We start from the raw sequence: 144179 nt of genomic DNA on the forward strand, positions 1-144179 counted from the left end.
CACAGTTCTGGAGGCTGGAAGCACAAAATCAAGGTGCTGGCAGTGTTGATTTCTGGTGAGTCTTCTCCTGGCTTGCAGTCAGACACCATTTCGCTATGCCCTCCTGCAGCCTTTCCTCTGCATGCAGCATGTGAGAGTGAAGGGGGAGAGATTATTTTTGGTATCACCTCCTCTTTTTATTTTTATTTCTAAAAAGCATTAATATTTATATTTTATTTAGAGACAAAGTCTCACTCTGTCACCCAGGCTGGAGTGTAGTGGTACGATCATAGGTCACTGTAACCTCAAATTCCTCCTGGTCTCAAGTGATCCTCCTGACTCAACCTCCCAAAGTGCTGGGATAACACATTCGGCTGCCGCCTCTTCATATAAGGACACCAGTCCTTTTCTTTATAGGTCCTACTTCCAAATATAAGTCACCCTGGGAGCTGGGTTTCAATGTATGAGTTTTGGGGGAACACAATTCAGTCCATAACAGAAGAAGACCCTGAACTCTAGATTAGAATTTAGGTTGGCAGCCCAGGCTGATACCTTGATTTCAGCTCAATGAGACTCTGAACAGATAACCCAGCCTTGCCAAGCCCCGACTTCTAGCCACCAGAATCTGTGAGGTAATATACTGTTGCTGTTTCAAGCTGATATGGTTTGACTGTGTCTCCACCCAAATCTTATCTTGAATTGTAGCTCCATAGTACCCATGTGTTGTGGGAGAGACCTGGTGGGAGGTAATTGAATCATGGTGGTGGGCTTTCCTGTGCTGTTCTTGTGATAGTGAATAAGTCTCATGAGATCTGATGGTTTTATAAAGGGTAGTTCCCCTGCACACGCTCTTGCCTGCCACCATGTAGGACATGCTTTTCCTCCTGCTTTGCCTTCTGCCATTATTGTGAGGCCTCCCTAGCCATGTGGAACTGTGAGTCCAATTAAACCTCTTTTTCTTTATACATTACCCAGTCTTAGGTATGTCTTTACTAGAAGTGTGAGAACGGACTAATACACAAGCCATTAATTTTGTGGTAATTTGTTAGGAAGCAATAGGAAATACTGGGCACCTAAAAATTGTAGGCTAATCTCATTTTATTCATGGAGAAAATCATGTCCAAAGAAACACAAATAGTAACATGATTTGTTGAAGTTTACTCTGTCAGAGATGATGGGAGACAAGAACTGCAACGACATTATTCTCACTCTAGACCTCTTTCCACGATAATTTTTACTCCTTGGCCTCCTGCTGATGTAGCCAATTAGGTTTTATGCTTAAAAAAGCCACTTTGAGGCTGGGCGTGGTGACTCACCCCGTAATCCCACTGCTTTGGGAGGTCCAGGCAGGAGGATCGCTTTGGCTAGGAAGTTCAAGGCTGCGGTGAGCCATGATGGTGCCACTGCAGTCCAGCGTGAGGAACAGAGCCAGACCCCTGTCTCAAAAAATAGAAGCCACTTTGTCTCAAATCCCTTTCCTCTGCTTTCCAGACACTGTGTAGGTCACTAGGAAAGCTCTAGAGATTTAGCTCCCAACTTCTAGAAGGTTCTTCCTTCTGGTTCACTTATATGCAAGGTTTATGCAAACAGGGTCCATAGACCACCTCTATTTGAGTCACCTATGCTGTTTGCCAAAAAATGTGAATTCCTGGGCCCCACCCTGAGAGACTGGCTTGGCGGGTGACACTGATGCACATTAAGGCTGCAGAAATGAGACTGCATGCTGTGTACACCCTTTCCTATGTGCTGGCTTCTCCGAGGAGATCAAAAACATCTGTTCATCCTTCTATGCATAATAGGCCATAGCATAATTTTGATTACCTCATTCCCACAAGACTCCAGTGAGATGGGTTCATCTTACCATTGGAAAGTGTCCAATGTCGGGATCCTTCCTGGTGTTCCCAGGGCATCACATCATCTTTCTCCTTGTTCTGCTTGCATCAGCCAAATCCATTATTACCAAAGAAACACGGTTATTAGGAAACACCTACCTAACCCCTAGGATGAGGACTTTACTAGTCACCATTTGGGGTTTGTATATAAAGATATTGATGGCTTGTTTTTATTTTTTTCTTTTTATTTATTTTTAGAGACAGGGTCTCACTTTGTCACCCAGCCAGGAGTGCGGTGGTGCAGTCATAGCTCACTGTAGCCTTGAACTCCTGGGCTCAAGCGATCCTCCTGTATTAGTCTCCCCAGTAGCTAGGACTACAGACATGCACCACCATGCCCCGCTAATTTTTTAAAATTTTGTAGAGACGAGGGTCTGATTATTTTTCCCTGGATGATCTCAAACTCCTGGTCTCAAACGATCCTCCCACCTTGGCCTCCTGAAGTGTTGAGATTACAGGCCTGAGCCACTGTTTGTTTTCTGAGTGCTATTCATTTCAAGAGATGTGTGTTTCAGACCATGGTCAAGGATTTGAATTTTGTCCCTCTCTGTGATGAGGGAAGAAAACCCAACGCGCTTTGTTAAAAATAAAAGTAACCACAAATTTCCCTGTTCACATTAAGGAGGCTGTGTCCCAATCCCAGTCTTAAATGATGGGAATCTCTGCATGCCATTTCTTACTTGGCTACCTCGTCATTTAGGTGTGATTGCTCTTAACGTTTAAATTTCCTTTTGGCAAGATGCTTGCTGTCTATTTGAGTACGTGGTCACTCAAAATTCGTTGGTCAACTATACATAGTATGCAACACAGTTATGAATCTCAGGAATCTGAATGGCATAGCATGCTTTGCATCCAGTGACAACCTTCTTTTGAGCAGGAGGATTGTCCTACTCCTCGTTTCATAAAGACGCTCACATTTAAAATGAAAAAGTTCTTAAAAAACACCTTTTAATACTAAATGGTAGGGTGGGAGATAATCTGGGGGAAATTAAAAAAAAATCTGGCCCAGAAGCCAGCATTATGGGATATAGCATAATTTCTGTTTATTACTACATTTAAAGGAGGATATTGTGGACTGTCCAAAAATGTGATCAGTTCTCTTTAAACCCTTGGCATGTTGTCTCAGCCTCTGTCTGTTTACATGGTTGGCCTTTAGAGATTAGAGGTTTTAAAGAATTAGATGGATGTAAGTGTTTGCAAATTCTACTAGGGATGCTTTGCAAGCCTAGGAAATAAAAAAAAAATACACTCCAGGCTCTTGGCTGCTCAGTGGTGCAAACTCACTGCAGCCTGAACCTCTGCCAACTCTGATCTGTTATGCCCTGGGCAATCAAAAGAGCTTGCACCAGCAGGGACTGACCAGTTTGGCTGGGTGCTGGCCTTTTAGTATAACACTGGGGAGAGGGCAGCTACTCCTCAAAATGTACTCTTGTTGGACCAGTTTTCCTAGAGCTGCAATTTTTCAAGAGAAATCAACAATTATATTTTATTGTAAGATGTACTGATTTTAACTGCAACAAATTCAATTTTTAGAAAACACTCTGTGTGCCAATCAAAATACATCTGTGGACATCTTTGGACTTTCAGGGTACCAGTGTGCAATCCAGATACCCTAGTTCTTCATAAAGCTGAAGTGAAAGAATGTATCCAGAAAAGGTGTAGGAGATAAGAGAAACTAACTGTTTTTGCTACTCTCACACTCAAAACAGAGCTGGATGTGTGGGGTTTTTCTTCCACACCAACTGATTCTCTGAAACTGAGTGTCCTACAGTGTGATTCAGCTCTGACACTATCTACCTGGAAAGTCAGAACCCACAGGTTAAGGGATCTGTCCCACAAGGCTGCCTCCCACTTCTCATGCCAATTGCAAATTCTGACAACTGACTATAAATTGGAGGTTCCCATAACCCTTTCCTCAGTTTTACATTTGCTAGAGTGGCTCAAAACTCAGGGAAGCACTACTTACTATTGCTGAGCTATTACAAAGGATATATTAAAGAATACAAAGGGACAGCCAGATGAGATACATAGGAGAGGTTCAGAAGGGTCTAGAACACAGGAGCTTCCGTCCCTGTGGAGCTGGGGTGCACCACTCTTCCGGAATATGGATATGTTCAGCAACCCAGAAGCTCTCCTGGCACTGACCTTTTGGGTTTTGATGGAGGCTTCATTGCATAGGCATGGTTGATTAAATCATTGGCCATTGGTGATCAACTCATCCTTCAGCCCCTCTCCTCTCCCAGGGGGTAAGGGGGTGGGGCTGAAAGTTCCAACCCTCCAATCACTTGGTTGGCTCCCCTGGCAATGAACCCTCATCCCGAGGCTACCAAGGGTACCCCCACCATCAGTCATCTCATTAACATATAAAAAGACAAGTATCACTTCTGAAATTTGGAACCTAGATGAAGACCAAATGTGTATTTCTTGTTATAAATCACAATATCACAGAAAATTTCCTGCCTTGGGAGTTACTCAGTGACTACTTCGGAGCTATGTCCCTAATCTCTGGAATTTGTTTATTTGTTAACTCTATGAAAATGGCTTCAGCTGGCTTGAGCTAGAGTGTAATTCGAATTTTTTTTTTTTTTTTGAGACGGAGTCTCGCTCAGTCGCCCAGGCTGGAGTGCAGTGGCCGGATCTCAGCTCACTGCAAGCTCCGCCGCCCGGGTTTAGGCCATTCTCCTGCCTCAGCCTCCAGAGTAGCTGGAACTACAGGCGCCCGCCACCACGCCCGGCTAATTTTTTGCATTTTTAGTAGAGACAGGGTCAATTTTTTTTTTTTTTAAAGGTGTTTCTCTTTCTGCTACCCTCTAAAAACTATAGTTTATTTTTTATTTTTTATTTTTTTTTACCATTCCTCAAATATATGCTGCTGTGGTAAATGCTGGCATGCACTTTCAAATCCCCCGCTTCTGTACATAGGCTCTCATTTTCCCAGCTACTGGGAGTGCTAGCTGGTCACAGCTCCCAGCTTCCAGCTCCCAGCTCCCTCTCTTTTTGGGAATTGTGGGCTGAAGTGAGCTGCTCCACCGAAAGTTACACTTTCTCCTGGGGATGTTTGTGTAGTCTGCAGTCAATGACTGGTCAATTCAGGGGTACAAAGGCATGGCCAACTTGCCTCAATCTGGGACAACCCTGAAGACTCATCCAAGGTTCAGATCACAGGATTCAAAAAAGGATCAGCTATGGCCTCTGTTGAGAGCTTTGTAGGTCAGAACTGATAGCAGGAGACTGTTACAGAACTGCCCTTCGTGATGGAGGCCAGGTGGCACTGCTTACCCATTGAAAGTGAAATGGGTGCAATTATTGCAATAATGTGTGCAGAGTTGGTTCCTTCTGGTGGGTTCGTGGTCTCACTGACTTCGGGAATGGAGCCATAGACCTTTGCGGTGTTACAGCTCTTAAAGATGGCATGGACCCAGAGAGTGAGCAGCAACAAGATTTATTGTGAAGAGCAAAAGAACAAAACTTCCACAGTGTGGAAGGAAACCCCAGCTGGTTGCCTGGCGGGGGTGGCTGCTGCTGGCTGGGGTAACCAGCTTTTATTCCCTTATTTGTCCCCACCCATGTCCTGCTGATTGGTCCATTTTACAAACCTCTACCTACAGAGCATTGATTGGTGAATTTTTACACAGCACTGACTGGTGCATTTTACAAACCTTTTGCTAGCTACAGAGCACTGATTGGTGCATTTTTCAATCCCCTTGTAAGACAGAAAAGTTCTCCAAGTCCCCACTCCACCCAGGAAGTCCAGATGGCTTCACCTCTCAATAAGTAGCAGGCTTGGAATGGTAGCCAGGCAGGCTTGAACTTCACAGAGCTATGGAAATGTTTAATAGCACATGATGTTACTAGGGTAAAGAGTAAATGACCATTGCTAAGAGTATTGCTTCATTTGTTAATATATAAGCAAAAGAAATCAGGATGAATGATCAGGGACCGGGCGTGGTGGCTCATGCCTATAATCCTAGCACTTTGGAAAGCCAAGATGGGCAGATCACAATGTCAGGAATTTGAGACCATCCTGGCCAACATGGTAAAATCCCGTCTCCATTAAAAATACAAAAATTAACTGGGCATGGTGGTGTGTGCCTGTAGTCCCAGCTACTCGGGAGGCTGAGGCTGGAGAATGACTTGAACCCAGGAGGTAGAGGTTGCAGTGAGCCGAGATCACACCACTGCACTCCAGCCTGGGTGGCATAGCGAGACTCTGTCTCACCAAAAAAAAAAAAAGCAAAAAAGAAAAAAAAAAAAAAAGCAGGATGAATGATCAGGAAGTCCAATAGCAGTTAACCCAATAAAATTTCACTATTCTTGCCCAATTTTTGGATGGAGTCACTTCCCAGACACTGACTGAAGGAGAAAGTCTTTCCTGTGAGGAAGCATGCAGAAGTGCCATGGCAGGTGTATGCATTAATTAGTTTCCAAGTTCTTTTCCAAAAAGATGGTGGCTGTTTACTCAGGTAGTGCTGTACTGGGAAAATCCCACACTGTGTAAAGTGGAATACCTCAACATTTTGAAGACTCTCGGACACAGGGTCCAAGTTGACATTGATATCTGGGGACCAAAAGCATTATTATGTCTCTCAGAATGATGGCATATGGGATCTAGGTAATGAATGGAGTCTTGGCCAAGTCCAGCTCAGAAAGGATCCACAAACCCACTCAGTAGTCATTTCCCCTTTTCCAAAATAATTAATTAGAATGGAAACACTTAGAAGGAATCCATGTGTTTCAAATGAAATTGCAAGGCAAGTCAGGAAATATTTCAAATGGAATGGTAATGAAACCACAACATCAAAATTGTAAGACGTAATGCTAAGAGTGGAATTTCTAACTTTCAATGATTATATTAGAAAATAAGAAAAGTCTTCTTAAAATGGACATATATGGAAGTTGGTAGCATTCTCATATTGGTTTCTTGGCCTTTGGGTTATGAGGAAAGGTTATATGGAGAGGCCAACTGGAAGCCTTAGAAACTGTCTTACTTCCTGGTCAAGAGAGTAAATTTAAAAAAAAATACTGCAAGCTAGGTATATTCCAGAGATTAATACCCCTATGCAAAGACTTAAAAAAGGTAGAAATGGTCCTCCCATAATATTTCCATTTAGTTCACCAGTTTTAATCTTACACAAACCAAATAATTTCTGGTAGATGATGGTGGACTACCACAAATGTAATCACACAGTAGCATCATTTGTGGTTGCAATGCCTGATATACTTTTGCTAGAACACATTAATATAGTGTTGGATAAATAGTCTATAGCTATCAGTATGGTGAATGTATTCTTTCCATTATCAAGAAGAAAGTTGAGAACCAGTTTTAATTTTTGTGGATTGAACAACAGTGTGCGTTTATGGTCTTTCGTCTGGACTATGCTGTCTTTCCCTCTGTTGCAATACAGTCTGAAGGGACTTGGATTATCTGGACATTGTTCAGAACTTCATATTGGTCTATTGTATTAATGAGATGTTAACCAGAGAAAATGAGAAGTACATGGTAATATAGTCTGGCTGTGTCCCCCACCCAAATCTCACCCTGAATTGTAATAATCCTCACGTGTCGAGGGTGGGGCCAGGTGGAGATGATGGAATCATGGGGGCAGTTTCCCCCAAAGTATTCTGGTGGTAGTGAATAAGTCTCACAAGATCTGATGGTTTTATAAATGGGATTTCCCTGCACAAGCCCTCTTTCCTGCTCCCGTGTAAGATGTGACTTTGCTTCTCCTTTGCCCTCTGCCATGATTGTGAGGCCTCCCCAGCCATGTGGAACTTTGAGTCCATTAAACCTCTTTCCTTCATAAATTACCCAGTCTCCGGTATGTCTTTACCAGCAGCATGAGAACAGACTAATACACATGGCAAATATATGAGAAGACACATGAGTTTTAGGGTTAGAGATAAACCGTATTTATCTCCATTGGAGAGTGAAGCCAATAAGGAAGAAGCATAGACAAGCAGAAGGGAAGGAAAAATGAGGAGGCAGATGAAGCCGGGAGAGAGAGAAAGAGGCTGAGTGTGCCTGGTCTCCTGTTGGGCTTCCCAGTGATTCGAGTCAATAAATTGTTTTTTTTTTGTCTTAAGCTGGGTTGAGTTGAAATTTTGTTACATGTAACCATTGACAGTCATTGACAGCCTGCCCAGATTAATTAATTTTCATAGGAAAAGTACCCTTAGAAAAAGGACCCATTCTGGCCTTTCTTCTGTATGGCACATGTCTCTTAGAGACCATACCACCTTCAAACAAGGGGGACACCTGCCCTCTTCCCTGCATTTCCCCGTTAGAGAGGAGAAAAAGTTAAGCTTTCTTCCTTAAGCAGATTGCATGGCTTTATTATCACCGACTAGGAGAAATCTCAGTACACAACTGGCTCTGTGATCTGATCATTGGCAAAAATTATGATCCCAGGTCAGCCATTCCAACTAATAATGGTTGGTTTAGTAAGTAGTATACTTTATCCAAAAGTTTATTGCTTAAATAATTGAACAAATCACTTATTTAATTACATTGGGGTATATAAAGTTTATTTTAGAGGATTCACCAGAAAATTACAACTCTTGAAGTTAGATGCATAATAAGGATTTTACAGAGATTTTTGTTCTCCTTTACACGAGTGAGCATTTGCTAATACTTACTTTAAAAGTTTTTGTGGTTACAATTATTGTGGCTAATTTCTGTGGCAGTAACCAGTTAGCAGTTACAATAAAAAAAAAGATTCTGTTTGTAATAGCAACAAAAAAGAGAAAATGTCTATGAATAACACTAAAATGAAACCTGTGAATCTTTATGGAGAAAATGATGAAATTTATCTGAGAGACAGAAAAGAATTTGAATGATGTAGACATGTAAAATGTTTCTGAAGAAAAGCATGATTAATGTGGAAATGTCAATTCTTCCCAAATTAACTTAAAATTTTAATGTAATTACAATAAAAATTAAATTGGATTTATTTTTGCTTTTGGAAATTGCCAATTTTTTTAGTATCGCTTAGAAGAATAAACAGGTGAAATATAACAACATTAAGACAATGCTGAAAAAAATATAATGAGGCAGAAACAAGCTTACTGGATTGTACTGAAAATGTTTATTACCTAGTATAAAGCATAGCAATTATATCTGCACAGTACTGGCAGATAAGTAGATACATAGATAATTCAGAAGAAGAATTTGATACCAATAAAATGTACTATCTGATAAATGACATGAGTAATAAAGAGTAGGATTATTTAATGATTATAAAGTAATTAGAAAATAGTCTGTTTAGAATTATTTTACTAAATGCTCACCTGTTTTCTGATGGATTAAAAGACTGCATTTAAAAACAACAAAATGTAAATAAAAATGAATAGTCTTCTGATCCAGAGTTTGGACAGGATATTTAGCCCAAAGACAATGAAAGAGAAGACAGATTGATGTGATTTCTTACCTAAAGAAAATTAAAAACTTGTTTAGACTTAAACATTTAAAACAAAACAATACAAAGTAAAAAACCAATAACAAAGAAGACACAGTATTTTTAAGAGCTCTCTAAGGGAATATCATGTGTAGTATATAAATCACACAAATCAATACAAATATATTAAGACTCAAGTTCAGTAAAAGAGAAAAAGTTGTGAACAATTCAGAGAATTACCCAAGAAACATTAAAAATTTTACTCTCAAATGGTGACTCACGCTGTAAACCCAGCACTTTGGGAAGCTGAAGCGGGATGATCACTTGAGCCCAAGAGTTTGTGACCAGCCTAGTCAAAATAGCGAGACCCCATTTCTACAAAAAAATTAAAAATGTAGCCGAGCATGGCGGCACGCGCGCCTGTAGTTTGAGCTGCTCAGGAGGCTGAGGCAGCAGAATAGCCTAAACCTGGGAGGTCCAGGCTGCAGTGAGCTCTGATTGCACCACTGCATTACAATCTGGGTGCTAGAGTGAGACCTTGTCCCCCAACAAAAAAATAATAATCAGATGAATGTAAAATAAAACAATGAGATTGTTTTAAGTATGCAATTATCAAACAGCAAACGTCTAATGCTTGAGCATACTTGTTTAAATTTTACATTGTAATTACATGCTTGTATTACACTTTGATTGTATGTATTGAAAACTCTCAAACTGTTAATATTGTGTGATTTGGCACTTCCAGTTCTCAGAATCTATCCTAAGGAAATAATCCAAAATGCAGATTTCCACAAAATATATTAATTATAGCATCATTCATAACTGTGAAAAATAGAAACAAGTTAAATATCCACTGAACAGGAAATGATGAAGGTAAATTGCATTAGAGTCATACAGAACAGCCATTTAAAATTATACTTAGAAAGAACTTTTATTGTTTAACAATGTTAAGTGAAATTTATATTAATATTTGGGCGCGGTGGCTCAAGCCTGTAATCCCAGCACTTTGGGAGGCCGAGACGGGCGGATCACGAGGTAAGCAGATCGAGACCATCTTGGCTAACCCGGTGAAACCCCGTCTCTACTAAAAAATACAAAAAACTAGCCGGGTGAGGTGGCGGGCGCCTGTAGTCCCAGCTACTCGGGAGGCTGAGGCAGGAGAATGGCGTAAACCCGGGAGGTGGAGCTTGCAGTGAACTGAGATCCGGCCACTGCACCCCAGCCTGGGCGACATAGCGAGACTCTGTCTCAATCGAGTAAAAAAAAAAAAAAAAAAAATTTAAATATATATTTAGAATTAAGATAAATGGTTAAATATATTCTGTTTATCTCCAAGTGCTGGGGGTATGTATACCCCTTGAGGAACTCACCATTTTTCCTCCCATCCTTCCACCTCCACATCCCACATCGACTCTTTAAGCATTCTTTCTTTTCTTTTCTTTCTTTTTTGTTTTTTTGAGACAGAGTCTTGCTCTGTGGCCTAGGCTGGAGTGCAGTGGCGTGATCTCAGATCACTGCAGCCTCCACTTCCCAGGCTCAAGTGATTCTCCTGCCTCAGCCTCTCAAGTAGCTGGGATTACGGGCATACACCACCAAGCCCAGTTAATTTTTGTATGTTTTGTAGAGACAGGGTTTCACCATGTTGGCCAGGCTGGTCTTGAACTCCTGACCTCAGGTAATCTGCCTGCCTCGGCCTCTCAAAGTGCTGGGATTACAGGCATGAGCCACCATACCTGGCAGCCTTTTCTATTTTCAAACATGCCTCAGAAAACCTGCTTTTATTGTTGTTGGTGTTTTTTTGTTTTAAACAAAAGTCCCTGAGATCTACCATGGGGTCATAAAAGCCCAGACCTCCAAAACAGTCCTAAGATAGATATCTTGATGAGACAGATACCTGATGAGTCCACAGCTAAGAAACCAAAATACAGTCAATTTCTCAGTCAGATGCTGGTGATATGTACAGATAAAATAACTTAAAAAATCTTTTATAATCTAATAATGATAAGATTACCAGAGCTAAAGTTTGCTGCACTGAGAGCTTGGTTTTAATTGTGTTAGGAGATACGTATTCGACAGCCAAGTAGAAATGTAGAGTAGATAGTCAAATATACACATGTTGAGGCCAGGACTTTAGAAATAGATGTGTGAGCCACCAGCATAGAGGTGGCATGTAAAAGCATGAATGGGATGAGGGCACCCAAGGAGTGAGTATAGGTACAGAAGATAGGCATACATGTGGGTATTTTGTACTATGTGGACCCTTTTAGAAATTTGAGCCTGCTATATAATGGGATTAGTATAATGTCTCCAAAAGAAAGTAATTTCAGTAAGAATTCCAGAAAAGTTTGCAGCCTTCAATTCTCTATTAAATGGCAACCCAAAAACAAGTGAGAACCCATGGAAATGGTTACCAGGGAGATGTCAACATTCCAGGAATAAGAATGCATTGCAGGTCAGTTGGCTGGACCTCATTGTGACCTGGGAGCCCTGCATGATGAAGGGATGATGGGTGAGTTACTAAGGCTGACTTTTTCCTGAGGACATTGAGTTAGGGAAGTGGCCTCTCCTTGAGGGAAGGAGCCAGATGGCTTCTCAGAGAACAACCACCACATTCAAAATATTCTCAAGTTTCCTTTGTTTCTTCTTGTCTGCGTCTGATGTCCAGGACGTTACTCCACAGGAAAAGGTTAATATGAGATCAAGATCGGCCAGGTGAGGGAAGAAGGGAAGTGGGAACTTGACTACATGGGTTAGGAGGGGCACACACGGGTACATGGGTAGCTGAGAAAGGAATTGTACGGAAGAAAAGGTAACTTTGGTACAAGTTGATTAAAAAGGTAAGGATAGGAGTGCTGTTCAATGATGGACTGAAGACATTCCTCTTTCTGCCCTTCCCATTCTCACTAAATTGATAGTAAAATAAGTCAAACCATAAGATTTTAGAGAAAGAGAAGAGGCAATAATGGACAGGAGATGAAAATACATTTTTTTAAGACTGAAAGCAGAACAGAGGAAGATAGAAACCCAATGCTGCTGATGAGAATTGAGAGCTGTTCAGGATTTGGTAGCAGCAGGCTCCATGGAGGATGAGGTTAAGTCTTGGGACTAACAGCAGAGGGAGTTACCTGAAAGTTTCTGTTACACTTCTAACGCCATGTCCCGTGCCCACCTCCCCACCTGAGAAGCCAGCCAACCACACTTGCCCGCCTCAGGAGTCAGAAATCATTCTCTAACTACAGAGAATTTAAAACGGAGAGGGTGTGGTTTTAGAAACGATTATCTGATGCATTTGCCCACCCAGAAAATAGTTTTGACAAGGATTTGCAAACATGTGGGAGATCCTGAGACTTTCTAATTAGGAAAAAAAAAAAAACAAGAAGAGGCATTAATAATTTTTTCCAAAACCCAGAAAATGGGACAAGAAAGAAATGTAATTACAAGACCTTTCTTAATGAACTCCTAATGATGGAAACACTATATCATGATTTAGTTTACAGCTGGGCTAGAAATACACCGGGAGGGATGGTGGAGAAGAAGAGGGGTACAGACGGGTGGAGGAGAGATGCCTCTTTTCATGATTAGTTTTCTGTTACTTGATTTCTTAAACTTTTTTTTTTTTTTTTTGAGATGGAGTCTGGCTCTGTCTCCCAGGCTGGAGTGCAGTGGCACGATCTTGGCTCACTGCAACCTCTGCCTCCCAGGTTCAAGCGATTCTCCTGCCTCAGCTTCCTGAGTAGCTGAGATCACAGGTGCCCACCACCATGCCTGGCTAATTTTTGTATTTTTAGTAGAGATGGGGTTTCACCATGTTGGCCAGGCTGGTCTTGAACTCCTGACCTGAGGTAATCTACCTGCCTCAGCCTCCCAAAGTGCTGGGATTACAGGCGTGAGCCACCACTTCTGGCCTGTTTGCATATTGTTGTGATAACAAATTGCACTCCAGCTGGGGCAACAGGGTGAGACTCCATCTCAAAATAATAATAATAATAATAATAATAATAATAATAATAATAATAAACTAGAACTTCAAAATTGTAAACGGGGAAAGAATTGTATACTGTTTCTAGGCTCCTCCCATGCCATCTCAGTTTGCTCAGCATCTCTGTATTTACTTAGCATTGTAGCCGTTTTTGGAATCTCCCACACCAAGTTTTGAGGAACTTCAAGATTTAAAGGTAGGTAGAAAAAGATGAGCGAATCAAAGAGACAGAGAAGTAGTCAGACATGTAAGATGAAACCAGGAGTGTTTGAAATTAAGGAGGAGGAATTTGTCAACAGCCAAATGCCGCAGATGGGTCAAATGAGTAACTTTCTCTGTCTTAGCTTTTCCGTAAAGATTGTTTCTCCAAAACCTCCCACATACTGCTCACCTGCTCCCATCCCAATCTCAGGCAGGTGCCGCATCATGTACTTTCATGGCAGCTGTAATCACTGTATACTTGAGTATCTCTCAGCTGCCCTCACAGTTCTAAGCTTCTTAAGGGAAGGGATCATATTCTTTATGCATTCAAGCTAAGCTTTACATAGTTAATTCTTCTGTGTATTCAATTTCACATTTTGCTTTTTCTTAATACCTTTTTTCTGATTAAAAAAGTCATACAGATTTAATTTTGAAACTTTAATATAGAAATATAAACTACAGAAGGTCAAAGTTCCCTTACCTCCCCACTAGCTGCCTATGACTGTTGCTAGAAGTTTACCTTTTTCTCAGATAGTGTTAGACAAAATACTTAGGTTAACATATTTTTGTAAACATTTTTAGTGTTTGTATATACATATGATCATTTGCAATACCTAAAATTCAGTGTTATTAAAAATTTAGAGCCAGGCACAGTGGTGTACACCTGTGGACCCAGCTACTTGAGAGGCCGATACCTCTGGGAGCATCACTTGAGCCCAGGAGTTCTGGTCCAGCTTGGACAATATAGTGAGACACCCATCTCTAAAAAACAAAAATAAGAAATTTAGGTTATATCTATTTCTTACCATTAGAAATGAAGTTAGACGGATATTTTGTGTTACAGGTTTGTTCATATTTCCGATTCTTTAGATTCTTAGGAATGTAATTATTTGATCAAAATGTGTACTTTTAAGGCTTTTAATTTATAGTACTAAATTGAAGTGGTGGATAGTGTTTTTCATATTTTTTTTATCTTTAATGACATTCTGCCTAGTCATTTGATCAATTACTATAAGCGGTATATTATAAAATAATGTTTTGAATTCTCCATTTATCCCTTTTTTTTTAACTTTATTCCTTTCATGTATATTAAAGCTCTTAGGGGCATATACCTTTATATTTGTTATATCTCCCTGATTTATTAACCCTTTTATCATTATAAAATTTCCTTTTTGGATCTAATAATATTCCTTGTCTTAAAGTTGATTTTTTCTGAAATTAATATAGCCATTCTGGCTTCCTTTTGATTAGTATTTGTATGATATTCTATCCTTTTATATTCAATTTATTTATGCCTTTGTGCTTGAAGTGTGTTTCCTGTAGACAGTAGACAGGTCTTCCTTTTTAAAATTAATCCGTCTTTAGGGATATCTAGACCATTTACATTTGATGCAATTACTGATACAGTTATACTTAGTTCTATCACTTTGCTATTTTTCTATTTGTGTTATCTGTCTTATGTCCTTTTGCTTTGTGTTAATCAGGTATTAATTCCTCTATTAGCTTTTTAACATATCTATCTATCTATCTAGATATATATGGACAAAGTTTAGCTATTTCCCAATAAATAAGAGTCACACCTCAGACCATTTTTCTTTTTGAATAGAGTGGGCAACAACATGCTGTTGGAAATTCTGATTTACTCTTGTGTAATCCAGAGTTATCTGCTAAAACAGGAAATAATATTTTCCTTCTCAATCAACTTAATGTACGGCCCTCCTTATGTTTTGATATTATGTGTATCAAAATATCACTGTGTACCCCATGTTTTTGGCAACATGACATTGCAGTAGGAGTATGCACACTGGGAATAGAAAGCAAACCCATATTTTGTGCCTTAACATCTACTTGAATTAAATTTTATAATATGCCTCTTCCACTTGATTATGGAGTCTTGCTGGGCACTCTAGACTATGGCTTAAGAGGATCAGCTAATACCCAGTCCAGGATAGATAACTCCACTTTTGTGTTCATTGGATGGCCCATGCTGAAGCATTGACTCTCTACAAGGTCCAGTAGCCACCAAAAAGTTTTAATCAAAAGAATAATTACAGCAAAATCCTCTAGGAGGACTCTACTGGGGCTTGCTACAATTTTCACACAGTACTCTGATTGTGCAAATCTGAGAACTGCTGACTTTGCTGGGTCATAAGTTCAAATGGCAGAGTGGCATGCTCTGCAACGAACAATGAACAACAAGCCTTCTCTTGCTCTGAGCCCACTCATGTTTGACAGTCTTTTAGAATACTCAATAAATAGGTCAGCATGTCACACCCAAGTATGGTACCTGTTTCTCTTAAAATTAAAGTGGGCCACAAAAATTGATCAATACTCCGTTGGTGAGATTAATGTGCAGCAAATTGCCTTTCATGTTGAAGGGGATATTCTAGTGTGACTCAGACCATTGGACTCCTTAGAAACTTTACTGACCCAGCCTCTACATTGAATTTGTTTTTCTTTTTCTTTTTTTAAAATTTAAGTTCTAGGGTATATGTGCACAACGTGCAGGTTTGTTACATATATATACATGTGCCATGTTGGTGTGCTGCACCCTTCAACTCATCATTTACATTAGGTATATCTCCTAATGCTATCCCCCTCCATCCCCCCACTCCATGACAGGCCCTGGTGTGTGATGTTCCCCGCCCTGTGTCCAAGTGCTCTCATTGTTCAATTCCCACCTATGAGTGAGAACATGTGGTGTTTGGTTTTCTGTCCTTGCCATAGTTTGCTCAGAATGATGGTTATTTTTACAATCTACCCATCTGACAAAGGGCTAATATCCAGAATCTACAAATAAATTCAGAAACTCAAACAAATTTGCAAGAAAAAATGAAACAACCTCATCAAAAAGTGGGCAAAGGATATGAACAGACACTTCTCAAAAAGAAATACACATGCAGCCAACAGACACATGAAAAAAATGCTCATCACCATCAGAGAAATGCAAAACGTCCAACAGATACCATCTCACACCAGTTAGAAATGGCACCATTAAAAGTCAGGAACAACAGGTGCTGAGAAGATGTGGAGAAATAGGAACACTTTACACTGTTGGTGGAGTGTAAACCAGTTCAAACCATTGTGGAAGACAGTGTAGCAATTCCTCAAGAATTCTTTCATCTGTTGGCATGACCTTTGGTATGTCTGCTACTTCCCTGTTTATCAGGTTCATTTAGCAGGATACAGTAGACCAGTGTAATGTCACATGGATGGTAGAAGCCTTTGGTTTTGGAGAGGTGAGATATCATTGTGTCAAATTTTTGAAAAGTTGTGCTTCTGACCCTACCAAATGAAAACAAAATGCTAAATGCTAAGACATGGAATCAACCCAAATGCCCATCAATGATAGGACTGATAAAGAAAATGTGGCACATATGCACCAGGAATGCCAAAGCAGCCATAAAAATTATGAGACTGGCGACATTTGCAGGGACATGAAAGGAGCTGAGGTCATTATCCTTAGCGAAGCAACACAGGAACAGAAAGCCAAATATGATATAATTCTCACTCTATAAGTGGAGCTAAGGATGAGACCACATGGACACACATATTGTGGAACAACACACACTGGGGTCTATTGGAGGGTGGAGGTTGGACAAAGGAGAGGACTGAAAAATGTTTTGAAAAAATGATAGATGGATATACTAATCACCCTGATCTGATCAGTATATATGTACCAAAACATCACTATGTACCCCATGAATAAGGTACAATTATTATTTGTTAGTTAAAAATAAATTTTAAAATAAAACCAAAAATAAATATTTATGGTAAATTTTTGTTTCATGGGATCACTCGAAAAAAGCATTTACCGTGAATATCTGCCACTAAGTAATAGGGTTTATTTTTTAACTGTGATTTGATCACAGTGAAGAGAATTCACATCTGGAAGAGCAGCCCAAAGTAAAATCATCACTCTAGTTATCAATGATTTAATGTTATCTCCTAAACTCCAGTTGTTTTCTTGCATAGACCAAATGGCGGATTCAAATGGTGGTAAGGACAGAGTCATCATCCTGTGTCTTTCAAATTATTTATGGTATACAAACCAGAATTTTCCATGAAGATATATTACTTTTGGTTTAATATTTTGGTAGGGAGAAGGAGATACACTGGCTCTTTGCACAAACTCAATGTATTAGGGAAATAATGGATGTTTTCTCAGCTGCTGATTGTTTATTCGAACCATATACACACAGAAACTAAAAATATCTGAGGAATAGGTTCAGCATCCCATTAAATAAACCGTGTGGTGGACTTAGGTTGTAACTCCATTTGTCACATGGCTTCCATGAACTTTCACTGTGATCTGAAGATTGTACTCTGCGTTCTATTCACTGAATTAGCCTTTTAGGTCAGAACCAGTAGATAAGAAGATTCCACACATCACACAAATGTCAATGATGACTCACATATGTGGTTATTTGATTGGTGAGCATATTGATGGTCAAAGGTTTTCATTGCTAATAGTGTTGGTTCAACTGATATCAATATAGAAAGTCTCTTTGACTCTTGATGCACAAAAATAAATTCTAGATGAATCATAGGGGATCTTGATAGGCAAGATAAAATAATAAAGCTCTTACAAAAATATAATAATTTTCATCTGGGAGGGGGGAAAACATGCTAAACACCACCTAAGAAATCTAGGCAAAATTTCTTAAATAGTATTCAAAATGGTACACGAAAAGGTCCAATTATAGCGTAAAAATTGATAAATTGTGTCTATCAAAATTATTAAAATGAAAAGGCAAGCTTCAGAATGGGACTTGTATTTATAATATATAAAGAACCCTGGCTATTATTGTATGGGAGTCTACCCCTTTAGGCCTTAAGGACTTGCTGAATCTGGGTGTCTTTTTATTGGGTGCATATATATTTTCTAGGGATAGTTAGCTCTTCCTGTTGAATTGATCCCTTTACCATTATGTAATGGCCTCTTTGTCTCTTTTTGACCTGATGGTTTAAAGTCTGTTTTATCAGACTGTATCGGGTAACCTCTGCTTTTTTGTTCTCCATTTGCTTGGTAGATCTTCTCCTCCATCCCTTTATTTTGAGCCTATGTGTATCTCTGCATGTGAGATGGGTCTCCACAGCAAACTTGATGTGGTCTTGACCTTTTTATCCACCGTTGTGTCTGTGTCTTTTAATTGACCATTTAGTCCATTTACATTTATGTTGTTATTGTTTAGTGTGAACTTGATCCCATTAATAGTATTATTAGCTGGTTATTTTGCTTGTTAGTTGATGCAGTTTCTTCCTAGCCTCGATGTTCTTACATTTTGCTGTTTTTTGCAATGGTTTGTTCGGTTGTTGTTTCTTCTTAATGTTTAGTGCTTCCTTCAGGATCTCTTGTAGGGCAGGCCTGGTGGGTGACAAAATTCTAAGCATGTCTGTAAAGGATTTTATTTCTCCTTATATGAAAAATTAATTCAAGATGGATTAGAGATCAAATGTTAGAGCTTTAAACCATAAAAACCCTAGAAGAAAACCTAGGTAATACCATTCAGGACATAGGCATAAGTGGGCATCTCAAGGTCTAAAACACCAAAAGCAACGGCAACAGAAGCCATAATTGACAAATGGGATCTAATTAAACTAAAGAGGCTTCGCACAGCAGCAAGAAATCAACAATGGAGTGAAATTAGGCAACCCACAGAATGGGAGAAAATGTTTGTACCCACCATCTGACAAAGGGCTAATATCCAGAACCTACAAAGAACTCAAACAAATTTACAAGAAAAACAAACAACCCTGTCAAAAGTGGGCAAAGGATATGAATAGCCATTTCTCAAACGAAGACATGTACAGCCAACAGGCACATGAAAATGCTCACAACACCACACCAGAAGAAACAAACTAAAACCAAAGAGAATGATACCACCGCACCAGCGAGAATGGCAATCATTAAAAGTCAGGAACAACAGGTGCTGGAGACAATGTAGAGAAACAGGGGAAACACTTTTATAATTGTTGTGATCGTAAACTGTTCAACCATTGTGGAAAACAGTATATGATTCCTCAAGGATCTAGGAACTAGAAGTACCATATGACCCAGCCATCCCATTACTACTGGGTATATACCCAACGCATTATAAATCATGCTGCTATAAAGAACATGCATGGCGTTTATTGCGGCACTACATTCACAATAGCAAAGACTTGGAATCAACCCAAATGTCCACTCAGTGACAGACTGGGTTAAGAAAATGTGGCACACCATGGAATTATGCAGCCATAAAAGGACGAGTTTGTGTCCTTTGTAGGGACATGGATGCAACTGAAACCGTCATTCTCAGCAAACTATCACAAGAACAGAAAACCAAACAGTGCATGTTCTCACTCATGATGGGAACTGAACAATGAGATCACTTTAGACTGGGGAACATCACACACTGGTTTCCATTATGTGGAGGGGAAGGAGGGAGATGTGAACCCAGGAAAGTATGTCCAAGGAGTAGGAAACATATAAAATGTTGGTCACATTTACTAGGCAGACTGCAGAGAAATGCAAATTAAAACCAGAAATTGATACAAATAAACACACACACACACACACACATTAATTTAGTTTCAAAAGTAGCTAATAAAACTGGCGTTATCAAGGATGCGGGTAATTGGAACTCTACACACCGCTGATGGGAATGGAAATTAGTACAGCCACTTTGGAAATTGTTTGACAGTATTTATTAACACTGAATGTGCATATACCCTATAACCAAGTGGTTGGCTTATATCCTAAAAATGTCTATTTCATCCAAAGATTATAAAATAATAATGAAAACTGATGAGCAGACATATGCCTCGTGAATTCCTCAGAGAATCCAAACCTGCATATTCATCTGTGTCTCATTACATTTTTCATTTTCATTTCATCTATTTTTTTTTTTTTTTTTTTTACAAATTTACCATTTTCATCACATACATTTTTTAAATTTCTATTCTGGCTTGTCTTCCAGATAGCAAAGTACTCTCTATTACTTTATAGTAGAAAAATTTAAAAATACATTTTATTGAGAATGCCCAGCCTAGTTCTCTGAAGTCGTTGGACGCTGTAGTAGATAACTTCCAGGTATTTGCTCTTCATTTGATCTTCCAGAAGGACTGTATCTTTCACTGTTTTGCAATATTATCCCTAAAAGCCCACACTTAAAATTTTCTTTACTATTGAGTAAATATGCTAATTTTCAACGTATCACAAATTATACAGTGAAGATTGTACTTGTTCCCAATTCCTCTGCACTTGGTTTATGTATTCACCCTAGAATCTAATATTCATGAATAATGGGTCCTCCCTACCAAGGAGGCATTTAAACCTACTGCTAAATATTAATTGATACTTAGGACCATTGTATATGTGCAGAGACAGTAAGTCCCAGCAACTGGATCTCTTTATACCCTCCTGCCCTGGATACCCTCATGAGCATTGATATAGCTTAATAGCACTTTGAAATGCCCACATTCATGACTATCACATTATAGCATGTAGCCCATTGGCTATTCTTCTATTTTAAATAGCCTTCTATTTTATGGTATTTTAGAAAGCTATCATTTTCTTAGCCTCTTTATTTTATCTATTTTTTTTACTACTAGCACTAGCAGGTGGCTTCCTTGGAGAACTATTTTATAATCAATTTTCATCGTCTTTATATGTAGAAGGTGAACTGAGAACTATAGCTATTTTGGGATGGGCACTGGGCTGTCAGATATGCTCATTTGCTTAAAGGACTAATTTCAGTTCACCAAGTCTACATGCAGTACCAATTTGTGCTTCCATAAATTTTAAATTGAGAATTTCCGATACCGCTTTGAAGGTAAAAATTAATTCGGTCATTTCCTTAATCACCTGCCAATCTAATTCTGTTGCTACTTTCTCAGTGGAGTCCCAAGATCATTCAGGAATAAAAAGACTGAGGTATTTTGAACATAAATGAAGACTGTATTCTCAGTAGAAAATTATAACTATCTTTGCCTTTAGGATCTGTTTACATTTCAAGGCTATCGCTTTTGGGTCTGTTCTCATCTCTTGCTTAGACAAAAATAATCATGTTTTTGTTCTTTACTTTTAGGTCTGATTTCAGCCCTCAGAGAAGATTTATTTTTACATGGTTTTGCTTTTTTTCACAGTTTTAATAGGAAATTTAAAAAGGCATACAAATTTACTTGGTCGTAGTTTAGGTGAGACATGGGAGCCTTCAGAATGAAAAAAAAGAGGGCTGGGTGCGGTGGTTCATGCCTGTAACCCTGTGCACTTTGGAGGCCGAGGGCGGCGGATCGTGGAGGTCAGGAGATCGAGACCATCCTGCTAACACTACCAAAATACTAAATATAACAAAATGCTAAATAATGCAAATAATTAAAAAATACAAAATAGCCAGGCTGTAGTGGCAGGTCCCCTCAGAAATTAGCTACTCGGGAGGCTGAGGCCGGGAGAAATGGTGTGAACCTGGGAGCGGAGCTTGCAGTGAGCCTAGATCACGTTACTGCACTCCAGCCGCGCAAATGAGCTTAGGACTCAAAAAAATTGATACAAAGTATTTTATATGTACTGATGGGTTACATGTGAGTATATTTACATGTGTATAGAATGTGCAGTGACTAAGTGAGGGTATCGGAGTGTCCATCACCTTGTGTATTTATCATTTCTATGTGTTATAAATACAAATATTCCCGTCCCTCTATTCTGAAGTACTTTGAAATATACAATACACTGTTGCTAACTGTAGTCAAACACTACCTGCTATAGAATATTGGAGCTTATTTCTTTTCATTCATTGTGTGTTTGCACTCACTAATCAGCCTCTTCAATCTCAGCCACATACCCTTCCTAGCCTTGTATCTTTCTATTCTCTATCTCCATGAGAGCAACTTTCTTTAGCTCCCACATATTAGTGAGAACATGTATTATATGTCCTTCTGCCTAGATTATTTCAATTTAATTACCTTCAGTTTCATCCATGTTACTGCAAATGATGTGATTTTATTTTTTATGGCAGAATAATGTTTAATGTACATATACTATTTTCTTTATCTGTTCATTGGATTCCATATGTTTCGCTATTGTGAACAGTGTTTGAATAAGCATGGAGTGCAGCTTTCTTTGATATACTGATTTCTTCGGATAAACAATTCGTAGTGGCATTGCTAGATAATATGGTGTCTGAAATTTTAAAATTGTCCTTGTTTATTCTTAGGTTCAACAAAGTATGGACAGCCATGTAGAAATGTGATTAGACAGAAAGGGTATGATCTAATACTAATATACTCACTGGAGGGGAACACCCAGCAAGACCTTTTTGTTTAGGGTTCTTGGCCCATTTCCACACTCCTTTTAAAGAGAATTACATGGCCAGGCCTAGGGTATTGTATTGAGATAAATACGTCTTCAGCGCCCTCAGATGTGTCTTCCATTATATTCTGGCACCCTTTCTTTCTTTCTTCCTCTTAAGTCAATGAGTAAGGCTTGTTATTGTGGGATACCTCTACTCAGAGTATTGAGGTGTTTTGATGGTGAGCTCAGCTTTTAGTTCCCTGCAAGAAAGGGAGGTGCTCGTGATCATCTGCTGGTAGAATTGATGCCATTTAGAACAGTTATACCCCTTCTCCTGCTTCGGCCCAGTTCAATATGTGGTCTCTAGATATCTAGTTTGCAGTTTCTAAATGAGGTACAATGGGTAACCTGATCTGAGTAATTTCTACTTTTCCTTTAAAGATAAAATGATAAAAATCTTATAAAACACTCAAAGAAGTATACATTGAACTTTCCCATTCTCCATGCCTAAGCCACAGTGGTCAGCAAACTTTTCTGTAAAGGGCCATATATAATAAATATGTTAGGGCTTTACATATTATATATAATCTTTGCTGTAACTACTCAATCCTACTGTGCCCTGTGAAAGCAGCCATAGGCAATACGCCAACAATGGATGTGGCTGGACTTATAATAAATCTTTATTTACTAAAACAGGGCACAGGCAGATCGGCCCACATACATAGTTTGCATACAATTCTGATAAAGCCCAAATTCCTATTCTTTGCACTTAGTTTCATCTTCCCATGTGCTTCAGTTCCTCTAAAACCAAACATTATAAAAATGTGTTCCACTGTCCAGTGATGTAACAAAATAGAACTCTGGAAGTTTTAGGCCTCTTAGGGAGTTATTCTCCTGCTATGGCATCTAAACCTTAACTTTTTGAATTCCCAACAAGCTATTTCTGTTGGCAGCATTTCTAGTCCCTGAATATGACTTCTGAACTAGAGACAAGACATTCTCAAGAGAGGACAGATGCTCCCAAATCACTCACCCATCTGGTCAAACAGAGTGGGAATCAATTGCTCTTTGAGGGCAAGCAGGTGTGAACACCTGTTCTTTCTTTGGATGGAGGATTTACTATTTCAGGTAAATGAAAAGATATATTTGCCCACCACTATGGAATTTGCCTATTTTTTTAAAGCTTGAGCAAACACATCCTCAAGTTGGCTATGGTCAGTTGATTTATGACCCGGACGTTGAATTCAATGCTGGAAGCTGACCAAGAGTTACACGTGTTCTGTGCACTGCCGGCTGCTTCCCACACAGATAATTACCAGAGGCTAATTTACAGATGCCAGTGGGAACGGAAGTGGGAGTGAATGGCTGCCCGCAGAGCTGCTAGGAATTGAATTTTTATCAGGGAGCCTGCGAGAAGTGTGCTTGTTCTCAGAGAAAGTCCAGAAAAAAGTGACCTGTTGAAAACATGCCAGCAAAATGAGTTATCCAAAGAGCAGTGCAGTATTTAAAGCATTGCTTTTGTATAGACAAACCTGGGCTAAAATCCTTATTGCCCCAATTTAATAGGTAGAAACCTTTGGAATCAGTTACTTAAACCTAAGTCTCCATTCCTCCCCTTGCAACATCAGCATAGCATCTCAAAGTTGAGATGATTAAATAAAAAATGCACATAGAGCATCTACCACCATATTTTGGAAATAGTAAAATGATCAATAAAAGTTAGCTATTATTATATTCTAACTCACACTTCCAGTCTTAAGTTATCACAAATTTTGTTCTCTATTCAACAATCTGAACCACACATTTTACCTTCCTTATTTGCTAAAGGTTATTGGAGATTTTGAGAGTTCCTTTGGTTGCTTATCTTGTAGAGTAGAGTTCGAGATTCATGAATTTAATTGAATTCTCAAGGTTAGAAATGGATGGAACCAGAATTAAAACTCACCCAATTGATCTGCTTATTAATCTAGACTTTCCCAAATTTGAGAAGTTGCCCTGATCCTCTTCCACTCAGCTTACTATGTTATTCAGCAATCTTAGCAATCAAAAATGGAAGCTATAAATAGAGTGACCTTGGCAAATTATATCCCCAATCTCAATGATTATAAAATAGACAGTTTGGTATATAGAGATGATCCCTATCATTTCTTCCGATTCTAGAATGTAAACCTTCAAGTGTTGTAAAGAAACTAATCATTGAGGTGAACAACCAGAGTCATGGAAGTAGGCAGGCCATGGTTGAGCAATGCCACATCTTCATGAGGACATGGGCAATCAGAATTAAAAGACAAACTCAGGATTGTGACTACACAAGATCAGGTTTCTTGCACCCTTGAAAACATCCTTGCTGTTTGTTTTGGTGGCCAGTATGGGCTACCTCTGGAATTTTGCATCATGCTGTCACAAGAAGGACCAGGATTTTAGCATTTGAGGAAAACTTAAAGTAGGTAACAAATCAACTACGCAAATAGCAAAGTATGCAAGTGTATTAGTTTGTTCTCTCACGCCGCTAATAAAGACATACCTGAGACTGGGTAATTTACAAAGAGGCTTAATTGACTTATAGTTCAAGCATGGCTACAGACCTCAGGAAACTTAAAATCGTTGTGGAAGGGAAAGCAAACACCTCTTCTTCTCACGTGGTGGCAGCAAGGAGGAGTGCTGAGCTCTAGGGGAAAGGCCCCTTATAAAAGCCATCAGATCTCCTGAGAACTCCGCCACTATCATGAGAACAGCATGAGGGCAATTGCCCGTGATTAAATGACTCAGTCCCTTCCTATAACACATGTTTTATGGGAACTACTACAAGATGACGGGGTGGGGACACAGCCAAACCATATCAGCAAATAAGTGCCTTTGGCTCCCCACTCGAACTTAGGCAAATTCATTTTTACCTTGGAAATTAAAAGTCACATAGGTTCTTGAATTAACAATAAAATATCATTAGTTAGCATTTAATCACACACAATAGCCTACTTATTTTGCCTGTTATGTTTCTCAATGTGCAGGACATTTAAATTGAAGTACCTCATATTTTAGGAGGAATAAGTAATCGGAGCCAAAGAGGTTACCTAGTTTTCTCAAATCTGGTATGACACTTGAAACTCTAAGATAATTTGAAAATAGCATGGGAAGACAATATAAATATTTAGCAAGACTATTACTATGGTGCCAGGAATTTTTTTTTTTTTGAGTCGAGTCTTGCTCTGTCAGCCATTATGCAGTACGTAATCTCAGCTCACTGCAAGCTCCACCTCCCAGGTTTACGCCATTCTCCTGCCTCAGCTCTCCCGAGTAGCTGGGACTACAGGTGCCCGCCACCGCCCTAGCTTTTTGTATTTTTAGTAGAGACGGGGTTTCACCATGTTAGCCAGGATGGTCTCGATCTCCTGACCTCGTGATCTGCCCGTCTCGGCCTCCCAAAGTGCTGGGATTACAGGCTTGAGCCACTGCGCCCGGCCTAGAATTGTTAATTAGACCTGGATATTATTGATGAATTTAAATCATAACTAAATAATTTAATATATAAATAGTTCTATAGCATATAAGAGTAACCAAAGTTATATTGGGAATAAACATTATCCTTAATACACACACTTCAAAATCAACAGGGATTTTTGGAGACTTACATTTTTCTTTTTAAAAAAGATAAATAATTATCTCAAAAGATGGGTCATTCTCTTTACTGTGAGATACACTCCTCTACGAAAGAAGATGCATGAGTAGCCTGAATTAGGCAGTTGATACTTAAGTGATAATTTTCTATGGTGGAGGTCATCACATTTAGGCTATATAGTGTTGTGGTTAAGAAAGTGGACTTTGGAATCAGACAGACTTGCATTTGATTTTATTCTTTGTGCCTTACTTTGATAAAGTATTTGACCCATCTAAGCCTCTGTTTCTTCACTGTGAAATATAGAGGGTGGTTGTAACTAGTATTTCACAGGTGACATTGAAAGAATTGAGATAATGACATGCAACTTGCTAAGCACAGCATTTGCCAAGTGCTTCCTGCGTTTCTCACTGGCTGCCTGGCTTCTAGAGAAACATCTCCAGCTTCCTCTTTACAGCAGCCTTCCTGCAGGGAGGGAAAGGGGGGCTTTGGGATGCTTCTGCCCACTTTGTCATTGATGGTCAGAAGCCAGTAAGCAGTGAGCGGGTGACTGTCATAAGCCTACAGGTGTGGTGAGTCTTTTAAATGCACTGATCTGAGCTTTTCAATTTTGTATTTGAAATGAGATTTTTTTCATGTGGGTGTAGAATTCACTTCTTGGGTTTGGTGGATATTTTAAACCATCTGCATTTGCCCACTTCTTTTCAATTTATCTCTCTGATTAATCTCAGTAGAGATACGTCTTAGATAATTATATCTGATGGAAATTAAGTTCTTGGAATTTTAGCTATAGAGTTCCTTACAGAGTTTCAGTTTTTTGGAGAAAAAATGATTACTATCTTGAAACAGTAATTAGAAGTAGTATATGTTTTTGTCTATTTATATAAAGATATCAATTCCTGAACTTTTCTTTGAAAACTTGAATTCAGTAATTATATTTTTAGCTCAATTAACTAACCTGCTTACTATGGTGGGAATAAATTACACTTTTTAATTAATTAATTTATTTATTGAGGTACAGTCTCGCTCTGTTGCCCAGGCTGGAGTACATTGGGCAGTGGCGCAATCTCCACTCAATGTAGCCTCTTGGGTTCAAGTGATTCTCGTGCCTCAACCTCCTCTGTAGCTGGGATTACAGGCATGCACCACCACACCCAGCTAATTCTTATATTTTTAGTAGAGACAGGGTTTCACCCTATTGGCCAGGCTGGTCTCAAACTCCTAATCCACCTGCCTTGGGTTCCCAAAGTGCTAGGACTATAGGTGTGAACCACTGCACCCACCCACTCTTTTTATTTTTATTTTTTATTTTATTATTATTTTTTGAGATGGAGTCTTGCTCTGTTGCCCAGGTTAGAGTGCAGTGGTACGATCTCAGCTCACCACAACCTCCACCTCCTGGGTTCAAGCGATTCTCCTGCCTCAGCCTTCCGAGTAGCTGAAATGACAGGCACCTGCCACCATGCCCAGCTAATTTTTATATTTTTAGTAGAGATGGGGTTTTACCATCTTAGCCGGGCTGGTCTCAAACTCCTGACCTCGTGATCCACCCGCCTCGGCCGCCTAAAGTGCTGAGATTACAAGCATGAGCCGCCACACCCGGCCTCTTTTTATTTTTATAAATAAAACTTGAAATAAACCTGGAGTTCTTTGAAGTTCTTCACATAAATATATGTCATTTCATTGTACTGGGGTGGAAGTCTTTTTTGTCAGTCAACCAACTTGACAGTTTATTCACAGATAATGAGGACATATGCTCAATTTGCCATTTTAAAATTGTAAACATGCAATCAAGCATGTTCAGAAAAAATCCAGTAGGCAGTGACTGCATGCTAGGTTACTTAGGTCACGGCTTTGGATGAAAGTGTTATTACTTTTGCAAAAAAAATGGTCCCTTTTTATTAATGTCAGTGCCACTTAACATTCTATTACCTTTTGATACATTACCTTGTGACTTTATTTTTTCCAGCTTTATTGAGGTATAACTGGTATTTTAAAAACTGCACATAATTAATTATGCCATTTGGTGAATTTGAACGTATGTATACACTCATGTTGCCACCACCACAATCCAGGTGATAAACATAGCTATCACCTCCAAAAGTTTCCTAGTAAATCCTCCTTTTTTGTGTGTAAGAATACTTAACATGAGCTCTATGCTCTTAACGAAATTTTTTTTTTATTTTTAGTTCTGGGGTGCATGTGCAGGATCTGCAGGTTTGCTACATAGGTAAATGTGTGCCATGGTGGTTTGCTGCACCTGTCAACCCATCACCTAGGTATTAAGCCCAGCATGCATTAACTATTTTTCCTAATACTCTTTCCCCCAACTCCCCTTTCCCGCAACAGGCCCCCTTGTGTGTTGTTCCCCTCCCTGTGTCCCTGTGTTCTCATTGTTCAGCTTCCACTTATAAGAACATGTGGTGTTTGGTTTTCTGTTCCTGCATTAGTTTGCTGAAGATAATGACTTCCAGCTTCACCCATGTCCCTGCAAAGGACATGATATCATTCCTTTTTACGGCTTCATAGTATTCCATGGTGTAGATGTACCACGTTTTCTTTATCCAGTCTATCATTGATAGGCATTTGGGTTGATTCCATGTCCTTGCTATTGTGAATAGTGCTGCAATGAACATAACGTGTGTGTGTATCTTTGTAATAGAATGTCTTATATTCCCTTGGGTATATACCCAGTAATGAGATTGCTGGGTCAAATGGTATTTCTGGTTCTAGATCTTTGAGGAATTGCCACACTATCTTCCACAATGATTGAACTAATTTACATTCCCACCAATAGTGTAAAAGCGTTCCTATTTCTCCACAACCTCACCAGCATTTGTTGTTTCTTGACTTTTTAATAATGGCTGTTCTGACTGGCATGAGATAGTATCTCATTGTGGTTTTGATTTGCATTTCTCTAATGATCAGTGATGTTGACCTTTTTTCATATGTTTGTTGGCTGCATGAATGTCTTCTTTTGAGAAGTGTCTGTTCATGTCATCTGCCCCCTTTTTGATGGGGTTGTTTTTTTCTTGTAAATTTGTTTGAGCTCCTTGTGATTCTGGATATTAGACCTTTGTCAGATGGATAGATTGCAAAATTTTTTCCCACTCTGTAGGTTGCGTGTTCACTCTGATGATAGTTTCTTTTGCTTTGCAATAGCTCTTTAGTTTGCTTAGATCCCAATTGTAAATTTTTGCTTTTGTTACAATTGCTTTTGGCAATTTCATCATAAAATCTTTGCCCATGACTACGTCCTGAATGGTACTGCCTAGATTTTCTTCTCGGGTTTTTATAGTTTTGGGTTTTACATTTAAGTCTTTAGTCTATCTTGAGTTAATTTTTGTATAAGGTGAGAAAAGGGGTCTAGTTTCAATTTTCTGCAAATGGATAGCCAACAAAATTTTAAGTGCACAATACCTTATTGTTAACTATAGGTACTTTGTCATACGGCAGATCTCAGGAACTTACTTATCCAGTATAACTGTAACTTTATTTATTTGTTTATTTCTTGAGACAGAGTCTCACTCTGTTGCCCAAGCTGTAGTGCAGTGGTGTGAACACAGCTCACTGTAGCCTGGATCTCCTGGGCTCAAGTATTCTTCTTGCCTCAGCTTGCCAAGTATTTGGGACCATAGTTGTGTACCATGCCTGACTAGTTAAATTTTTCTTTTCTTTTTTTAATAGAGGTAGAGTCTCCGTATGTTGCCCAGGCTGGTCCTGAAATCCTGGACTCAAGTGATCCTCCTGCCTTGGCCTCCTGAAGTGTTGGGATTTCAGGTGTGAGCCACTTGTGTGGCCTAACTGTAATTTTATACCCATTGAATGACAATTTCTCATATCCCCCTCATCCATCCCCATGATTCTACTCATTACTTCTATATCTTCGATGATATTAGATATGTCCTATAAGAGGAATCATGTATTCATCCTTCCATCACTGACTTCCTTAGAATAATCCATTCTAGGTCCATCCATGTTGTCACCAGAGGTAGGATTTCCTTTTATAAGGCTGAATAATATTCTATTGTATGGATATACCACATTTTCTTTATTCATCCCTCAAATCTTGGCTATTGTGAATAATGTTGCAATAAACATGGGAATGTAGGTGTCTTTTTGAGATCCTGATTTCAATTGTTTTGGATATACCCTGAAATGGGATTGCTGGATAGTATAGTAGTTCTGTTTTCAGTTATTTGAGCATCCTTCACACTGTTTTTGATAGTGGCTACACCATTTTATATTCTACCCAACAGTGTACAAGGGTTTCAATTTCTCTACCACCTCACCAATACTTTATTATTATTATTATTGATGATAACCATCCTAAAAGACATGAGGTAATATCTCATTGTCTTTTTTTTTGAGATGGGATCTTGCTCTGTTGCCCAGTCTGGAGTGCAGTGGTACGATCTCAGCTCACTGCAGCCTCCACCTCCCAGATTCAAGTGGTTCTCCTTCCTCAGACTGCCGAGTAGCTGGAACTTCAGGCATGCACCACCACACCTGGCTAATTTTTGTATTTTTAGTAGAAACAAGGTTTCACCATATTGGCCAGGATGGTCTCGAGCTCCTGACCTCAGGTGATCTGCCTGCCTTGATCTCCTGAAGTGCTGGGATTATAGGCGTGACCCACTGCATCTGGCCCTCATTGTCACTTTAACTTAGATTTCCCTGATAATTAGCGATGTTGAGCATCTTTCATATACCTTTTGGTCATTTGTATGTCTTCTTTGGAGAAATGTCTACTCAAGTCCTTTGCCCATTTTAAAATTTATTATTATTATTATTTTTGCTATTGAGTTTTAGGAATTCCTTATTTTTTTTGGAAATTAAACCCTTATCAGATGTGTGGTTTGCAAATATTTTCCTCCATTTGGAAGGTTGCCTTATCACTCTGCTGATTGTCTCCTTTGCTGAATGGAACTCCGTTTTGATGGTAGGTGAAAACATTTCTCATTTGCTCTCAGAATGGCAAAATTGTAGACAAAACAATATAAAGTCATAAAAAGAAAATTATTCCAAGTTAGTTAAAATAGAAAACTGTTCACAGTTAGTACATACAATACAAATGAGTTAATATGTGTGGAAAACTTCAAATACTTTCTGACAAATGATTTGTGCTTAGTGTGTGCCAGGTGATATGATTATGTCATAGGCAGATGCAATTGCCAGTAACCGAATAAGATAGGAGTGGGTCTTCCTATTTGTTGAATAACATGACTTGCCTTTCAACTTGATTTTTGCTAATACTTAGCAATGGATGTTATTAGAATAAAAAGGATCAAGAGGCCTAATTTATTGTTAAGAATGCAAGAACTAGCTGGGCACAGTGGCTCATGTCTATAATCCCAACACTTTGGGAAGCCAAGGCAGGAGGATCGCTTGAGCCCAGGAATTCAAGACCATCCTGGGAAACATAGTGAAACCTTGTCCCTACAAAAAATAAACAAAATTAGTGGGGTGTGGTGGTATGTGCCTCTAGTCTCAGCTACGTAGAAGGTTGAGGTGGGAGGATCACTTGTGCCCAGGTTGAGGCTGCAGTGAGCCAAGATCATGCCACTGTACTTCAGACTGGGTGACAAAGTGAGACCCTGTCTCAAAAAAGAAAAGAAAAGAAAAAAAAGAACTAGCATACTTATGTGATTTCATATTTTTTAATTGATAAAATAAGTATCCTTTAATTTTTCAGGAAATTAACAACCCCTATGGCCCCCAAAAGGACAGAAAGTATATTCTACTTACCAATATGATAGGTTGTTTTTTTATTCAAATAAATGTAATTGCAATTGATACATTTATTGAATTCATACACTGTAAATTTTTTTCCATGTTTAAGGATTTTGATGCTTAGGAATTACTAGAGGTTTAGGAATTTGATTTTCTATCTGGTACAAGAACAATATAAAATAGTCTATTTCTCTACCACAACTTTATGATTACTATTTAATTTTCAGGAAGGCAACAAAAGTTGTCGTAGTGATTCTTAACATTTAGATCGGGCTCTAGGTCCAAAAGGTGCCATCACATCCATTACCCCATTTCCATATGAGATGGGCTGTGTGATTCTCATCCTAGCTGTGATTCAGAAGCCACTCACCCCACATTTCTCTAGTGGTAGATCCCTGAGATCACTGCTCTTTCTGCCACATCACAGCTTCTTGCAAGCTCCTGTGCTTGTATTGAGATGCATCATGGCAACACCTAAAAATAAGCAACGGCATCTAACAGACTTGTATCATTCAACAACTTTAGGTAAATGTATTTTTCTGTGATTACTTTGCACTTGAGAGCACAGGGTGAATCCTTTCACTTTCTTCCCTTGAATGGTATTATCTGAGGGTGGAAGGATGAAGGCTTAGGGACATAAAGAACAATGCCCTCCCTCCCCGGCTTTTTAAAAATAGAGCTTGATTGCTCTTGTGGGAATATACACTAGCATTCAGGTGGACTGTGAGAAAATTAAGCAAGGAGTTGGGATGCTGTGACAGCAGCAGCACCCAGGAAGCTGGCATTGAGAAGGAAGACACTGTATTTTCTTTCTCTTTTTCTTTTTGGAGACAGAGTTTTGCTTTTGTCACCCAGGCTGGAGTGCAATGGCACAATCTTGGTTCACTGCAACCTCTGCCTTCCGGGTTCAAGCGAGTCTTCTGCCTCAGCCTCCTGAGTAGCTAGAATTGCAGGCTGCTGCACCCTCATGCCTGGCTATTTTTTTGTACTTTTAGTAGAGACAGGGTTTCACCAGTCTCTACTGGCCAGGCTGGTCTCGAACTCCTGACCTCAGGTGATCCACCCGCCTTGGCCTCCCAAAGTGCTGGGATTATAGGCATGAGCAACCGTACCTGGCCAACACTGTATTTTCTAATAGGATGGTCAGTTGAGAATGAAGTCTTATTTGTTTCCTCATCGTGGTGCTCCTCTACATTAGGGGAGTATATTAGTCCATTTGGACTGCTATCACAGAATACCACAGACTGCGTGGCTCATAAACCACAGACATGGATTTCTCACAGTTTTGGAGGTTGGGAAGTCCAAGATCAAGGCGCTGGCAGGTTCAGTGTCTAGTGAGGGCCTGCTTCCTTGTTCACAGGCAGCTGTGTTTTCTGTGTCCTAACATGGTGCAGTAGGCCACGGAGCATTTTGGGGTCTCCTTCATGAAGGGAACCAATCCCATTCATAAAGGCCTAGACCTCCTAGAGGCCCCACCTTGTAGTATCATTACGTAGGGGGTTAGGATTTCAACTGAATTTTGGGGGCACAAATATTCAGGCTAGAATAGGGAGCAACTTTGATGGAACACTTTTTTTTTTTTTAGTTCTTTGCAGCCCTTAGTTTTGTTTGTTTTTATTATGTATTTATTTTTGAGATAGGATCTTGCTCTGTTCAAGCTGGAGGGCAGTGGCATGATTGTAGCTCACTGCAGCCTTGAACTCTTGGGTTCAAGCAATCCTCCCGCCTCAGCCTTGCAAGTAACTGGGACTACAGGAGTGCACCACCACAACCAGCTAATTTTTTGTGTTTTGTAGAGACAGGGTCTTGTTATGTTGCCCAGGCTGGCCTTAAATTCCTGGCATCAAGCGATCCTCCTTCCTTGGCCTCCCAAATTGTTGAGATTACAGGCATGAGCCACTGTGCCCAGCCAGTGTGTCTTCAGGCTTCTCAGTCACATACAGTAACCCATTAAGGAAAGTTAGAGGAGTTGTTCTTGGCTTCTTAGCTTTTTAACAGTGAATTAGGCCACTAGTTAATTTACTCTACTAGAGTCTTATGCTGTATTGGAGTAAACACCTGTTTCGGTAACAGTCATTTCATCAGCTGGGTACCCTGACAACCCTGTTCTCCCCTTATTCTACTAGCTAGCACCAGTTTTTTGCTATAAGAACTGTTGTTCTTTAGCAAATAAACGTGCCTCAAAGTCACCAGTTCAGATTACCTCAGAGGCTTATCTATTCCTTTATTTTAATTTAACAAATATCTATTAAAAGCATATATATATTCAGATAATTTTCCAGGCCTCATGGGACTTACAAAGATGAACAAGTCAGTTTCTATCCCTCAAGATGCTTATAATTTACTAGGCATGCTATATACAAAGTTGTTTTACTCTAGGTCTGGTGGTGGTAGGTGCTGTGATGGAAGTGCCTATGTCAGGGCTGCCAGAGAACAGTGGATGGAGTTACTAATTTCTCACAGATAGGATAGTGAATTCCACAGAGAATGTGGCATTTGAATTAGATCTGATGAAGATAAATGGGTTTCACTGCGTGGAAGGAAGAGGAAAGGGAATTCTAGTTTGTGGATACCACTTGAAGAAAATTCAGAAAGATTTTCAAGTGCATGATGTTTTAGCAATTTTTTTTTTTTGAGATGGAGTTTTGCTCTTGTTGCCCAGGCTGGAGTGCAATGGCACGATCTTGGCTCACTGCAACCTCCACCTCCTGGGTTCAAGCGATTCTCCTGCCTCAGCCTCCTGAGTAGCTGGGATTACAGGCACCAGCCACCATGCCCAGCTAATATTTTGTATTTTTACTGGAGTTGGGGTTTCCCTATGTTGGCCAGGCTGGTCTTAAACTCCTGATCTCAGGCGATCCACCTGCCTCAGCCTCCCAAAGTGCTGGGATTACAGGTGTGAGCCACCGCACCTGGCCTCAAGTGCATGATGTTTTAAAGAAATGGTAGGAGGTAGGCATACAGTGTATGGCAGTACATGGAACTGGAGCTTAAAAATGAGATACAAACACAGCTAAAAAACAGGTAGAGGACAAGATTGGGAATAGTTTTAAAAGTCATGGTGAAGAGTTTTAGATTTTTTTTGTGTGTGGGTAATTGGAAACTTTTTTAGAAAGAAAATAAACATTACAAGATTTACATTGCATGGAAGGTAATTTTGTGGGTAGCCTAGAGAATTGATACCATCAGGAAGAGAATGACTCATTAGGGGGCCAGTTTACATGTTAAATACTCTGAGAAGGGAAAGAGAGATGTAGATTTCAGAGACATTTTAGAGGTAGAATGAAAAGGCTTTGGTAGGCAATTGAATGTGAATTAAAAGATTCCACATTTGTTACCACAAGGTATATGGTTATGCCACTTAACTGAAACAGATAATTGAGGTGGATGAGCAATTTTGATGAAGAAAATGAGATGAATTTGAAACTGTTAAGCCTGAACTGTGGCATTTTAATTAGTTTAATATTATTTGTTCATTTTTTATTTTTTTTTTATTTTTTTATTTTTTTTGAGACGGAGTCTCGCTGTGTCACCCAGGCTGGAGTGCAGTGGCACGATCTCGGCTCACTGCAAGCTCCACCTCCCGGGTTTACGCCATTCTCCTGCCTCAGCCTCCGAGTAGCTGGGACTACAGGCGCCCGCCACCACGCCCGGCTAGTTTTTTGTATTTTTAGTAGAGACGGGGTTTCACCATGTTAGCCAGGATGGTCTCGATCTCCTGACCTCGTGATCCACCCGCCTCGGCCTCCCAAAGTGCTGGGATTACAGGGTTGAGCCACCGCGCCCGGCCTATTTGTTCATTTATTAACAAGTGAATAAGTGGCAGCCCCTCTTCTAGGTGCTGGGAATACAGAGGTGCTATGGTTTGGATATGGTTTGTTTGCTCCCAGCAAAGCTCATGTTGAAGTTTAATCCTCAGTGTGGGCAGTGGGCCTAGTAGGAGGTGTTTGGGTCATGGAGGTGGATCCCTCATAAATGGCTCAGTGCTGTTCTTGGGGGTAGCGAGTGAGTTCTTGCCATTGCAACACTGGGTTAGTTCTCTCAGGCACAAGTTAGTTCCCATAAGACTGGGTTGTTGTAAAGCCAGGATGCCCCTCAGTTTTGTTTCTTTACACATATCTGCTTCCCCTTTGACTTTTTTTGCCATGTTGTGATGCAGCACAAAAGCCTGCACCAGAAGCTGGAGCAATGCCCTTGAACTTCACAGCCTATAGAGCCATGAGCTAAATAACTCTTTTCTTTATACATTATCCAATCTCAGGTATTCTTCTGTAGCAAGACAAAACAAACTAAGAGGCTCAAAAAACACAGTTAAGGCCTAGCTCTGAAAAGGCATACTTTCTAGAAGGAGAACCAGGCAGAAAATAGATGATAATTTCAAATTCCAGATTCTAACAAGTGCCAAATAGAAAATAAAACAAGGGAAGGAAAGAGATGGGCTAGGGGTGGGAAACTGTTAATTAGGATGGTCAGGAAAGGTCTCTCTGAAGACTTTCAAGCATAGACTTGAGTGATGAGAAGCAGCCAGTCACAAAAGACCCAGGAACTCCAGGCAGAGGAGATGACAGGTGGGAAGGCAGTAAGGTGGGAACCAGTCAGACATGTTCAGGAAGCACCCAGTCAGTAAAGCTGAGGGTGACAGAGGGAGAGAATGAGTTCACACTGGGACAAGCAGAGATGTCCACTGGTAGGGTCTTTCAACATAAGTCAGTCAGTTTGAGCACATGGGAAGACACTGGAGAGTGATAAGCAAGGGAAAGAGATTCTCTGATTTACATTTTTAAAAAGTCACTCTGGTCACAGAAGAGAATGGACTCAATGGAAGTGAGAATGGAAGTGGTGAGACCAATGAGAAAGCTCTTGCAAGTGATGGTGGTGGGCTTGGGTTAGGGAGGTGGTGATGGTGGTGGCAAGAAGTGGTCAGATTCTAGATAATGTTTCTGGCATAGAGCCAGTTGGATTAGTTGACAGATTGTGGTGGTAGAGATGCATAAAAGGTTTGGGACCTAAGCAACTGAGAAAAAAGTGGTGCCATTTGGTTGAGAGAATGGAAACTTACAGGAAGGGGGAGGAGGTGATGAAGGCTCAGGTAAGTGGCAGGGGTTTGCAAATTTAGAGCTGGATGCAGCAGAAAGGTCAATAGAGATGTAGATTTCAGAGTTAATCCCCCTTAAGATGAGACAATAATTTAGGATTGCCTTCTGTATTAGTCCATTCTTGCATTGCTATAAAGAAATACCTGAGACTGGGTAATTTATAAAGAAAAGAGGTTTAAGTGGCTCATGGTTCCACAAGCTGTACAGCAATCATAATGGTGGCATCTGCTCAGCTTCTGAGGAGGCTCAAGAAACTTTCAATTATGGTGGAAGGGGAAGCAGGCACATCTTACACCGCCAGAGGTGGCACGTGTGCCAGAGAGGAGGAGGTGCTCCACACTTTTAAACAACCAGATCTCAGGAGAACTCACGACCACAGGAATAACACCAGGAGAGGGTGCTAAACCATTCACAAAGGACCACCCCCATGATCCAGTTACCTCGTACCAGGCCCCACCTCCAATGCTGAGAATTATAATTTGACATGGGATTTGGGTGCAGATACAGATCTAAAGCATATTACATTCTAGAAAATAGTTGGAAGCTTGGTCATTGGGAATGGGAACTGCCTATCAGACACATCCTTGAAAAGCAGTGGAGGAAAGGAAAAAAACAAAACAACAACAACAGCAAAAAGGAAAAGATTTTTCCCATCCTCTGCAATATCTCCTGTTTATACAACATGAGTGTTGCATGCAGAAAACAGGCCAGATAAGACATAAGTACTGTCATTCAGTGACTTCCTGAAAGATTGTGAATAAGAAAATATAGCAAGGAGGGAGATGGAGCCAGGATTGACAGAGAAGAGAGGTTATAGTTTGACCGAAGTAGAGATAAAGGAATTTCTGACCACTTATGAGATTAAATGCTTGTACTGGTCAAGAAAATGCTTGGAAGTAAGGACCTCTTGTTCCTTGTTGTGGGAAAAGGATAAAGAATTGTTATCAATAAGGTAATTGGGTTTTACAGACTAGGTATCTAAATGGAGTCTATTCACATAATGTGTGATATTATTATTTTTAAGAATTTTTATTTTTGTTATTTTTTTTGAGTTGAAGTCTCGCTCCATCACCCAGGCTGGAGTGCAGTGGCACGATCTTGGCTCGCTGCAAGCTCCGCCCCCTGCGTTCACGCCATTCTCCTGCCTCAGCCTCCCGAGTAGCTGGGACCACAGGTCCAGAAAGCCAGATACCACATGTCCTCACTTACAAGTGGGAACTAAATGTTGAGAACTCATGGCCACCACACCCAGCTATTTTTTTTTTTTTTGTATTTTTAGTAGAGATGGGGTTTCACCGTGTTGGCCAGGATGGTCTCGATCTGCTGACCTTGTGATCCTCCTGCCTCAGCCTCCCAAAGCGCTGGCATTACAGGCGTGAGCCACTACGCCCAGCCAAAATTTTGATTTTTTTTTTTGGGCATATAGTAGGCACTTTTTTAAAATGCTAGCTAAATTTGCCACACTTTTTAACAAAAGTATTTATTCTATATTTCAAATGTTTTCAGGTGTGCTGAGAAAGAAGTGTGTGTCTCTGTGCTTGTGCCATGAACAAAACTAATTACCTGAGAGAATTAATGTTATAATATTCATTAATAGAGAGGTTATCATGTTATGCATGAATGACATTTGAGATATAAGGTTGGAAAAAAGCATATGGAGAAAAGGGCTGAAAGTGAAATTCTCAGTCATGTTCACAGTTGCAGAGTTGATGGAGGACCATCAGATAGATATCCTTTATCAGAAGGATAAATCTAGAGGTAGAATCTGAGTAAGCAATTCCTAGCAAATCGATTAGGAATCATGACAGTGAAATTGGACATTAAAATTATTGTCCCAGTTGGATAAAGAAAATGTGGTACATACACACCATAACAAAGAACGACATCATGTCTTTTGCAGAAACGTGGTCGGAGCTGGAAGCCATTATCCTTAGCAAACTAATGTGGGAACAGAAAGCCAAATACCACATGTTCTCACTTATAAGTGGGAGCTAAATGATGAGGACTCATAGACACAGAGGGGAACAACAGACACAGGGGTCCACTTAAGGGTGGAGGATGGGAGAAGGGAGAGGATCAGAAAAAATAACTACTGGGCATAGGCTTAGTACCTGGGTGATGAAATCATCTGTCACCAAATTCCCGTGATATGAGTTTACCTATATAACAAACCTGAACGTGTACCTTTGAACCTGAAATAAAAGTAAAACAAACAAACAACCCGATGTATACTTAAAGACACCAAGGTCAGGCATGAGAAGAAAATTCAGTTCCCAAACTGGATCCCGGATCTAAATTTCTTTTTCTTTGGCTATAAACGACCGTATTAAAAGAATGGGCAAAAATTTGAGTAAGGTCTGTAGATTAGATGATAGTATTATAACAACCATGTTAATTTCCTGACTTATACCTGAGCTTGCTTTTAGAAAATACACGTGGTTCATTTAGGAGTAAAGGAACATCATGCCTATAACTTACTTGAAAATAGCTCAGAAAAAAATATGCACATTGATAGAAGGATAAAGCAAGTAAACTCATAAGATTGAGGGAAACTAGAGACAAGTATACAAGAATTCTTTCTACTGTTATTGAAACTTTTCAGTAAGTCTGACATTTTTTTCGAAAACAAAAGTCACATTTACCAAAGTATTCAGTATTGGTGATCTGGGTAAAGGGTACATGGGAATTCTTTGCACTATTCTTGCAACCTTTCCGTAAGTTTGAAATTAGTTCAGAATAAAAAGAAAAAAGATACTAGTGTCCATTTATACTTCTGTGTGTGTGTGTGTGTGACAGAGTTTCGCTCTTGTTGCCTAGGCTGGAGTGCAATGGCGCCATCTCAGCTCACTGCAACCTTCACCTCCCGGTTCAAGCAATTCTCCTGCCTCAGCCTCCCAAGGAGCTAGGATTACAGGTGCCCACCACCATGCTTGGCTAATTTTTGTATTTTTAATAGAGATGGGGTTTTGCCATGTTGGCCAGGCTGGTCTTGAACTCTTGACTTCAGGTGGTCCGCCCACCTCTGCCTCCCAAAGTGTTGGGATTACAGGCGTGAGCCACCATGCCTGGCCCATTTATACATTTAAAAGAGCCTTGACAAAAAACATTTGCTCATGGCATGGCTGTTTCCTAATATAAATGAAAAAATTGCCATCTATCTGGAATAAAGTACTTGCTGTTAAATAGACAACAAAAATAAAAAGTCGATAAACAACCAAAAAATTGTCCCAAACGTTTGCATTGTTAAGAAAATTCTTGATTTTGGAATGCCTTAGATATCTTAAATCAACATGAATAAATTACATTCATGATTTTGATATCCGCCATCCTACTCCTCCTCTTATTCTTTTAGCTCAGTAGATGGCGCCATGCAGTTGCTCATGGTATAAACCTCACTGTCAACCTCATTTCCTTTTCTCTAGTGTCTCCCACATCCTATCAGTCACCGATCCAGATGTCCCTTCCTCCCAAATACTCCTCAGTGTACCTGACTCAGCTCCATTCCTGCAGCCACTCCTGCAGTAAAGCCACCTATTGTAGCTATTGCATTTCAGTCACTGAGCTCATTGAGGGCACTGAGCTCAGAAACCAGGTACCTTCCTTAGGCAAGATCTGAAGGCATTTCTGATTGTCATGAGGGGGGCGAGATGCTACTGGCATCTTGTGGGTAGAGACCTGGGATGCTGCTAAACATTCTCCAGTGCACAGGAAAGCCCCACAGCAATGATCTGGCCCAAATCATGTCAACAGTGTGGCCACTGGGAAATCCTGGCAAAGGAACATCTTTCACGATCTCCCTGATAAAATTTCCCGAAAGCAGTGTGCATTGTCTAGAAAATAAAAAGATATAATTACCGTTATTTAAAAATGAGAGATATTTCTATGCATCACTAAAACCCCAAATGGGCACTCATTTTATACTAGAATGATAAATCTTGTTAAATGAATCCAACAGTTAATGATGATTTTGATAGTTAACATCAGGATAACATTGGTTACCTTAGCATACACAAGTAAATCATTTTCTCTGCCTTAATCACTATCATACAGTGTCTGTTCTTGTTAATTTCTTTTATAATGATTATGTTATTTTAAGAGTATGCTTACTACTGGAGCCCGCATAGGATATTCAATGGTTAGCAATTTAGACTTAAAAAATTCTAACCAAACAGAACATACCAAGGAAATAAAAGCAATGCAAACAAACTGACATTGTGGAGGGAAGACCAAATGAAATTATCACTGTTATAAACTGTGCAGCTAAAACTAGGTCAACACAAATACTATGAAAGGAGCCTTGGCAGTAACCTGGCAAGTTGTGCAATTGTGAAGTTAACTGCATCGTGGCTTTCCTCTCTTGATGGGATGGCATGCGCTCAGACTCCCAGTAGATGGGGAAAAGCAGCTCTTAAGCCGAGGTGGGATTTCAGATACAACTCCAGACACAGTTGGTTTCTCCTAATGAAAATGGATCTAGTGGGCCGGGCGCGGTGGCTCACGTCTGTAATCCCAGCGCTTTGGGAAGCTGAGCCAGGCGGATCACGAGGTCAGGAGATTGAGACCATCCTGGCTGACACAGTGAAACTCCGTCTCAACTAAAAATACAAAAAATTAGCCGGGCGCGGTGGCGGGCGCCTGTAGTCCCAGCTACTTGGGAGGCTGAGGCAGGAGAATGGCATGAACCCGGGAGGCGGAGCTTGCTGTGAGCCGAGATCGCCCCACTGCACTCCAGCCTGGGCGACAAGGCAAAACTCTGTCTCAAAAAAAAGAAAAAAAAAAAGAAGAAGAAGAAAAAAAAAGATCAAGTTAGGGCCATCCTTTAGTGGTTTTCTTTGCAATTTGAATGAAGTCTAAATTCTTAACTAAAGTTTAAAAAGCTGTGCAAGGTCTGAACTCAACACCTCTCTCCTACCTCTTATCTCTCTACAGTTGGCCTTCCTGCACATCTTTCGGATACTTGTACATGTAACGCTCACTCATCTTGTTACTTCTGCTACTTTGCATGTACTACTTTCTCTGTCTGAAACATCCTGTTTCCCCATCCCCAGCCTTCCTGGTGGGCTTCTCCATCCCACTGACCCAACTTGCTTTTTAGCTTTTGAGTATCCATTTTGTTGTGTTGCTAGCTGTGCTAAATTCCCAGCTGTTTCTGTGAGGCTTATCTAAGTTTCCAAGGAAGTACAACCTCCCTTCCCCCAAATCAATCAATCAATCAATCAATCAATCAATCAATCAATCAAACAAAGCTGTTAGAAGCGAAGTACTAGGTTTTTCATCAATTGTTAAATGTTGTGCTCCATTAACATTGACTTTTGGTCAGTATGCAGTATTCTTCCTCTGTTATTCATTGATCTTCATTTAGTTTGGGTTTTTCATAGCACAATTATGTTAGTTTACACCTGAATAGAACCCCCACAAACTATCTTTAGTAGTAAAAGAAATGAAACAAAATAAATGGAAACAGAAGAATGTATCTCTTGGAGGAGAGAGTTCAGAATATGAGAGTTAAAACTCCTTGAATTCTTCATGTAATTTTTTTTTTTTTTTTTTTTTTTTGAGACAGGATCTCACTCTGTCTCTCAGGCTGAAGTGCAGTGGAGTGATCTCAGCTCACTGCAACCTCTGCCTCCCAGGTTCAACCCATTCTCATACCTCGGCCTCCTGAATAGCTGGGACTTACAGGTGCTTGCCACTAAGTCCAGCTAATTTTTGTATTTTTAATAGAGGTGGGGTTTCATGTTGGCCAAGCTGTTCTTGAACTCCTAGCCTCAGGTGATCTGCCTGCCTCGGCCTCCCAGAATCCTGGGATTACACGTGGGAGCCACCGTGCCCAGTCTTTTGTAAAATTCTTGATCATTCCTGAAAACTTCCATAAAATTAGTGAGGGGTTATCACTTTCTATGTGTGGTATTAGATCCCATAGTTGAGTAAGTCTATTTATGCTGTTATCGCCGTTAATTACTTCTGTATCATTTTAAAAACTAGCTTTTTGGAGGTGAAATGTAATGTTAATCTTTAGATAGTGCTTTGACCTTCTCCTTAGAAGAAAAACACGTAAAAATAATCTTAATGCTTAGTGATTGGGAGACTGTGTTGCAGACTCACCCTGTGAAGTCAGGAAGTCCATTTTGGCTCAGCTTGAATTCCAGTTTCCAGCAGGGCTTTCTAAGTCCTCTGAATTCTTAGCTGATACTATCAGGAAGTAAAATATGTTAATATGTCAAACTGTCAATGAGTGCTTTCCTTATATATAATAGGAGCTTTATGACTAAGTGCCAACACTGTTTAGATTTTATTTGACCTGAACAGCAAGTCTGCATTTATGCTTAAGACATTATGCTGTATATATAAATTACGGTGTCTCAATAGGTATAGAAGCATTCTAGAGGTTAGCAGCTTAGGAAGTCAAGCCTTAATGTGCTTGGAGAGAAGCATCTTAAATGAGGATTCTGAAGGATGTAGATAGTTGCAAGAGTAAAAAGCACAGCGTCAGAGATAGGGTACATAACTCTACGTGGAAGCTAATTCTAACTGGAAAATGGCCATAGTCATTAAGGATGTTCATCAGTCATTCTGCCTGCCTTCCAGGGACATTCCAGGCATTGAAGTTAGACGTGGATCTGTGATTTGACTTGGCCGATAGAAAGATCGCTGAAGTGATGAGAGTCTTTTCTGGCAGAAGTCTGTTGGAACAAAACTGGGAGTTTACCAGTGTCTTAATCCATGTTCCACTGACTGGCGATGTTCCAGATGGAGGAGGCCCCATCAGCCTGCATCCCTCAGTGAAGATGATAAGGGTGTGTTGAAGTAAGCCCCCCTCAGTGAAGATGATGAGGGTGGGTTGAAGTAAGCCTCTATCATTTTGGGGCTTGTGATTTTGGGGTTATTACAATAGCATAAACTAGACTATCATGACCAATAGAGTGAGCTGTTGTTTCCTTACCTAGATTGAAAAAAATTCAGAATGTCAGGGTACATGTGATTCTCTGGAATTGTCACCACCTTATAGGAGGCCATGGGGAAAGTGTATGAGGAAACGGATGATGAAATACCACAGAGCTATGATTCTATATATGACACCTTATACAATTAAGATGAGTGGAAAGAGAATTAAAATTAAATAGGTTTGCAATTTGCTCTACTAGATAGCTCTATTTAATAATTGCTTAGCACAATTATACATTTATTTATTTACAGACTATAAATATCTTATCTCCCCCTGTGTTTGACTCATACATCTTGAAACTCCCAGACTGTTTGATTAGAAATATCCAAACTCAGGATAGCATATAGAATGACTATGGTGGGAATTTTAAAAAACGAACTAAGAATCACCACATTCTCTCTAATCTTAAAGTATATGTTGTTTAAGAATTTTTCACACTCTGATTTATATTACAGATAAAAAATATACCTGGATACTCAATTAGACTTCATTGTTTTGAGAGCAAAAACTTGTCTTGTGTATTTAAGAGAGTTTCTGGTCCTGAGTGTGCTCTGAAATGTTTTGAATATTTGAATGTTTAGAATTAAATGAATTGGCAAGTGATAACAATCATACCACGTGAATGGTGATCCACAAAACCGCATTGAAATTCATGTCAAGGAACAAATGATTTTGCTTTATAGATTGAGGGATAGCATCAATTCACAGTTAGGAAGATAGCTAGTCACTGGGAGATCATTAGGAATAAGCTCTCATTTGGTCATAGAGAACATAGTTCTGTTTAATATCATGACTTTTTTTAATCTCAGAGAAGCATACGGTAGCCAAGAGGATTGGAGAGATGTCAGAATGGAACCTACCAGGATAACTGTCTTTCAAGTTATCCTGTGGCAGTTGCTTAACCCAATGGAAAAAAGAGTATTTAGTCTAGAGCAAGGGCCTTTGTATCATTAACATTAGGCAGATGGTGAACCTGAGAGACATGCTCAGTTGTAGTAGTTTTGCCTTATGAGATTTGCCAAAGCAAATTCGATGCTAACATTGTTTTTTATTTGTTTTGAGACCGAGTCTTGCTCTGTTGTTCCAGCTGGAGTACAGTGGCCTGGTTCAGTCTTGGCTCACTGCAACCTCCGCCTCCTGGATTCAAGCGGTTCTCCTGCCTCAGCCTCTCAAGTGGCTGGGATTGTAAGCATCCACCAGCATGCCCAGCTGATTTTTATATTTTTAGTAGAGATAAGGTTTCATCATGTTGGCCAGGCTGGTCTCAAACCGCTGACCTCAAGTGATCCACCCATCTGGGCCTCCCAAAGTGCTGGGATTACAGGTGAGAACCACTGTGCCTGGCCATACGCTAACATATTTATGCATGAATAGCATTAGATTAGTTTAAACTAGAGTTCGACACATAGCTGGGTGCTTTTTCAAAAAAAAATTTTTTAGCTTTATCGAGGTATAATTGACAAATAAGAATTGTATATATTTAAGGTGTACAACTTGATGTTTTGATATGTGTACACATGGTGAAATGATTACCACAATCAAGTTAATTAAGATATCTGTCACCTCACATAGTTACCATTTTTTTTGTGTGTGTGTGTGTATGTGTATGTGTATTGAGAACACTTAAAATCTACCCTCTTTGAAAATTTCAACATACAATATGGTATTGTTAACTGTAGTCATCATGCTGTACATTAGATCTCCAAAACTCATTCATCTTGCATAATTGAAATTGTATGCCCTTTGACTAACATCTCCCCATTCCACAGTCCCTGGCAAGCACCATTCTACTCTCTGGTTCTATGAGTTTGACTATTTTAGATTCCACATATAAGTGAGATCCTGAAGTGTCTTTCTGTGTCTGGATTATTTCACTTAGCATAACATCCTCCAGGTTCATGTTGTCACAAATGGTGGTATTTCATTCTTTTTAAAGGTGGAATATCATGTTGTGTGTACGTACACACACACACACACACATGCACACCAAATTTTCTCTATCCACTCATCTGTCAGCTGGCATTTAGGTTGTTTCCATGTTTTGGCTATTGTGAATAATGCTGCAATGAACATGGGGTATAGCTATCTCTTTGAGATCCTGATTTAATTTCCTTTGGATATGTGAGAGGACTTCATAAAGTTCATGGAAAAATGAAATTAAAAGATACAAATAAAAAATGTAAACTTTATTTCTCAACATAAGCACTATCAAGTTCATGACATTTTTGTAAGTGATGATGCCAGCTGTTTAGTCCATCCCTAAAGAACTGAGGGTCCTGGGAATTTAACCATGTCAATGTGGATTTTTAGATTATTGATAATATTTTACTTATTTATTTATTTTTTTGAGATGAAGTCTTGCTCTGTTGCCCAGGCTGGAGTGCAGTGGCATGATCTTGGCTCACTGCAAGCTCCGCCTCCCAGGTTCACACCATTCTCCTGCCTCAGCTTTCTGAGTAGCTGGGACCACAGGTGCCCGACACCAGGCCCGGCTAATTTTTTTTATGTTTTTAGTTGAGATGGGGTTTCACTGTGTTAGCCAGGATGGTCCCGATCTCCTGACCTCGGGATCCACCCACTTCAGCCTCCCAAAGTGCTGGGATTACAGGCTTGAGCCACCGTGCCTGGCCAGGATTTTCAGATTATTAACTAAAGAAAATAGGTGCTTTTTATAGATTTGCTTTAAGATTAAGAATCAAAAAGAATTCAGAAGGACTTTGGCTAAATCAGGACTGTAAGGTAGCTGCCTAATATGTCTCACAGAAATGCTTGTAAAATTGTCCTTGTTTGATGAGAGGAATGAGCAGGAGCATTGTCATAGTGAAGAAGGACTCTCTGGTGAAGCTTTCTGGGTGTTTTACTGCTAAAACTTTGGCTAACTTTCTCAAAACACTCTCATAATAAGCAAGTGTTGCCATTCTTTGGCCCTCCGGAAAGTCAACCAGCAAAATGCTTTGAGCATCCCAAAAAACTGTTGCTATGACCTTTGCTCTTGACTGGTCCTTTTGCTTTTGCTGAACCATGTCTACCTCTTGGTAGCCATTGCTTTGATTGTGCTTTGCCTTCAGGATTGTACTAGTACAGCCACGGTTCATTTACTGTTACAATTTTTCAAATAAATGTTTAAGAATCTTGACACCACTTGTATAAAATTTCCGTTGGAAACTCTGCTCTTGTCTGCAACTGATCTGGGCACAACAGTTGGTTTCGACACTCATTAAGTGGAAAGTTTGTTTAATTTAAAATTTTCAGTCAGAATTGTGTAAGCTGAACTAGTTTAAATGCCTATGGTGTTGGCTATTGTGTCTACTGTTAATCATCAGTCATCTTAAGGCATGAACAGGATGAATTTTTTCCTCAAAAATTGATGTGGATGGTTTGCTGAGAGCAACAATTCACTTCAATAACAATTAATCCCTTCTTAAGGTACCCATTTGTAAACCGTTGATTTCTTTGGGGAATTGTTCCCATAAACTTTTCATAAGGCCTCAGTGATTTTACCATTCTTCCATCAAAACTTCACCATAAACTTGATGTTTGCTCTGGTTAGATTTTAGCAGAAATCATGTTGCTGTCATAGGGGCTGTTTTCAAACTGATGTATTATCCTTCTTAGTGTCTCAAATGAGATCCTGTTCAGATATGTTATAACGAGTTAGTACAAGTTTATTTTGGTGCAAAATAATTTTGAAATCCTTGCATAATTTTTTCAAAATATGCATTTCCCATGAACTTTTCGAAGAATCCTTATATACCCAGAAGTGGGATTGCTGGATCATATGGTAGTTCTATTTTTAATTTTTTGAAGAATCTCCATACACCTTTTTGTGTAACTATTGGCTATTTGTATGTCTTCTTCAGAAAAACGTCTAGTTAGATCTTTTGCTCATTTTAAAATTAATTTTTTTTGTTGCTATTGAGTTGTGTGAATTCCTTATATATTTTGAGTATTAACTCTTATCAGATATATGGTTTGCAAATACTTTCTCCCATTAAGTTGCCTTTAACTCCGTTAATTGTTTTTTTGTTTGTTTTTTTTTTTTTTTTTTTGTTTTTTCTGTGCAGAAGGTTTTTAGTTTGATGGAATCCCACTTGTGTGTTTTTGCTTTGTTGCCTGTGCTTTGGTGTCATGGCCAAAACAATCTTTGCCAAGACCAATGTGAAGAAGCTTTTCTCCTATGTTTTCTTCTAGTAGTTTTATAGTTTCAGGTCCTACACTTAAGTCTTTTATACATTTTGAATTAACTTTTGTGTGTGGTATAAGATAAAGGTCCATTTTCACTCTTTGGCATGTGAATGTCCAGTTTCTCCAACACCATTTATTGAAGAAACGATCCTTTCTCCACTGTGTGTTCTTGACATCCTTGTTGAAGATCAGTTGACCATAAATGTATGGATTTATTTCTTGGCTCTCTATTCTGTTCCATTGGTCTATATGTGTTTTTATGTAGTTAGGTGCTTTTAAAAATAATATTTTGCTTGTTAGTATTGCAAGCTGTCTTCAGTGGGTTTTCATGTTTACATCATTTTTCTAAAATTCTAAAGCTTTATGGACTATGCACTTTGATTATTCAAAACATCCAGAATGGTGCCATATATACAACAGGAACAGCCAATTTTTGAGTGAGTCTATGTTCTAAGCACTGTATTTAGATATTTTACTAATATGTCATTTAATACTCTCAACAAGCACACAATGTACATATTTATTCTTTCATTTAATAAATATTTATGAAATGCCCACTACTATTCACCCATGATATTCCTACTACTATCAGCACTGGCGTAATTCCATTTTACAGATGAGAAAACTGGGACTAGGAAACATTTATTTAACTCTGCTAAAGTTACTGTTGTAGGTCTTTCCTAAGATGTCTACATCTTAATTTTGAGAACCTGTGAATATGTTACCTTACATGGAAAAAAGGATTTTGACGATGTGATTAAGGTTAAGGATCTTAAGATGGAGAGATTAGCTTGGCTTATCCATGTGGCCCCAATCTAATCACATGAGTCCTTAAAAGTAAAAAAACTTTTCCAGCTGTGGTTATAGAGAGATGTGAAGAGAGAAGGAGGTCAGAAATATGTGACATTGCTGGCTTTGGGAAACCAATGAATGTGGTTGTCCCTAGAGGCTGAAAAAGGCCGGAAGCAGCTTGTCCTTTAGGGTTTCCAGCGGTGAATGCAGCCCTGTGGACACCTTGGATTTAGCTCAGTGACACCTGAATTATATTTCTGACTTACAGAACTTCAGTATAATAAATTTGTGTTGCTTTAAGCTACTGTGATAATTTGTTATGGTAGAAATAGAAAATGAATGTAGTTACATAGATAGTGTTATAGCCAGGATTTTATACCAGGTCTCTCTGATTCAAAAAATGCACTTATTTTATTATGTACTAATAAATATTATTACAGTAAAGGAAATGCCTTTCATCCTCCTTTTTTTTTTTTTTTTGACTGAACAGTCTCTGTTTCCTCTTCTCCTCATAATAACTGCTGATATTGTTTTGAATATTTACCCCTTATTGGATATGGTAGAATTGTTAACTAAGGAACCTCACTTTCTTCTGAACAAGGAGTGGACATGCCATGTAAACTAGGTCAATTGTAGATTTTTTCCTGAGATTTTGAATTTTGGCTGGCATATCAGTTAAAATGCCATTTATATGGCAGCAAATTATATGTCCATAGAACCCTTTACTGATAAAAATTTATGATGGATATACGGAAAAACATTTTTGCATGTCTATGCTGTCAGGAAAGTAAAAGATTTAATCTGAAGCAAGAAATCAGGAGAAAGACGAATTGAAGTGGCGAAGCCAGCATTGGAGCCTGCATTTGCTGTAGGTTATTTGTTCATTCTGGGTGGTCTAGAATGTGTGTTTCATAATCACATCTGTGGAAAACAAAAGAAAAAAGGAAAAGGTCAGGATCAGGGTATGAAGTGTGATTGGAGACTCCTTCTTTGCCCCATAGCACAGTGTTTCCAGAAGTGACAGTATTAGTTGACAAAACAGAAAAACTCACTTCATCTAGGGAGATAGTGGGTATGTATAAATATATCTTTCTTAGCTTTGGCTCTAGGCAAGCTAGAAAAAGAAAAATCCCCTGGGAGCGTGAGGCTGGAATTCACACTACATGTATGATCCCAAAAACTCTAAGTTGAAAATGTAGTTTAAAGTGGTCCCAGGTTATTGGTGTTTAATGCGCTTGTAAGAAATAAACACAAATCCTGCTTGAATAAATTTATCATCAGCCTAGACCTCAAAGAATTTCCATACAAGGGGTGCCAAGGAACATAAATTTATTAAAAAAATAATAAATAGGGAACAAATCCTTGTATCAGCAAAACAGAAGACCACAGAAACAGGCATGCAATGATTGTGGATATTACAATCATAAAATAACTGTGTTTAATATGTTTATGAAATTAAAAGATTGCATGGAAGTATATTATGAGAAACAGTACTATCAAACTTGATCAGGTAGATTAGTAAATAAATAAAACTTAGATACACCTTCACAGCTGCTACATCCTATGGAGTTCTTTCTGGCTTGTGTAGTTCCACTGCTTGGAGACAGCTAATGACTTACCCTTCTCAGATGCTGGTGTGCCACCAGAATAACCAGTTGTATGCCTGGTGTCTCTGGCTGTTTCCACCACTTTCAGACTTGGATAAAATTCTACATGGCAGGATGTGGAATCTACATCCTGAGGCGTTACTCAAAGGGCCAGATGAGAAACTTGGAAGTGCAGGGGGAATTAATTTCCATTAGGGTAAAGTTAAGCTACTATAAATAAGAGACGTAAAACGGCTGAGTATGGTCAGGCGTGGTGACTCATGCCTGTAATCCAAGCACTTCGGAAGGCTGAGCCAGGTGGATCACCTGATGTCAGGAGTTTGAGACCAGCTTGCCTAACATGGCGAAACCCTGTCTCTATTAAAAATACAAAAAATTAACCGGACGTGGTGGTGGGTGCCTGTAATCTCAGCTACTCAGGAGGCTAAGGCAGAGGAATTGCTTGAAGCTGGGAGGTGGAGGTTGCAGTGAGCCAAGATTGTGCCACTGCACTCCAGTGACAAGAGTGAAACTCCATCTCAAAAAAACAAAAACAAAAACAAAAAAAACAAGAAACAAAACCAAAAACAGCTGAGTATATACATTTTCTCTTTTTCCCCTTTTCCATGCACTATTCCACAGGATGGTTACTTCTTAAAGGTGTTTGTGAAATGGGAGCTAATCTGACACTATATCATTTTTGTATTTTTTCATTTCCTTTCTTTTCTTAATTTACTTTTTGTTCATCTTTGGTTTATGAAATGTTCACTTAACAGCCCATGCTAACACATGAGTGATTAAGATAATAAATCTATGCAAAGATTGCACAAAATAATAATTATTAGAATAAGTTCTTAGAAAAATTAGGCTTGATGGGGTTAAACAAATAAAATAGAACTAAAATCCTGGGCAACAATTGAGAAGGTGGGGAGTGGAATAAAAAAGGTTCTAAGGTTCTGGTCTTGTTTCATATTAATTAACTTTGGACTTTGTAAATCTAATCAAGAATACTAAAATCTCCAGAGCAAGTAATAGATGTGAAATAATTACAAAAGAAGTAGAGAAAAAATAAAACAAGGATAAAGGGTATTAAAGCCCTCAGTCCATCCAAAAGAAAGTAAGAAGGAGTTGTGGAAAACAAGGCAAATAGAAAGTAAAAAAATAAGATGGGCTATTTGTAATTATGAGTAATATAAATGAAACTCGTAAAAGACAAAAACTCTTAAGCTTGATAGAAACATTTAAAACTGGGTTGTAGCCGGGCGTGGTGGCTCACGCCTGTAATCCCAGCACTTTTTGGAGGTCGAGGTGGGCGGATCACGAGGTCAGGAGATCGAGACCATCCTGGCTAACACGGTAAAACCCCATCTCTACTAAATATACGAAAAATTAGCCGGGCGAGGTGGCAGGCACCCGTCGTCCCAGCTACTCGGGAGGCTGAGGCAGGAGAATGGCGTGAACCCGCGAGGTGGAGCTTGCAGTGAGCCGAGAACGCGCCACTGCACTCCAGCCTGGGCAACAGAGCGAGACTCTGTCTCAAAAAAACAAAAACAAAAACAAAACTGGGTTGTATACTATCTATCTATGAAAAACATAGCCAAAACATAAATACACAGATTGTAGGTCAAATATGGAAAAAGGTAATACCATTTAAATACTATCCCTCTGCCAAAGCTGGCATGACTATGACTGTATTAATGTCTCACAAAGTAAAGTATTAAGGCATAAAGCATTTCTAGAGACAAAGAGAATCATCATTGATAAAAGTTTGAAATAATCAGGAAGTATGAACATTCTAATCTTGAATGCTCCTAATAACATAGTTTTGAAATATATAAAATAAAAATTTACACGATATAAGGAGAAAGAAAAACTTAGAGAGGTTTCCACATACTCTCTTTGTAAATGTTAAAATAAGCAGACAATCAGTAAGAGAATAGATCTGAACCACATAATTGTTACAAATTTTAAAATTTCAGTAGCTTAAAACATTCTAAGTTTATTTCTTGTTTAAATAAGTAGCCTAACACAAGTGTTCTTAATTGGTAAGAGAGTGTGTAGGTGGTATGCAGGGCTTCTGTGCACTGTGGCCATTTAGGAGCCCAGGAAAACAGATGGTCACAATATACAACTTCCAAGATCATGCTGAGTATCAAACACTGGCTGGTAGACAGGGGAAGAAAGCATGAAAGATCACATGGAGAGTTTATATGACATAGGCTGAAGGTGGCTTTTTTCACTTCCATCCATATTCGTTTTCTGGAACTCAAACATATGGCTACACCTAACTACAAGAAAGGCTGAGAAATAGCCCATCTAAATATATGATCAATATTTTAAAAATGGAGTCCCATTTTATGTAGAGTATTAAGAGTTAGTAAATTCAATGAAAATGATGGTGTCATTTACAATAGCAACAAGAATGTAAAATGCCAGGAACAATTCTAACAACAGATGTGCAATTTTGTTGGAAGAATTATGAAGACCTGAATCAATCAATATATTATGTTCATGGATAGGCAGTCAGTATCATAAAGCTGTCAGTTCTCCCCTAATTGACCTATAGATTCAAAGCAACTAAGTCAGAATTCTAATAGGAATTTTGTGGAATTTGACAAGCTGACTTTAAAGTTTGTATGAAAGAGCAAAAGATTGATGAATAGTCAAGATGCTCCTCGAGAAGATGAAGCATGTGACGGTGGAGGTGGTGAACTGGTCTACCACAGAGCAAGAATTAGTATACAGCTACACTGATGAAAATGGTGTGGTATTGGCATAGGATATAGAACAGATAGATGGGGCAGAATAAAAGTCCAGAAACAGATCCAAGTGTATTTGAAAACCTGATGTATGGCAGAGCTATTCAATAAATGCTGCTGGGAGACTTAACCATGGGAAAAAAATAGTGTGGATTCCTATATACTGCCATATACAAAGATCAGTCCCAGACAGAGCAAAGACATAACTGTGAAAAACAAATACTTAAAATGTTTAGAAGAAAATATAGGAGAATATCTCCATGATCCCAGAGCAGGAAAGGGCTTTTTAAAGCAATATATAAAAAGAACTGCATTTATGTTTTTTTTTTTCTTTTTATATATTGTTTTAAAAAAATCCTTTTCCTGCTCTGGGATCATGGAGAATTCTTCTATAACCATGTTAATTAACCAATATTAAAACAAAGAATCTCTGTTCATTTAAAGATACCTAATGCAGATGAAAATATAAATGATAAATTGGAAGAAGAGAATTGATACACACAGAACTATTTGTTAATATTTACAAAATATAAATATTATCTATGATTCAGTAAGAAAAGATAAATGATCTGATAGAAAATTGGGTAAAAGACCTATACAGACATTTTACAGAAGTAGAAATGTAGACATATGAAAAAATTGCAATATTTTGAGATAGTTAAACCAATAGTTAGAATCCAGGAGAAAGTAAGACTTTAAGACTTTAACATTCTTTTCTTAAATAAGTTGATTTTTTTCACTGTTATATGGCATCATCCTTTCATTCTTTTTTATTAGCCGTCTTCATCTTTCTCATCCCATGCTTAGTATGACAGGCTGATAAGTACAATGTAATTTTGAATGTCTCAAGTGGGTTTGCTGCCTTTCTTAGGGTAGAGTGCTGCTTCAGAAACTATCTGGGTCAATTTCCTAATGTTTGCCTTTATCTCAATTGAATGAGTCATGCTTGTCAGTTCAACAGAGAAAAAAGAAGAAATTGATCAGTTTTCTTTCTTTAAAAAAATCATCAGGTTTGTAATTGCACATCTTGAGCTATCTGATTTTTAACAACAGAAAGGGTGACTTAGGTTAAGAGAATTATTTGGCTTAGTCAATTGATTCATGCCTCTGGCCTTTAATATACCCAGTTATGTTATTATTCCAGGAAACTAGTTTTCTGTGCTACCATTTGTCATTTTCTGTATGTGAGTAATCAGTTAACTTCTCCCAAGTACTTGAAGTTTTGACACAAACCTGGCACCATGAAAGCTAGTTAAGTTTTATTGTCAAGTGAAAAAAAATCCTGACCTAGCAATGAGAAAATAATGTTTTCATAGTTGCTTACTGGAAGAGTTCAAGTTTGCTGGAGTGCCACCTCTTTTTTGTTCAAAGCCCCTGGAATAGAGGAAACCCCTGCTCTCCAGAGATATTCGTTAGCCCCAAAGATGTAAAGGTGTGTGTTGTCACCTCCATGCTCAAGGAGAATACTGTGAATGTTTAGTTATTTTGAAGGAGAAAGTGCAATGAGATCACAGAGAAGTTCTAGAAAGAAGAAAAACATTGTAAGACCAGCCGTATAGTCAAAAATCAGAATAGGCTGGTTTTCTTTTGTTTTATGTAATGTGATTTCTGCTATTCGCAAGTTCTCTTTCTAGCTCTTTTTTTTCTGATTCATCATTCATTTGTTTTTCAACACATTTATTGAGCATCAGTTGCATGCCAAGTCTCTCCCGGGTGTTTGTGAAGCATGCATGAGCAAAACCAGCAAAAATCCCTGTCTTCATGGAGTTTGCATTCTAATGGAGGAAGGCTGATGATAAACAATAAGTATAATCAATAAGTGAATTAAATGGTATGTTGGGAATTGATAAGTATTGTCAAGGAAAGTTGGGAATTAATAAGTATTGTTGGGAATTTGTAAGTATTGTCAAGGAAAAGAACAGAGCAGGATGAGGGATGCTGAATTGTTGACATGGGGTGGTTGTAATCTTGAATGTGGTTTTCAGAAAAGACCTCCATAGGGTGGTGACATCTGAGCAGAAATTAAGGAAGGGAAAGGGGCATGTCAGGCTGACCTCTGGAAAGAGAGCTCTAGACAGAGGGCATAGCCAGTGCAAAGGCCCCAGGGCAGGAGCATTCCTGGGGCACTTGGGGAACAGCAAAGAGACCTGAGTGGCTGGAGTGAAGTGAGCATGGGGAAAAGTAACAGGACAGGAATTCTGAGAGTTAATGGCAAGGAGTGGAGGGAAGGCCAAGGGTAGGAGAAAGGCAGGCTCTTGGAACTTTGTACACCATCAGAATAACATTAGCTTTTTGCTCTCCCTTCAATGGGCACCTGTGGTGAGATAGATGCTAGGGAGCAAATAAACAAGAAGAGAGACCAGTTAGGATGCCATTGTGTCAAAAAGGTGAGAACTATGATGAACTTTGGCCATGTGCGAACAGTGGAAGGGATTGCATTTCTTGACAGACTGAATGAGATGGGGATGGGTGCAGTGGCTCATGCCTGTAATCCCAGCACTTTGGGAGTCTGGGGCGGGTGGATCATGAGGTCAAGAGATCGAAACCATCCTGGCCAATGTAGTGAAACCCTGTCTCTACTAAAAATACAAAAATTGGCCAGGCACGGTGGCGTGTACCTGTAGTCCCAGCTACTTGGGAGGCTGAGGCTGGAGAATTGCTTGAACACGCGAGGTGGATGTTGCAGTGAGCTGTAATGGTGCCACTGCACTCTAGCTTGGTGACAGAGTGAGACTCCATCTCAAAAAAAAAAAAAAAAAAAAAGAAATCGAAGTCAAGCACGACTCCCAGGGTTTGGGTCCCAACAGTGGAAGAGTGGAAGAATGTATTGGGCAGAAATGGTGATGACTGCTGCATACAGAGCAGGCTTTTAAAGGTAGGAGACGACCAAAAGTTTGGTTTTGGATATTTTAAACTTGTGATATCTATGGGAAATTTATATGGAGTTGAAGTGTGGGCTGGAGTTATAAGTTCGAGAGCTGACACATACTGATTGAGTTTACAGTTGTGAGTCTAGTTGAGATGGCCTTGGGAGTGATTAAAGGTAGAAAAGAGGCTTTGAAGTGCCTGGGGTGTACCAGGGTTGGGGAGATCAGGGTGAGGAAGGGCAACTAGCTGAAGAGAAGGAGACTGAGAGGCCAAGGAATTAGGGCAAAACCCAAGAGATTATAGGGATCTGGTAGCCTAGTGCAGAAAGTATACCTACAAGGGAGAACTCAACTGGATTCGACGCTGCTAAGAAGTCAAGTACAAAAGGGACTGATAAGTTAATAGGGCAGCTAGAAAAAAGAAAAAAAGGGACTGAGAATTGGCCATTGGATTCAGCAGGGTAGGGAGTTCTGGTGACCTTTATACAGAAAAGCAGTTTCATTTGCTTGATGGGTGAAGCTGTAAAGATACAGGCATGTGTATGTTCATAGCAGTACTATTCACAATAACAAAAACATGGAATCAACCTAAATGCCTGTCAACAGTAGACTGGATAAAGAAAATGTATGATAGACACCATGGAGTATTATGCAGCCATGAAAAAGAACAAGATCATGTTCTTTGCAGCAACATGGATAGAGCTAAAGGCCATTATCCTAAGTGAACTAACACAGGAACAGAAAACCAAATACTGTGTGTTCTCACTTGTAAGTAGGAGCTAAACAAAGAGAACACATGGATACCTGTAGGGGAACAACAGGCACTGGGGCCTACGTGAGGGTGGAGGGTGGGAGGAGGGAGAGGATCAGAAAATCTACCTATCGGATACTATGCTTATTACCCAGGTGACAAAATTATCTGTACACCAAACCCTGTGACATGAGTTTACCTGTATAACAAACCTGCACATGTACCCCTGAAACAAACAAAAGATTTTAAAAAGTAGGTTGAAGAGAGTGGGGAGAAGAGGGCTTAGAGACAGTGAAATGGCATGTGCAGAAAACTCTTTTGAAGAATTTTGCAAGGAAACATGGCTGTGGCTGGCAGGGGAAGGATTTTGATCTATTTTTGTTTGCTTGTTATTAAGAGGAGAGAAATAAGCAGGCAAAAAGAATAATCCAACCGACAGGGAAAATTTGATGATGCCAGAGAGAGTTTTTAATGCCTGTTTCAGTTTGCTTTTCTACTTCAAATTTCACTCTCTATTTCCTCGGGTCATTTGTCCTTACAATGCATTTGTTCCTCAGCCGGCTTGACTGGATCTTCATTAATAAGCATCTCTGTTCATAATAGGGCAAAAAATGATTAAAAATGTAAGAAAAGGAATCTGTGGGAAACTGACAGCAAGTAATCGATGAAACAATTCAGATTTTAATAATCAAACTTTGATTAAACATGCAAGCCCAATTTTTGGAGGTTTAGGGAGTTTGTATGTTACAATACAATTCCAGAACGAAAGCATGGGAATAACTAGGTGATTTTCCCACCAGTGATCTAGGGAGGTTTGGAAGGGCCTGGAAGAGTTTACTTTCGTTGGTCAAATGTAGAACAGTAATTTGCTGTAGTGTAGAATTCACCTGCCAATGTTGGTGATTTCTGTGGTCATTAGTTACCAGACGCTATAGACAGAATTGACTGTCTTTGGGAAATGCCAGAAAGTGGAGACAGAAATGCCTAAAAAATTGTGATGCAGTCCTTGCTTTGTAGCCTCTTCTGTGACCTTCAACAAATCATTTAACCTTCATGCTGAATAATCTATCAAGTTTACTCTTAGATTTGAGTTATCCAAGCTTTCATATCCCTGTTGTTTGATTTCCCATATTAATGGTGCATGACTCTCTGCCTTCCTGAGGACAGCATGGCATTATCATTATGGCAGGATTTTAGGCATAGGATTTCTAGTGTTTGGGTCATCTGATAAAATGTAAAAATAAACTTCACAGATACTTTAAGAGCCTTTTGCATGGGTATAGGGATTTGCTGTCTTTTCTGTTCCTCTCCTCATAAGGAAAATGAAAAAAAAAAAAAAAAAGCGGAGAACTACGAAAGAGTGGCAATTCAGTGACTATGCATGTGGGAGACACTCTGGTAAGAGGTATTTTGGAGCTTAAAACAAATCTCAATTTCCGCACCGATTTACGTTTAAACATCTTAAAGTTTTGGAATCTCAAAGTCTCAGAGAACTAGCCATTTTCTGGTCCGATTTACTGCAGAAGTAAGGCTTGCATTCTTAGCTTGAGGTTCGAAAGTGCAGATTACAGAATACAGATGCAAAGAATATGAAGAAATAAGAGTAACTCATGCTAATTGAACTATTGCTAACATTATTTTTGGGAAAATAAGTTTAATGAAGCAATGTCTATTCCTCAGTGATTATTTTACTGTTCAGGTATGCTGGGAATATGAGAATCCTTAATAACCTTCAATGCTTACTGATTCAGATGCTTATAATTTGATACCAGCAAAATGCATCACTAGAGAATCCAGCAGCAAAGCCATAAAACCTTTGATTTACATTACTGGAGCGATCTAAAGTGAAATCGCTTTTCCTTTGTGGGCTGGCATTGAGAAAGAGACCTCATCACTGGTAGGAAAGAGATTGGAGCTTTGTCATTTGCAAGGTGGATCAATTTTCATTTATTAATAATATCTCATTATGTGGTACTTAAGTGGAGGATAAATAATTCTTTTTTGTATCATGGGTATTCTACGACACTTTAAAGTGCTTTTGTTAAGTGCTTTCTCATTTAGTTAGAGAAGAGTAAAGTAGCTGCTGAAGAATCCTCATTTTAAGACTTGAGTATAAATTATTATTCCCCTGTAGCTTTTCTGGGCATACGCTCAGAGAAAAGGGGGTGGTTAAGGAAAAATGCAGTTATGTTTTCCTTCCTTGGCTAGGAAGCACCAGTATGAAAATTTTCTCACAAGCCTGATTCTTAAAAAACAAAAAAGCTTTGTGGCAAGGTAATTGATTAAGAGGGAAAGTACTGAGGATGATGACCTTTCTACAATGACAGAGTGATGAAATTGGTTCAAAGTAAAAAAAAAAAAAAAAAAAAGAAAGAAAGGAAAAACAAATACAGAGATTCATTAGACAGTCTAAGGTTACTATGGAAGGTAACTTTTTCTTTTCCTAATGATCACAAAATTTCTTAGCAACTTTTTGAAATGGTTTGGTTCACTTATTGGTGGTATGGTTACTAAGTTCTAGGAAAACTTGAAGACAGAAGGTGCCAGAGACCAAATGTTTATATTCCCCCAGGTTCATACATTGAAAGTTTATCTCCAATGTGACAGTATTAGGAGGTAGGGCTTTTGGGAGGTTATTAAGTTGTGGAGGTGGAGCCCTCATGAATGGGATTAGTGCCCTTATGAAAGGGTCCTGAGAGAGGCTCCTTGCCCCTTCTCCCATGTGAAGATACAGCCATCTATAAACTGGAAAGCCGAACCTCACCAATTGCTGAATCTGCTGGTGCCTGGATCTTGGACTTCCCAGCCTCCAGAACTGTGAGAAATAAGTTTCTGTTCTTTATACATTTCTCAGTCTGTGGTATTATAACAACCTGAATGGATTAAGATAGAAGGAAGAAAAAAATGCTCCATTCTGGTTTCTCCCAGTCCAGTGATCTTGTTTAGAATACCAGACCTGGTAGACAGTATACCTAACTTTACAGAAAGATAGAAAAATGGATAATGAGAGAACAACCTGTATTTAATATTTAGATTACCTAGCTTGTGAGGAATGGGCTTTCCTTTCTGTTGCTCCATATGACTCTAGAGTTTTAAAATTCTAGGTCGAGGGTGGCAACTTGGAGTGAATATTGGTGTCTGTCTACACTGGGAAGGATTCTGAAGTCATAACAATTTCAGTGGGAAGACAGTCTTTGCTTGATTAGTAATTTCAAGAGGAAAAGTCTACCAGTAAGATTCTAGATGTAGTTTGTTGCTTGATTAGTAATTTCAAGAGGAAAAGTCTACCAGTAAGATTCTAGATGTAGTTTGTCAAACTTTTTCTGTAAAAGGCCAGATAGTAAGCATTTTAGGCTTTGCTAGTCATACAGTCATTTTTGCAACTACTCAGCATGGCTGTTGTAGTGTGAAAGCACCCATATATATTACAAAAATACTCTCATTTTAAAACAAAATGAGTGACTGTGCTCCAATAAAGCTTTATTTACAAAAACAGGCAGCAAGCTGGATTTAGCCCATGGGCTGCAGTGTGCCAACTTCTGTTCTGTAGACTGTTAACCAAATCCTACTGAAGTCAGAGTTCCTGGTTGTCTGCTAATGCCATCATATTTTCCTCAGGCACTTTGATCTTTGTAGAGACACGCTATAGGGTCTATGATGCTTTCACCAAGGTTGCTTGACAACACACTTTCTCAGGGGTTAACACTGCAAAAGGAAGAAGGCTGTGCTAGAGTCAAAGCTGATGCTTTGTCAAGGAAAATATTTAGGCATCAGGACTTGAAATTACGTGTACAACCCTGGTTACGTTGGAAGCAAATTTCTGGGGAAATTGTCAGAGCGTAAAATTAGGTCTAGTTGAGAAGGAATGCAAGCCCCAAGGTATGGCTAAGCTGAGACAGCAGGATGGAGGAAATTAACACTGGGATAACTTATGAGCTTCAAAAGGTCACTATTTTTCATAGAAACCATGCCTCTTGAGAAATACACTTTTTGTATTTTATTCAATCTTTATTGCTTGAGTAGATAAGAAATTTATCCTCTGTACTCTTAGTAAAACGACTCCAATTACAACAATGTCTCCTATTATTATGCCTCTCAAATCCTGCCAAGTCACACCTGCACAGACCTGACTCTGAATAGAGTGCCATTGTGAGCATACTTTCTAGAAAGAAGACTTTAATCCATTCTTAGTCAAAAGAAAATTCTATTTTCCTGCCAACGCAATAGTACATTTTGGCCTAAGTATAAGCCAAGTTGATAAGTTCCCATGTTACAAGATTTGAGCAATGGAATGATCCAGCAATTGAAAATCGTTTTCCTTTAAAATTTACATAAATGCTTGATATTTCCAAAATTATGGTGTCTTTAAAGTACTATATTGTAAATATGTGAAACAAAGATGTAGAGCAAAAAGGAAAGCAAGAAAATATGCTATAGGAAAAATTTCGTTTTAGCCAAGGAAGAATGGTAACGATAATATGGCTATGAGTTAGGTATGCCAGTTACAAGACAGATGCCAAGATTCCTTTTGAAAGGGGGAAGACTTCCAATTTCATGATGACTCTGGTATTTACGGTCTTTGTTGTTACTATTTTTATGGCATGATCTTTCCAATCTCAATAACTCACGGTTGCGAAATAGAAATCACTTCTTGATTTGAAGGCTATATTTGGAACTAATTCAGAGAACAATAAATAGTAAAGAAGGTAGACTTGAACACCATGAAAATGTGGCAGGGTTTAATTTTTTTTTACATTGCAACTGAGATATGCACAAAAAGTAATGTCCTTTATTATAATTGGGAGTGGCAGGGAAAGGTCATCGGAACCCTTACTGTTTGTTGCTGCTGGGAATATTAAACCCCCAAAAACCTATCCCTGAAGGGAACATGGCCTCCAGTCAATTTCAAGTCAGTTTAATAGCCAGTTTCCTTATCAGGGCTATTTCTCTTTTCCAAAAAGTCTCCCCTCATCTTCCAGTCTCCTTTGCAATTTGGCGTTGCATGCATAGAGAAGCCTGACAGCCTGTAAGGAGGGAGATAGCTCCTTGGTACAAGTTCTGTTCTTCTCTGCTGGCTCCTGCTGATAACCTGGTTTATCTTTGGTCTCTGGGTTACTGTGACTGTTTCACTTGAGCTCTATACTCTCTGCATGGCTAGAAACAATCTTCTCTGCCCCACCCCAACTGCTGATGTAAGCCCATCTGGGGTTTTTTTAGTATCGAGCTTCCAAGTCTTACACAGGTTCTCTCTGCAAGCCTTTACGTGGGCCCTCCACTCACTACCTCAACATGGGGTACCATCTCCGGGCCTTACCTGTGCCCACCACACTGCCATTTCTGTCCTGATGCAGCTGCCCCAACTTGGCTCAGAGTAAACTTGAAAGGTACTCTTCTCCCAAAGAACCAAATGGGAGGTAGGGCACAAGTTCTTCTACTTTATTGCTCCCAACTCTCTGGGGCTTCTATATTCTTAAATACCCCCTCAATCCAGGTCTTAGAGCAGAGACTCTAGGGTTGGGGATACTAGATCCCGAGAGACCTTGGCATAGGTCCTAATCTTCATTCTCACTTTTAAATATCTTCCTCTTCTTGCTGACAGAATTTCTACTTTTCCTATTTTCCTTGTAGGGGCTGCCTTCGTCTCCTTTTCTTCAAGCAGACATCTGTTGTTGTTCTTATTGTACCTCCGCTCATAGGCCCTGTAGACTTAGGATGACCAACTACCCTGGTTTGCCTGGGACTGTCCTGGTTTGCCTGGGACTGTCCTGGTTTGCCTGGGACTATCCTGGTTTGCCTGGGACTGTCCTGGTTTTAGAACACGAAGTCCTGTCTCCTGGGAAACCCTTCTGTTCTGGGCAGACTGGGATGGTTGGTCACCCCATCTGTGATAAATTACCTCCATGGCTAAGCTTTAGTGTCTAAAATGCTTTAGGGAAGGAAAAAGAGATTACTCAGAAAGAAACATGGCAAGTACAGAACTACAAAATATTTTCCTTCACTATGGAAATAATGGCACATTTGTTTCTATCACATCTAGCAACTAATTTATTGAAAAGGAGCTGGTGTCTCTGCAGAATTAAGAACAGGCCAGAAAATCACTTCTTGAAAGTAAAGTGGCTGTCAGATTTATAAAAACTTTCTACTCATTGTAGAAGTTTTCAGTCCAGAAAACTAATCAAATTCAAAATTTTGTGTAACTTGAATAATTTAAGAAGGTATTTGACTACACAATAGCTTTTAAGCCGAGTCTTGAAATAAATCTCAAACATGAACATATAAATTGATATTTTCATTGTGACAAAACAATATCCATTCAGATTCTACTATAATAATATTTACAATTGAATTAAATAAACCAGGAGGGAAATGAAAGCTATTGATAGGTTCCCAAAACCACACTTGATTTTGGGCAGTCCAGGGAAGCCCAAGGAGCTTATCCTGGTGTGGTTGTGATGGCTCTTTATGTTAACACAGGGCAGCCAACCTGATAAGTGTCTGGTAGGGACAGAGAGGCAGACAAGCTGGGCCAGCATCTCAGGGTTTCCAGTGTCTTAAAGGCACATCCCAAGCTCAGGGATGATTTAGGCAACAGCCCACCATAGAAGTTTCTAAAAGAAGTTAATGGCATTCTGACAGGTGGGTGTGGAGGAAGCTCAGGTGAGAGGACATGGATATGGAGGAGAGGGATAAGTGTGCAAGTAGATAGCTGTCACATCAAGAAGGCTAGTCTTAGGGTACTGGGCAGGGTTGAAAACAGGAAAAGACCTGCAGGAGCAAGAAGAGATCATGTATCTCTATAGAAGATTGATCCTACAAATGGGCATAAGGAAGCAGAAAATTGATAACCCAAGAGACCACGTGGGATCTCAGTGGCCTTCACTGGTTGTGGGCACTGGGTGTGAGCAGAAGCTGTAAAGATTTAGGATGCGAAGTGGGTAGACTTGTGCTACAGCCTAACAGAATATTAGGCTACCATGTTTAAATACAGTTTAGTCTTGACCCTGGAACTGGATAAGCCTTCAGGTGGGGAGAACTTTGAAGAGCAAGGGAAGGTACAGTCAGGTAAGGAGGATTAAGGGACACAGTTACCCAAGGGTCTTCTCTTAAATTGGCTTAGATGCTGCTGCCTGCAGCTACCAGAAGCCTGTTTTGCCAGTGTGATTGAAGTATGAATATAAGAGCTGAAAGGGATCCCTCCATTTACTTATATATACATTTTAAATAAATTATTAAAATTTGTTTATTAAATTATTTAATGAAATTAAAATTATTTAATAACTTATTAAATAAATTTGTTATTTATAAATTTAAATGAATTTATTTAAAATGTATTATTTTGTATTTTATGTATTATTATATATTTAAAATACATTTTAAAATACTTTAATTAAATATTTTAAATATTTATTAAAATTTATTTTTTAATAACAAAATATTAATTGAGTCTCCATAATTGGCCTGTGTTAGATGCTGGGGATGCCTTGGTGAAAAAATTAGAGCCACGCAAAGGAAGTCTTGTGTTCTTGAAAGAGGAATCAGACAAATACACAGGTATGCATGTTTCCGTGATAGGAGTGTCCGAAAGGGTGACAGAGCACACTGGTGGGACACTCAATTAATCTAGGCTGGGACGCTGTGGTGGGCTTTCAGCCCATATAACCTTCTCATTTTATGATGGAAGAACAGAAAGATTAAATTATTTCGTGTCACATAAAACATCAAGGCTTAAGTCTTCTGTGGTGAGAGCATTGCCCTGGGGATGATTCCAGATCAGGCAAAGCCAGCTAAAGCTATAGAAGGAACTGGTGGCTACACTTCCTCTCTCTGCCTGGGTGGCTGCACATAGTCTGTTGCTTCTTAAGGCCTCCAGGTGATATAAGCACAGGCATGCAACCCTCATGAATGGCTGGCATGAAAACTCAGATTATTATTTATTTATTTGCTTGTTTGTCTTATATGAAATGGTGGAGTTTCAGGGGGAGGGGGAACCCCTCTTGGAGCACAGCCAACAGTATGTCTCAGCCCCTATGTACCTCTTCATGGATTGCCCACAACATGGAGAACTGTGTGCCTCCTCTTATACAGTTTCTACTTGTAAATTTCCCTAATAAAATCAGCTTCCTGACTGCCCTGCCCAGTGTGGTGCTTGCTTTCATCTATCAGGCCGCACCTCCATTTGCGTCTGCCACGCATTCAGCACACTGGCAAATTTTTGGGATAAGTCTCCGTATGGCTGTCTCACTGTCTCAGCAAAGCAGCACAAATCCAGGATTTGATAAGCACTGCTCAGTTTTATGCACAGATTGGAAAGTAGAGGATCATGACACTACTTCTGTATGGTAATATCCATTAGGAAGTTAACCTACAGAGCACTGTGCAAAGTGTTCTGGTCACCTTAGGTGAGAGGACTAAGTAAAAGGTGTAACGCTCATTCTCTCAGAGTGCAAACTCTTTTTAGTGGAACAACTATTCAAGCCTGGAAACAGGAGGCCTATGGTGAAATTTCAATTCTGCTACTCTGAGTTTGAGCAAGTCACTTTACCTTTTAACATCTTTAAAAATTATCGAATCTTGTGAGTATATTAAAATCGTGATAATTAAACACAAAACGAACATAGAAGCACAACAGAGTTGCAAAAGAATGGTGCTTTGTAAACGTTTACTGAATTCAGCAATACTGACACACATGCATTGATAGTAAAAAGCCTCAAATAGCACACAAAGCATCATATCATCAAGTGCTAAATTGTGTGGAACGCAATAGAGGAAGTCATGGAGGCTTATTCACAAGTGGGCTTGATGAAAAATTAGCTGTCACATTGGGGTAATGAATTTCACATGGACTCCGTCACAGGGTGCAGCCATTTGGATGCTGAATTCATAATTTTAGTTTTACATCAGATAAAAAGTGTGTTTTTTTCTGATTTTGAAAGCAATATAGACACGTTGTAGAAAATAGTAACAGAAATGTTTAAAATGAAATCAGTTATAAAACTCATTTCTAGAGGGAAGTATTATTAATATGTACAAAGTATATACATATTCTATATGCATCCTTTTTTAAATATATATCTCATTGCTTTTTAAACTTATGGAAAACTGTATTTTTAATAGACGTGAAATACAGTAGTTCATTTATGCATGTGGTATGTTGTATTAATCACTTTCTTGTTTTGTTAGAAATGTTTGTTTTCTCTCTCTTTTTTTTTTTAACCATTCGGTATTTTTATTTTATTTTATTTTAAGTTCTGGGATACATGTGCAGGATCTGCATGTTTGTTACATAGGTAAACATTTGCCATGGTGGTTTGCTGTATCTGTCAACCCATCACCTAGGTACTAAGCCCAGCATGCATTAACTACTTTTCCTGATGCTCTTTCTCTGCCTGCCCCCAACCCCACAACAGGCCCCAGTGTCACGTGTTGTTCCCCTCTCTGCGTCCTTGTGTTCTTACTGTTCAGGTCTACTTATAAGTAAGAGCATGTGGTGTTTGGTTTTCTGTTCCTGTATTAGTTTGCTGAGGAAAATAGCTTTCAGCTTTGTCCATGTCCCTGCAAAGGACATGATCTCATTCCTTTTTATGGCTGCATAGTATTCCATGGTGTATACGTACCACATTTTTTTTTAATCCAATCTTTCATTGATGGGCATTTAGGTTAGTTCCAAGTCTTTGCAATTGTGAATAGTGCTGCAATGAACATATGTGTGAATGTATCTTTATATTTAGAATGATTTATATTCCTTTGGGTATATACCCAGTACTCGGATTGCTGGGTCAAATGATATTTCTGGTTTTAGGTCTTTGAGAAATCACCACACTGTCTTTCACAATGATTGAACTAGTTTACATTCCCACCAACAGTGTAAAAGCATTCCTATTTCTCCACAGCCTTACCAGCATCTGTTGTTTCTTGGCTTTTTTTTTTGAGATGGAATCTTGCTTTGTCACCCAGGCTGGAGTGCAGTGGCCCGATCTCGGCTTTTTGTATTTTTAGTAGAGACGGGGTTTCACCGTGTTAGCCAGGATGGTCTGTATCTCCTGACCTCGTGTTCCACCCGCCTCAGCCTCCCAAAGTGCTGGGATTACAGGCGCGAGCCACCACTCCCAGTGTTTCTTGACTTTTTAATAATCACCATTCGCACTGCTGTGAGATGGTATCTCATTGTGGTTTTGATTTACATTTCTCTAATGATCAGTGATGTTGAGCTCTTTTTCTTATGTTTGTTGCCTGCATAAATATCTTCTTTTGAGAAGTGTCTGTTCATCTCCTTTGCTCACTTTTTAATAGGGTTTTTTTTTTTTTTTCATGTAGATTTGTTAGAGTTCCTTGCAGATTCTGAATATTAGACCTTTGTCAGATGGATAGATTGTAAAAATTTTCTCCCATTCTGTAGGTTGTCTGTTCACTGCAGTGATAGTTTCTTTTGCTGTGAAGAAGCTCTTTAGTTTATTTAGATACTGATTGTCAAATTTTGCTTTTGTTGCAATTGTTTTCAACATTTTAATGAAATCTTTGTCCATGTCTATGTCCTGAATGACATTGATTAGATTTTCTTCTAGGGTTTTTATAGTTTTGGGTTTTATATTTAAGCCTTTAATCCATCTTGAGTCAATTTTTGTATAAGGTATGAGGAAGTGGTCCAGTTTCACTTTTCTGTATATGGCTAGTCACTTCTCCCAGCACCATTTATTAAGTTGGGAATCCTTTCCCCATTGCTTGTTTTTGTCAGGTTTGCCAAAGATCACATGGTTGTAGGTGTGCAGTCTTATTTCTGAGATCTCTATTCTGTTCCATTGGTCTATGTGTCTGTTTTTGTACCAGTACCATGCTGTTTTGGTTACTGTAGCCTTGTAGTAAAGTTTGAAGTCAGGTAGAGTGATGCCTTCAGCTTTGTTCTTTTTGCTTAGGATTATCTTGGTTATTTAGGCTCTTTTACAGTTCCATATGAATTTTGTTTTTGTATATATGTGTGATAGGGTCTTACTCTGTCACTCAGGCTGAAGTACAGGGGTGTGATCACAGCACACTGCAGCCTTGACCTCCCTGGGCTCAGGTGATCCTCCCACCTCAGCCTCCCAGGTAGCCAGGACTACAGGTGCACACCAACATGCCTAGTTAATTTTTGTATTTTTTGTAGACGTGAGGTTTTACCACGTTTCCCAGGCTGGTCTTGAACTTCTGGACTGAAGTGATCCTCCCACCCTAGCCTCCCAAAGTGCTGGGATTGCAGGTGTGAGCTGGCCTCCATAAGAATTTTGAAATAATAGTTTTCTAATTCTGTGAAGAATGTGATTGGTAGTTTGATAGAAATAACATTGAATCTGTAAATTGCTTTGGGCAATATGGCTATTTTAACAATGTTAATTCTTCCTATCCATGAGCATGAAGTGTTTTTCCATTTGTTTGTGTCATCTCTGATTTCTCTGAGTAGTGTTTTGTAATTCTTGTTGTAGAGCTCTTTTACCTCCCAGGTTAGCTGTGTTTCTAGCTATTTTATTCTTGTTGTGGCTATTGTGAACGGGATTGTGTTCTTGATTTGGCTCTCAGCTTGGATGTTGTTGGTGTACAGGAATGCTTTTGATTTTTTGTATACTGATTTTATATCCTAAAACTTCGCTGAGGTTGTTTTTCAGATCAAGGAGCTTTTGGGCAGAGACTATGGGGTTTTCTAGGTAAAAAATCATATAGTTTGCAAACGGGGATAGCTCGACTTCCTTTTTCCCTATTTGGATGGTTTTTATTTCTTTCTCTTGACTGATTGCTCTGGCTAGGACTTCTAGTACTATGTTGTATAAAATAGTTGTCTTCATTAAATTTCAAAATCTTAAAAAACTTTTTTGTTGTTGTTGAGAAATGACTTTTCAAACAAATACCAAATATATAATAATATAAATAATGTAGTGTCTGTGATAAAGTTGACATTTCAAATCAGTATTTTTCCTACTGCAATTATCTTTGTTTCTGTCCTGTTTCATTTATTTTCTTTTTGTGTCTTACCTATTTACTTGCTTATGTTTTCTCCATTTTTTATTTTTTCTTCTTAGTTTTTTCTTTTTTTCATTACTTTTTATTTTTCTGTATATTTTTATGAATATTCTAATTTTGATTCATGATAAATTTAATGATTAATACAGTTGATGTTATGCACACAGTTTATATTTTCATTAGTGACAAATTCAATGATTAATTTTAACTTTCAAAAGGATACTTTGCTCTATATTTTTTGTCAGTAAACTATGAAATATTATCTTTTGAGACCTCTCTATTCAAGGCAAGAAAATTATACTACTTTTGTTTCCTTAAGCCAAATGTAGAATTTATTTTTATAACATAAGAATTTGTCAGGTTTATTTTTATCTTTTTTACATTTTAGATATATAAAATGTAAGTTAATATGTATATTTAAATAACATGTATATACTTATACATTTATAAACTGACTATTTGTACATTATTGAAAGTGTTCATTTCCAAACAAATTTTATGACCATTTTTAATTTTTTCCATGTTTTCTATTGTGTTGAAATGTGCATAACATAAAATTTACCATTTTAAACTTTTTTAGCATATAGTTCAGTGGTATTAAGTACATTTGTAATGTTCTGCAACCATCATTACCATCCATCCCACACTCTTTTCTTCTTTTTATTTTTATTTTTATTTTTATTTATTTATTATTATTATTATACTTTAAGTTCTAGGGTACATGTGCATAACGTGCAGGTTTGTTACATATGTATACTTGTGCCATGTTGCTGTGCTGCACCCATCAACTCGTCAGCACCCATCAACTCGTCATTTACATCAGGTATAACTCCCAATGCAATCCCTCCCCCCTCCCCCCTCCCCATGATAGGCCCCGGTGTGTGATGTTCCCCTTCCCGAGTCCAAGTGATCTCATTGTTCAGTTCCCACCTATGAGTGAGAACATGCGGTGTTTGGTTTTCTGTTCTTGTGATAGTTTGCTAAGAATGATGGTTTCCAGCTGCATCCGTGTCCCTACAAAGGACACAAACTCATCCTTTTTTGTGGCTGCATAGTATTCCATGGTGTATATGTGCCACATTTTCTTAATCCAGTCTGTCACTGATGGACATTTGGGTTGATTCCAAGTCTTTGCTATTGTGAATAGTGCCGCAATAAACATGCGTGTGCATGTGTCTTTATAGCAGCATGATTTATGATCCTTTGGGTATATACCCAGTAATGGGATGGCTGGGTCATATGGTACTTCTAGTTCTAGATCCTTGAGGAATCGCCATACTGTTTTCCATAATGGTTGAACTAGTTTACAATCCCACCAACAGTGTAAAAGTGTTCCTATTTCTCCACATCCTCTCCAGCACCTGTTGTTTCCTGACTTTTTAATGATCGCCATTCTAACTGGTGTGAGATGGTACCTCATTGTGGTTTTGATTTGCATTTCTCTGATGGCCAGTGATGATGAGCATTTTTTCATGTGTCTGTTGGCTGTATGAATGTCTTCTTTTGAGAAATGTCTGTTCATATCCTTTGCCCACTTTTTGATGGGGTTGTTTGTTTTTTTCTTGTAAATTTGTTTGAGTTCTTTGTAGGTTGTGGATATTAGCCCTTTGTCAGATGAGTAGATTGCAACAATTTTCTCCCATTCTGTAGGTTGCCTGTTCACTCTGATGGTAGTTTCTTTTGCTGTGCAGAAGCTCTTTAGTTTAATGAGATCCCATTTGTCAATTTTGGCTTTTGTGGCCGTTGCTTTTGGTGTTTTAGACATGAAGTCTTCGCCCATGCCTATGTCCCGAATGGTAATACCTACGTTTTCCTCTAGGGTTTTTATGGTATTAGGTCTAACATTTAAGTCTCTAATCCATCTTGAATTAATTTTCGTATAAGGAGTAAGGAAAGGATCCAATTTCAGCTTTCTACTTACAGCTAGCCAATTTTCCCAGCACCATTTATTAAATAGGGAATCCTTTCCCCATTTGTTGTTTTTGTCAGGTTTGTCAAAGATCAGATGGCTGTAGATGTGTGGTATTATTTCTGAGGACTCTGTTCTGTTCCATTGGTCTATATCTCTGTTTTGGTACCAGTACCATGCTGTTTTGGTTACTGTAGCCTTGTAGTATAGTTTGAAGTCAGGTAGCGTGATGCCTCCAGCTTTGCTCTTTTGACTTAGGATTGTCTTGGAGATGCGGGCTCTTTTTTGGTTCCATATGAACTTTAAAGCAGTTTTTTCCAATTCTGTGAAGAAACTCATTGGTAGCTTGATGGGGATGGCATTGAATCTATAAATAACCTTGGGCAGTATGGCCATTTTCACGATATTGATTCTTCCTATCCATGAGCATGGTATGTTCTTCCATTTGTTTGTGTCCTCTTTTATTTCACTGAGCAGTGGTTTGTAGTTCTCCTTGAAGAGGTCCTTTACATCCCTTGTAAGTTGGATTCCTAGGTATTTTATTCTCTTTGAAGCAATTGTGAATGGAAGTTCATTCATGATTTGGCTCTCTGTTTGTCTGTTATTGGTGTATAAGAATGCTTGTGATTTTTGCACATTAATTTTGTATCCTGAGACTTTGCTGAAGTTGCTTATCAGCTTAAGGAGATTTTGGGCCGAGACAATGGGATTTTCTAAATATACAATCATGTCATCTGCAAACAGGGACAATTTGACTTCTTCTTTTGCTAACTGAATACCCTTGATTTCTTTCTCTTGCCTGATTGCCCTAGCCAGAACTTCCAACACTATGTTGAATAGGAGTGGTGAGAGAGGGCATCCCTGTCTTGTGCCAGTTTTCAAAGGGAATTTTTCCAGTTTTTGCCCATTCAGTATGATATTGGCTGTGGGTTTTTCATAAATAGCCCTTATTATTTTGAGGTAAGTTCCATCAATACCAAATTTATTGAGCGTTTTTAGCATGAAGGGCTGTTGAATTCTGTCAAAAGCCTTTTCTGCATCTATTGAGATAATCATGTGGTTCTTGTCTTTGGTTCTGTTTATATGCTGGATTATGTTTATTGATTTGCGAATGTTGAACCAGCCTTGCTTCCCAGGGATGAAGCCCACTTGATCATGGTGGATAAGCTTTTTGATGTGCTGCTGAATCCGGTTTGCCAGTATTTTATTGAGGATTTTTGCATCGATGTTCATCAGGGATATTGGTCTAAAATTCTCTTGTTTTGTTGTGTCTCTGCCAGGCTTTGGTATCAGGATGATGTTGGCCTCATAAAATGAGTTAGGGAGGATTCCCTCTTTTTCTATTGATTGGAATAGTTTCAGAAGGAATGGTACCAGCTCCTCCTTGTACCTCTGGTAGAATTCAGCTGTGAATCCATCTGGTCCTGGACTTTTTTTGGTTGGTAGGCTATTAATTATTGCCTCAATTTCAGAGCCTGCTATTGGTCTATTCAGGGATTCAACTTCTTCCTGGTTTAGTCTTGGAAGAGTGTAAGTGTCCAGGAAATTATCCATTTCTTCTAGATTTTCCAGTTTATTTGCGTAGAGGTGTTTATAGTATTCTCTGATGGTAGTTTGTATTTCTGTGGGGTCGGTGGTGATATCCCCTTTATCATTTTTAATTGCGTCGATTTGATTCTTCTCTCTTTTCTTCTTTATTAGTCTTGCTAGTGGTCTGTCAATTTTGTTGATCTTTTCAAAAAACCAACTCCTGGATTCATTGAATTTTTGGAGGGTTTTTTGTGTCTCTATCTCCTTCAGTTCTGCTCTGATCTTAGTTATTTCTTGCCTTCTGCTAGCTTTCGAATGTGTTTGCTCTTGCTTCTCTAGTTCTTTTAATTGTGATGTTAGAGTGTCAATTTTAGATCTTTCCTGCTTTCTCTTGTGGGCATTTAGTGCTATAAATTTCCCTCTACACACTGCTTTAAATGTGTCCCAGAGATTCTGGTATGTTGTATCTTTGTTCTCATTGGTTTCAAAGAACATCTTTATTTCTGCCTTCATTTCGTTATGTACCCAGTAGTCATTCAGGAGCAGGTTGTTCAGTTTCCATGTAGTTGAGCAGTTTTGATTGAGTTTCTTAGTCCTGAGTTCTAGTTTGATTGCACTGTGGTCTGAGAGACAGTTTGTTATAATTTCTGTTCTTGTACATTTGCTGAGGAGTGCTTTACTTCCAATTATGTGGTCAATTTTGGAATAAGTGTGATGTGGTGCTGAGAAGAATGTATATTCTGTTGATTTGGGGTGGAGAGTTCTATAGATGTCTATTAGGTCTGCTTGCTGCAGAGATGAGTTCCATTCCTGGATATCCTTGTTAACTTTCTGTCTCGTTGATCTGTCTAATGTTGACAGTGGAGTGTTGAAGTCTCCCATTTTTATTGTATGGGAGTCTAAGTCTCTTTGTAAGTCTCTAAGGACTTGCTTTATGAATCTGGGTGCTCCTGTATTGGGTGCATATATATTTAGGATAGTTAGCTCTTCCTGTTGAATTGATCCTTTTACCATTATGTAATGGCCTTCTTTGTCTCTTTTGATCTTTGATGGTTTAAAGTCTGTTTTATCAGAGACTAGTATTGCAACCCCTGCTTTTTTTTTGTTCTCCATTTGCTTGGTAAATCTTCCTCCATCCCTTTATTTTGAGCCTATGTATGTCTCTGCGTGTGAGATGGGTCTCCTGAATACAGCAGACTGATGGGTCTTGACTCTTTATCCAGTTTGCCAGTCTGTGTCTTTTAATTGAAGCATTTAGTCCATTTACATTTAAGGTTAATATTGTTATGTGTGAACTTGATCCTGCCATTATGATATTAACTGGTTATTTTGCTCATTAGTTGATGCAGTTTCTTCCTAGCCTAAATGGTCTTTACATTTTGGCATGGTTTTGCAATGGCTGGTTCCGGTTGTTCCTTTCCATGTTGAGTGCTTCCTTCAGGGTCTCTTGTAAGGCAGGCCTAGTGGTGACAAAATCTCTAAGCATTTGCTTGTCTGTAAAGGATTTTATTTCTCCTTCACTTATGAAACTTAGTTTGGCTGGATATGAAATTCTGGGTTTAAAATTCTTTTCTTTAAGAATGTTGAATATTGGCCCATACTCTCTTCTGGCTTGTAGAGTTTCTGCCGAGAGATCTGCTGTTAGTCTGATGGGCGTCCCTTTGTGGGTAACCTGACCTTTCTCTCTGGCTGCCCTTAAGATTTTTTCCTTCATTTCAACTTTGGTGAATCTGGCAATTATGTATCTTGGAGTTGCTCTTCTCGAGGAGTATCTTTGTGGTGTTCTCTCTATTTCCTGGATTTGAATGTTGGCCTGCCCTACTAGGTTGGGGAAGTTCTCCTGGATGATATCCTGAAGAGTGTTTTCCAACTTGGTTCCATTTTCCCCCTCACTTTCAGGCACCCCAATCAGACGTAGATTTGGTCTTTTTACATAAGCCCATACTTCTTGCAGGCTTTGTTCATTTCTTTTTCTTCTTTGTTCTTTTGGTTTCTCTTCTCGCTTCATTTCGTTCATTTGATCCTCAATTGCTGATACTCTTTCTTCCAGTTGATTGAGTTGGTTACTGAAGCTTGTGCGTTTGTCACGTATTTCTCGTGTCATGGTTTTCATCTCTTTCATTTCGTTTATGACCTTCTCTACATTAATTACTTTAGCCATCAATTCTTCCACTTTTTTTTCAAGATTTTTAGTTTCTTTGCGCTGGGTACGTAATTCCTCCTTTAGCTCTGAGAAATTTGATGGACTGAAGCCTTCTTCTCTCATCTCATCAAAGTCATTCTCCATCAAGCTTTGATCCGTTGCTGGCGATGAGCTGCGCTCCTTTGCCGGGGGAGATGCACTCTTATTTTTTGAATTTCCAGCTTTTCTGCTCTGCTTTTTCCCCATCTTTGTGGTTTTATCTTCCTCTGGTCTTTGATGATGATGGTGACATACTGATGGGGTTTTGGTGTAGGTGTCCTTCCTGTTTGATAGTTTTCCTTCTGACAGTCAGGACCCTCAGTTGTAGGTCTGTTGGAGATTGCTTGAGGTCCACTCCAGACCCTGTTTGCCTGGGTATCAGCAGCAGAGGCTGCAGAAGATAGAATATTTCTGAACAGCGAGTGTACCTGTCTGATTCTTGCTTTGGAGGCTTCCTCTCAGGGGTGTACTCCACCCTGTGAGTTGTGGGGTGTCAGACTGCCCCTAGTGGGGGATGTCTCCCAGTTAGGCTACTCAGGAGTCAGGTACCCACTTGAGCAGGCAGTCTGTCCCTTCTCAGATCTCAATCTCCGTGCTGGGAGATCCACTGCTCTCTTCAAAGCTGTCAGAGAGAGTCGTTTGCATCTGCAGAGGTTTCTGCTGCTTTTGTTGTTGTTTTTCTGTGCCCTGTCCCCAGAGGTGGAGTCTACAGAGACAGGCAGGTTTCCTTGAGCTGCTGTGAGCTCCACCCAGTTCGAGCTTCCCAGCGGCTTTGTTTACCTACTTAAGTCTCAGCAATGGTGGGCGCCCCTCCCCCAGCCTCGCTGCTGCCTTGCAGTTAGATCGCAGACTGCTGTGCTAGCAATGAGGGAGGCTCCGTGGGCGTGGGACCCTCCCGGCCAGGTGTGGGATATAATCTCCTGGTGTGCCTGTTTGCTTAAAGCGCAGTATTGGGGTGGGAGTTACCCGATTTTCCAGGTGTTGTGTGTCTCAGTTCCCCTGGCTAGGAAAAGGGATTCCCTTTCTCCTTGCGCTTCCCAGGCTGCAGCAGCTGACCAGCACCGATTGTCCGGCACTCCCTAGTGAGATGAACCCAGTACCTCAGTTGAAAATGCAGAAATGACCGGTCTTCTGTGTCGCTCGCGCTGGGAGTTGGAGACTGGAGCTGTTCCTATTCGGCCATCTCGCTCAGCCCCCCTCACCATGTAACCTTTAATCTCTTTTCTTCTTGTAAAACTGAATTTCTACCTGTTAAAACATTTCTTTCCCTTTCACCCCAGGCCCTGACAATCACCATTCTTCTGTTTGTCTTTATGATTTTGTCTACTGTAAGCACATATATAAGTGGAATCACAAAGTTTTTTTTTTTTTGTGACTGGCTTATTTCACTTAGCATAATGTCCTCAAGGCTCATCCCTATTGTAATTCACTTATTAGTTTTAACAGTTATCCTGTGAAATATTTAAGGTTTCTATATATAATATCATAGCATCTGTGAATAAAGGTCATTTTACTCCATCTGTTCCAATTTTGATGCATTTTCTTTTTCTTACCTATTTGCTCTGGCTAGAACTTCCAATACTGTGTTGAATAGAAATGGAGAAGTGGAGAAAGCAGGCATTCCTGCCTTGTTCCTAGTCTTAGAGAAAATCTTTCAGTTTTTCGTCATCGAATATGATGTTTCCTGTAGGTTTTTCAAACATGAATTTTATTATGTTGAGGTAGTTTTCTCTATTCTTAGTTTATCCAGTGTTTTCTTAAATCATGAAAGGGTATTTTGTCAAATGGCTTGTCTGCATTTATTGAGATGGTCATGTGTTTTTTTCCCCGCTTAATTCTGTTAATGTGATGTATTACATTGATCTCTTTTTTGTATGTTGCACATACAAACTCCTTCCAGGAATAAGCCACTGCATTCCAGGAACAAATCACACTTGGTTATGGTGTGTAATCCTTTTAATATGCAGCTGTATTTGGGTTGTTAGTCTTTTGTTGAGAATTTTTGCATTAAAGTTTATAAGGGATATTGGTTTGTAGTTTTAGTGAAGTGTCTTTTGTCTGGTATTGGTATCAGGGTAGTGCTGGTCTCATAGAATGAGTTAGAAAGTGTTCCCTATTCTTCAGTTTTTTGTGAAAGTTTGAGAAGGATTGGTGTTAGTTATTTTCAAAATGTATGGTAGAATTCAACAGTGAAGACATCAATACAAGGCTCTTATTTGTTGAAAGATTTTTGATTACTGATTCCATCTCTGTTAGTTACAGGTCTATTCTAATGTTGTATTCCTTTGATTTAGTCTTGGAAGGTTTTGTGTTTTTAGGAATTTGTCTGTTTCATCTAAGTTATTCCGTTTGTTGGTGTAAAATTGTTCATAATAATCCCAATGCCCAATTTGCGTTTCTGATTTTAGTTATTTGCATCTTTCCTCTTTTTTTCTTAGTCCGTGTAGCTAGAAGTTTGTCAATGTTGTTGATCCTTTCAGAGAAACAACTTTTGGTTTCATTGACTTTACTGTTTTTCTCTTCACTATTTATTTATCTCTGCTCTTCTCCTAATTATTTACTTCCTTCTACTAGCTTTGGGTTTAGTTTGTTCTTCTTTTTCTAGTTCCTTAAGTTTACAAAGCTAGGTTTATGATTTGAGATCTTTCTTGTTTTTTAATATAAACATTTATAGCTATAAATTTCTGCCTTAGTACTGCTTTCACTGAATTTCATATATTTTGGTATGTTGTGTTTTCATTTTCATTCATCTTTAATTTCCTATTTTCTCTTGTGTTTTCTTGTTTGATCCATTGGTTAAGAGTATATTGTTTAATTTTCAGATATTTTTGGATTTCCCAGTTTTCCTTCTGTTTTCACTTTTAACTTCATCCTGTTGTTTTTGGAGAAGACATTTCATATGATATTTATCTTTTAAAATCTATTGAGACTTGATCTGTGGCTTAACATAGGATCTAGCCTGGAAAATATCCATGTACACTATCCATGGCTATCCAATAGCCACGTATAGTTGAGAAGAATGTGATATTGTTGTCATCGAGTATGGTGTTCTCATGTGTCTGTGAGATCTTGTTGGTTTATTGTGTTGTTTAAGTTAATTATTTTCTTATCTTCTCTCTGATTGTTCTATCTATTATTGGGAATGGGCTATTGAATTCTTCAACCATTATTATAGACCTGTCTATTTCTCCCTTAATTCTGTCAGTTTTTGCTTTATGTATTTGGATTTTGATTTACACATTAGGTATGTACGTGTTTATAATTGTTACATCTTCTTGTTGTATTGAACTTTAAAAATGTATATAATGTCCTTCTTCGTCTCTTGTAAACTGTTTTGACTTAAAGTCTACTTTGTCCAATATTAGTATAGCCACCCTGATCTCATTTGGTTACTATTTGTGTGGGATATCTTTTTCCATAGTTTCACTTTTAACCTATTTGTGTCTTTCGATCTAAAATGAGTATGTTGTAGACAACATGTAGTTGGATATGTGTTTTTAGGGATGCTGCTAATTTCTGTCTTTTGATTGGATAGTTTAATCCATTTACATTTAAAGTAATGCATAATAGGAAGAGCTTCTGTCATTTCGCTATTTGCTTACTTTATGCCTTATAGCTTTTTTTGACCCTCATTTTCTATGTAACTGTCTTCTTTTATATGTAGTTAATTTTTGATTTTAGTGAAATGCTTAAATTTCTTTCTCATTTCTTTTTTGTGTGTATTTTATAGCTATTTTCTTTGTGGCTACCATGGGGATTACATTTAATAGTCTAATATTATAACATTCTATTTTGAATTTATACTATCTTAACTTAAATAACATATGAAAACTCTGCTCCTTTACAACTCTGCCTACCCCTTTCAGTTGCTGAAGTCACAAAATTACATCCTTATAGACTATGCCACAAAATATAAAATAGTTCTTTCAAATGTATTATCTCTTAAATTATGTAACAATCAAAATGTGGAATTGTTAATACAAACCAAAGTTACAATAATACTTGCTTTTAGACTAATAACTGTTTTTCTTAAAATGTATTAGTCTCTTAGATCATGTAGAACACAGAAAGAAGTTACCCTTGTTACAATAACACTAGCTTTTACAGTTGCTCATATATTAACCTTTATTGAGATCTATATTTCTTCATATGGCTTTGAGCCAGTGTCCTTTCATTTTACCTTGTAGGACTCCATTTATAATTTCTTGCAGGGCAAGTCTAGTGGTAATGAATTCCCCTAGCTTTTGTTTATCTGGGAAAGTCTTATTTTGTCCCTCACTTTTAAAGGACAGTTTTGCCAGATATATTAATAGAATTCTTGGTTGACTTTTTTTTTCTTTCAGCACATTGAGTATATGAGCCCACTGCCTTCTGGCTTCCAAAATTTCTAGTGAGAAATCTGCTGTTAATTTTATTGAATATCTCTTTTATGTGACAAGTAGCTTTTCTCTTGCTGCTCTCAAGATTCTCTCTTAACTGTATTTGTTTCTTTCATCAAGTTTGGGAAGTTTTCTATTATTATTTCTTCAAATATTTTCTTTACCTCTTTCCCTCTCTTCTCCTTGTGAAATTCTCATAATGCATAAGTTGGTCTCTTTGGTGGTGTCACACATATCCCTTAGGTTCTGTTTACTTTCTTCAACCTTTTTTCTTTCTGTTCTTCATACTCAATAATTTCCAGTGTCCTATGTTGAAGTTCACTGATTCTTTTTTATGCCTGCTAAAATCTGCCTTTTAATTGCTTTAGTGAGTTTTTATTTCCGTTGTACTTTTCAGCTCCAGAATTTCTTTTTGTTTTCTTTTTAGATTTTCTACATCTTTATTGATATTTCTGTCTTGATTTTCTGGACTTTCTCCACATATTCCTTAAGTTCTTTGAGCATCTTTGTGTAGTGAATCTGTCATCAGGTCTTTTCAAGGTCAATTTCTGTTGATATTTTTTTTTCTCCTTTGAATGTGCCATACATTCTTGTTTCTTCGTATGTCCCGTGATTTTTTTTGTTGAAAACAATATTTGAATTTGATAATATAGTATCTCTGGAAATCAGATTCTCCTCTTTGCCCAGGTTTGCTGTTTTTTTTTTTTTGTTGTTGTTGTTTATTGTTTTTGTTTTTTGATTGTTGTAAGCTATCCCTGTGCCAGGTTGAGATGTAAACTTAAAATCTTCTCAAGTCTTTTCTGAGCTTGTGCCTTTCTATGGGCATGTGAGATCATTTTCTAATTTTTCCTGTATATGCAACTGTTTGTTGTTGTTGTTGTTGTTGATATCATAGTTTCTAATCTCTTGTTCTCAAAAGGGGAAAAATGAAGGGAGGAAACAAAAAGCATTCTGGCCCTTTGAATCCTCTGGAAGTCACTTCAGCCAGATGGGAAGGAGCCTGCAACAATTCAGGGAGGTACAACAACAAAGCCACCTTCTTGTCTGTACCTCTGTGATCAGAAGTAGCAATCAGTGATCAAATGCAGATCTCTAATATTTGGAAGACCACATCCTTTTTGCCCACCCTGGATCCCATAAGCTGCATGCAAATTGCTCCAAGAACTGGGGAATGGGTAGCTGCTACCATTCTAAGAGCTAAAATTACAATTAATTGTGCTTTTACCTTCATGCCTTCCCCTGGAATTTTCAAGCCTACAGTAGACTCCAGAGTTGCAAACATAGTTACATTAGACAGATTCTGCCAGTGCAATTGTTGTGTAGGAGCACGGCCAGACTCCTGGTGCTTTCTACTCTTCCATCTTCCCCAACTGCTAGTTGTTGAAACTTACTTTAGTACAGGAATGTAAGCAGTTTACTTTGTGTCTTTTCATTTTCATCACTTATGAATAACTCAGCTAGTGAAAAACTTCTTAGATGAAATCATTTTTCTTTCAAAATAATGTTGACATTGCTCTGTTGAAATCCAGTGTTTATTTCAGAGAAGTCTGAGGCCAGTTTGATTTTTATTTCTTTTCAGATTACCTATCTCTAAAGATCTGGATGCTTTAAATACTTTTTCCTTTTAATCAATAACCATGAAATATCTGGGTGTGACATATGTTTATTGTGGCACTATTCACAAAAGCAAAGACTTGGAACCAACCCAAATATCCATCAATGATAGACTGGATTAAGAAAATGTGGCAGATATACACCATGGAATACTATGCAGCCATAAAAAAGGATGAGTTCATATCCTTTGTAGGGACATGGATGAAGCTGGAAGCTATCATTCTGAGCAAACTGTTGCAAGCACAGTAAACCAAACACCACATGTTCTCACGCATAGGTGGGAATTGAACAATAAGAACACTTGGACACAGAGTGGGGAACATCACACACTGGGGTCTGTCATGGGGTGGGAGGAGCGGGGAGGGATAGCATTAAGAGAAATACCTAATATAAATGACAAGTTAATGGGTGCAGCACACCAACATGGCACATCTGTGCACATGTAACAAAACTGCATGTTGTGCACATGTACCCTAGAACTTAAAGTATAATAATAACAAAGAAATATCTGGGTGTTGGTCTTTTCTCATTAATCTTTTTTATTTTGCGATGAGCTGTTTTCATCTATATGCTTTGTATTGCAGATGTTTTTCCTCTAGGCTTTTTTATACCTGTTATTGGCTCACAGGATGGCTAGAGTTCCTTCTTACATCTCTAATTCTCACTTTTAGCAACTAGTTTCTGGAAGCTTATGTGCTAGGATTATAGATACCTAGTTACATCTCCTTGTTTGGACAGAAAATTTCACCTCAGAGAGTCAGGCCTGTATCCCTCATCAGGATAGGGTCGGGTGCCTGGGCAGGGAAGGAAACGGGGGAAAATTGGTGGAAATCTCTAGCCTTGAGTCCTCTATGAATTACTATCTCCTTCCTCCACTCAGCAGATAATAGGCAGTGATGGCAGGGACAACTTGGTCTCTGTGTAGAAATGGGCAGGGCATAAACAGGGAAAATGGCGCTAATTTCCTGGGTAGAGACTGATCGAGGAGTAGGGAAGGATTTGAAATGTCTAGTTCAAAGGGATCACTGTAGAGCCGAAATAAGATCCAAAGAAAATGGGCTGGGCATGGTGGCTCATGCCTGTAATCCCAGCACTTGGAGAGGCTGAGGAGAGCAGATCAGCTGAGGTCAGGAGTTTGAGACCAGCCTAGCCAACCATGGCCAACATGGTGAAACCCTGTCTCTACTAAAAATACAAAAATTAGCTGGGTGTGTTGGTGGGTGCCTGTAATCGGGGCTACTCGAGAGGCTGAGGTAGAAGAATTGCTTGAACCTGGGAGGCGGAAGTTGCTGTGAGCCAAGATCGTGCTACTGCACTCCAGCCTAGGTGACAGAAGGAGACTCCATCTTAAAGACAAAACAAACAAACAAACAAAGAAACAAAACCCACAAAATGTTTTGCATATAGTGTATACAAAGGGGAGTGGTCAGGATTGAAAGGCAGAGCCCACTCAGATCCTGTTCTTAAAATATGCCTGGCTAATAGAGCCTCAGGTCATGATGGACATGTTCTATATCTGTGCTGTTCAGTGTGGCCTCTACTAGCCACTGTGGCTATCTAGTACTGAGGAACTAGACTTTTAATTTTATTCAATTTTAATCACTTTAAAATTTAAAATGCCACAGATGACTGGATGCTGACAGTGAAGCTCTAGAGTGGCTTTCTCTGAAGAGGAGGGGAACCATGGAAGCTGCAGGGTCGACTCTGACACCATTAGTTTCCTAGACAGTGAAAGCTACTCCCATAGTTGGCAACAGGTTGACATGACAATCAGCTTCATTATTTGATATTGGTAAGTTTTATCTTTTTCTGTGTCTTCTTATGTATTTTGGTGGAAATTTGGAAGTGAAGGAATGTTAAACACCAATTGAGAAGATGTGTTGATTAATTTTAGAGGACTACTTAACTGGGTTGAGGGATGCCTAGATGGCTGGTGAAGCATTGTTTCTGTGTATGTCTGCTTTCAGACAGTGCTTTCAGGGGAGATTGCTGTGAGTCAGTGGACTGTGAGAGGACTTCCAGTTCTCAATGTGGGGGTACCACTCAATCAGCTGGGAGCCCGGTTGGGACAAACATGAGGAAGGACGGGGATACTCACTCTCTGCTCTTGTCCTCTCCCTTCCCTGCTTTTTCTTCTCCTGCCCTTGGACATCAGACTGTAGGTTCTTCAGTTTTTGGACTCTGGGACTTGTACTTGCAGCCTCCCAGGGGCTCTTGAGCCTTCAGCCACAGACTGAGGGTGTCATCGCTGGCCTGTTTCTGAGGCTTCTAGACTTGGATCAAGCCTTGCTACTGGCTTCTCCTGTTTTCTAACTTGCTGATGGCCTATGGTGATACTTCTCTACCTCTGTGTTTGTGTGAGCCAATTCCCAGATAAACTGCCCTGTTACATATCTTGTTGCTTTTGTCTCTCTGAAGAACCCTAACTCAGAGCAGACATCTAGCATATACTTATCCCATCCTATTCTTCCTTCTTTCTATAAGTTTGTAAACAATGGAACGTATCTTTTGGCAAACTTTTATAACCACGCATCTTTCCACTTTGGCCCCCTTTGGGAGTTCAATTATATTATGTCTAGGTAATTGGGTGTTGATTTTGTTATAGGAGGTGAATAGGGGAGTGCATAGAGAAGAAATACTTCCAAATTTTCAGTCCAGAGGCTGTCTTCTTAGCCATTTTACAGTATTATCTTCTTCCTTAAGGGTATTTTAAAATGAAAGAATATTTGAGGGATCTAATTAAACTAAAGAACTTCTGCACAGCAAAAGAAACTATCATCAGAGTGAACAGGCAACCTACAGAATGGGAGAAAATTTTTGCAGTCTACCTATCTGACAAAGGGCTGATATACAGAATCTGCAAGGAAATGAAACAAATTTACAAGAAAAAAAAAAAACCCCATTAAAAAGTGGGCAAAGGATATGAACAGACACTTCTCCAAAGAAGACATTTATGCGGCCAACAAACATATGAAAAAAAGCTCATAACCACTGGTCATTAGATAAATGCAAATCAAAACAACAATGAGATACCGTCTCATGCCAGTTAGAATGGCAATCGTTAAAAAGTCAGGAAACAGCAGATGCTGGAGAGGATGTGGAGAAATAGGAATGCTTTCACACTGTTGGTGGGAGTGTAAATTAGTTCAACCATTGTGGAAGACAGTGTGGCAATTCCTCAAGGATCTAGAACTAGAAATACCATTTGAGCCAGCAATCCCGTTACTGGGTATATACTCAAAAGATTATAAATCATTCTATGAAGACACATGCACACATATATTTATTGCAGCACTATGTACAATAGCAAAGACTTGGAACCAATCCAAATGCCCAAATACCCAGTGATAGACTGGATAAAGAAAATGTGGCACATATACGCCATGGAATACTATGCAGCCATAAAAAAGAGTGAGTTCATGTCCTTTGCAAGGACATGGATGAAGCTGGAAACCATCATTCTCAGCAAACTAATACAGGAACAGAAAACCAAACACCACATGTTCTCACTCATAAGTGGGAGCTGAACAGTGAGAACACATGGACACAGGGAGGGGAACATCACACACTGGGGCCTACTGGGGGATTGGGAGCGAGGGGAGGGGGAGAGCATTAGGACAAATACCTAATTCATGCAGGGCTTAAAACCAAATGACGAGTTGATGGGTGCAGCAAACCACCACGGGACATGTATACCTATGTAACAAACCTGCATGTTTTGCACATGTATCCCAGAACTTAAAGTAAAATAAATAAATAAATAAATAAATAAATAATACTTGATTTATGTTTTCTATGATGGGAATGAGTTTTTAGGGAAGTCACCTTGTAACACATTTATCCACTAATTGGTTAATTGTTTAATTAGATAATCAATAAACATGATGAACTTCTGTTCTATGGAGGTCTCTGTGCTACTTACTCTGGAAGAGAAAAAGGAGATAAAGTGATAGAGTCTGAGGATAAGTTTTTTTGACCTTATTTTTTAATTAAAGTAAAGGTCCAAGAGAGATAAAAATTAAATAACACTGTGTTAAGCATAATGATGTTATGGAAAAGAATACAAGTGTATGAAATTTGGACAGCCCTAGGAAATCTGGGGCATATGGTTGTTATGTGCTTTGAAACAATTCTTCAAGAACTTGATGCACCAGCTGATGAAATAAAAATGATTCACAGAACTGTAGGTGGCCTATCCAAGGAAAAATGCTGAGCACTAGCAGATTAAACTGATTTTATTTTATTTTATTTATTTTATTTTTTATTTTTTATTTTTGAAATGGAGTCTCACTCTGTAGCCCAGGCTGGAGTGCAGTGGCAAGATCTCGGCTCATTGCAAGCTCTGCCTCCCGGGTTCACGCCATTCTCCTCCCTCAGCCTCCCAAGTAGCTGGGACTATAGGCGCCCGCCACCACGCCCGGCTAATTTTTTGTATTTTTAGTAGAGACAGGGTTTCACCATGTTAGCCAGGATGGTCTCCATCTCCTGACCTTGTGATCCACCCGCCTAGTCCTCCCAAAGTGCTGGGATTACAGATGTGAGCCACTGTGTCTGGCCACTTTTTATTTTAATAACTGTTAGTTTTGGCTAGGTGTAGTGGCTCACACCTGTAATCCCAGCACTTTGGGAGCCTGAGGTGGGCAGATCACTAGAGGTCGGGAGTTCAAGACCAGCCTGGCCAACATGGTAAAACCCCATCTCTACTAAAAATACAAAAATTAGCCGGGCATGGTGGTGGGTGCCTGTAATGGCAGCTACGCGGGAGGCTGAGGCAAGAGAATTGCTTGAATCCTGGAGGCAGAGATTTCAGTGAGCCGAGATTGTGCCACTGCACTCCAGCCTGGGCGATACAGCGAGACTCAGTCTCAAAATAAAAATAAAAAAAAAAAGGAAAAACTGTTAGTTTCATGTTATTTTTTAAACCAACTTTAAACAAATGAATAACTTAAAAAAACTTATTTGGTACCCCTTCACCTTCTCTTCCTTATAATTATCTCACATTTGTACCCTTTTCTTAATGAAAGTAAAGATCTAGAGTGAATCAGAATCAATGCTATGTTGAATTCTTTCGTTTCACCCAAACATATTGTATCTACGACATGCCAGCCACTGGGCCAGGTCCTGGTTGAGGGAAGAGATGCCCTTCAATTGGACAATTCTGCAAAAACTGAGAATGGATTTATACTTAACAAAAGTGGTTTCTGCTACAGAGAGAACAGAAAGTGTGAGTGAGAATTGAGAGGAACTAGTTGTCACAATAAGACTAATGTATTATTCTGAAGTGCAATTGGAAAGTTTTGGTGTCATTTAAGTTCTTAAAAGACCTTTATTTTGTCTGCTTTTGCCTTGGTAAGCCTTAGTGTCAAAGTGAAGCAATTTCATGTTTTGAGAAAGGAGTGAATGGAGGGGAAGGAGATGCTTCAAGGTCAATCACACCAATTCTGCTTCCTCAACCTCTGTGGCAAGGGCTGTCAATTATTAAATGTTTGAAAAGGTTTGCTCTGACCGTAGCTTTCTCTGTGTTGCTAGTCAGTGGTGCTTCTAAAGCTCTTGGGAAACAATTTGATACAATATGATGGGGTTTTTTTTTTTTTCTTCCTGAAAAGGGGGAACTAATAATTTTGTTAACTAATACATTTTTTTTGTCTTTATTGATTTGTCAATGGATCCATGTGTCTGCTCTTCAGCATCCCCTAGGGAGAGTCCACGTTATTTCTAAGAAGACAGGAGAGAAGGAGGGAGAAAAAACGTGCAGATCAAAAGACCTCAGAAAAAAACAAAGTGGGATGAAATACTGGGCTTTATTCTGTACAGCCTCAGCCTTTTCTATCTTTGATGAGTCGAAGTATCCTTATTTTTTTTATTCTTCTTATGGTTAGTGATGATGGAGAGAGGAATACAAATGGCTGGCTTATTTCTACAGAAAGAGGAGTATAGTTCAAAGTGGATTAAGGTAGGCAGTTTAGGGTCAACATGTGACAGGACTGGTGGATGCTAGGGTGGGCAGTGGTTGGAGGATGACCCCTAATGCATCAAAGACTGAGAAAGATTTAAAAACATGAATTTAATTGCAAAGGCTCTGGAAGGCAAGTTGAGACTTGGATTTTATTCTCAGTCCTAGCCTTAATTTTGCAAGCCTGGTCTAAGTCACGGTAATCTGTCATGTGTGTGCTGTATTAGACTGTGAAATAGAGAGTTTTTGAACATGTGACTCCATTTTCCTGTTACACTTGATTTTTCCTTCTGGCTTTTACTGGTCTCACTCAAAGTCGTCTTCTTTCCAAAACAATGGTGGGCTGTTCTTTCCTCTAGAGTGGACACTGATTTAACCACCCAGGGGTGGCCCAACCATAGGCTAAACAGTGAACTATGGCAGGCTTTCAGACGGAGGAATCTTCCCAAAGATGACAATTGTTAGCTGAGACAAACAGGCTTGATCTTTCACAAATTTGAACTAATAAATCCACAGGGACATTGTTAATTGATGATGGTTGCTGCAGCTACAGCGTCTAGTAGTCTTGGCTGATGTGGTCTGTCCTTGAGCTGGTTGTTTGCAACCAAATGAACCTGAGCAGTAGAAAGACCTAGTAACAATTTATCTGATTTCTTATCCTTTGGTTTCCTACATTAGTCAATGAAATTTGTATACCCACTTTTTTCCCTTTATGAACATGTTACTAGAACAGCATTTCTCAATGTTTTTAATCTCAGGAACTCTTTATACTCTTAAAAATTGAAAGTCTGAAAGAACTTTGGTTTATATGCATTATATCTATCAATATTTACTATATTAAAGTTAAAACTGATAATTAAAAATGTTTTATTTAAAAATAAAAAACTCATTATATGGTAATATAAAAATATGTTCTTTGTTGGTTTGTTTTTTTGAGACAGAGTCTCGCTCTGTCGCCCAGGCTGGAGTGCAGTGGCACAATCTTGGCTCACTGCAAGCTCCGCCTCCCGGGTTCACGCCATTCTCCTGCCTCAGCCTCCCAAGTAACTGTGACTACAGGCGCCCACCACCACGTCCGGCTAATGTTTTTGTATTTTTAGTAGAGACGGGATTTCACCATGTCAGCCAGGATGGTCTTGATCTCCTGACCTCGTGATCCACCCACCTCAGCCTCCCAAAGTGCTGGGATTACAGGTGTGGGCCACCACACCGGCCAACAAGTTATCGTTTCTTAAAGATTAGTTACAAATAACTCTAAAACCGTATCAATGAACTTTTTGTACTCTGTCATGTAAAAACCCATTAGTCTACACTACACTTTGGTCTTTTTACCCATACATGACTTTGTAATATTATGTCTTGATCATTTGGAAAATATTGGTTCAGCAAGTTATACAGATCTTCAAAATGTTGACTTAATTCTAAAATATAAAAAAGTCACTTTCAGCACTGATAGCAGAAAAATCTCTAAATCTTGGGAAGTTGTCAAACTCATTATGGCAGGCAAATGTTTTCCATAGTACCAATTTTTGATAGAAAAAATTTTTAAGTATTATCATTAGCAACAAATGCAATTGGTTTTCCTAGAAGTCACAGGCTTCTTTCATTCTTTTTGTGGGAAAATATTTTGCAAATATCCAAGTCGAAATAATCATTATCTGTCTGTTGTCATTCTTTCTGATAAAATTGGTGTTCCAGGAAGAAATAGGTAGTTCAGGTTAAAAATCAATTGCACAACAGTTTCCCTCAAGACAACCATTGTTCTTAGATATGTGTACTTCCCATTTTGGCACACAAAGTATTAAAGAGTGTACCTCAAGGGTTGAGATTTAACAATATTAAAAGTCTTGCTTCATCAAGGACATTCTTAAGTGAAACTGGCTTTTTTTTTTTTTTTTTTTTTCCAAATACATGTTGATAAAGAATACAGTGACACTAGAGCTGCCTTGATTTTGTAAGGTACTGGCAGTTTTGTCCACCATTACTTTTGCATCAATGCAAATATCAACACAATGAAAAGGAAAATAAAGTCTTAGTATTGTTATGAAAATAATTTTGACCCTGTGGACCCTCTGAAAGTGTTTCTGCAGACAGAGTTTCTGAAAGTTTCCTGGGGACCCTTGGGCTCTGTGTGCCACATTTTGAGGACCGCTACCCTAGAGGGTAAGCATAGGTTTTATAGCACACTGGTCCTTAAACTTTTGTGTCTGTATCACACTTTCCATTACTGGAGATTGGATGACACAAATGAAGGGATTAAATAAAGCAAACACTAGATTTTACAAACGCACATTCCTGAAAAGTTAAAAGAGGTACTAAGGGGCTAAATGGACTTCCTTGAGGATTCTGTTTTGATCTTTCCTAAACCACTCTGTAATTTTAAGTCAATAACATGCCAAGTGCTCCTTGAACAGAGAATATGGCCTCATAAACTTAGGAGTAAGATTGTCTGCCAGTGGAAGAAAGAGACTTAGTGTCAAACAAACACACATATTTCAGATTCATATAGTTTATGCTTTGGAGGTTTGGGGAAAAAGAGCTGCAGAATTACAAAAAAATGTGAATTTTGTGCTATGGAAGTATTACTAGAGAAAGCAAATGATTAAACAAGTAGGGAAATAATCACACTGAAGTCAAAAGAAAAAAGTTTTCTAAATTCTAAGTGGTCTTAAATCCTAGGAATGAATTCTAAAGACCGGGTGGCTAGTTAAGGTTTGGAGGGAAAGGAAGGTTAACTTGAACTCATTAATTAGCTCATGCTGGTTAAATTTACAATCTTAGAAAGAGGAGCCCTTAAAATAACACATTATAAGAAAATGCCAGTACAACAGTGTATTCATTAGAGAAAAATGTCAAATATGTGGGGGAATGTTAACATTTTGTTTAAAAGAATGGCTTATTTTAATGTATATGATTATATCTAGACTATGGAAATGGTTTTTTTTTGTCGTTTTGAAAAATAAAAGATCCTTGAAGTGACATTCATCCTATTAAAACTGTTAAATAAATAAATAACATTTTTAATAGGATGACTGTGTTAAATTTATTTAACAATTTTAACAGGATGAATGTCTCTTCAAGGATAAGTGAAAACCACAGAATGTGGCATTCAGACAAAGCTAGTTCTGTCCTCACTCTGGAAATAGAAGATATTTTGGAGAAATATTACTTCATAATATTATTTTGTGGAAGAAAACTATAGCCTATTTGTATACTTTGTTGCATTGTAAACTATAATTCTCTAACAGGTTGCTACTAAAGCCATGTAAAATTTTCCTATCTTTTGCATCCAAAAGAACTGCCACATTCCACAGTGGCTTCAATATCCAAAAAATTTCTCACACCATTAGTGATAATGGCACACATCATAGTATTTAAAAAGAATGATGTACAATATACTCATAGACTGAAAAATTAAATTGTGTGCATCTCACAGAAATAAATTACATATCCTATATGTGAGTAATGCATTAAAAAATATATATATCAAATGTTAATCATGGTTATCTCTGACAGTTAGCAAAGGTGGTAGGATACAATTATAGATAATTATCTTCACTTTTTACTCTTCATTTCTGTGATATTTGATTTCTTCCAAGTATACATTCCTTAAAAATTCAGGAAAAATCACAGAAAAAAAAAAGTAACATTGCATTTTGCTTATAGTGGAAAATTTGAAAAGCCAAAAGTTTTTGAGAGGAAAATAAAAACCTTCATCAAATTAGAAAGATAAGTTATATAAAAATAACTAGAATTCAAGATAGATTCATACATTTATTAGTATTCCAGTGATATGCTTTGGCATCAGAAACTATTTCTAATTATAAGAGTAGAAATAACCTTATACCACCTTGGAATCAGGGTGCCAGAGACAAAATTCTACTTCAACATTATTTGTTGTCCTTATGAATGAATATAAGGGTATAGAGTAAGGATAGAAAAGTCAAATGCTCAGGTAAGTTTCCATTTATGCTACTGGTAAACTACTTGTTTGTCTTTAAGGAGAACCCCACTATGAAGTCAGGTGGGGAGACAGCACCCCCATTCTCTGTAAATGACAGAAATATCTAATTTCTGAGAATCTCTGTGTTGTGGAGCACTGTCATCTTCATGGACACAGGCAGGATGGCAGGTAAGCGAAAGGCAAGGACAGTATGTACTTGAAAGGCTTCATCTGCATAAAAGCAAGAGGATAAAGGGCCTCTGAGCATTATTTGCCAAATGATCTGTTATCGTTTGGATACGTGTCCCCTCCAAATCTCATGTTGAAATTTGATCTCTCATGTTGGAGGTGAGGCCTAGTGGGAGGTATTTTGGGCCTCCCATTCATCAGGGAGGATCCCTCGTGAATGGTTTCCTGCCATTCTCATGGAATCCAGTGAATTCTCCCTCTTAGTTCATGTGAGATCTGGTTGGTTAAGAGTCAGACACCTCTCTTCCCTCACTCTCTTTCATTGTTTCTAGCCATGTGACGCTGCTTTCCTCCACCTTCCACCATGAGTGGAAGCTTGATGAAGTCCTCACCAGATGCAGATGCTAGCGCTGTTCTTGTTTTATAGCCTGCAGAGCCATGAGCCAAACAAATCTGTTGTCTTTTTAAATTGCCCAGCCTCAGGAATTTCCTTTATAGCAACACAAATAGACTAAGACATGGTCATGACAAAGGCTCCCGTAGGAAAGTGGTCTGGCCTCCTCCAAAACTGAGGGCATCTGGGAGGCACAAACAGAAAAGGACACTGGACAACTCTGGGTTCAGCCTGAGAGACTCTCCTCACTAGAGAAGCAGATTTTCAGTTGTCCAATCAAGCTGCTAAAGAAAGAGGGGCTCATTTCTCAGACTATTTTGTCTGTAACTAGGGTAGCCATATATGTTTATTTCCCCGGGACAGTCTTGATCAGCTTCTATTTTTTGGCACAATTCTGAACAGTGTCACCTCTTTTATTCTAAAATGTTTTCTGAAATAAAAACGATTCTTATGGCTGAACTGTTCTTCTGTTCTTATAGCTGAACTGTTGAGGAAAACAGCATCCTGAACATGGCAGACTCTTGACTGTGTTGGCAAAAGAGTCATTCCTAATCAGCTTGCCTTTTGTCACATTTTGTTACAGAAGCCAGGAAAGTGAAATACTTTTGCAGCCACCCTTGAAGCCAGGGTTGGCCATGCTAAGTACTTTTGTCCAGAGAGTATTTTCTGGGGAATTTTACAAATATTTTGGTACTGACTTCTCTTCTTCCTGTTTCAAGTAAGGACATGATACTTAGAGCTGCAACAGTCACCTTGAAACTGTGAGTGAAGCGCCAAGATAGTTTCAAAGACCAAAGTCCTAACGGTATTGAGCTGCTAATCCTATGCCAACAGTCAGGTAATCCAAGAACAGATTACAACTTTATTGATTTAAGTTTCTTTTAGATTGGTTTTCTGTTACTTGCAGCCAACACAATTCCCAATGTACACAATGAGTTATTTTCTTCCCTTACTTTAGATTATTCAGTTGGTTGAATTAGGCTTGGAAATCAACCTCTCATTTTGGCATGTAGCTCACTGCCTTTGGGAACATTAAATCTATTCTTTGACTATCCCCCATTACAGGTACTGTATACAAATACTGAAACAAAACAACGGAAAAAGCAAATAGGAAGTAGAGTGAGAACGAGGGGAACTGAGGGGAAGCCACAAGTTTATCTTCTTTAGGTAGTTCTTATTTTGGAGACAGGATATTTATTTCCTGCAGGCTCTAAGGACTGTGCATTTAGCAAGGACTGTTCATTTTTCATCTTCCTTACTAATGTCTTAAGGGAGGGAAAGATAAATCTGAGTGTCATCAGGATACATATGGAGCCGAGGGCCACAGTTGCTAATTAAGTCCTCTCCAAAGACCCATTTGGATGCCTCAGCATAGGTGATAAAAGAGATTACCCCCAATGATGTCATTTTTTTCCAGGCATCAAAAGACCCCCAAATTACCTTGCGTTAACAAGAGTGGTTGGAGAGAGCTAAGATACCACTGCAGTCTCCCCTCACCCTCTGCATAGTGCTGGCTAAGTGGTATGGTCCTGATTTTCTGATGATTACTACTTTAAGGAGATAGGTATTTTGTTGCAGTGTCACTGAGGAAACAGAATTCCAGTCGTAACAAGTCTGGAAGCAATTTCAGTGCTGCAAATCAACCCCAAATAGAATTCACTTGAACCTTGCCAGAAATAGGAATATCACTTTCTTGAAGCTTAAGGGGAGAGAAAAGTAATTTGGGAAACAGACAGTACATTGCAAGGTTCTCCTTTGCCTTCCTGATGTTCATATGTCCACTGAGTCTGACTGGCAATTTAAAGAAATCTGTTTATTTTATTCTGGGTTTTTCCAAAGGATTTCCTCCTATTTTTCCTAGCTCAATTTCTTAACCCACATGGAGAACCTCGCAGGAACTTACCAGGGCTGTTTCTTGGTCTGGTCCTGTTCCCACAGCATTCCCTGCCAAAATCAAGCCAAAATGATACCAGAATCCATCTATGAGATGAAGTAAGAGTGTCTTTTAGTTCACTTTCAGACTGCTGGATTCCAGCTTTCATGGCTGGTGAGTCAGCAGAACAGATAGACTGTTTTTTTGTTTGTTTGTTTGTTTCAGACAAGGTCTCGCTCTGTCACCCAGGCTGGAGTACAGTAGTGTAATGATAGCTCACTGCAGCATTGACTTCCTGAGCTCAAGCTATCCTCCCACCTCAGCCTCCTAATATGCTGGGATTACAGGCGTAAACCATCATGCATAGCCTTTAGGGTTGTCTTTTTAACGTGAAAGTTAGATGGACGCTAACAAAGATTGTCCTGTGTTTCTTTTGTGTGTGTGTGTGTGTGTGGAGGGAACACTTTCATTTAGATACAGATTATTTCCCTAAAGAAAGGATATCAGATCAGCAAATGGCCTGTTTTTATGAAATTTACTCATAAGAAATGGATGTAAATACCTAAAAGTTTTCCACATCTGGTCATGGAAGATGTAGCCCATTTAGCCCCAAGTTTCTCTCACCCCATCTTCCACTAGTTAACTTTGCTTTTCGGGAAACATTCAGTTAACAATCAGTGAATTTTCTAAGCTGATTTATAGGTCTAAGCAATATACTCCTGTGAGAATCTGACTTTCTGCTTGGTTAAAATGGAATAAAGCATTTACAATTTTGGATAGCCCCTGCTTAGACTAGAGGGTGGTAGAATTGTTCTGTGTTATTGTAGGCTGCTAGCCCATGAAGATTAATAATGAAATTCACTTGGCAATATCTGACCAAATATCACAATGGAACAGGCCAATCACAAGGGTAAAATCAAATCCTGTTTTAGCAGTAGGTCCAATAGAGACAAGGAAGTAAATTATTTCAGTTTTGCTCCAGGATAAAAGCAAACATATATTTCATTGATTTTTGCACGGCTCAAGGTGGTATTCCACAATTTTTTCCGGTTTCTACAGCAAATTTCTAACATTAGCTGCATATCTATAAAATCATCAGATCATTGGAAGGTAATTACTTTCGATATGGCAGATGGAGTTCTATCAGGTTTTCATTGAGGCATCAATAAATAATGACACAATTTCTCAATAAAAAGAATTCATTTGGTAAATTTTCCAAGACAGCTATTTTCTTGCTCGCTGAAGACATGACAAGCAATATAAGTTGAAACAGAAACTAAATTTGTCTTAATTGTGTTTATGTATTCTAGGAGCTTATCTCCCAAAGTGCTTACCATTATTTCTCTGTCCTTCATCTGAATTACTAATGGAAACTAGGAATAGGTAGAACACTGAGGTTGAGTTGCTTAAGATAACAAAAGTTAAGATTTACTGGCAGGTGGTGAAGGAAGGGGATTTGATTTGGATCTGTGTCCTCACCCAAATCTCATGTTCAAATGCAATCCCTAATCTGGAGGTGGGGTCTGGTGGGAGGTGATTGGATCATGCGGGGTGGGGCAGGGCAGGGTGGGGAGGGGGGTGGTTTCGTTTATCGCCATCCTGCAATGCTGTTCTTGTGTTACAGCTCTGTGAGATCTGGCTGTTTAAAATTGTGTAGCCCCTCCCCCACCCCCCTCTATCTTTCTTCTGCTCCAGCCATGTAAGATGTGCCTGCTACCCCTTCACCTTCTGCCATGGCTGTAAGTTTCCTGAGGCCTCCCCAGAAGCAGAAGCCACTGTGCTTCTTATGTAGCCTGCAGAACCTATGAGCCAATTAAACCTCTTTATGAGTTACCCAGTCTCAGGTATTTCTTTATAGCATTGCAAGAACAGATTAATACAGAAGGGGTCAAAAGATTCAGGAAAGTGGGAATAGGGTAGTGGGTACACCACTTAGAGCCAGACAACCTGACAGTTTTCTGTGGGAGAACCCAGAAGACACTCAGTTTAATCAAGTAATAAGAAGGTGTTGCTGGGAGGGGCACTGGAACCACTGAGAGGCTCAGATGCTATTATAGAGCTGGGCTCCTAAAAGCAATGGGGTAATAAAAAGCTGAAATATTAGAGACAAGGTGGCATTTTAGCCCTTGGAAGAAAGATACAAACAAATATCACAATAAGTGACAAAACCAGAGTGGCAGCCAAGGGTCTCAATCTGCAGAAAGCTTGGAGATGCTGAATGGGACACTGTATTCCTAGAGGCAGGAGAATCAGGCAGCCAAAAGGATGCTACTTAATTTATACAATCAAAACAAACCAAGGATGGATGATTGGGAAAATAAGGGCAATGACCTCAATAAAAGTCATGATCTATTGCTCAGTTTTTGAACTTGGTCCAATTCTCAGACTCTAAACCCACTGATTGAAGGAGAGGCCAGTGCCCTATAAGGAAACGCAATGCAATACCATGTAATCCTCTGTATCTTCTCCCAAATAGACCTATGGACAATTTACTAGGAAGACATGCACTGGGGAAAGGAGGACACCCAGATTTGTGAGAATTGTTGGGCACAGAGTCTGACTTTATTCGTATCTGGAGACTCAAAGTGGCACCCTGACCCCCATTGGGTGGTAGATGGAGTCTTGACTCAGGACTGGCTAACTGTGAGTCCATCTAGCCCATGGACCTATGAAGATGCTATTTCTTTTGTCCCCTAAAGTATAATTGGAAGGGCCAGACTTAGTAGCTGAGAGAACGCTCACATTGGTTCCTTGACCTGGGGGATAAGAGATCTCATAGAAGTGAAGGCAAAGTGAAAGGCTCTGAATCTGACCCCTCTTCCCAGTTTATCCCTGGCCCAGATAGTGAATCAAAGTAAATACCATATCCTGCAACCTTGGACATTCTTAATGCTGAGGAAAGATTAATGCCACTCCTTAAAATACCTAAAGAATGCAAGAATGGTGGTCTCTGTCAAATCTAGTGAAACTGCATTTCCCCTGTAACAATCAAAACCCTGAGACCTGCAGAGATTGCAGAGGCAGGAAATAGAAATTTCCCAAGTGAATCACTGGAGAGGTCCACTAGTCTGATCCCTGCAGAAACGAGATGGTTCAACTGCTGCAAACAAGCAAGTAGTAATCTCAATTGCAGCTGCTGTGCTGGATGCAGTCGTTTTGTTGGAGCAGATTAACACAGCCTCTGGCATAGGATATGCACACATTGACCTAGCATATATATTACTTTTTGTTTGTCTCAGGAAGGAGACACATAAACAGTTTTCATTCAGAGGAGAGTATATTTTCATAGTCTTTCCCCATGTCTGTGTTAACCTTTCCACCTTCAGTCTTGATGTCATCCAAAGGGATCTGTAATCATCTGTAATGTAGAACATCAGATTCATTCACCATGTGGATGACATAGTCATTGAGCTAGATGACAAGAAGTGACAAGTGCTTGGTAAGACATGTGTGCTCCCAAGGATGGGTGATAAACCTTTGGAAATTCAGGGGCCTACCACCTCAGTGAAGTTTGTAGGGGTCTGGGTCTGCTGCCTTCACAGAGTTACAGAAAGGCTTCTCAGAGACACAGCTGAGGTGCCAGCTCGGAGATGACCCCCTTAGAAGACGGGGTACCATTTTCCAGGATATGTCTGGTCAGCAGACCATCCATCTGGTGGTGAAGGCCAGGAATTCAAGACTAGCCTAGGCAGCGTAGTGAGACCCCTTCTCTACAAAAAAATTAAAAAAAAATTTAGCCAGGCATGCTCGTGTGTTCCAATAGTGCCAGCTACTCAGGAGGCTGAGGTGGGAGGATCACTGGAGCTCAGGAGTCCAAGGCTGCAGTGAGCTATAATTGCTCCACTGTACTCCAACCTGTATAACAGAGCGAGACCCTGTTTCTAAAAAACATAATGAAGTAAATGATCGTGGTATAAGGTGTGCACTGTAATAGATACTGGGGTGTTCTGCCCAGATCCTCTCTTCAGGACCGAGAGATCCATCCTTCGACTGCCGGAAATATCAGCTGCTGATAGCTCACAGCTCATCTCTTGATGGGAATTGTACTCAACCACAAGTAACTGCCTCACCCAATTCTATGCTGCATATACCATCAGATGTTTACCAGTAACAAATTACTGGTGTTTCCAGGATTACAAATCACATGTCTGTTTGGGACGTATCTGTAGGGACGTGCTAGTTCCGGATCTCAATGTAAGATCAACCACAGCACTAGCTGTATTCACACTGCAGTTCAGCCTCTGCCTCTGCCCATTCCTGCCTTCCTTACAGGTTTAACTCTCCTGAAATCACTTCCCAGTAAAACTGCACATATGTCCCGATTCCAGATTTTGTTTTCCAGGGAGCCCAATCTAACAAATGTTAATGCTTTGCATACATCATCGCATACTGTAAGAAAAAGATTTAAAATTATCCCTGCCTCTCCCTGATGCCTAGATTCTCAAAATGCATTAGTTATTTGGCAAATAATGAGAGATTACAATTGCCGTGGGCCTACAAGAAATACTGCTACTGCAGTAATTTGCTCAAAACTGCTGCAGGATTGTGGCTCTGGGGAAGATCAAAATTTCCCTTGGTTGATCATTTGAGGAAAGGCTGATTCAGCAAAGGTCTAATTATAAAATGAGAGGGAGGGATCTCACAGTGGTTAAAATAATGTTCAGCATGACTTATAGCCAATAACAAGGTGTGCTGATGTCTTTAAGCAAGGGACAGTTTTTTCCTGTTTCTGAGGTCTGCTAGAAGCCTGTTGAAGCTTTAAATGTGGTCTCATCCAACTCACCTACTTATTTGCCAACTAGGGATATGTTGATAGAAAACCTTTTTTGAGCCACATATTAGGGACAGAATTTCAACTATTACTGCTGTAACAACTACCCCCAAACTTAGTGGGGTAAAACCTTATGCTCATACATTCTATGGGTCAGTAATTTGAACAGAGCACAGTTAGGGTAGCTTGCTTCTGCTCTACATCTCTGGTGCCTAAACTAAGTCACTCAAAATGTTACAGAACAAGGTTGGGCATGGTGGCTCATGCCTGTAATCTCAGCACTGTGGGAGGCCGAGGCAGGTGGATCACCTGAGGACAGGAGTTTGAGACCAGCCTGACCAATATGGTGAAACCCTGTCTCTACTAAAAATACAAAACTTAGCTGGGCGTGGTGGTGTATGCCTGTAATCCCAGCTTCTCTGGAGGCTGAGATGAGAATTGCTTGAACCCAGGAGGTGGAGGTTGCAGTGAGCTGAGATTGCACCACTGTGTTCCAGCCTGGGTGACAGAATGAGACTTCCTCTCAAAAAAAAAAAAAAAAAAAAAAAAGTTACAGAACCAAACTGGGGTCTGCTTGCCTGGTGCAGTAAGATCATATATCTACACTGAAGTTTGCGTTGGTACAAAGAAAGGTGTTTATTTGCAGGGTTCCAAGAAGAAAGGATCAGACAGTTAATGCTTAAATCCTGACCTCCCCAATGACTGGGAGGTAAGCGTTTTTAAAGACAGGTAAATTTCAGGCAAACAGAAATTGGAGGCAAAATTATAAATCAATACATGGAGGGTATACATTGGTTTTATCCTAAAAAGGCAGGATATCTTGAAGTGGGGGCTTACGGGTCATAGGTAGCTTCAGAAATTTTCTGATTTGCAATTGGTTTAGGATGATAAGCTTTGATTAAACATTTGGGGTCAGCAGAAAAGAATATTAGCTCCAGCTCACAGGTGTGACTTTCTCCGGGCCCCTCAGGAAGAATAGAGAATCGCAGTCAGAGTTCAGTCCCCAAATTCTCTCTCTCTTGAGGTCTCCCTGCTGAGGAATCCTTTTGGTGGGGGTCCACATTTCTGAAATACAAAACAAGGACATATGTTAAGATGTGATCTTTAGTTTCTATACTGTAACCAAGTATCTTGTGACTCTAACTTCCTTGGCTGTTGACTTAAGCTACTATTACCTTTTTCCTTATCAGGTTGATTATTTACTTTTCAAGGCTGGCTAGGTGCTTGGAATTTTCCTTGAAAGAAATCAAGATTTTCCTTTATTTCCATGCTTGGAGTGGGGAGCTGTAGGTCCCTAAAACGGGGTCTCGATTCCATGTTTGCAGTTGGGAGTGACTCAGTAGCTGGAGGCTGGAAATATTTGGAGCATGTCACTCACGTGTCTGGTGGGTGATGTTCATGTTTGCCTGAGACCTCAGCTGATCTGTCTGACTAGAGTAGTTACACGTGGCATCTTCTTTGAGTCTCTTTGTGTGGCAGTTTGTGCTTTCTCATAGCATGGAGACTGGGTTTTGTGAGCGAGTACCCCAAGAGAACAAGGTAAATGTGAATGGCATTTTAATGATCTAGCAGATAGGTTTATTTTTACTGTACCCTATTGGTTGGTAAAAGCTATTATAAAGTTTCACCCATATTCATCTGAATGGGAACCAACAGACACACCACTTAATGTGATGATTACATGGTAAGAAGGGAGGTGAGATGGGAGACGCTGCTGTGGTCATCTCTGGAAAATACTATTTGCCACAGGTGGCTCACAAACAATATTAGTCCTTGCGATCTCCTCTCTTCCTTATATTCCTATTCATGTGACTGACAGGTTGGCTGTTAGGATGAAAGACTGAATTCTCCTTATGTATTTGTTGAAATGAACCAGATTGAATCTGTGGGATTCCCAAAGGCCCTGCAAAAAGCAAATGCTTGTGGTGAGGAAAAATGATGTGACGTTTTGCTCCTCAGTCCTGTTATGATTTGTGTTGCTCAGGGCTCCAATGCAGACTCTGGGGAGTAACAGAGACCCAGAAAACGGGGACCCTAGTGCTGACATATGTCTGGGAGGGCAGAGTCTCTTCTGTGGAGGGCCTCAGGGGAGGTTACATATACTACATGCCCTCCAGCGGAACTGAAGCCCGATTGAATGTTATGGCACTTTCTGGGAGAATGGAAGATGCTTTCCCTTTATAAAGGAGGGACAACTGCTTGAAATTACTGGGCCAATAGTTAGGAGAGCTGAATTCTAGCTCTGGATCTTTCGTTTTAACAATTGCAAAGATAATGAAACCAACACGGACAGTTTAAGAGACCTAGTTTCTACCACCTGAAAATGGGGTTAGGGATCTCTAATACGAGATTTTATAGGATTAGTGTGAAGCACAAACAAAATGTACTCATATAAAGTCCTAACAGTTGTAGGGCACTGTAAAAGTGAAGGTATTAAGAAAGGTTTACTTATTAGTTTTTATCCAGGGTTAAAGTCTTCACTGGGTAGGAGTTCCTGAACATGCTGCCTTGTAATAGAGGTGGTTTTTGTGGGTATAACCAAACTTAGTGAAGCTCTTCCTAACTACCAAGTGGTTGATCTTAAGCCTGATGTTAGCCTGCCTAATACTCACAGTACCAAAATAAGATTAATCCTTGTCAGCCCTTTGCTGTACCTAGCTAAGCTCTTCCCACTTTGTGCCTAGATTTTCCTACTTAATGAGACCAGAATGAATTCATATTCATTTCCTGTTTGGGCTTATTTCCCACTGTGGCTAGGACATTGCCTTGATATAAGTCTTTCAACTTTACATGTAGGCATTTAGTATTTTAAGGTAATTCCAAAGACAGTTGTTGTCAGTAGATCATCCCAAATAGCTTTAAACTTTGATCCTTAGAGCAATGAGAAGGAGGACAGGAGTTGGGAAAAAACTGATTTTCGTGAGTCAACATAGCAACTTCATAAATTTAGTCATACCCTGTGAATATCGCTACTGTACCAAAATAGAGAAAGAAAATACTGCCATGTCATCTGCCTCTCTTGTGCCTAAGCACCCTCCTCTGTCTCTCCTTCTGCCAAATGGAACAAAACCAGCATCTGGGAATGAGAAAACATTCTTAAGACAATCAAGAACTAAATGTTCAGTCTATAGATGGAAAAGAGAAACAGCAGGTTCTGGAGAATGATATTCCCGAAATCTCAAGATGAATAAAGTCTACACATAGCAACAATACTGGTTTATTGCTTTGGTGCAAAGAGGCAGTGCACATTCCTGGGCAGGATGTGATCACAGGTAAGTTTTGCGTCATGAGCTTTTCTTGAGAGTCATGAAGACTTCTGAAGCTTTGGTCATCTGGAGTGTGTGGCGTTTGCGGCCTATTCTTGTTCATAGGCAATAATTTTCTATTTGTAAGTGAAAGAAAATGCTTTAGTTTTTGTCCCCCAGATAATTTTATCTTGAGATAAAAGCAAGATGATAAACCCTGTCAATTTTCCTTAAGTAGGAATATCTCTGCCACCTTTGAGGTATACCACTGCAAAATTATAAATTCTGAATCTTAAACAAGCATTTTAAAATGATTTATTGTTTTGTTCTACTTTAGAACATCTGTAAACCAACATTTATCTTTATATAAACTGTTTCAAATTCTCTTCCACTAGACAGTATGGAGATTTCTCAAAGAGCTTAGAGCAGATTACCATTTGATCCAGCAATCTGGATCTGCCCAAAGGAAAAGCAGTCATTATATCAAAAAGACACCTGCATGCATATGTTTATCACAGCGCAATTTACAATTGCAAAGATAGGGAACCAACCTTGGTGTCTATCAGCTGACAAGTAGATAAAGGAAATGTGGTATATACACACATGAAACACTACTCATCCATAAAAAAGAATGAAATAATATCTTTCACAGCAACTTGGATGGAGTTGGAAGCCATTACTCTAAGTAAAGTAGCTTCTCACTTATAAGTAGGAGCTAAGCTGTGGGTATGCAAAGGCCTATAGAATGTTATAATAGTCATTGAAGACTCAGAAGTTCAGAGACTGGGAAGGCAATGAAGGATGAAAAATTACCTGTTGGGCACAGTGTACACAATTTGCGTGTGGGGTGCACTAATATCTCAGACTTCGTCGCTATACAGTTCATCTGTATAACCAAAATCTACTTGTACCCTAAAGTATAAAGTGAAATAAAAAGTAAAAAAGTAAAATAAAAATATCCAAATTCCTTTCCATTGATTTTTGGGAGCCTAATTATTTCTTTATAGTAGGAGGAAATGATTTGATAACTGCAAATTTCACAATTAGCAATGCTAAGTTAAAAAATTTTGTTTAAGGAAGGTAAATCTGTTAAGAGGTTGTACTTCTGAATCCTCACAAAATTATTTTAATCTGATGCATACAGTAGCTTATATTTTTGGGACATTTACATTGTGTCAGGTAATTTTTTAAAAGTTTGATTTTATTTTTAATTGACAAGTAATAATTTTATATATGGGGTACAATGTGATGTCTCAATACATGTATGCATTGTGGAATGATTGTCAGGCTAATTAGCATATCTGTCATCTCAAATATTTATCATTTCTTTGTGGTGAGAACATTTAAAATCTTCTCTTGCCGGGTGCGGTGGCTCACATGTGTAATCCCAGCACTTTGGGAGGCCAAGGTGGGCAGATCACCTGAGGTCAGGAGTTCGACACCAACCTGGCCAAAATGGTGAAACTCCATCTCTAGTAAAAATGCAAAAATTAGCCAGGCGTGGTGATGGGTGCCTGTAATCCCAGCTACTGTGGGAGGCTGAGGCAGGAGAATCGCTTGAACCCAGGAAGGCGGAGGTTGCAGTGAGCTGAGATTGCGGCACTGCCCTCCAACCTGGGCTACAAGAGTGAGACTCCATCTCAAAAAAATAAAAATAAAATAAAATCCTCCCTTTTACCTCTTTTGAAATATACCATACATTAGTATTATTAATTATTACATTATTATTAACTATAGCATTATGCTGTGCAATAGAACACTAGAACTTCTTTCTTTTAACTGTAACTTCATACTTGTTGACCAGTGTCTCTTAATTTCCTGTCCTATCTCCATCCCCAGCCTCTGGTCACCTCTATTCTCTTCTCTACTTCCATGAGTCTGAGTTTTTTTGATTCTGCATGTAAATGAGATCACATGGCATTTTTCTCTCTGTGCCTGGTTTATTACACTTAAAATACTGTCCTCTAGATTCATCCACATTGTTGCAAATGACAGAATTTCCTGACTTTTCAAGGCTGAGTAGTATTCCATTGTGTATATATATATCACATTTTAAAACTTCACTCGTCCATTGATAGACACCTCGGTTGATTCCATATCTTGGCTATTGTGAATAATGCTGTAATGAACATGGAAATGCAGGTGTGTCTTCAGCATACTGATTTCAATTCCTTTGAGTATATACCCAATAGTGGGATGGCTGAATCATATGGTAATTCTAATTTCAGCTTTTTGAGGAAACTTTATACTGTTTTCCATAATGGCTGCACTAATTTACAGTATCATCAACAGTGTTCCCTTTTCTCCATGTCCTGGCCAACATTTGTTATCTTTCATCTTTTTGATAATAGCTATTTTCACATGTGTGCAATAGTATATCACTGGGGTTTTAATTTGCATCTCTCCGATGATTAGTAATGTTGTGCATTTTAAAATATATCTATTAGGCCAGGCACGGTGGCTCATGCCTGTAATCCCAGCACTTTGGGAGGCCAAGATGGGTGGATCACAAGGTCAGGAGTTCAAGACCAGCCTGGCCAAGATGGTAAAACACTGTCTCTACTAAAAACTACAAAAACTAGCCGGGCGCAGTGGCAGGCGCCTGTAATCCCAGCTACTCAGGAGACTGAGGCAGGAAAATTGCTTGAACTGGGGCAGCAGAGGTTGCAGTGAGCTGAGATCATGCCACTGCACTGCAGCCTGGGTGACAGAGTGAAACTTCATCTAAAATATATATACACACACACACACACACACACACACACACATATATGTTTTGGCATTTCAATGTCTTGAGAAATATCTATTCAAGTCATTTGCCCATCTTTTCACTGGGGTATTTGTTTTCTTGTTGTTGACTAAATGTAGTTCCTTATAGACTTTGGATATTAGCCCCTTTTCCAATGTATAATTTGCAAATATTTTCTCCCTGTCTGTGGGTCGTGTCCTCATCCTATTAATTGTTTCCTTTGCTGTGTAGAAGCCTTTTAGTTTAATGCAAGTTCATTTGTCATTGCCTGTGCTTTAGGGGTCCTAGCCAAGAAATCTCTGCCCAGACCAATGTTACGGAGCTTTCCCCTATGTTTTCTTCTAGTTTTAAGTTTTATATTTCAGTCTTCAATCCATTTTGAGTTGATTTTTGTATATGGTGAGAGGTAGAGATGTAGTTTCATTCTTATGCATATGAACATCCAGTTTTCCATCATTATTTATGGAAGAGACTGCCCTTTCTCCATTGTGTGTTCCTGTCACCGTTGTTGAAAAAATTTAAGAATTTAAGAATTTTGTGTAAATAAGAAAAGTAAAACTGATATCAGGTTGTACTCCTGATTCCTGAAAAAAAATCTTCCTGTAATTCTGCTATAAACAGTAGCTTATAGTTTTGGAGCATTTATATTGTGGCAAGTACTGAGCTAAGCTCTTAAATATAGTATTTCACTTACTTGTCATTATAGCTCTAGGAAGTAAGTGCTATAGTGCCATTTTACAGATGAGAAAATCGAGTTGCAGAGAGGTTAATAAACTCAGTTAAGGTCACATACATAGTGAGCGGCTGAGCCTAGATTTAATCCTAGATCTGTCTGATGTCAAAGGCCAAGCTCTTTCCACTATAAGGTATTGCTTTTCAAGTCATGAAGTTATAAAGTTCATTCCAAGTTCATGAGTCTCCATATCAATGACAAAGGTGAGAGATTCTTTAAATATGGCTCTTTTTCCTTCTGGGCCATGGCCAGACTACACTTCTAAGCCTGTCAGGAAGTTAATTATGGCCAGGTAATGGAGTTCTTGCTTATAGACTATATAGAGATAAACCATGCATCTAACTTTTCAGATCTGGTCCATAAAATGTTCTTCATGATCCTCCATATTTTCTTCCCAACATTCCAGGGGATGACAACACCCAGGGCAATCTTGGAAACCATGCAAGTTATATGTATGTAGAAGATGGCACGACCTTTGTCTCTCTGGGCCTTGAATGACTGTATGGAATGGAGTTTCCTCCTGGCACCAAACACATTTTATATGACTGAGAAATAAGCTTTGGTAGTGAAAATCTGGAATTTATAGGTTAGAGTAGCTGGTGTTGATTTTGAGGTAAATTCCTATGTTATTTAAGTGGTATGCTATTGTAACAGAAACCTATAATAGATGGCATCGGCTTAGCAGTTGGGTAGTGAGAAAATTGATATCACAGGCAGAAGAACTAGAGTTCCATCTTAATCAGTGACAATATTTTTGCTAGAACCATCAACCTGAGAAAACCTGAAGTCGGTCTTGTGTTTATTGAGCCTGTAGTAAAGCCGTATGTTAGGAGTGTGTATTGGTTGTTATGGGCTGTCGTTAGGAAGATACTGCAAGAAAGAGATGAGTTCAGGAAAGAGTTGGAGAAAGTGTGGTGATGAAAAAGCATTTAGAGGAGTGGAAACACTTTTTACTCTGCTAGACCACATAACAGTAAAAGACGGAAATGTTTGAGTGACAAAGATTCATTAAAATTCAGCCTTAGGTAAAAAATATTTCAATAATAGCCATCATTTGCATATCCAAAAACTCACTAATGTGCTGTGCTAAATTTAACTAAATAGACTATTAGCCCTGAGTTACCATTAATAGTATAAAGAACAGCCAGAAGCTATGAAATATGAGTTTTAAGAAAACATGTCCTGGCTCAAATTCTTAGGAAGAGTCCTCAGTTTAACTACAGCAAACTACAGTGGTGACTGGGGGTAGCAGTGATAATGACTTTTTCCCCTGCTTAACCAAAAAACAATACATGGGTTAATATACCCAGTTACTGAGTACCTACTACAAGCACAGCATTGGGTGTGTCAACTGTAATAAGACTCAAATCAGCTGTAGAAAGGGACAAGTCATATACCAAGAGTTAAAATACTATAGTCCCCCCCTTATCTAAAAGGGATAAGTACCAAGACCCCCACTGGATGTCTGAAACTCAAACTGCAGGTTGTATAAACACAATTACATGAGATTAAGTTCTTCATAATGAAGATGCAAATCTGGGTTTAGTCACCAACTTGTGTGGCCTTAAACAAGTAATTTCTCTTCTGTGGGCTTCATTGGTAACTTGAGGGGTTTTTGTTATGTGATCTGAGAGGCCAAAATAAACACCTCTGTGTCAACTAACATGGACCCTAGGGTTAAGGAAACAAAAAGTTAGCTATGGATGGAGAGTGGAGGATTCAGGGATTGGCCTGTATGGCAACTTCCTAAATTCCTTTGGCCATAAGAAAAACTAAAGTCCTGCGAAACCCCCTAGCAATAAAAGCCATCAGGCCAATCAATTATCAGACCCCTCCTAACTCTGATTTTCAACCCAGACCCACTAAAGAGGAATGGCCTTACAAACATTCTTTCCTTATAAGCAACTGCAGACCTTAAGCCAGTTTTGGCCTACTTACAGAGGCTGTGCCATGAACTGTCTTTCTGTCCTTTAGTAAGCCTTTTGACATAAAAAGCCAAATTCCACCTGATTTTATTGGTAAAACCCTGTCCCAGGTGAACATGGGATGTATGCTACATATATGTTTGCTCATTGCACATGTGCTCAATTCCTTTCATAAAAATGTGTAGCTTTTCCCCAAACCTGCTGAATACGTATGATTCTGCTGTATATTACAGCCCCTGTGAGGCATAAAACCCAACCTGCCCATTGTCTTTTTTGAGGAGAGAGTACCTTCTATACACACTGGAGACTCACTATCTCTCTCTTTTTTTTTTTTTTGAGACAGAGTCTTGCTCTGTTGCCCAGGCTGGAGTGCAGTGGCATGATCTCAGCTCACTGCAACCTCCGCCTCAGCCTCCTGAGTAGCTGGGATTACAGGTGTCCGCCACTATGCCCAGCTAATTTTTTTGTATTTTTAGTAGAGATGGGGTTTCACCATGTTGGCCAGGCTGGTATTGAACTCCTGACCTCATGATTCACCTCCCACGTCGGCCTCCCAGAGTACTGGGATTACAGGTGTGAACCACTATGCCCAGCTAGACTCTCTCTTCTTGGTTTGCAAACCGATATCACCAGTAAAGCTCTCCTTTCTACTACTTAGCCATCCTGGTGGGCTTTTGGATGACAGTTAAATGATTTCCAAAGTCCTTTCCAGCTTTATTTTATGTAACTATATTCACAGGATTACCTGCTTTATCAGGGCAAGAATCATGACTATTTTATTTACCATTATTTCTAAAACCTAGCACTGTACTCTGCACTTTGCAGGCCATCGAGAAATATTTTTGCATGAATGAATAGTGTAGTTGCACTAATGCCATCTAATGAAGGGACTCATTCATTAGGTTATTCTTGTCACAAAGTGGACTTTTATGACTTGGGCTTATGCCTTATGAGTTGTTTCCTTTTACAAAAGAGAAGAAGGTAAGGGTACCCAATTACCACAGAGTAGGCATGGGTTGAAAATTAATCAGTTTATTGTAATTGACTATTTAGGCAAAAATGATAGATCGAGGTGAATAACAATCAGGGCTGTTTTTCAGCTAATGGTTATGGGATTAGCAATTATTGGTGTCTGCACATGTTACCCAAGATGAGGCGAAAGACCAGACCGCAATGCTGTAAGACAAGGCATTGATTGGCGTCTTAGGAAATGCAATTTGGGAGACAAAGATCAGCTAGAGGCCAAATTGTGTTTCAAAGAGAGGAAAAGGAGTAGGGATTTTTAATATGAAGATAAGGGTGATTGCGCAAGTTGTTCTGAAAGAATTATCATTGGTGGAGGTGGCTGGCTTAGTACCTGAGTTCATAGTTCACTGGTCATTCAGGAGTTTCAGCACTGGTAAAGTTTATTCATTTCTCGGGATGTGATCATGGAAGTATGGCCCAGTTCAAAAGTTCATGGCAAGTTCTGATCCTTTTGCTTATTTTTTTTGTAAGCTTTTAAAATTAAAACTAAATTTTGTTTTAATTTGCAAGGCTGTAGGTCATGCATGTAGTCCTTCTTAGAATGGAGTCCTTCCCAGCTCCATTTCAGAGCTCTGAACCAGAGTGATGGCATTTTGTATATCACATTTTACAATATAAGAATATATTCATAAATATTTCTCAATTTAAACCTTGAATAGAAGTTGATTATACACAGCAGGCTTGTGTTAGCAGTGTTTTGTGGCAATGAAAGGGAAGAGGGTGTTTTCATGCTTGGATGAAGGGTGAAGGCTGTAGGAAAGAACAGTAACTATGGAAACTGAAGAAGAGGGAAGTGGTCAAGAGGAAGTTTGGAGCTAATGAAGCTGTGTCATTTGTCTGGGGTGAATACCCAAGGTTCGTCATCTCACGCCAAGGGAATCAAGGTCGTGGACACGCAACAAATGAGTCTGAGTGGAGGTTTAACAGGCAAAAGAAAAAGAGAATAGCTGTCTCTCCTGCAGAGAGAGAGGGGCTCCCGAGTGGGTCTTCAGGTTTCATGGTGAAATGCATGGTGTTTTATAGACGAGCTTGAGGAGACTGTGTCTGATTAAGGTAGGGCCTGAGAGATTGGTCGGACCAGGTATGACGGTTGCAAAGCGCATGAAGAAGCTGGCCATCCCACCCTAATCTTTTATTATGCAGATGGATTCTCTACTTCGCTGACACCATGTTTTCTGTATCCTTACTGTGCCCGTGGTTGACAAAGAAAAGGGAAGATGGAGCCGCCATGTTGAACATGCCTGGCCCCCAGGTAGCCTTTTCTATGTGCACAGCTGCTGACATTTACCTCTGCAAGCTTTTAGCTTGCTTATCTATGCCTGGAGCTTGATTTTGTTTAGGCTTCTTTTTGTTAGAAAAGAAATAATTTGGGGGCTGCTTTTGATTAAAAGGGAAACCTTGCTGAAGACTTTCTTACCCTTTCTAACTGCCTAAATAATTTTTCTTTAACTCCTGTATCACTAGCATTCAAGAAAATAGACTACAGTTAGCAACAAAGGAAACGGAAGCTCTTCCACTAGGGAATCATCAAATACTTGATATGGGTTGGGCCTACAATAGTTACATGAAATGGAAACTTGAGTCATTTTATTTGGATAACAAAGTAACAAGTGATCCCAAAACCCTAGAGGACATAAGACTTACAAAACTATGGAATTATTCCATGAATTTAAGTACAGTAAATCTTCATTTATGGACAGCAACTATATGTAGTATAGCTTGAATACTTACACTGCAAATTAGGCATTACTTTGTACATGTTATGATGAGAAAATTGTAGTTTGAAGAGTTGAACAACTAAATGTATTTTTAAAAAGCAAAGGACTTAATTTTGAACTTATTTCTGTTGTGTCTTGTTAAAAGAAAAACTTCACTCAAATTAAATTTAAAAGAGTTTGATTGAGCAATGAATGATTCATGAATCGGGCAGCCCCCAGAATCACAGCAGATTGAAGGAGACTCCAGGGATGCCTTTGTGGTCAGAGCAAATTTATAGACAGAAAAAGGGAAGTGACATACAGAAATCAGAAGTGAGGTACAGAAACAGCTCAGTGTTTGCATTATTTGAACACAGTTTAAACATTTGGCAGTGTATGTCTGGTTGAAGTATGGCTGCTGGGATTGGCCAAGACTCAGCTAATGTTACAGATGCATACTCCTAAATTAGGTTTTCAATGTTACCTACCTATTAAGTTAGGTTGAAGTTCATCCACAAGGACTTGGATACAGAAGTACAGAGTCCTCAGGACATACTTAGTTTGCTTTAACAGTCTGATGCCAAATTCTAAAATGTTCCCTTTACACAATACCATGGGTCATCTTAGCTTCTCTCTGTTGTGACAGTGCAGCTCAGTGGGAGACATATCTAGGCCCACTATGGAAAAGTCACAAACTACCTCTAAATTCAATATTTCAAAATTAACTTGTATTGTCAGGAGGTAATGACCAGTAAGATTTGGGACACCGTAACACTGAAAAATAGCAGATTATATATTGTTGTTAAGGGATTTTCTAACAGAATCTAGAATGATTTTGCCTTATCTACACCATTTTTTTAACCTAGGAATTTTATTTTGGTTATTTTTACTTGTATGTTTGTGTCCATTTGGATACTAGAAAAAGTTGGGGGGACAATTTAAAATGTGGAAAGGTTTTGATGGTTTGTGAATGAAGTAGAACAGAATATTTGAAATAAGGACAACTGCAAAATTTATGACTTTGTTCCCAATTCAAACAAAAATTTTCTGAAACAGTGTGATTGGTGACTATAAACATACCCCTCTCTTCTCCCATCCCCTATCAATATTTTTTCCTTTACTTAAACATGAAAACAAAAGTTAACCTCTAGGAGTTCTGGATTTGGATTTCTGAGGCTACCATTTTCTTTCCTAATGACTGCCTGCCTATCTAATCAAGTGTAAAAATAATGTCCTCAATAATTAGCTAATTGTGGCACATCCAGATGCTTGCAGGGCAATTGAGACACTTCTTTCTTATTTTGACAAAGAAGCTTGCTCATTGCACTTCTAATTAACCAGTTAAAGGTGAATCCTCCTCATGGATGATTTTTAGCTCACTAGGAATTTCATTTCCAAATGCTAAATGAGAAATGAGTATGACTCAATAGTCTCTCTATTCTTCCACTGTACCTTTAAGGTCAGTTTGTTTTCTAAGTTCTCACTTAAATTCTATTATGAGTAAACAGCTAACTATTTTTTTTTTAATCAAGTCATAATGAACATTGCACTTAAGTATGACGAAGAACTATTTTAGCATTGAAACAGAATAACATATGATGTATATATGAAGAATATGTATAAGGTAATATTGACAGATCTGACAAAGCAAGCTTTATTTTTTTCGCTTTTTTTCTCCCAACATAATTGATGTGTAATCGAAGTGCACATATATAAAGTGTATAATTTTATCAGTTTTGACATATGTATATACTTGAGAAACTGTTCACATAATACAAATAAACATTTCTATCACCTTTAAAAGTTTCATTTGGACCCCTTTTAATACAGCAGTCATCTCATTATTGAGCAACATATATATGTGTGTGTGTATATATATATATATATATTTTATTATACTATAAGTTCTGGGATACACGTGCAGAACGTGCAGGTTTGTTACATAGGTATACATATGCCATGGTGGTTTGCTGCACCCATCAACCTGTCTTCTACATTAGGTATTTCTACTGATGTTTTCCCTCCCCCTGCCCCCTACCCCTGACAGGCCCCAGTGTGTGATGTTCCCCTTTCTGTGTCCATGTGTTCTCATTGTTCAACTCCCACTTATCAGTCAGAACATGAGGTGTTTGGTTTTCTGTTCATGTGTTAGTTTGCTGAGAATGATGGTTTCCAGCTTCATCCATGTCCCTGCAAAGGACATGAACTCATTCCTTTTTATGGCTGCATAGTATTCCATGGTGTATATGTGCCATATTTTCTTTATCCAGTCTATCATTGATAGTCATTTGGATTGGTTCCAAGTTTTTCCTATTGTAAATAGTGCTGCAATAAACATACATGTGCATGTGTCTTTATAGTAGAATGATTTATAATCCTTTGGGTATATACCCAGTAATGGGATTGCTGGGTCAAATGATATTTCTGGTTCTAGATCCTTGAGGAATCACCACCTGTCTTCCACAATGGTTGAACTAATTTCCACTCCCACCAATACTATGAAACTGTTCCTATTTTTACACATCCTCTGCAGCATGTTTTTTGACTTTTTAATGATTACCATTCTAACTAGCATGAGATGGTAGCTCATTGTGGTTTTGATTTGCGTTTCCCTAATGACCAATGATGAGCTTTTTTCATATGTTTGTTGGCCACATAAATGCCTTCTCTTGAGAAGCGTCTGGTCGTATCCTTCACCCACTTTTTGGTAGGATTTTTTCTTGTCAATTTGTTAAGTTCCTTGTAGATTCTGGATATTAGCCCTTTGTCAGATGGATAAATTGCAAAAATTTTCTCCCATTCTGTAGGTTGCCTGTTCACCTGATGATAGTTTCTTTTGCTGTGCAGAAGCTCTTTAGTTTAATTAGATCCCATTTGTCTATTTTGACTTTTGCTGCCATTGCTTTGGTGTTTTAATCATGAAGTCTTTGCCCATGCCTATGTCCTGAGTGGCATTGCCTAGGTTTTCTTCTAGGGTTTTTATGGTTTTTGGTCTTATGTTTAAGTCTTTCATCCATCTGGAGTTAATTTTTGTATAAGGTGTAAGGAAGGGATCCAATTTCAGTTTTCTGCATATGGCTAGCCATTTTTCCCAACACCTTTTATCAAATAGGGAATCCTTTCCCCATTGCTTGTGTTTGTCAGGTTGGTCAAAGATCAGATGGTTGTAGGTGTGTGATGTTATATCTGAGGCCTCTGTTCCCATTGGTCCATATATCTGTTTTGGTACCAGTACCATGCTTTTTTGATTACTGTAGCCTTGTACTATAGTTCGTAGTCAGGTAGTGTGATACCTCCAGCTTTGCTCTTTTTGCTTAGGATTGTCTTGGCTATACGGGCTCTTTTTTGGCTCCACATGAAATTTAAAGTAGTTTTATTTAATTCCGTGAAGAAAATCATTGGTAGCTTGATGGGAACAGCATTGAATCTATAAATTAGTTTGGGCAGTATGGCCATTTTCATGATACTGATTTTTCCTATCCATGAGTGTGGAATGTTTTTCCATTTGTTTGTGTCCTCTTTTATTTCACTGAGCAGTGGTTTGTAGTTCTCCTTGAAGAGGTCCTTCACATCCCTTGTAAGTTGGATTCTAGGTATTTTATTCTCTTTGTAGCAATTGTGAATGGTAGTTCACTTATGATTTGGCTCTCTGTTTGTCTATTATTGGTGTATAGGAATGCTTGTGATTTTTTGCACATTGATTTTGTATCCTGAGACTTTGCTGAAGTTGCTTATCAGCTTAAGGAGTTTTTGGGCTGAAACAATGGAGTTTTCTAAATATACAATCATGTCATCTGCAAATAGAGACAATTTGACTTCCTCTCTTCCTATTTAAATACTCTTTATTTCTTTCTCTTCCCTGATTGCCCTGGCCAGAACTTCCAGTACTATGTCAAATAAGAGTGGTGAGAGAGGGCATCCTTGTCTTGTGTTGGTTTTGAAAGGAAATGCTTCCAGCTTTTTCCCATTCTGTATGATAGTGACTGTGGGTTTGTCATAAATAGTTCTCGTTATTTTGAGATGTGTTCCATGAATACCTAGTTTATTGAATGTTTTTAGTATGAAGGGCTGTTAAATTTTATCGAAGGCCTTTTCTGCATCTATAGAGATAATCAAGTGACATATTTTAAATTTCTGTCAATATAGATAAGTTTGCATCATTAGAATTTTATATAAATTAAATCATGTGGGATGTGTGATTCCTTTTACCACTTTTTGCCCAATTTCTTTAACTGAAAACAATGATTTTGAGATTCATTCACATTGTTGTGCATATCAATAGTTACTATATTTTAAATTGCTAAATAGTATTGTATTGCATGGATATACCATAGTTTGTTTGTACATTTACCTGTTGATAGACAGTTGTATTGTTTCTAGTTTTTGGCTGCTGAAAATAGAGCTGCCACGAACATTTGTGTACATGTCTTTGTGTGGACCTGTGTTTTTGTTTCACTAGGGTAAATACCTTAGTAGGCAGATATTTAACATTTTACAAAATTGACAAATCATTTTCCAAAGTAGTACAATTTTACTTTCTTATCAGCGATGTATGAGAGTTCCAGTTTTTTCACAACCTCACTAACACTTGGTGTGATCCAGCTTCTTAATTTTAGCCAATATAATGGGTGTTCAGTGCTATTTTAATGTGATTTTAATTTGGTTTTCTCTGCTTACTAGTGATGTTAAGTATCTTTTCTGATGCTTATTGGCCATTTGCAAAGTTTCTTCTATTAAATACCTGTTCAAATTATTTGCCCAGTTGTTTGGTAGATTCCTGGTATTTTCCTCACAAAGAATCACATAATCTCCAAAAAGATAAAATTTCATGTCCTCCTTTAACATCTTTATTTCTTTTTCTTGCCTAATTGCAATGACTAGCGCCTCTAGCACAATGTGGAATAGAAGTAATGAAAGCAGGTGTGCTTGTCTTGTTCTCAGTCTCATGTGGGAAATAATTTGTCTTTCACTATTAAGTATGACATTGGATGCAAGTTTTTTGTTGAGGTCCTTTAGAAACTTGAAAATTCCCTATAATACAAGTTTACTGAGAGATTTTTTTTTTTCATATTATGAATAGGTGTTGAATTTTGTCAACTGCTTTCTATGCCTCTATTTAGTAAGAAATTTTTCCTCATCTAAAGAGAGGTCTGGCTATTGTTCTGGCCTCTGCAAGGTTACCTCTAAAAGCATGGAGTTTTCTAAGTGATAGAAGTGTCTTACTTTGTTATTGATGGTGGGCTCCTTGGGCCATATGTGATAGTTTTTGCTAACAAGGTGACTTAGGGTGAGGGCTGACATATTCAGAAAGACCAGCCATGTGATTAAGAAGATCAGGGCTTCAAGCTATGTTTTATCAGCCTAATCTGAGAACCAAGGGGACATGGAGATTGTGTTCAACCACATGGGCAATGATTCATTCAATCATATCTATGTAATAAAACCCCAGTGAAAACTCTGGACACCAAAGTTCAGGTGAGTTTCCTACGTTGGTAATACTCCAAGTGTATTGCTACACATGGATGCTGAGAGTAACATGTCCCTGAGGATGATGAAAGTTTTACATCTGGACCTCTTTGAGACTTTGTCCCATGTGTTTCTTCCTTTGGCAGGTTCTAATATGTATCCTTTCACTGTAATGAAGGTTTGTAATGGCATCGTGCTCTATTGAGTTCTGTGAGTCATTATAGTGAATTATAGAACCAGAGGGCATCTGTGGGGACTCCACATTTGTAGCCAGATGGTCAAAAGTGAGAGCAGCCCTGAGGACCCCTGAACTTGTTGCTGGGGCCTGAAGTGAGGGCAGTTTTCCAGGGAGTGTTCTCTCAGGCTTTGCAGTTTGCAAAATTCACTGCAGTTCATGTTAGAAGTCTTGAGCAGACATGGCGTTTCAGAGTATCGCACCCTTAACCTTACGTCTGTCTAATTCTAGATAGCATCTATTAAAATGATCATGTGTTTTTTCTTCTTTATGCCGTAAATTTAATTCATTATATCCACTGAATTTTGATCCTTAAACCAACTTTGTACTCTGAGAATAAAACTTACTTCATAATGATTTATTACTGTTTTCATAAAGGGTTGAATTTAACTAATATTTTGTCAAGGGCATTTGCATCTATATGAGAGGTGTTTGTAATGTCTTGGTGTGGCGTTGGTGTTAGGATTACACTAGCCTCATATAATTTTGTTGGGGAGGTGTCCCTGTTCTGCTGGGCAGTGGATCCCAATATCTGAAAGATTTTATGTAAGACTGGTATTATATCTTTCTTGAATGTTCAGTAGAATTCACCAGTAAAATCATCTGTTCTTCCAGTTTTTTTTTTTTTTTTTTGGTGAGGAATGTTTTCGATACCAAATTTAATTTCTCTAATAATTACATTCAGATTTTCTGCTTCTTCATGTATCAATTTTGTGAGTAGTATGTTTTAGAAAAAATTGTCTTTTTCAGGTAAATTGTCAAAATTTTTGGTTTGTTGATGGGGTAACTTTTTAAACATGTGTGGGATCTGCTATGATAAAATACTTTTCATTCTCGGTGTTTGTGGTTTGTGTTCGCCCTCTAATTTTTGTTTATTAATCTACCTAGGGGGTTTTCAATTTTGTTTTTCCTCTCAAAATACCAGCTTTGGGCTTCGTTAGTTTTTTCTATTGTCTGTGTTTTTTATTTTATTGATTTCTATTATTTATTCTTTCCTTCCTTTTACTTACCTTCAATTTACCTACTCTAAATTTTCCAGCTATTTAAGGTTGATACTTAGCTGATTGGCTTTTTATATTTTTTTTTTTCTAATATAAGCATTTAAAGTCATAAGTTTATCTCTAAGTAGTGCTTTAGCTAACCTCACTAATTTTGATGTTTTATTATCATTAAAGTTCTAGATGTTTTCTCATTTCTCTAGTGATTTCATTACTTATTAGTTATGTAGAAGTATGCTATTTAATTTCCAGATATATAGGATTTTCCTATATATCATAGTAATATTGATTTCTAATTTAATTCTATTTTAATCATAGAATATTCCGTGCGATTTTGATCTTTTAAAATTTATTGAGAATTGTTTTATGCCTTAATATGATCTGACCTGATAAATAAACCAGCTACAGTTGAAAAGAATGTGCATGGCTGGGTGCGGTGGCTCATGCCTGTAATCCCAGCACTTTGGGAGGACGAGGTGGGCGGATCACAAGGTCAGGAGATCGAGACCACGGTGAAACCCCGTCTCTACTAAAAATACAAAAAAAAAAAAAAAAAAAAAATTAGCCGGGCGTGGTGGTGGGCACCTGTAGTCCCAGCTACTCAGGAGGCTGAGGCAGGAGAATGGCGTGAACCCGGGAGGCGGAGCTTGCAGTGAGTCAAGATGGCGCCACTGCACTCCAGCTTGGGGGACAGAGTGAGACTCTATCTCAAAAAAAAAAAAAGAAAAAAAAAAAAAAGAAAAGAATGTGCATTTTGCAATAATTGGAGTTAGTGTTTTATAATTGTCAGTTATATCATGGTGATTAATTATGCTGGTCACACTTTCTATGTCTTTAATGCTTTTTTTCTAACTAGTTCTTGAATCAATTATGGAGAAATGGATGGCAGAATCAACTATTGTAACTTTGAATTAATTAATGAATTAATTTATTTATTTTGAGGCAGAGTCTTGCTCTGTCACCCAGACTGGAGTGCAGTGATGTGATCTCGGCTCACTGCAATCTCCGCCTCACTGGTTCAAGTGATTCTCCTGCCTCGGCCTCCCGAGTAGCTGAGATTATAGGTGCCCACTGTGCCCATTTAATTTTTGTATTTTTAGTAGATATGGGGTTTCGCCATATTTGTCAGGTTGGTCTCAAACTCCTCACCTCGGCCTCCCGAAGTGCTGGGGTTAGAGGCGTGAGCCACCATGCCTAGCCTGTTCTTTTATTTTTAAACTTTTATTTCAGTTTCAAGAATATATGTTCAGATTTGTTATGTAGGAAAATTGCAAGTCACAGTGGTTTGGTGTACAGATTATTTCAAAACCCAGGTAATAAACATGAGTACTCTATAGCTAGTTTTTCAATCCTTATCCTCCTCCCACACTGCATTCTCAAGTAGGCCCCAGTATCTATTCTTCCCTTCTTTGTTCCCATGAGTACTCAGTGTTTAGCTCTCACTTATAAGTGAGAACATGCAGTATTTGTTTTTCTTTTCCTGTGTTTAGTTCACTTAGGATAAGGGCTTCTAATTCCAACCATGCTGCTGCAAAGGACATGATCTCATTGTTTTTTATGGCTGCATAGTATTCCATAGTGCATATGTACCACATTTTCTTTATCCAGTCTACCATTGATGGGAATTTAGATTGATTCCATGTCTTTGCTATTGTGACTAGTGCTGTGATGATGATACGTATGCATGTGTCTTTATGATAGAATGATTTATATTCCTTTGGATATGTACCCAATAATGGGATTACTGTGTCGAATGGTAGTTCTCTTCTCAGTTTTTGGAGAAATAGCCAAACTGCTTTCCACAATGGTTGAACTAATTTATACTTTCACCATAATTGTATGAACATTCCTTTTTCTCTACAACTTCACCAGCATTTATCGTTTTTTGACGTTTTAATAATAGCCATTCTGACTAGTGTGAGATGGTGTCTCATTGTGGTTTTGATTTGTATTTCTCTAAGATTGTTGATGTTGAGCATATTTTCATATGCTTGTTGGCTGCATGTATGTCTTCTTTTGAAAAGTGCCTGTTCATGTACTTTGCCCACTTTTTAATGAGGTTGTTCATTTTTTGCTTGTTAATTTGTTTATGTTCCTTATAAATTCTGGATATTAAACTCTTGTCAGACGCATACTTTGCAGATATTTTCTCCTATTCTGGAGGTAGTCTGTTAACTGTTTGATAGCCTGTTTTGCTGTGCATCAGCTCTTTAGTTTAATTAGGTCCCATTTGCCGATTTCTGTTTCTGTTGCTATTGCATTTGGCATCTTTGCCATGAAATCTTTGCCAGGATCTATGTCCAGAATAGTATTTCCTAGGTTGTCTTCCAGGGTTTTTATAGTTTTAGGTTTCACATTTAAGTCTAATTCATCTGAGTTGATTTTTGTATATGGTGTAGGGAAGGGATCCAGTTTCAATATTCTGTGTATGGTTAGCCAGTTATCCCAGCATCATTTATTGACTAGGTAGTCCTTCCCCCTTGCTTTGGTTTTTTTTTTTCCAAACTTTGTATAAGTTCAGATGGTTGTAGGTGTGTGGCTTTAATTCTGGACTCTGTATTCTTTTCCACTGGTCTATGTATCTGTTTTTGTACCAGTGCCATGCTGTTTTGGGTACTGTAGTCTTGTAGAATAGTTTGAAGTAAGATAAAGTGATGCCTTTGGCTTTGTTCTTTTTGCTTAGGATTATGTTGGCTACTTAGGCTATTTTTTGGTTCCATATGAATTTTGAAAGTGTTTTTCTAATTCTGTGAAGAATGCCATTAGTAGTTTGATAGGAATAGCAATGAATTTGTAAATTGCTTTGGGCAGTACGGCCATTTTAGCAATGTTGTCTCCCAATCCATGAGCATGGAGTGTTTTTCCATTTGTTTGTGTCATCTCTTTTCTCTATCAGCAATGTTTTATACTTCTTGTTGTAAAAATCTTTTACCTCTTTTATTAGCTGTATTCCTAGGTGTTTCATTTTTTTTCAGAGCCATCGTGAATGGGATAGCATTCTTGATTTGGCTCTCAGCTTGGATGTTATTGATGAACAGGAATGCTACTGGTTTTTGTGTATTGATTTTGTATCCTGAAACTTTGCTGAAGTTGTTTATCAGACATAGGAGTTTTGGGTCAGAGACTATGATGTTTTCTAAATATGAAATCATACCATCTGTAAACAGAGATAGTCTGAGTCTCTCTTGTCCTATTTGAATGCCTTTTATTTATTTCTCTTGCCTGATTGCTCTGACTAGGACTTCTGGTACCATGTTGCATATGGGTGGAGAGAGTGGGCATCCTTGTCTTGTTCTTATTCTCAAGTGCAATGCTTCCAGCTTTTGCCTGTTGAGTATGATGTTGGTTGTTTGTTTGTTATAGATGGCTCTTGTTATTTTGAGGTATGCTCCTTCAATGCCAGGGTTATTGGATGTTTTAATGAAGGGATGTTGAATTTTATCAAAAGCCTTTTCTGCATCTATTTAGATGATCATATGGCTTTTATTTTTAGTTCTGTTTATGTGATAAATCACCTTGATTGATTTGCATATGTTTAACCAACCTTGCATCCCAGGAATAAAGCCTACTTGATCACTGTGGATTAGCTTTGTGATTTGCTGCTGGATTCAGTTTGCTAGTATTTTGTTGATGATTTTCACATATGTTAGTCAAGGATATTGGCCTAAAGTTTCATTTTTTGTTGTTGTTGTGTCTCTGCCAGGTTTTGGTATCAGGATGATGCTGGCCTCAATTTCTTCTTGGTTCAATCTTGGGAGGTTGTATGTTTCCAGAATGAGTCAGTTTCTTGTAGGTTTTCTTGCTTGTGTGCATAGAGGTGTTTGTAATAGTCTCTAAGGGCTTTTTGTATTTATTTGGGGTCAGTGGTAATGTCCCCTTTGTCATTTCTGATAGAGTTTATTTAGATCTTCTCTCTTTTTTTTTTGGTTTAGATAGTGACCTCTCAATCTCATTCTTTCAAAGAACCTCTTCCTGGATTCATTAATCTTTTGGATGGGTTTTTGCATGTCAATTTCATTCAGTTCAGCTGATTTCAGTTATTTCTTGTCTTTTGCAGGCCTTGAGGTTGATTCGTTTTTGTTTTTCTAGTTCCTCTAGGTGTGATGTTAGGTTGTTAATTTGAGATCTTTCGAACTTTTTGATGTGGGCATTTAGCGCTATAAATTTTCGTCTTAACACTGTTTTAGCTTTGTCTCAGAGATTCTTGTTTGTTGCATCTTTATTCTCATTAGTTTCAAAGAATTTCTTGATTTCTGCCTTAATTTTATTGTTTACCCAAAAGTCATTCAGGAGCAGGTTGTGTAATTTCCATGTAATTGTATGGTTTTGAGTGATCTTAGTATTGATTTCTATTTTTATCATGCTGTGGTCCAAGAGTGTGGTTGGCATGATGTGTTTGACTTTGCTAAGGATTGTTTTATGGCCAATTTCATGGTCGATTTTAGAGTATGTGCCATGTGCAGATGAGAAGAATGAAGATTCTATTATTTTTCAGTGGAGCATTCTGTAGATGTCTGTAAGGTCCATTTGGTCAAGTGTTCAGATTTTTCTGTATCCCTTAACTTTGAGCCAATGGGTGTCATTATATGTAAGATGGGTCTCTTGAACACGGTATAGAGTTGGGTCTTTCTTCTTTATCCAACTTGCCACTCTGTGCCTTTTAATTGAAGCAATTAGTCAATTTGCAGTCAAACTTAATATTGATATGTGTGAATTTGATCCTATAATCATGCTATTAGTTGATTATTATGCAAACTGTCTTTGTACGTAAGTGTGTTTTTGTGGTGGCCATGATGGTCTCTTGTTTCCATATTTAGCACTGCCTTAAGGCTGTCTTGTAAGGCTGGTCTGGTGGTAATGAATTCCCTTAGCATTTGCTTGTCTGAAAGTGATCTTATTTCTCCTTCACTTATAAAGCTTAATTTTGCTGGATATGAAATTTCACTTAGAATTTCATTCCTTTAAGAATGTTGAATATACATCCCCAATCTCTTCTGGCTTGTAGGGTTTCTGCTGAAAGGTCTGCCATTAGCTTGATGGGGTTCCCTGTGTTGGTGACCTGCCCCTTCTCTCTAGCTGCCTTTAATATTTTTTCTTTCATTTTGATCTTGGAGAATCTGATGACTATGTGTCTTGGGGATGGTCATCTTGTATAGCATCTCACAGGGTTCTCGGCATTTCTTGAATTTGAATGTTGGCCTCTCCAGTGACGTTGGGGAAATCTTCATAGATGAGATCCTCGAATATGTTTTCCAAGTTGCTTGCTTTCTTCCTCTCTTTCAGGGACACCAGTGGGTCATAGAATTGGTCTCCTTACATAATCCCATATTTCTCAGAGGTTTTGTTTATTCTTTTTAATTATTTTTTCTTTATTTTTGTCTGACTGAGTTAATTTGAAGAACCAGTCTTTGGGCTCGGAGATTCTTTCCTCAGCTTGGTCTATTCTGCTGTTAATACTTGCAATTGTATTATAAATGCCTGTAGTGAGTTTTTCAGCTCTATCTTATCAGTTTGGTTCTTTCTTAAAATGACAATTTTGTCTTTCATCTCTTTTATCACTTTATTGTATTCCTTAGATACTTTGGATTGGGTTTAGACTTTCTCCTGAGTATCGATGATATTTGTTCCTGTCCATATTCTGAATTCTATGTCTGTTATTTCAGTCTGGCTAAGAACCATTGTTGGGGTACCAGTGGGGAGGTAACCATTATCTCATTTGGAAGTAAGAAGAAACTGACTTTTTGAGTTGCCAGAATTCTTGGTTCTTTCTCATCTGTGTTAATGTTCCTTTAATCTTAAAAGTTACTTGTTGTTTGGATGGAATCTTTTTCTTTTTTTTTTTATTATTATACTTTAAGTTCTAGGGTACATGTGCATAACGTGCAAGTTTGTTACATATGTATACTTGTGCCATGTTGCTGTGCTGCACCCATCAACTCGTCATTTACATCAGGTATAACTCCCAATGCAAACCCTCCTCCCTCCCCCCTCCCCATAATAGGCCCCAGTGTGTGATGTTCCCCTTCCAGAGTCCAAGTGATCTCATTGTTCAGTTCCCACCTATGAGTGAGAACATGTGGTGTTTGCTTTTCTGTTCTTGCAATAGTTTGCTGAGAATGATGGTTTCCAGTTGCATCCATGTCCCTACAAAGGACACAAACTCATCCTTTTTTATGGCTGCATAGTATTCCATGGTGTATATGTGCCACATTTTCTTAATTCAGTCTGTCACTCATAGACATTTGGATTGATTCCAAGTCTTTGCTATTGTGAATAGTGCCGCAGTAAACATACGTGTGCATGTGTCTTTATAGCAGCATGATTTATAATCCTTTGGGTATATACCCAGTAATGGGATGGCTGGGTCATATGGTACTTCTCATTCTAGATCCTTGAGGAATCGCCATACTGTTTTCCATAATGGTTGAACTAGTTTACAATCCCACCAACAGTGTAAAAGTGTTCCTATTTCTCCACATCCTCTCCAGCACTTATTGTTTCCTGACTTTTTAATGATTGCCATTCTAAGTGGTGTGAGATGGTATCTCATTGTGGTTTTGATTTGCATTTCTCTGATGGCCAGTGATGACGAGCATTTTTTCATGTGCCTGTTGGCTGTATGAATGTCTTCTTTTGAGAAATGTCTGTTTATATCCTTTGCCCACTTTTTGATAGGGTTGTTTGTTTTTTTCTTGTAAATTTGTTTGAGTTCTTTATAGGTTCTGGATATTAGTGCTTTGTCAGATGAGTAGATTGCAAACATTTTCTCCCATTCTGTAGGTTGCCTGTTCACTCTGATGGTAGTTTCTTTTGCTGTGCAGAAACTCTTTAGTTTAATTAGATCCCATTTGTCAATTTGGCTTTTGTTGCCGTTGCTTTTGGTGTTTTAGACATGAAGTCCTTGCGCATGCCTATGTCCTGAATGGTATTACCTAGGTTTTCTTCTAGGGTTTTTATGGTATTAGGTGTAACATTTAAGTCTCTAATCCATCTTGAATTAATTTTCGTATAAGGAGTAAGGAAAGGATCCAGTTTCAGCTTTCTACTTATGGCTAGCCAATTTTCCCAATATTTTGGTTTTTATCTTCTTTGATGCCCTTGGGAGTTTGATTGTGGTGTAAGGTGGGTTCTGTCAACTGGTTTCATTTCTGGAAGATTTCAGGGGGCCAAGTCTCAGCACTGCCTTGCTGCATGCTTTTACTCTGCGGCACTGGTACCAGGGCCCCTGCTTTTTTCTCTGGCCCCTCAAGATTTGAAACTTACTGTACTAGGGACCGAGGTGTTCCTGGTCCACTGACAACAACAATTTGATGAGGGGTGCTAGCCAAAGTGCTTCGCTGGGGTGGTGGCAGTGAGATCGATGTCAGTAGCTGCCACGGCATGGTGAGATGCACGTGTGTCAGCTGGGGCAGGATGGGGAGTGCCAGCAACTGTGCATGCACTTGCACATGCAGCAGTGGTGCAGTGGGCTGCCTCTTATCAGCGGGGGTGAGGTGCCAATGGGGGTGGGGTGGCAGGGTATGCTTGTGCCAGCAGTAGGGAGGGTGGCAGTGTACACACAAATAACATGCACCCATGGGAGAGGGGAGGCAAAGTTTGCCAATGTGCTCATGCCAGCAAAGTAGTGGGGGGCAGTTGTGCATGTTGGTAGGGTTGGAGGCTGTAGTGGGAAGAGGCTGCAGGTAGGTTGGTGCATGTTGGCAGGGGATGATTTTCTGGAACTCTCCAACAGTTAGGAGTAGTATGCTGGTGAAGGAGCTATAATGAGGGCTCCTGGGACGTACCCTGGCTGGGCATCTGAGGCTGCACTGCAAGTGGGCATGGCCAGGCTGGGGCCCCAGGAAAGGCCAGCAGACAGAGAGATGCTCATATTGAACTGGACCTGTCTCATGGGCAAGATTGCCCTGCTTTGTCTGTCCAGGTCCAATGGTCACCCAAAGGGTAAAACCACCTAGAGGAGCATAGCAAACCTTGAGGGATCGGCATCCCTGGCTGTGCTCCAGTGTAGAGTTTCCCCCACCGAACCCTCTGGGCTCCTCACAGGCTGAATTCCTGCTCCTACCACTTCTTTGAGCAGCTTTCCCTGCCAGCTCAAGTGTCTGTGGGGTTCGTGGGTTCCCCTGCAGCTAGGATTCCAGAGGTCTGTGATGAAAGCAAGCCACTCCTTGCCTGTTCAACTCATCCCTTCCCCAGGAATCACTGGGAGCCAGGGGCAAGTCCTGGTGCTCAGCAGCCCTGTGCAGAGCTCCCAGCTTTCTTCCTCTTCAGCCCAGTGTCTGTTTCCTCCCTCTGTTCACCCTCAATACCTTCCCTCCAAAGATCTGCTCTGAGTGTACTAGTCTTCCCACTGTCCTAGTCTCTTGGTGGGAGATGTTCCTCCTGGCTGTGTCTAGTTGGCCATCTTGGCTCTAATCCTCCACTTACTATTTACAATTTTTTTCACTCACATTTCATCATCTCTCACATTATTTCTGTAGCCAGACCATACTATCTCTTACACTTGATACTGCTGTCTCCCCTAGTTATGCTTCTCTACCAGTTCTCTCAGCCTCAATCTATTTCTTCCTTTAATTCTGCCAATTTTTGCCTTATGTTATTTTGAGATTCTGTTATTAGGTAAATTCACATCAATAATTTTGAAGTCTTTATGAGTTACTCATGATAAAGTTAACTTCTATTGTTATGAAACATTTATATACCTGGAAACACCCTTTGTCTTGAAGTCTATCATACATTAAAATAGCCATTTTAATTTTCTTATGCTAACTGTGTTTTTAGTATTCTTTACAAAATCAATTTGTGCTCTACTAATAATATATAAAGACTGAGTCTTGTAAGCAACAGATGCTAAGGCCTTGACTTTTAAATCCACTTTATCAGTCCCTCTCTATTATTTTGGGGCATTTAGATCACTAACATTGAATGTAATAATTGATATGCTTTGAATCAAACATACCATTTTATTGTTTGTGTTCCTTTTGTTCCCTCAGTTTTTTGTTCCTCTAAGGCTCCTCCTGTGCTGCTTTTTCTGTAGTATCTTAATAATTTTTAGTATTACATTTTAAATTCATATAGAGCTCTTGGTTTATATCTTTGCATTTGTTTTTATTAGGTTTTCTAGGGTTAGGCTGAAAACTGCAGGTGGTTCAAATCTCAGCTCAGTTTTTCACACTGTTGCTATACAGGTTTGGATCTGTCCCATGCATGGATAGCTGAAGATACAGACAAAGACACACGTAAGTGCGTGCGCAGTGTTATGGGTCCTTTACTCTGGCTATCCATTTTGGAATTTTTCTCCCTGTTATCTGGCCTTCAAAGTCCCCTTTTCCTGTTTCTTGTGGCCCAAAGGTAGAGTTTCTCTCAGGGTGTTAGCCACCCAGGCTGCTGCCACCATTTTCACTGTGATCCTCTGCAACATGAGCCCTCTCCCCAGGACGTTTTGAGAGATAAACAAGAACGGGAAAGTCACTCACCATGGATGCTGCCGCCATTTTTGATTCCTCCCCACAATTCACTTATTTTTGTTTACTTTTTCAACTCTCCAGTAGTTACTTGTTTATATTTTGTCCAGAATTTTTAGTTGTAATCATCAGAAGGGATAGATGGTTGTGGTCTTTTGCCACCATAATGGAACTGAAACTTCTCAGTTATATTGTAGAGAGGCCTTTATAAGAAGACTGCATCACAAGCACTCTCAGGTATCCCAAGCCAATAAATCATTAAATATTTTTATAATGGCTTTATTAAGATAATTTCATACACTCTCTCTGTATATATATGTATAGTATGAAATTATCATTATACTACATATATTCGTACTATATACTATATATAAATTATTTATACTCTATATAGTAACTATTCATGCTGTACTAAATATACTATGAAGAGTACACTAGTATAGTATATATGGTGTGAATGATTTATATATAGTATACAGTATGAATAATTTACTGTATATACTGTATACATACTCTATATGTATGTACATACACACATAGAGTATGACATTTTAGTATATATAGTATGAAATTTTCTTAAAAATTATAAAAATATTTTACTATATATATACATATACCCATGGAGTGTATACAAGGTATTTTTTTTTGAAAATTCATAGAGTTATGCAATTCTCACCACAATCTTTTTAAGAACATTTTCATTACCTCTACACGAAACCTTCAAAAGTCACCGTCATCTTTGAAACATACTTTTGCTTCATATAAGATTTTGGTGTTATTTTTTTTCTTTGAGCCCTCTGAATATGTTATTCCTCTGCTTCTGCCTCCACTGATTCTGATGACAAGTCAGTCTTCTTGGAGTTGTTTTCAATGTGATGGGTCATTTTTCTCTCGTGGCTTTCAAAATATTCTCTTTGTCATTGTCTCTCAGTATTTTTACCATAATTTGTCTTGGTATGGATCTCTTTGTGATTTTCTTACTTTGAGTTTGTTAATCTTCTTGTATGTATAGATTAATGTATTTTTAGAGTTTTCAGCAATGATTTCTTCTATTTTTCCTTTCTTTTCTATTGTACTCTATTATTATGTGTGTTTGTGTGCTTAATAGTGCTCCACATATTTCTGTGGCTCTATTAATTTGTCTTTGCTCTTCTCTCCACTTTCTTCGGATTGCATTATCTCTGTTGATCTATCTTAGAATTTGCTGATTCATCTGTCAGTTCAAATCAGCTGTTGAACCTCTGGTAATTTTTTCATTTCAACTAGTATATTTTTTCAATCTAGAATTTTCATTTGGTTATTTAAAAAATCATTTCTACCTTTTTATTGATGTTCTGTATTTGATAAGAATATCTAGCCACTACTTCTTTAAGCACAAGTTTCCTTTCGTTCTTTGAATATATTTGTAATGGCTGCTTTGAAATCTTTAAAATCTGACATCTGGTGACCCTCACAGGCAATTCTTGTTGTCTTCCTTTTTCCTGTTTGTAAGCTACATTTTCCTTTTCCTTTTTTTTTTTTTTTTGGTTGCAAGTTTTTTTTTTTTTTTTTAAACTGGACATTTGAAGTAACATGTTGTAACAACTCTAAATTTTGATTTCCTTCCCCATTTCAGAGTTGTTTTTGTTGTTTGTTTGTTTGTTTTGTGACTTGGCTAGACTCTTTCAGTTGCAACTATTTCCCATTTAGTGTGAAGCTTCCAATGTTGCCCTTCAGAGAGGCACATCCTTGGGCATGAGGACAGTCATCCTAGATGACAGTGTTTTCTCTGGTTAAATCAGGGTAGTTTTTGTCTCTTTTTCTGATTTCTCTGTTAGTCTGTCTGCCTCTGTTGGTATCATACCCAGCTCTTAAACTCAGCTAATTGATGGTTGATATCCCTATTGTTTTAGACAACGCCCTGGAGTGTTCTAGGCATAGATTGCTTCACAGTCTCATCCAATTAAATCTGGATAGGGGTAGTTTTTGAGGCCAATCTTTGAGGCTTGTTATGTCCACCTGGTGTCTCTTTTTGGCTATCTCTTTCTCTGGCTATCTCTTTCTCTGGCTATCTCTTTCTCTGTCTGATAAATTAGCTGACCTACAGTTGAGCTTGTGGGTCTCATAGAGCTACAAGCCTTCTTTTAATTGTTTACTGCCAAAATCACCAATTGTTTTTGAGAACATTCTTAGGCTTGAACTTTCCCACACTTTTCTTCAAATAAAGACAGCTACTTTGGGAACAGCATTGGAGTTCTCTTTTCTTGTGGACTCCCCCTGTTCCTGAGAAAAGTCTCTGAGCTACTGCTCCAGGGCTGGGGGTGGGGACAGTGGTCCACTTCTCTTGGAGTGACACCATGCGTTATGAGTAGGGTGCTTGTCGGAGCCATAGCTTCTGGTATTCTTTGCTTGCCTCTTTGGCCTACAAATGAGCAAGACTGAGGGTAGTCAGAGACCCAGTATTCTTGACCTGCCAACCCTGTGACTGAGAGTATGAGTTGGGGCTGGGTGGAGAAAGAAGGTCCCTGACCTCTCAACTGCGCTTGCCAGGAATTTAGCCTTTGCAACTTGGTGTCGGAGGTGATAAGAAATACTAGTGGGCTGCTCCTCCTGGTGAGATACTACGTCCCTTGATTGGGAACTGAGGGATAAAGAAGCTTTGTCTGTTTAGCTGTAGTTACACAGAAATGAGCTTCAGTCAAGCTGAACTGGCATACAGGAGGGATGGAGTAAGTCATGGTTCAAGTGCCTCAGCCTCTTACTGTGCACACGGAGATTTAATAGATTTTCAAAAAGATTTTTCTTGAATAAATGTTGCTGTATGCCCTTAGAACAATTTTCAAATACTTTATATGGTTGTCTTTTTAAAAAATAATTTGTGCCAGCTATGGTTGTTTCACTGGCAAATGGGTCTATGGTCTGCTCACATCACCATGCAGATGTGAAACTGTCAACGAGTATTTTTTTTAAAATTATATCCTTTGTATTGATTGTGCTAGGCAAATTGGGGGATAATAGGGAATTCATTTAAAAGACATAATCATGTAGCATATACTGTAGCTAGGGAATGAGATTCACAAAGCAAGTAAATGGAAACAGTTGAAGATAATATATAACTGTTAAGCAGTATTTTAAACTATTATTGTCAATATAGGCAGACATAAAAAGGATGTGAAAGCAGTGCATATGGGTATAGTGTGGTTCAATAGAAAGAACACTGATATTAGTACTAAAACCAAGGAATGACCTGATTAAACCCACCAAACGTAACCTGCGTTGCTTGCTTTTAACTGCTTGCTTCTAAGTGGTTTAGGTGCAAGTCACGTAGCCAAATGATACATAACTAAACTTCCACTAGCTTCCTTACAGACAATATCTCTGACTGTGGGTCACTATCGTAATGAGTGCTTAAAGTTGGTTTTCAGGAGTTATAGGGCAGCTCTTGTCCAGTTCAAGCCAATTGAGAATACTAACCCTCCAACTGGGCTTGCACAGGTGGCTGAAGAGACATTTTTTGACTTGAGAGGGTCAAAAATTCTACCTGCAGGTCATGCTAGTGCTGCCTTTTTCTGAACATGCATCCTATGAAGAGCCATGTTGCTCAATTATGCTTGCACAGAACCCTGATTACCTTTCCTATCCACCAATCACCATTCCCCAGACATTAGACCACCCCATTTTCTATTCCATAAGTACCTGCCCCCAACAAGCCCTATTTTCAATGAGGCAGATTTGAGATTTGTTCTTCTATCTCCAGGCTTGGCAGCCTTGTGAATAAACTCTTTTCTCTTTGACAAAACCTGTTGTCACACCACTTGGCTTGCTGCGTGTGTGAATAATGAACCTGGTTTAACATCAGTGCCATTCAACCTGGATTCAAACCCTGTTTCTGTATCTAGATCTATCAAGGTCCTAGCAGATATAGGAATGGTTAAAGTACACTAGTAAGAGATGATAAAGTATCCTGGGGCTAGCGACAGTGGAGAGCCACTACCTCTATTAGACTTGAAGGGGCAAGGAAAAGGAATGGTTATGAGGAATCAGAGAGAGCTGTGGTTCTAGCTGTAACTGTAGTCAAGTGCTTCATGACAGGAAGCTGAGGCTTTCACTTCTGGCCTTTATTTCTGAACTCCAGTAGAGGAAACCAGCTACTGTCAACTTGTGGCAGAGCAGGAAGGAAGTCAGGGAATAAACAGCATTACCTTCCTCTTCTTCTGCCCTGCATTTTCCTCCTGTTGTCTCTCATTAACTCAATCCAACTGGAAACCATAGGACAAAGAAAATCCGTTTTTATGAGACAAGGAGGTCAGCTGCCTGGGTGCACAACACGGTAGAGAAGGGTGAAGAATGGATTTGTAGAGCAATGTAAATATCCAGAACACTCACTCACTAGTTATATGACTTTTAGCAAATCACTTACATTCACTCTTCCCATCTATATAGTTATAAAATATTAGGATAACAATATTATATTGGAGAACAGCAAGAGACAAAGTCGAGGATTAACAAGTTTAACCATATCCTATTTTTCAAGAGCACAAAACATCTAAAAGTCCTATGAGATATTTTATGTGAAATTTTATATTTTATGTGCCTCTTTGTTGAATTTAAAGGCATTTAGTGCATGATGAAACTTATTTCTTGTAAAGTCTGTATCAGTTATCCAGGGGCAAATAATTCTTTTGTCAATTAATTTTGGTAAAAAAGGGATACGCTGCCTTGGTGAAAATTTTGGAAAAATGTATTTTCGAATATGCTGTTTGTTTAGAACTATGCAGTTAACCGAATGATGCTACTTTACATGTATTGCAAGCTGCCTTGGCATTGCTCCCCTCTCTTATAATGCAGTCCCTTCTGAGCATGCAGGAACACCTGTAACTGTGGTTATGCGCTGTACCTGAGGAGGAGCTACACGGAAAAGTGAAGAGACTCAAAGAGAATGTGCAGGTGGCACTGTCTTTGCCAGTGGATACTGTGACTATTTTAAAAGCTAGCAACTTCTTGGCCATTTTTCTGGTCAAGTAATTTATAAGATATTTAGTTTTGATAATTTTGGGTCCCGTTAAGTATATCTACAAGTGCATTTTATGAGTGCTGGATAAAAATTAATTAAATTCAGTTTGAATCTTATTTAAAAAATTGGTTTTCTGTTGGTTGTTATTTTTCTTCTCTACGTGACCACCCTGCCTTCCCCATGTTACCTAGGGCAAGTCATTTCCACTTAATGCTTTTTGATAAAATAGGGACTTTCATTCTGAATCTCATCAAGTGGTTTAGTAGGAAGGAGATAATCTTCATTAAATTGTGTAGCTTCCTATAAGGACAGTAAATGTAAACCAAGTTACATAGGTTTCAAAATTTGCTTATAAATGTTAAACCTCTCAATAGACATCAGGCAAAATTATTCTTGAATGTTATTGTATTGGGTGGTGAAATTAACAACAAAGGCATTGACTGTAACAGATGGATTTAAAAGTTAAGATGAATTTTTTTTTAAATTAATTTATTTTTTTTGAGATGGAGTCTCGCTCTGCCGCCCAGGCTGGAGTGCAGTGGCGAGATCTCGGCTCACTGCAAGCTCCACCTCCCAGGTTCACGCCATTCTCCTGCCTCAGCCTCCCGAGCAGCTGGAACTACAGGCGCCCTCCACTACGCCTGGCTAATTTTTTGTATTTTTAGTAGAGACGGGATTTCACTGTGTTAGCCAGGATGGTCTTGATCTCCTGACCTCGTGATCCGCCTGTCTCGGCCTCCCAAAGTGCTGGGATTACAGGCATGAGCCACCGTGCCCGGCAGATGAAATTTTTAGTGCTATTAGCTATGCCTCAATATTTGAATTCCTGACAATTTCATAAAAGCTTCCAGTCCATTTAATTGACCAAAGATATAAAACATTGCTTATGCCGTAAAGGTGGACTATAAAGTACTGGGGGCAGCCTCTAAAAGATCTTGTGACTTCAAATAATAGATTTAAACTCTTTTGGATACAGCTTTCCGACACAAAGCAGCCTCTTTCTTCCAAATGCTTGTCAATAATTCAATTTTTAAAAATTTATCAAAAAAAGGCAAAACATTTTAAGTTATATAGACATTGCACAGTAAAACATAATTTGGGTCTCTACATTTCCTAAGAACTCAGAATATCAATTTAATATATTTACTTAAAAAGATGCTGAACCCTCACAATGCTAATATTCTTAGGAACAGATACATACTCAGTGCCAACTGAGTAAGCAATTTGTGCGGGGAAAGAAGCAGCCCCTGACAAAGTGGTTAACTAAACTTGATTACCCTGTTGCATTTGCTGTCTTGACAGCATTGACTGACATTCTTTTGTATTATCTCCAAACTGTAAATACAATCGTTGCACCTTTGGATATGCCTAAGGAAAAAAATATGCAACCAGAGACTTAACATTTCCACTGGGGTCTTTCATAGTGTTTGAATAAAGAATAATTGATTTCAAGGTCTGATGTTTTTCTTTCTTTTCTGTATCTCTCTGTTTATGGAAGAAGGTGTCTTATATGGGCATCCATACAGTTATTAGTGTTTTTGTTTTTATCCAGAGGTCTCTGGTTTTGGAACATTGCCCAAACCAGGGATTTTTTTTTTCAATCTTTGGACCAGGATATACTTTAAAGAATCATTTAAATCACAAAACAGGTGGTAGTCTAGTCCTAGTTTCCCTAGTATCACATTCAAGTTAAGGATTCATGTAAAAATTAGGGAGTGTTCCTGGGGTAAACTGGCAGACAGTTGGGAGATTGTATCAACAAGGGAAAGAACTATGAGAGAAAGTATCAGGCAAAGTCCCAGTGAAGGCAACTTTGGCTCAACCCAAAGGAGGGTTTTGGAGAACAATGAAAGTCACACCCCATTGTCAAAAGGCAGAGTAGCTTGAGGAATCAAAATGTCAGCTCCAGTGGGGTCAACCAGTTTTCTACATTCTAAATTCCAGGATGTGACTCTTAATTAAGCCTTAACTTTCATATGGAAAACCTCTCAAGACAGAATTCAACCGTTGTAATCAGCAACTCATATAATTAAATTCGTGTTTGATTTTCAGCAATATCAGCTTTGATGCTACAAAAAAATGAATGGTTAATTTAGGGTTGTCATGGAAGGTCTCTCATCCTCAAACTATGACTTGAGTGAGTTAGAGGAACTTAGCTAATTATTTTCTTCTGTAAATTCTGCATTCTACCCAGAAGCATCTATCCCACATCAAATATATGGTAGTTACCATTATGGCAACAGTCAATAGCAATCACGTTCAGCAGCCACTTGGGCTTCCAAGGCTATGCTTCAGTTAACATTTCATCACAATCAACAGATGATAACTTGAGTAATTGTGGTGCCACTGTGTGACATGGATGACTAGCATCTTGTTTCTCTTTGGCAAGTAGTTTAGCACTGTGCTTAAGTTCAAGGGCATGACCAAACCAGTACTCAATTCTCATCTTTAAAGGTCTATCTCCTGGGATTGTATCAGTCATGGTTCCATCTGAAAAAATAAACTGCTGAGTAATTGGAACAGGGAAAATTTAATATAAAGAATTATTGGAGAGAGAAGTGGACAAAATGGCTGAATGGCCTTCGCTGATCATCCTCCCTGCAAGAACACCACATTGAACAACTATCCACACACAAAAAAGACCTTTATAGAACCAAAAATCAGGCGAGTGATCATAGTTCCTGCTTTTAACTTCATATAACTGAAAGAGGCACTGAAGAGAGAAAGACTGTCTTGAGTTACCAACACCACCCCATCGCCATCTGGCAGCAACTATGTGGCACGGAGAGAACATCTGTGATCCTGGGGTAGGAGGAGCGCAGTGATTGTGGGACTGTGCATTGGAATTCAGTGCTACTCTGTCACAGTGAAAAGCAGTGCTGAGCAGAACTCAGCTGGTGCCTGTGGAGGGAGCATTTAGACCAGCCCTACCCAGAGTTGAATCACTCATCTCAGTGGTCAGAATCTGAGTTCTGGCAAGCCTTGTCACTGCAGGCTAAAGTGATCTGAGGTCCTAGATAAACCTGAAAGACACTCTAGGCCAAAAATACTGCAATTCCTGGGCAAGTCTTGGTGCTGTGCTGGCTCAGAGCCAGTGGTCTTGTGGGGCATGCCTAGTGAGACAAAAGCCAGGGCAACCAGGGGAGTGCTTTGCTACTCTCCCAATCCCAGGCAGTGCAGCTCGCAGGTCTGGGAGAGACTCCTTCCATATGCTTGAGGAGAGAAGAGGGAAGTGTGAAGAGGACTTTGTCATGCAACATAGATACAAGCTCAGCCACAGAAGGATAAGGCACCAGGCAGAGTCATGAGGTAGGTCCCCATTGCAGGCACTAGATTCCAGACATTTCTAGACATACCATAGACCAGAAGAGAACCTTCTGCCTCAACGGGAATGATGTAGTCCTGGCAGTATTCATCAACTTCTCACTAAAGGGACCTTGAACCCTGAATAGTTGGCAGTGGTAACCAGGCAGTATTCACTGTGGGCCTTGGTTGTGACTCAGAGACATGCTGGCTTCAGGTGTGACCCAATACATTCCAAGCTGTGGTGGCTACAGAGAGAGACTCCTGCTTGAGGAAAAGAGAAGGAAGAGTCAAGGTGACTTTGTTTTGCATCTTAGGCACCAGCTCAACCACAGTGGAGTAGAGCACCAAGTGGGCTCTTGAGGTCCCTGATTCCAGGCTTTAGTTCTTGAATGGCATTTCTGGACCTGTCCTGGACCAGAGGGGAACCCATTTCCCTGAAGAGAGAGACCCAGGCCTTGCAGCATGTGCCACAAGTTGACTGAAGAGCACTTGGGCATTGACTGAATGTTAACAGTAGCTAGGAAGTACTCACTGTGGACCTGGAGCAGTGGTGGCCAGGAGGGGCTCTTCTACTTTGGAAAGGGCAGGTAGGACTGGGAAAGATTTTGTCTTCTGGCTTGGGTGCCAGCTCAGCTACCGTAGAATAGAAGACCAGGTAGATTCCTAAAGTTCTCTCGGCTCTTGTTCCTGGACAGCATCTCTGGACCCGCCCAGGGGTGGGGGGCAGGGGGAGGGCTCATAGGCGGTAGCCAGACAGTGAATACTGCAGGCCTTAGGCAAGCCTCAGTACTGTACAGGCTTTAGGTTTGACCCAATGCTGTCCCATTGGTGGTGACCACAGGGGTGCTTGTGTCACCCCTCCCCAAGCTCCAGGTGGCTCAGCATAGAGACTCCATTTGTTTGGGAGAAAGTAAGGGAAGAGATCAAGAGTCTCTGCCTGGTAATCTAGAGAATTCTTCTAGATCTTACCCAGGACCACCAAGGCAGTACCTCTATGAGCCTGTATGAGGTGTGGGGTGACCCCAATGCAGATATTGCTTCAGTGATCAAAAACAGATTAAAACACCCGTGTCCCTTCAAATACTTGGAAAGCCTTCCCAAGTAAGATGGGTACATACAAGCCCAGACTGACTACAATAAATACTTCCCTCTTCAATGCCGAGTTACCAACAAACATCAAAAAGCCATCCAGGAAAATATAACCTCACTGACAAAATTAAATAAGGCACTAGAGAACAATCCTGGAGAGACAGAGATATGTGCTCCTTCAGATGGAAAATTCAAAATAGCTGTTTTGAGGAAACTCAACAAAATTCAAGATAACATGGAGAAGGAGTTTAGAATCCTATCAGATAAATTTGACAAAGAGATTGAAATAATGAAAAACAATCAAGTGGAATTTCTGGCATTGAAAAATGCAGTTGCAATACTGAAAAATGCATTAGAGTCTCTGACCAGCAGAATTGATCAAGCAGAAGAAAGAATTAGTGGTCTCGAAGACAGGCTATTTGAAAATATATAGTCAGAGATGACAAAAGAAAAAAGAATAAAAGAGAATGAAGCATGGCTACAGGATCTAGAAAATAGCCTCAAAAGGGCAAATAAGAGCTATTGGCCTTAAAGGGGAGGTAGAGCGAGATAGAGATAGAACGTTTATTCAAAGGGATAATATCAGAGAACTTCTCAAACCTAGATGAAGATATCAATATTCAAGTACAAGAAGGTTACAGAACATCAAGCAGATTTAATGCAAATAAGACTACCTCAAGACATTAATAATAAATCCCCAAATGTTAAGGATAAAGTAAAGATCCTAAAAGAAACAAGAAAAAAGAAACAAATAACATTTAATGGAGGTCCAATATGCCTGGCAGCAGACTTTTCAGTGGAAATCTTACAGGTCAGGAGAGAGTGCATGACATATTTAAAGTGATAAAGGTAAAAAACTTTTTATCTTAGAATAGTATATCCAGTGAAAATATCTTTCAAACTTGAAGGCTGAGGGACTTTTATTTATACCAGACCTGTCCTACAAGAAATGCTAAAGAGAGTTCCTCAATCTGAAAGAAAAGAATGTTAATGAGCAATAAGAAATCATCTAAAGGTGCAAAGCTTAATGGTAATAGCAAGTACACAGAAAAACACAGACTATTACAACACTACCTGTGGAGTATAAACTACTCTTATCTTCATTAGAAAGACTAAAGAATGAACCAATCAAGAATAATAACTATAACAACCTTTCAAGACATAGATAGTAGAGTAAGATATAACTAGAAACAACAAAAAGTTAAAAAGCAGAGGGATAATGTTAAAGTGTAGAATTTTTGTTAGTTTTCTCTTTGCTTCTCTGTTAGCTTATATGTTTATGCAATCATTGTTAGGTTGTCATGAGTTAAAACTTACGGGTTTTAAGATATTTGTAAGCTTAATGGTAACCTCAAATCAAAAAACCTACAACAGGTGCACAAAAATAAAAAGCAAAAAAATTAAAACACACTACCAGAAAAAAAAATCACCTTCATTTAAAGCAAGACAGAAAGGAAGGAAATAAGAACAAGAAGACCACAAAACAACCAGGAAACAAATAACAAAATGGCAGGAGTAAGTCCTTACTTATCAGGAATCAATGAAGATAAATGGACCACACTCTCCAATCAAAAGACATAGAGTGGCTGATTAAAAAAAAAGAAAAACACCCAATGATCTGCTGCCCACAAGAAACACATTTCACCTACAAAGACACACATAGACTGAAAATACAGGACTGGAAAAAGATATTCCATGCAAATGGAAACTAAAAAAGAGCAAGAGTAGCTATACTTACATCAGACAAAATAGATTGCAAGACAACAACTCTAAAAAGTGACAAAGGTCATAATATCATGATAAAGGGGTCAATTCAGCCAGAAGATATAAAAATTTTAAATATATATGTACCCAACACTGAAGTACCCAGATATATAAAGGCAAATATTTTTAGAGCTAAGGAGAGAGAGAGAGAGAGACCACAATACAATAATAGCGGGAGACTTCAACACCCCACTTTCAGGATTGGACAGATATTCTAGGCAGAAAATCAACAAAGAAAAATTGGACATAGTCTGCACTATAGACCAAATAGACCTAATAGATATTTATAGAATATTTTATCCAATGACTACAGAATACACATTCTTCTCCTAAGCTCATGAGTCATTCTCAAGGATAGACCATTGTTTTAGGCCTCAAAACAAGTCTAAATTGAAATTGTATCAAGTAACTTCTCTGACAACAATGGAATAAAACTAAAAATCAATAGCCAGACAGATTTTGGAAACTATACAAACACAAGGAATTTGAACAATGTGCTCCTGAATGACCAGTGGGTCAAGGAAGAAACTAAGAAGGAAATTTTAAAATTTCTTGAAATAAATGATGATGGAAACACAGCATACCAAAACCTATGGGATAAAATCAGTGTATCATTCTTTAATCTTTCTACTCAAGCTATGAGTAGTTTATACTTCACAGGTACAATATTGTAATGTTCTGTATTTTTATGTGTACTTGCTATTTCCAGGAAGCTTTGCATATCTTCAGATGATTTCTTATTGCTAATTAACATCCTTTTCTTTCAGCACCTACAGCAAAAGAAGTACTAAGAGGAAAGTTTATAGTGATAAGCACCTACATAACAAAAAACTTCAAATAAACAACCTAATGATGCATCTTTTTTTTTTTTTTTTTTGAGACTGAGTCTGGCTCTGTCGCCCAGGCTGGAGTGCAGTGGCCCGATCTCAGCTCACTGCAAGCTCCGCCTCCCGGGTTTACGCCATTCTCCTGCCTCAGCCTCCGGAGTAGCTGGGACCACAGGCGCCCGCCACCTCGCCGGGCTAGTTTTTTGTATTTTTTAGTAGAGACGGGGTTTCACCGTGTTAGCCAGGATGGTCTCGATCTCCTGACCTTGTGATCCGCCCGTCTCAGCCTCCCAAAGTGCTGGGATTACAGGCTTGAGCCACCGCGCCCGGCTAATGATGCATCTTAAGGAACTAGAAAAGTAAGAACAAACTGAATACAAAATTAGTAGAAGAAAAGAAATAATAAAGTTCAGCGCAAAAATAAAGGAAATTAAGAAAACAATACAAAAGATCAATAAAATAAAAATTTGTTTTTGTGAACAGATTAACAACATTGACAAACCTTTAGGCAGACTAAGAAAAAAATAACAAAACCCAAATAAATAAAATTAGAAATGAAAGAGGAGACATTGCAACTGATTCTGCAGAAATTCAAAGTATTATTAGAGGCTACTATGAACAACTATATGCTAGGGAAAACCTGGAAGAAATGGATAAATTCCTAGACAAATACAACCTACCAAAACTGAACCATGAAGAAATCCAAAACCTGAATAGATCAATAACAATAAGATCAAAGCTGTAATAAAAGGTCTTCCAGAAAAGAAAAGCCTAGGATTCAATGGCATCACTGCTGAATTTTATCAGACATTAAAAAAGAACTAAATCCTATTCAAATTTTTCCAAAATCTTATTCTACAAGGCCAGTATTATGCTAATACTAAAACCAGACAAACATGCATTAAAAAAGAAAGCAACAGGCCAATATCCCTGATGAACACTGATGCAAAAATCCTCAACAAAATACTAGCAAACCAAATTTAACAGTACAATAAAATGATCATTCATCATGACCAAGTTGGATTTATCCCTGGGATGTAAGAATGGTTCAACATATGCAGATCAATCAATGTCATACATCATATCAGTGAAGGACAAAAACCATATGATCATTTCAATTGATGCTGAACAAGCACTTAATAAAATTCAACACTTATTTGTGATAAAACCCTAAAAAAACTGGATCTAGAAGGAACATACCTTAGCACAATAAAAGCCATTTACAACAGACTCACAGCTAGTATAATACTGAATGAGGAAAAACTAAAAGCTTTTCCTTTAAGATCGAGTACATGATAAGCATGCCCTGTTTCACCACTGCTATTTAATGTGGTACTGGAAGTCCTAGCTAGACCAACCAGACAAAGAAAGAAAGGAAATCCAAATTGGAAAGGAAGAAGTCAAATTATCCTTGTTTGCAGATGCTGTGATCTTATATTTGGAAAAACCTAGAGATTCCACAAGAGAACTGTTAGAACTGATAGACAAATTCCGTAAATTTGAAGGATACAAAATCAACATACAAAAATCAGTAGCATTTTTACATGACAACAGTGAATCTGAAAAAGAAATCAGGAAATTAATCATATTTACAATAGCCAAAAACAAAACTAAATACCTAAGAATTAACCAAAGAAGTGAAAGATGTCCACAATAAGAACTGTAAAACACTGATGAAAAAAATTGAAGAGAACATAAAAAAATAAAAAGATACTCCATGTTCATGAATTGGAACAATCAATATTGTTAAAATGTTCATACTACCTAAAGCAATCTATAGATTCAATGAAACCCCTATCAAAATACCAATAACATTCTTCACAGAAATTGAGAAAAACAATCCTAAAATGTATATGGAACAATAAAAAACCCAGAATAGCCAAAGCTATCCTCAGCAAAAAGAACAAAACTGAGGGAATCACATTATCTGACTTCAAATTATGCTACAGAGCTATAGCAATCAAAACAGCATGGTACAGTCATAAAAAAGACACATAGACCAATGAAACAGTATAGAGAACCCATAAATCCATACATCTACAATAAACTCATTTTCAACAAAGGTGCCATGTAGTCTCTTTAATAAATGGGGCTGGGAAAACTGTATATCCGTATTCAGAAGAATAAAACTAGACCCCTATGTCTCATCACATACAGGAATCAAAATGGATCAAAGATTTAAATCTAAGACCTTAAACTGTGAAACTACTAAAAGAAAACCCTGAGGAAACTTCCCAGGACATTGGTCTGGGTGAAGATTTCTTGAGTAATACTCCACAAGCACAGGCAACCAAAGCAAGAATGGACAAATGGGATCACATCAAGTTGAAAAGCATCTGCATAGCGAAGGAAACAATCAACAAAATGAAGAGTCAACCCAAAGAACGGGAGAAAATATTCACAAACTACCCATCTGACAAGGGATTAATAACCAGAATATATGAGGAGCTCAAATGACTTTATAGGAAAAAACCTAATAGATTGAAAAATGAGCAAACATCTGAATAAACATATCTCACAAGAAGATATACAAATGGCAACATTTGTATATCTCAACATCATTGATCATCAGGTAAATGAAAAGGTGCTCAACATCACTGATCATCAGAAAAATGCAAATCAAACTACAATGAGATATCATCTTACTCCAGGTAAAATGGGTTATATCCAAAAGACAGGCAATAACAAATGCCAAAGAGGATGTGGAGAAAAGAGAACCCTTGCACACTGTTTGTGGGAATGGAAATTAATACAGTCACGATGGAGAATAGTTTGGAGGTTCCTCAAAAAACTAAAAATAGAGCTACCATATGATCCAGCAATCCCACTGGTAAGCATATACCCAAAGGAAAGGAAATCAATATATTGAAGACGTATCTGCTCTCCAGTGTTTACTGCAGCATGATTCACAATAGCCAAGATCTGGTAGCAACCTAAGTGTCCATCATGAATGGATAGAGAAAATGTGGTACATATTCCATAAAGAAGAATGAGATCCTGTCATTTGCAACAAGAAGTATGGAGCTGGAGGACATTATGTTAAGTGAAGTAAGTTAGGCACAGAAAGACAGACTTGGTGTGTTCTCTCTTATTTGTGGGAGCTAAAAAGTCAAACAATCAAACTCATGGAGGTAGAGAGTAGAACAATGGTTACTAGAGGCTGGGAAGGGTAGCAGGTTAGTGAGGAGTAAGGAGGGAATGGTTAATGGGTACAAAAATATAGTTAGAATGAATAAGATCTAGTATTTGATAGCATAACAGGGTGACTATAGACAATAATTTATTGTACAATTGAAAATAGCTAAAAGAGTATAATTGGATTGTTTGTAATACAAAGGATTAGTGCTTGAGGCAGTGGATCCTCCATTTACCCTGATGTGATTATTATGTGTTGCATGCCTGTATCAAAATATCTCATGTACCCTATAAATATATGTACCTACTGTGTACCCACAAAAATTAAAAATTAAAAAAAGATTAATTATAACAAGAGATCACCTACTAAGAGGCAAAGAGAACTGCAAGGAATAGAGGAATAGCAGATAGAAGGAACAGCTACTACCCCCAGGACTGAGGCAGAGCACCCAAGGAAAGGAAATCCCCACAGTCATCAAAGTCCACTTTCAACCCCCCACCTGCATCCCCAGGCTGAGATCCAGACCTCATTGGAGAGGGTGTGGGTGTGGCCTGTTGGATACACAATGCCAAAGATATACAATGCCAGATGGCATTCTGGCAAAAGTTACTGGGAGGCTGCCCTTTATGGAGCTAGGGGAGGCTTTCTGTGGGGAGGTACTGTACTGGTGATATCTGCTGGGAGGCTACACTCTGGTGGACATGAGGAAGTCATCCCCAGGGAGATGCCACACTATGGAGCTTACTCTAAATCCGCCCATGAGGGTAATATACTGGGAAGTGGCTCTGGTTTATCAGGAGGTGAACCACTGAAACTTGCTGAGGGTGAGCACTGGGGCTCCCACATGCCCCTGGTCCCTGGATACTGGAGGTGCAAGCCCAGAAGAAGCCTATTGGATTCTTCCTCCCCTCTCCTCCCTTTCCATCTCTTCCCCCTCCCTCCTCCTCCCTCTCTTCCCCTCCCTTTCCATCTCTTCCCCCTTCCTCCCCCTGCCCCTCTTCCCCTCCCTTCCCCTCTTCTCTTCCTTTCCCTTCCCCTTTCCCTTCTCTTCCTTCAGCTCCCCCTCTCTCTGACTCCCTTTCTTTTCCTTTCATTTCCCCTCCCCTCCCCTCCCCTCCCCTCCTCACCTCCCCTCCCCTCTTCCCCTCCCCTCCTCCTCTCCCCTCCCCTCCTCTCCTCTCCTCTCCTCTCCTCTTCTCCTCTCGTCTCCTTTCTTCTCTCTCTCTCTCTCTCTCTCTCTCTCTCTCTCTCTCTCTCTCCAAAGTCAGTTTCTTTAGAAGACTCAGGACACTTCTTGTGAGTCTGGGCATGGCAATTTGTTCATCAGGTTCCTATATTAAAACATTAGTTACAACTATGAAAACATAGAGTTGGTGTATAGTTAGCTCTTATACCATATCGGCTGATGGGAAGTAAGACTGAAAAAAAAATAAAATAATCTCTTTCATTAGGAGATTAGATTGTCTGTGATGTGTGCATTTTATATCATGTTTTCTTCTTTGCTCTTAGATATAAAAAGCAGTATATCTACATGAGTGAAAAGAACACAAGGTTAGGAGACATCATCCTAGTTCTGTCCCCAAGTGGTATCGTGACCCTAAGCAAATAACACTTTCTTTGATTTCAGTTTTCTCATCTTTCAAATAGGAATAACATTTATTCATTCATGTACTTGTTAATCCTGTCTGTAAACATTTTTTGGGTGCTTACTTTGTGTCGGCCGCTGTGCTAGCACTGGAGATTTGTAGCTTACTAAGTCATTACCTGCCTCCTTAGGGAGCCACCTCGTCGTCCTAAAAATAAAATATAATGTCCTATTATAGAGAGTTCTCATAAAAATCAAATGAGATGATGGATTATAAGCACTTTGAAAAAGATAAAAAAATCACTCTTCAAATGTAAGAGGATGTTCTGATATTAATATCACAGTCATCATAACCCCAGAATGGCAATTAACTTATTGTATTTTTTATTTCATTGACATTAGGGCTAAGAGGAAGATTGTAAGTGATTCAGGTAAGGACCAGAGCATCTATATTCCCAAAGAATGTTTCCCATAAATTAACAGTCATTACAATTAACCTGTGAAGTTAATTACGTTGTGTGACATGGATGGCTTTTGGCTTTATGCAGTTATGTTCTTGACCAGATGAGGTCTTCCTTTTATTAGTTTATGAGTCACAGGGCAAGCGTGATGGTGTGCTAGGAATGCTTAATCAGAATCAGGAGCTAGAGTTGCTTCTGGCCTTGGGGGGGTAAAAAAAAAAACCTTTTTGGCATATTCATTTTTTTTTGTTTATTGTGAATAAAGGCACCCTTTATTGATGCTCAGGGTGTAATAAACCTCTCAAATCCTTGGGCCCTGGGTCTTGTGTGACCTTCCCTTTCATCTCTGATGCTTTTGCTTCTGGAGCTTTGACAGAGTGTCGGATCTCCTTCATGCGCTCTTGCTCCTCTTTGCTCTCTCTCTCTTTTCCATTATCAAGGTCTCACCAGCTCTCTGGGAGGAGGATTGCGTCATCCCAACCACAGACTACCCGGAGCTTTGGGTGCTCTGTAGCTGCTGATGTCCTTTCCAGTCCCTTCAACCAAGGAGAAGAATGACAGATTGCTGGCTGAGAGTATCCGAGTGGCTGTTGGCTAATGATTGCTATAAATTCCGATAATAATAATAGCAATCATAAATAATATAAAACAGTAGCACTGCAGCAGCTGGTATTCGTGCTGCTTAGACTCTTATTTAAAGAATTTAAACATTTTTTTTTTTTTGGAGGAGACTTACAAGAATCTTGGGTCACATGGTGCCACTTGGCCACAAAGACTTGACAAGGAGTAATGAGTGGGGTTTCTTGAAGGGCAGACAGTGAGGTAGGGACTGCTGTCCTGGAGAGTCACCCATCCTGCATCAGAACTGAATAAGTGAGAAATAAACCTTCGTTGTGTTAGGCCATGGAGGTTTTGGGTTTTGCTTGGTACATTACTGTAGCATGACCTATCTGTACTACAGTCACTCACATTTCTGATGTTATTATTATTATTATTTTTAATAAACTTAGCACTGGAGACCCCATGGCTGCGTTAACTCTAGTTAAAAATATTTGTTACAGCTGGATGCAGTGGCTCACGCCTGTAATCCCAGCACTTTGGGAGGCCAAGGTGGGTGGATCATGAGGTCAGGAGATCGAGACCATCCTGGCTAACACAGTGAAATCCCGTCTTTACTAAAAATACAAAAAATTAGATGAGTGTGGTGGTGGGCGCCTGTAGTCGCAGCTACTTGGGAGGCTGAGGCAGGAGAATGGTGAACAGAGCGAGACTCCATCTCAAAAAAAAATAATAATAGTTGTCATTCATTGTGCTTTTTCAAAAAAAAATCAAGATAGGGTTTGTGTTTTGAGATATTTTGCAGTAATGTAGTAACTTCTAGAAGCTTAAACTATGAGCTTCAGGGCACTTGCACATATTGTGATTCTAAATTCCTAAGAGAAGGTTGCGGTACTGGAAGAGCTAAGCAGCTTCCCAACTCCCATCCAAAGCTGACTTGTGGGGAGTTAATCCTACATAAGAAAAATCTTGTTTCTCAGAAGCAAAGCTTGTTGATCACGAAGCATGACAGTGAAAGAATTTCCTGAAAACGGAAGGAGGAGATGGTTTCACAGCAAAGCTACTAATCTGAAACAGTAAAAACAACCAACAAATGCCAACTTGCCTTAGCTGACCGGAACACAATCTTTGTGAAGTATAAAAACAATTAGGT

The 144179-nt window shown here is 38.9% G+C and overlaps 2 long non-coding RNA genes across 3 annotated transcripts in view; both read left to right on the top strand.

Annotated features, from left to right (window-relative positions):
• The first annotated feature begins 10988 nt into the window (after positions 1–10988).
• Positions 10989–94538, top strand: LOC103886721. Of its 2 annotated transcripts, XR_004185791.1 has the most exons (4): positions 10989–11977; positions 13382–13440; positions 90605–90734; positions 91848–94538. It is a non-coding gene; the product is annotated as an uncharacterized LOC103886721 (long non-coding RNA). The 2 variants fall into 2 exon arrangements; XR_004185792.1 differs by lacking the exon at positions 13382–13440 and having other exon boundaries at positions 10989–11774.
• A 49225-nt stretch (positions 94539–143763) lies between these two features.
• The window catches only part of LOC103886723, an 84515-nt gene continuing 84099 nt past the window's right edge, over positions 143764–144179 (top strand). Inside the window, exon 1 of the long non-coding RNA XR_002523754.2 lies at positions 143764–144179. This exon is cut by the window's right edge and continues 1641 nt beyond it. This is a non-coding gene — a long non-coding RNA (uncharacterized LOC103886723).

This window comes from Papio anubis, chromosome 8 (genome assembly GCF_008728515.1).
Source record: "Papio anubis isolate 15944 chromosome 8, Panubis1.0, whole genome shotgun sequence".
Lineage (NCBI taxonomy): Eukaryota > Metazoa > Chordata > Mammalia > Primates > Cercopithecidae > Papio > Papio anubis.